Here is a 101,285-nt window from a genome sequence, read left to right as displayed (position 1 = left end):
GTACCTCCTGCCCACTCTCCCTGTAGGCATGGTTCCTCCCCACCCGGGGCATGCTCAGGACAACCACTGCCTCTATGGCCTGTGCCAGGTTCCCCGTTAACTGGATACGCCTCCTTTCAGGGTGGCGGCTGCAACCCCAATCTCCAGTGGAAGATAAAAACCTTGGTGTGAAGATAAGGTTGAAATCAGTCTTGTTTAACTGAACTGTGGGGCCCTGTGACGTTGACCATGTTGCTCTCCCTGAGTAAAAAGGGAGACCTTGAGTGCTAGTGGCACCTGGAAGAAGTGTGGAATCGTGCATTGGATGCATCGTTGAGCACCTGCTCTCTGCAAGTGGCAGAATGCAGCAACCCAAACAGTCATGAGTCCCTGCTCTCAGGGAGCAGGCTGTCTGGGACACAGGTGGTGCCACTAGTGGAGAAGTAAAGAGACCCAGGGTGTGGAGGACAGTGACAGATGCTGTGGATAAAACAGCAGGATGGGGGAGCTTCCAGGTCCAAGGGAGATGCTGGGCTGAGCAGAGCCGGGAAGCGGGGCAGGCGTGGAAGCTGCTGCTGGTTGGAGATCGTGGGAATGGAGTGAGTGAGGGGGCTGAGGAAGGGAGAGGTGCCCTGAGTTGTGGTGCGGGATCTGCAAGGTGCCTGGAAGAGCTCAGGCTTCACCAGCTGGTGGACTGGCAAGACAGCCTGTTGTCGGCTGCCAGGGGGACAGCCAGCCTAGAGGCCTGCAGGATGTTTCAGGAGGAAGGAGCAGGTGAGCACTGCACCCAGTGCTGCTGATGGCTCGGGATGAAGACTAAGAATGCCTGGTGGGCTTTAGAGCGGGGAGGTCTCAGTGATCTTGTGGAAATGAGTTTCTTCTGTGCAGTGGTGGGTGAGAGAGCTGGGGTGGGGGATGGGAGGAGGGATTCAAGGGAAGAGGGAAGTGTGGAGGAGGAAGCAGAGAAATGGGGGTGAGTCTGAGGGGTTGGAGGAGAATTAACAGTGTGACTGTTGGAGAGAGGAGCAGGTGGTGGGGGGAGGGGTTGCCAAGGCAGTTTTATTGTGGAGTGAGAGTTGGTGCTAACACCCAAAGTGGGTCTTTGCTTTACCCCAGAGCACAGAGGTCCGTCCATGTGGCGAGGCCAGGATACAGCTCAGAGGCTGGGAGGTGTCTGGATGCCAAGGAAGAGGGGTCTCTTGGGGCCACTGCTGCCTTTCCAGGGAAGTAGGAGACAGGTGCCCAGCTGACCAGAGGGATGGGCCCAGGGGAGCAGAGATGTGGGAGGGTCTAGGAGGGGATGGGGGACAGAACAGAGGACTGTGGGTGATCACTGGGGCTGCAGCAAGAGCCCATGGAAGCTGGGAGGACAGTTATGATATTCTCCATCCACATTCAATGCCCCAGGGGCAGGAGTGGAAGGGGAGCCTGCGGCTGAGCTGTCTGAAGGGATACTATGTGTCTGAGAAGGGCCTTGGCACTGAGCATGTCCAGGGGAGCTGTCCTGAGCTAGGAGAGGTGGGGTGAGGGGACATGAAAGGATGTACCATCGGTGGGTCAGAGACAGTGGGTGAAGTAGTGGTTGGGGTCATGACTCTGGGGAGTGAACTGGGGAGGAAGGAGGAGGCAAACAGGTGGCCTTCTGTGGAAGGTCTTTCTTCCTTTCCCTGTCTGGCCCCTGAGTCCCTTTTCTCCTTTGACCTTCGGAACATAGTCCTTGGTCTTTCTTGACCATAGCTCCTGTGGATCTCGGTGGCTCTGCCCCAAGCCCAGGGACTTGCACATAGTAGGTATCCCATACATGTTTTTGCATACAGTAGGAGTTCTAACATGTTTTTGCATGCTGTAGTTATTTCATAAATGTTCGTGCACACAGTAGGTGTCTCATACACGTTTGGCATATAGTAGGTGTTCTAACATGTTTTCTCATACGATAGGTATCCCATAAATGTTCTTGCTGAAGGACAGGGTTGGAGAGGAGCAAGGGGAGCATCTCTCCCGTTCCTGCTGTTGATCAGTGAGGGCCGATGGCACCCGGCTCTGGGGGAGGTGGTGCGAGTCCTTAGTGCATAGTGGGTCTTCACACACCCATTACAGTTTTTGTTATAAACTAACAGTATGTCCCTCACAGGTGGAAAAGTGGTTGAGTCCCGATACCTGCAGTATGAGAAGAAAACCACCAAAAAGGTAACACATAATGTACGTTTGAAACAGCTCTGAGGCAGTTTTGATGAACTTGGAATTCTCTTGAGCCAGGCAGAAAGAACCTGCTTCTGAAGGCAGCATTTTGGGGACTTTGCCCTGTTGCCTTTGAAGTCATCCCACCCTTTATACCAAGTCCTACGTCTCTATTTTGAGTGGCAAATTGCTTTGACAATTCCTTTTGCAAAGCAGTTATCTCTCTTGATACCTAAAATTGTTTCTGTCTTTCGACCTTATAATTCCTTTTCTGGATTCTGTCCTGAAGCAGTTCTGTTGAGTGCCCAGCACACAATCCCTGGCCTTGGCTGGTATTTAAAAAAAAACACCTGCAGGCCTTTAGAGAGCTGCTATGGGAAAAACAATGTGCCTGAATCACCTAGTGTTAGAGGAAGAGTTTCATGAACTACCTGTAGCTACACCATGAAAATTATGAAACCACTAAAAACGATGGAACAAAACACTGAACATCAGAGCATGCTTTGTCTGACGCTTAATGAAAACAATTAGTACGTTACCCAATTATGTGTTTTGTTTCAGTGCGTACGTACTGAAAATGTGAGGTGAAGGTCACGTTACCAAATCACTGTTTGTGGTAAAACCTAGTTAAATATTCATTTCTGCTGGTTTTTTTTTTTTTTTTTTTGGTTTACTCTAGATAGGGTGAATGGCAGGTTCTTAAAAATGTACCTTAAGATCTATCCTGAGGAAAAAAGATAGTTTTGTACAAATTGTTCAAAATGCTTCTGGTAGTGATTTTCTTAAATGGACTTATTTTTGTAAAGCAGTTGTAGTTTCACAGCAAAATTGAGTGGAAAGTATAGAGATTTCTCATATACCCCCTCCCCCTACTGTTGTGTATCCTCCCCAACTATCAATATCCTGCACCAGAGTGGTGCGTGTTTGCAGTAAATAAACCTATGTTGACACACTATCACCCAGAATCCGTGATTTACAGTATTGAAGTGATTTTCAACAAAGAATCATAATCCACACACACTTCATAATTTTAATGTTGCCTTTCAAACTTGGTTATAGCGCCCCTGTGTGTCTATATGCTATATGTAGTATTTGGATCTTTAATAAGAGTTTTTCATTTTTTTCATCTTTTAAATTAAGGTATGGTAAATCCTCACTTAACATCGTCAATAGGTTCTTGGAACTGCAGTAAAACGATGTATAAAGAAACCAATTTTACCACAGACTAATTGATATAAACAAGAGTTGTTTCTATGGCATCTCATCAATGTTATAAAGAAATATTATTTGAGGACCTGCTGCATAATTTACATGGAGAAACGTGTCACTCTTTTCAACATCCAGTTCTGCGAGTTTGACAAACACATTCGGTTATGGACCCACCACAATTGAGATACAGAACGATCTGTCATCCCCAAATCCCCTTGTGCTCTCATGGAGCTGGCCCCTCCTCACCCCATGCAACCCTGATCTGTTTTCTGTACCTGTCTGTAGTTTTGCCTTTTCCAGAAGGTCATTTAAAAGGTGTCACACAATAGGCCTTGTACCTTCCTTCTTTCATGTGAAGAGCGCATGGAGGTCCCTCCCTGCCATTGCCTATAACAGTGTTGGTTCCTTATGATGGCTAAAGAATATTCCACCCTATGGATGGTCCACAGGGTGCTCAGCTGGTACAGGATGTTTGGTTTGTCCCGTTTTTGGCAATTTTGAACAAAGCTACCTTAAACATTTCTGCGCAGGATCTGTGTGGATGTGTCCTCATTTCTCCCAGGAGAGAAATTACTGGGTTATGGTGTGAGCATATGTTTGAGTGTGAGAAACTGCCCAACTGTTATCTGAAGTGGCTGTACCCACTTACGTTCCCACCAGCCACTGAGAGTTCCGGTTGGTACTTTAAGAGTGAAGCCATTCTAGTGGGTGTGAAGTGGTATCCATAGTGGTTTTAATTGCATTTCCATAGAAACTGATGGTATTGAGCGTCTTTTTGTGTGCTTATTAGCTATTCCTATATCTTTGGTGATGTGTCCATTTGAATCTTTGGCCCATTTTTTCAGCAGGTTGTTTTGTCATTATTGAGTTTTGAGAGCCCTTTGTATATCTTGGATGCCACCCTGTATAGGAATTGGCAAATATTTTCTCCCATTATGTGGCTTGTTGTGTTTTCATTCTCTTAAGTGTCTTGTGAGGAGCAGAAGTCCTTGATTTTGATGAAGTCCGATTTATCAATTTCTCTTTTTATGGACTGTGCTTTTGATGTCTCATCTAAGAAATCTTTTCCTAACCCAAGATCAAAAAGATATTCTCCTGTGTTTTCTTCTAGGAGTTGTATAGTTTTAGGTTTTACATTAAGGTCTGTGATCCATTTTGAATTACTTTTTGTATCTGGTACGATGATGGAATTGAAGTTCTCTTGTTCCAGTACCATTTTTTAAAATGACTTTCATTTCCCTATTGTATTGTCTCATCACCTCTGTCAAAAACCAGTTACCCATATATGAATGCATAATTTCTGGCCTCTGTTCTTTTCCATTGTTCTATGTGTCTATCTGTAGGCCAGTTCCACACTGCTGAGATAATTGTTAGCTTTGTGGCAAGTCTTGAAATCAGGTAATGTGAATTCTCCTGCTTTGTTCTTTTCTAAAACTATTTGACTCTTCTAATTCCTTTGCCTTTCCATATAAATTTTATTCTTAGCTTGACATTTTTTACCAAATCTGCTGGGATTGTGATTGTATTGAATGTATGCATTAGATTAGGGAGAACACCATCTTAAAAATACCAACTCTTTAAATCCACGATCATTGTGTAGGTCTTCGTTTACTTACGTCTTCCTGGATTTCTTTCAACAGTGTTTTGTAGTCTCCAGCTCACAGACCTTCCCTGTGTTTTGTTAGGTTTATCCTTAAGTATTTGGTGTTTTTTAGTTCTATACACGATACTATCTTTTAATTTCAATTTCCAAAGTTATTTATTGCTAGAAATATGATTGATTTAAAAAACTTTGACCCTCTATTCTGCAACTTTGCTAAACTTAATAATTTTAGTAGCATTTTAAAATATGTTTTGGAATTTTCAACATGGAGAATCATGTCTGTAAGAAGCAAGTTTTCTTCCTTTCCTGTTTGCCTTTTATTTCTTACTTTAGGACTTCCAGTACAACGTCGAATAGGAGTGGCCTTTGTGCATTGAAGTATTCTTACTCTTTATGAGGTTTTTTTTCTTTTATATAATTATATTACAATGGCTTACTAGCTCTGTGGCTTGCTTGCATTTTTAAGTTTTGAAGATGAGTACCTGTACAAAAACTTTGTTTTTCCTGATGTCCAAAGTAATATATTCTGTCTATAAAACTGACAAATACTAAAATGTATACAGAAAATCAGTTATCTGTAATCTGCTATATCAGAGATAATCATTGACAAACATTTTGATGGCTTCCTGTGTTCCATGCACGTGAGAGTATCCTTTTTTACAAAATTAGTTTGTCCCGTACTTGCACAACTAAATGTTAGAACTCCTTAAGTCTGTCCCTTGCCTCAAAGTAAGAGCAGATGCAAACTGTGTGGACCACGAAGGGGCCCCTTCTCATGAAGGGGAGGTGTCTTGTCCCCTGAAAGTCATGTGTTTTCTAATAGGCTCCTGCAACAGATGCTTTAAAGACCAGTGAGAAGATGCCTGAAGGTGGAAGGAAACCCAACCCACTCCAGAAGAGCAAAGGTGTGTACCATTAGAGGGGGATGCGAAATGGCTGTGGAGCTCAGGAAACGATGAGCATGATGGTGAATTGTGTTTTCAAGTATGCTGAGTTAAAACTCCCTCTTTTCTCTCTTGGAAGCATTAGAAGAAAGAGGTAGGCAAGGAGTTTCAGTATAAAGACAGATTCGGGGCATCTGGGGAGCTGAAAGGGGATGGCGGGATAGCGGGGGGAGATCAGTTCCTTCCTCTGAGTTGTCATCATGGCTCTCCTTGTGGCATCAGTTCCTTAATCACATGACTATTTCTCACCAGAGCTCTGAGACCAAGACTCCCAGAGAAGGCGTGAGGCCTCATCCTGCCTCTCACTGCCTTGGGTTGGGTCTTCCTTATAATGGTCTCCCCATATCCTTTTTCTAGGAGCTGTCACCAAGATGATAAGAAAAAATTTTAGTTTTCCTGATTATAGATGTGACATGTGTTTGATATAAAAAAAAAATGGAAAATGTAGACCAGGAGGAGGAAGCTTCCTTACAGTCTGCCACTCAGACCATCACTATTGGTATATTTGGTGTTTAGTTCTAGGCACTGTGCTCATCTAGAAGTCTGGGGTGGGGGGGGCTCTCCCACTGTAGCACTTCATCTAGTGTCTCATGTGCCCTCCTCTTCAGCAAGAGTGGGCAGCTCTTTGTTTGCATGAGAGCAAGTCACAAAAAGCAAAACTTTCTTGGCCCCTACTCCCTTGTTCAAAATGGCGACAGCTTTGAGTCTCATAGGAAAAAATTAAATGTTCTTTTACAAGTTAGATTTCTTACTTTACTCTTCAAATCAAGGGTCAGAAACCATTTTCTGAGCCAGATGGCAAATATTTTAGGCTTTGCAAGACAGACAATTTCTGTTGCAAAGACTCAACTCTGCTGTTTGCAGTGTGAAAGTAGTCACAGACCATACATACACAAATGGGCATGTCTGTCCCAATAAAACTTTATTAACAAATACAGGAAGTGGGCCGGGTTTGGCCTGTGAGCTGTGTTTGCTGATCCTGATTTATATGTTTGTCAGAACTTGCACTGTTCCTTGACCCAGGTATGATTGAGAAGCAGGCACATGGAGCCTGAGCCAGGCTTCTGATGTTTTCTCAATGCAGTTAGTTGAGGGCGGTGCATGAATCTGAGAAAACTGGCATGGTCTGAGGGGTCAGAAACTGAGCCTGCCACATTAAAAAATCAGAGTTCTTACCTGGTGCAGTTCAGACCCCAGGGGACACCAGGCAGTGTCTGGAGATATTTTTGGTTGTTGCGATCGAGGGTGGATGTGTGCTACTTGAATCTATCTAGTAGAGGGAAGTCAGGATGCTGCTCAACACCCTACAGGGCACAGGACAGCCCCACGACAAAGACTGACAAAGACTCATCCAGCCCCAAATGTGCTAAGGCTAAGACATCATGATACAAACATAACCATGACTCAGAGGGACTGCTCTTTGAACACCAAGTATACCAATAGGAAATGACTTTTTTTTAATGATCTTCTATACATGCAGTTTGCAAAACATTACTCTGTACAAAAGCCATAGCAATAAAAAGTTGCTATTTCCCACCTAGGGTTCCCAGCATCTTACCCAGGAGGTAGCTGCTCTTGAAAGATTTTTGTTTATCTAGAATCAAAAATAAATTCTAACACAAATGAGTCTACACACTACACATTATTATGACTTTGCTCTCTTCACGTCCACAGTCGTTTCCTCAACTGCACAGTCATTCATGAAGTTGTCTTCTGTTTAGTTCGTAACATGACAGTGTACCATCTAGTCATTTCGCAGTCCTCTGGAGTCCTTGCTTAATTGAAGCATACAGTACACCAGTGCCCATTATAGATGGTATAAGACATAATTTCTCAGTTTTAAATAGAGGCTCAAAGATGAAGGGAATTCCTGGAGTAGATGAACAGAGAAAGGAGGAAGCTACTAGAGAAAGCAGGAGAAAGAGCTGAGGGCAGAATAAGTATATGGCATGTATTAGAGTCCAAAAAGGTTGCCTACTTCCTGACTTGGGTGTAGAGCATCCTGGTGATATGCTGACTGCCTGGGATTCTCCTTGGGCCCACAGAGAGCGGTGCAGTCTTCGGCAAAGGAGACCTGCAGTCTACATTGCTGGAAGGACACGGCACTGCCCCGCCAGACCTGGATCTCTCGGCCATTAATGGTAAATCGTTCATTTCACTTCTTTTCCCAACTGGGGGTTGCATTGCATCTCCGGGGGCTTCCGAACTGTTCTCTTCTCATCTTAAAAACGGTTTTCTTGGTCTTAGAGAAAAGTGTGCTCAGAAAGACCCCACAATTAGAAAAAACAATGTCAAAGAAAACCGAGTCGACATCATTTTCTGCCTCACGGAAAAAGAACCCAGTAAGTGTCTGAAGGGAGAGGGAAGCTGCTAATGGGTTGGATAAATCTGATTTAACTCCTGCCCTGTGCTAGATGTCACTCAAGGCCTAAGGCTCCAGGAACAAATGAGTCAGCCATGCCTTTTAGAGCAAAAACCAGCCCATGTTCTTATATCATGTGTAGAATTTGTTTCTGCAAGTTCATGGACAGGAGTAGATAGAAATGTGGGATCCTGTGAAAAATGAGATTGGGGCCTTGTTTGCGGTGCCGTGCTAGGTAGGGAGCGTGCTGGGGCTGGCCCTGTCCCTCAGCGGGAGGATGCCCCAGCTGTGGCCCTACACGGGTGGAAGGCTCAAGTCCTGACTCCAGTGTGGCACCGAGTGGGCAGGTGCCCTCCAGCTGGCCCTTGACCACCCGGGGCCAGAGCATCTTCTCCCTTCTCACAGAGTGCCCAAGCAGACTAAACGAGATGATAGAAACAGCAGGTTGTAATATAGTAGAGAGTTATCCAATTACTGAACTAAATAAAGTGTTTACGGGTTAGGGTTCTTTCTCTCCCAGGGGAGAGGGCTGGATTGACACCAGTTCCTTGGGAACCCAAAGTATCTTTTCCTTCTCCTCAAGGATTTTTTCGAAGCGATGGAAATAATGGAATCCCAAACATTACTCCTGACTCTGCTGACTGTAAAGGTGACAATGGAACCATGTTCACATGTGACTGGGTGGAAGGGTGGCCTCTGTCAGCCACAGAGATGGAGTTCCCTCTGGCCTCAGCTCTTGCTCTGCACTTAACAGATCGAGAACAGTGTTGCTGCATTTGAAGAAAAAGCGGAAAGGAATTTATTAATGATGTGCCAAGAGAAGGCAGAGCTCCAGAAGAAGGTCCATGAGCTGAAGCGCAACCTTCTCCTCTGTCAGAGGAAGCAGGAGCTGTTGGACGCCCTTGACGCTCAGGTCAGTTTTGACCATGGTGTCTGAGCCGCGTGTCCTGGCAGGGTCATCGTGGCAGGGGTGTATGGAGGGAGCATTTATACTGGATATAAGTCTGTGCTCAGCTTTTAACACCACCAGGTGTTGGTATGTGACAGTTTATAAGAGGATAAGCCTATCATGTTAAGTACCAACCAGCAAGAGGAACCTGACCCTTCAGTACACACATGTACATATTCTTCAGGCACTCTCAGCTTGTGCCCAGTAACATGAAGACTCTCTCCAGGCCTGCGCAGGGCGCCAGGGTGCTGGGGGGAGGCACAGTCTTGGCACCGTGTAGTCAGTGCTAGGACAGAGGTGTCTGCGCCAAGGAAGTCATGGAACAAACCCTTGGGACCTAGAAGGGCCAAGCGGGGGATGTGGCTCCTGATGCAGTGGGTGTGTGTTCTGGGGCTGCCATCAAAAGTCCCACAGACTGGGTGGCGTAAGCATTTGAAACCTATTCTCTCTCAGTTCTGGACGTCAGAAGTGTGAGATCAAGGCATCGGCAGGGTTGGCTCCTGAGGGCCGTGAGAGGCCTTTCTCCTTGGCTTGTAGATGCTGTCCTCTCCCTGTGTCTCTTTACTTGGTGTTCTCCCTGTGCGCGTGTCTGTCTCCAAATCTACCCCTTTTATAGGGACACCAGGCATATCGATCAGGGACCCTTCTAATGACCTCACCTTGACTTGATTCCCTCAGTAAAGACCCTGTCTCTAGATCAGGTCACATTCTGAGTGAGGTTCTGGGAGTTGGGACATCAGTAGAGGAATTATGGGGTTAGGGGGACACATTTTGGCCCATAATACCCAGTGCTTGCTCTGCAGCTAGGCCCTGGGCTGAAAATGGGGTCCCCATCTTCACAGAGTTGAACAAAAAGGAATGACAAATAATCCTTACAAAGCCCCGTGCAGACTGGGACAGCGTGTATGAGGGAAGAGGGCCTGGTGGCATTGGCCTTGTGGGGGCCGGGCGTTCCAACTCAATGCTCCAAAGCAGGCGGGCCCAGCCTTCCTGGGTCTGCTATGGTCCCAGTTGAGGGCCGGCCCTGGAGTGTGCTACAAGGCAGATGTATGTTTATGGCAAGGAGGGAAGGAGGGCAGCCAAGACTTAGGGGAGAGCCCACCACGCCCATGGAATCTCTCGGAGGATTCCCTAGGAGATCCCGAAAGAGCAGCCTGTGTCTTAACCTCATATGTACCATCAGTAAGACTCCTGGGGCGGCGACTACAGGGTCTTGTCTCACAGGCCCCTCTCCCTCCTGCCCGCAGATCGAGATTCTCAGCCCCTACGAGGCTGTGGCTGAACGCTTTAAGGAGCAGTATAAGATGTTTGCGACGGCCCTGGACACCACGAGGCATGAGCTGCCCGTGAAATCAATCCACCTGGATGGTGATGGACAGCGATTCTTAGGTAGGAAATGGGGTGTCTGCCAGGCCAGGAGCAGGAGGAACCGCCAGTGTCGGAAATTCTTGTATGCCAGGCATCTTAATCCCTGCCTGTCACCTTCATAAGCATCCTCCTAGGTAGATGGTACGACCCACACCAGATGGCAGAGGACACGGGGGGCCAGTGAGACTGCGGTTAGTCTAGGGTGCATGCTGGGATTGGGACCCAGGTCTGTGGCCTCACTATCGATTTCCCACCCTGCTGAAAAGCATTCTCGGGAAGCAGCCTGTATTCCTTCTGCCTTGGTGAGGGGCTTTACACAGATGCTTTGTCGGCTGGGGCAATGACAGGGCTGTTGACCCACCTCCGTCCTACGTTCTGTGCAGAGTCGCAGGGTCCCTTTCCTGCAGAGGGGTCCCACCTAATCCTTCACTTGAAGAAATTGGCAGGTGTGAAGAGTGCTGTGCTTCATCTTTAAATTCTCTAGAACAGTCATCTTCCCGAAGCAAGTTTTCCACTGCCCTGGAGTTTGGGTATTTCTGAGCAGAGCTCTCATGAGCCTGTAAATACGTTTGCTTGAGGCTGATGTAGTAAAACACTGCCATCTAAAATCAGGTGGACTTTCCCTCTAGAACTTTCCACAAACACAGTTCAGGATCACAAAGGGCGATGCTGTATTGGCATTCTTGGACAGAGATGATTTAAAAAAAATTTTTTACCAGCTTTATTGATATAGAATTCAGATACCATACAATTCACGCATTTAATAAAGCTTACTGTTTTTTAGTATAGTCATAAGGATGTGTAGTCATTCCTACAATCTAATTTTAGGATATTTTTGTTTCCCCCAAAAGAAACTCAGTATCTTCCCATCACCACTCCTCTCCCAGCCCTAAGCCACTGATTAACTTCTAGACAGAGATGATTTTTAATAAAACCAAGCTTTTTCCAATGTGAGATAGTAGATGCCTGACGTAGAATCTTGAAAAATGAGCCTTATTGAATGATTCTCTGTGTCAGGGTTTCCAGCTGTATAGTTTTGCAGTTCACAGCTCATCTGTGACTCTTGGACTCCATCTCTGATAAGTTCCTTAGATTATTGACAGGAATTGGGATTGGGGCTGTATGAGTTTTGTGTGGCCGCTGTAACAAAGTACCACAAACTGGGTGGTTTAGACAATAAAATCTTATTCCTTGCAGTTTAAGGGGCCAGAAGGCCAAAATCAAGGTGTGGGGAGGGTTGGTTCCTTCTGGAGGTTCCGGGGAATGGGAGGTCTCCCCCAGGTTCCTCTCCCCACGTCTGGGTTTGCTGGTGACCCTTGGCCTTCCATGGCTCCTGGCAGCATCACTCCAGTCTCTGCCTCTGTCTTTACATGACCTTGTTCCCTGAGCACCTCTGTATCTAAATTTTCTTCTTAGAAGGGCACCAGTTATTGGAATAGGCCCTATCTACCCTATGACCTCATTCTAACTCAGTTACATCTACGAAGTCCCCATTTCCAGTCAGATCACAGTCACCGATACTTGAGATTAGGACCTGAACATGTCTTTTCGGGAGGACGCAATTCAGACCCCATCAGGGGGGAAATGATGTGTATTCGTAGGAACCTGTACAAGGTTCCCAAAATATTATAATGTCTTGTTGTGAAGTGTGTAGATGTGTAGCTGGTGGATGGGATGTGTGCTCGAAGCAGAGAGATACTGGCTTTCCTAGAGCAGGTGCAACACAGCACAGTTATGGGCAGCTCTCCGCTGGCATCAGGGGTACAGAGATGCTGAAAGGGGGAATAGAAGCCATGGGATTGTTTTAAAGTTATTTGCAGCACAGGCTTTCTCTTCCTTTTGCGTTTATTTCTGTTGGAGACACTAGAGTGGCATTCCAGGTTTGTTCTCATAACTGCCTGGACAGTAGGCAGGCCTGACACATGGTCTCAGGCCGCCATGACCTTAGGCAAGGGGACATGGAGGTGGTACCAGTACGTGGATGTCTTCCTTCCCAACTCTTTCTGCCTTTGAGCTCTTCATGACATGAGAGTGTTCCAGCAAAATAGAAAAGTCTAGTCAGCCACCCCCTCGTGCTTGGGTTGCTGGGGACACCCTGAAGCCTGTGGCTGACAACCCCTTTTTTTCCCCACCAGATGATTTGCAGCAGGAATTGATGGCCACACGCCATCTGCTGGGAGAATTTGGAATTGGCAGTTCAGATGAAAATGGGAAAGTATTGGACCTGTTGAGTGAACTTAAGGAAATGACCCAAAAGAAGGATCTGGAGCTCCGAAGGTATTTCAGAAACTATTTTAAGAAAAAGATAGCGCCTCATCAGGCAGAGATGGGCTGTCGATGGTTGCACTGTCCAGAGAGTGGGTAGCTCTGGCATTTGCAGAGGCCGAGGGTGCCAGAGCCCAGGCAAGGCAGGAACCAGGGAACGGGCAGAAAGTCTTCATCCCAGCTGAAACCCTGTGTGAGTTGTCCAACAGCCAAAATAGAAATCGGCGATAGTGTCATCCCTCGTTTCCTGCTTCAGAGCCACACGGCACTTTCGGTGTCTTTGGATCGGTCTGTTCACATTTTCAGTGTTCTCCAGGGTAAGAGCTTGGGGCAGTCTTTTCGGAACCTCTTAATGAAGTATACATACATATAGAAAAGGTGCAGATTGTAGCGGTGCAGCTTGGTGGATTTCACCTATGTGTGCCCGATGTGTGCCCGCGTGGAACCAGCCTCGGGTCCAGCACAGCCCGCAGCCAGCACCCGGAGCCACCCTGGCTTCCTTCTCTGACTCTCCTCCATGAGGTTTCTAACCAGGGCACTTTCCTCCACATCTTCGCAAAGAATCTTGTTTTCTCCTTTACAATGCTCAACATACTTTCCGAGATGCCTAAAATATTTGAAAGGTGCTCATGGGAAACAGCTGCCACCCACTGTGGCATTTCCTCCTCTGTGCACCTCGGGTGAACCAGGACTCACCGAAGGAATCTGGATTGCAGGGGTCACAGGTTCAGGTGGTTAAACATGCTCGTTTAGTACCTGTTCCCCTCCGCTGTTTATGTCATGAGAGGGCTGGATGTTGTCCCATTCATAGCTCTGTCACCTGTTCCTAACACGGCATGGATGGTCCCTAAATATTTCCTGAACAAATGAATCTTTCCTTTCACGCTGCCTGGTCCTGTTCTTGGGGGCCTCCCTTTTTGTTCCTTCCCACCAGCACTTGGGAGGAGTCAGCCTGAGCCCGCAGCCTTCCTGCTGCTGCTGCACAGTCACGCGCACTTTGGCTTTGTCTGGCCCTCAGGCGCAGAGCGAAAGTTGTCTTCTGTCCTGTCTTTTCTGCAGGAGCTTTGTCCAGGTGCTGGAACTCTCTGCCGGGGCGAGTAAAGAGGCAGCCTTAATTAACCAGGATGTGTGGGAAGAGGCCCGGGGCTCTGCGGCTTCCCGCCAGTGGTATTTCAATGAGGAGGGCGCCTGCGGGGAAGCTCAGGGAGTGGCCAGCAGCCCACTCGTCTCAGGTGCTGTCAAGCCACACGCTCTGTGAGTTTGTACACAGGCTGTGTCCTCAACCGAAGTGGAGGTCTTCCTGCAAACCTTCAAGAAGAAAGCACATCCTGTGCCATTTGTCCCGGGCTCATCTGTGTCACAGGCATGGATGTGATATTCTAGAAACTCAAGCACTTTAGTCACTTAGTTCCACAGTATACCTGTTTTTGTATGATAATCTTATTTGATATTTAAAAAATAAAACTGTTTGGCAGTTGAGTCTTGGTTTCTGCATAAGGGGGGAGCAGAAGGCACGTGTTTTCTCACGTTCTTCTAAACAGCTGGTTCCGAGCCTTGGGACCTCTGAGACATGAGTATTTCGCTTTCAGGGTGATTCCTGTCCTTCAGTCACTAGGCTGTTCTGTTCTGTTTAATGTCTGACAGCAAGTTATGAGTAGGTCCTCAAATGGAAATTCTCCTGTCCCAGTAGTAGTCACTGGGAGGCACCTGCGGACTTGCCCCATAGCTTCAGTCTACACTCCACATTGGACCATGCTGCAGAGAGGTTGCCCAGGCAGCTCGCCAGCTTCTGTCTACACCGTGTAGGCGCCAGCAATCCCAGTGGTTCCCGAGGACGTGCCTCCATTGGTGTTTACTGGTTCCTGTGGATGGCACTTTCTGCGTTACGACACCAGGGAGGGGAAGAGCCCCTGATGAGATGCAGTATCCAGGCTCATGCATTTCGGGAAGAGAGATGTAGCCACTTGATCTGAATCCTGTTCAAACAGGCATGCTTTTATCCACCTTCTTTAACCTCACTCGGGCCTCCTGGAAACTTCATCAGGTTTTAGATATACAGTTGCAGGTAGGGGAAGCAGTACCTGGTTAGACACAATAGCCATTCCCACCACACATGCAGGCCAAGGAGACATGAATGCTTGCGATCAGGCCAGTTTAAACCTGCAGTTTCCATTCACACAACCCACCTTTCGTTTCTGTGGTCTCCTAAGTCCACTGAAGCCCATCTCATTAGGGATTCCCATTGAGCTCCTGTATCAGAGTCCCAGAAACTTCTCTACCCCCTGACCTGTTTTCCCCCCGATTTGTGTGCAGAAAGCTTTGGTTCCACAGGAGAGAACACTCCAGGTACCCCGGTTCTTTTGTCAGTGGTTATCTTCATCAATTAGCCTAGTTAGTGCCCAAAGTGATTCCAGGTCAGGCTTTTCATTGTAATCTCTGCCTTCTAGCATTTAAAAATTCCCCGAACTCTGGGGTAAAGGCAGCAGATTTGTTTGGGGTCCTTGAGTGTTCAGGGGCCAGTGGGGGTCCCTTACCCCAGCACACTCCCATAGACCTTTGCTTCAACCCTGTCAAAATGATCAATGAGTGCTGCATGCTTCAGTTAAGCAGGGGCTCCAGGTGCTGCAGAATGAGCATGTGGTATGTCAAATATGCTGTCATGCTGGGACCAAACTTAAAACTGCTTAAGGAACAACTAACTATGCATTATGAAAATCACCTGGAAGGACTGCCACAATTTTTTAAATGAAAACAGGTCAAAATAATGGGTACAGAACAATTGGTGTTAAAATTTCTAAAATCCTGGAAAGATAAGAATGTGCTGAGAGAAGCTGTCTCCAGGTTGGGTGGTGGGGGTGAGGTGGGGGGAGGGTGCTTGCTTGTTGCTTTCACATTCTTTTAACATTTTAGTCAAATATTTTCTCATCTGCGTACATCACATTTTCACTAAGAAATCTATACAGTGCAACTCAAGCAGGCAGGCTAAATAGCCATGCTCATGTTTAAGTTGTGGTGTCTCAGCCTTGGTGTTGATGTTTGGAGCCAGGTCGTTCTTTGCGGTTGGGGCTGTCCTGTGCATTGAGGGCTGCTGAGCTGCATCCCTGGCCTCCACCCACCAGGTGCCAGTAGCAGCCCCCAACCAAAGATGTGCGTGGACATTGCCCGGTGACCCTGGGGGTTAGAATCACCCTGTGTGAGAACCCCTATGATGCTTCAGTCCCATTCTCTGGTCTCCACCTCAGCAACACCATTTTTTGCAGTTTCATTCATTGACCTCAACCCGATTTCTGAAGAAAAGACCAGAAGGCACCTCTGTGTGACAGCTTCTCAACCATGACTGGGCTGAGAGCACAAATTCTGACAAAGATATGAACCAGAGTTGGCAAACTACAGACCTTGAGCCAAATCTGACCTGCTTCTTGTGTGTATGGTTGTATTGGCATACAGCCATACCCATTTGTGTACACTGCATTCATGCTGCCAGTGGCGGAGTTGAGGCTTTGGAGACCGTCTGTCTCGCAACGCCTAAGATCCTTACCATCTGGTTCGGAAGAGGTTTGCTGACCCTTGATTTGGTAAAGTAAAGTAGAAAATCTAACTTGTAAAAGAACATATTTAATATTTTCCTATGGGACTCAAAGCTGTCGCCATTTTGAACAAAGTGATGAGGGCTGAGAAACAGTTTTGCTTTTTGTGAATCGCTCTCATGCAGAAGGAGAGCTTCCCACTCTTGCTGGAGAGGCGGGCACGTGAGGCATTGGACGAAGTGCTACCCTGGGAGAAGCCTCCATAGACTTCTAGAATGATCACGCTGACTAGAACTGAACACCAATTATGCCAACAGCACTGGTATATGAGTGGCAGATCTTGAGGGAGCTTCCCTCTCCTGGTCTACATTTTCCATTTTTTATAGTGAACACGTCACATCCACAATCAGAAAAACTACAGTTTCATATCAGTTTGGTGATTGTTTCTAAAAGGAGGTATTGGGGTTGGGCATCACAGCAGATGGGAGATAAGAAGATGCAACCAAGGCAGTGCTCGCATTCTCTCAGAGATTGGGTGGGTGAACCGATGCCGAAAAAACCGATGCCAAGGCAATGCCATCACGGTGAGGCGGCTCTTCTCTGGAACATGGGGAAAGAAGTGACTGGCTCTGTGGGGAGGTGTCATAGTTCCCTGACTTCCCCAGTGTCCTCCCCACTGACACCACCTATCGCACCCCAAATCTGCCATCACACTAAAACTTTACCAGCTCCTCTGACTCTTCCGATAAGTAGAGGGAATTATAACTTCACATGCCTGAAATGAAATTTATCACTACACCCGTCACTTCCTGAATTAGCTGTTTCACACTCTCTGTTGTTACACACCTTCGCAGTTCTGCTCCTAGGCATATACCCAAAAGAATTGCAAACAGGTTGTCATAGTCTGTTCAGGCTGCTATAACTGAATACCCTAGGCTGGGTGACTTACAAATAGCAGAAACTTTTTTCTCAATTCTGGAGGCTGGAAGTCCAATTTCAAGGCACTGGCAGGTTCAGTGTCTGATGAGAACCCTCTTCCTGGTTCATAGATGGTCATTTTCTCTGTTTTCTCACATGGCAGAAGGGGTGAGTAAGTGCTCTGAGTCCCTTTTATAAGGGCACTAATCCTACTCGTGACTGTTCCACCGTCATGACTCAATCGCCCCCAACGTCCCCACCTCCCAATGCCATCTCCTTGGGAGTTAGGGTTTTAACATGTGAGTTTTGTGGGGACACAAAACATCCAGTCGCACAGGGACTCGAAAACTTGCACACTAATGATTATAACTGCACTATTCACAGTAGCCAGAAGGTGGAGACAATCCAAATGTCCGTCGGCAGATGAATAGATAAACAAAATGTGCCGTATCCACACAATGGAATATTATCTGGCTATAAGAAGAAGAGAAGTGCTGACACACTACAGCGTGGACGAAGCCTGAAAACATCGTACTGAGTGAAAGAAGCCAGACACTGAAGGACAAGTATTATACACTTCCACTCACACGAGGTCCCTAGAATAGGCAGATTCTTGGAGACAGAAAATAGAATAGAGGTTGCCAGGGGCTGGGGGAGAGGCATGGAAGTTATTGCTTAGTATAGAGTTTTTGTTTGGGGTGTTAAAAAAGTCTGGAACTAGATAGTGGTGATGGTTGCACTAGATTGTGACTGTATTCAATGTCACTGAACTGTACATTTAAACAAGTTAAAATGGCAAATGTCACATATTTCTCTGCAATAAATAAAATATTAAGAGAGGAGTGAGCATTGAGTGGGAACCCAGAGCAGGCTCAGCAGGGAGGGCTCTTCACACGAGACATGTTGGAAGGGCCGAGAAGCAGAAGGGGACGAGAAGCAAGTGGAGATCCCCCAGGTTGGAGCCCACCAGCGCATTCTTGCCGCTGCCACCACCACCATACTCAGGAACTCCTGCTGCTACTTTGAAAATACTGATGGCATTTGGAAGTCCCCTTTGGTTGTCTGTTCTCGCTGGGACTGCTAGCAGGAGCAGAAAAGAGGGTGGCTTCTCTCTCCCTCCTGCCTTCCATTCTGCCTATGCCTCCGAGGATCCTGCTGGAATGGGGAAGGGCTCAGAGCTCCCAGGCCTCTGCATTAGGAAGAAGCCAGAGGGGAACAGACTAGAAGGAACGTGTAGGAGAGAGGAGCCCCGGACCCCTGTCCCTGGGCTGTGCTGTCAGATGCTCATCCCTCCTGCTCCCTTGCAAGAAACGCAACTGGCTCGCTGTTCAAAGAAACTTAACATGGATGTCAAAGGTGATGCCCAAGGTTAAAATCAGGGTTTCATTTAAAGTCCACACCCTGCACTGTGTAGCCTACACCTCTCCCTGCTTCCATGAAGCCAGCAGTTGGCATGCTGTTCCATCCAAGGCTTCAGCATGGAGCGTTTTCCCCCATAGAAACTGGCCCCAGAGCAAAGGCTTCCACTTCTTATCACAGAAGGTTCTCAATAAAAAAATACCCATCTATGCCATCGTGCTGAGCACCCTCACCCCAACTTCCTGCCTGTGCACATGCACATACAGCATTTCATATCTCATTCTCAAATATGGACTCATTGAGTCAAATCTCTGGGTATCTTAAAAAGTCCCAGGGAAGTCAAATAGGGAATGGGAATGAAACTGCTCTTAAAGACATACATGTATGTTTGCATTTATAAAATAAGAATGGGATAGTATGAAAAAAAAATATTTAGAAAAAATATTATCAAAACAACGACAAAAAATCCAGTAGTAGGATTGGAAGATAAAATAGTGAAAATCTCTCAGAAAGCAGAATAAAAAAGGCAGAAATGGAAAATAGAGTTTTGGTGTTTTTTTTTTACACTAAGCTTTCATCCAGGAGGTTTCACATCCAACCAGTGGGAGTTCTAGACAGAGGAAACAGAGGAGGAAATTATAAAAGAAATAGTACCAGAAACCATCTAAGATTGCAGAGGGCCCACTGAGGGCACAACCCAGGAATAAGAAAGCCCCACACTGGGTGTATTAGCTACTTATTGCCATGTAACAAATTACCCAAAATGTAGTAGATCAAAACAATACACATTTATTACAGATTCTCTTAGTCAGGAATCTGGGTACAGCTCAACTGGGCCCATTTCTTCATGGTCTCAGGTGGCTGCAATAAAGGCGCACGCCAGGGCTGAGTCTTATCTGAAGACTCGACAGGGGAATCATCTCCTTCCAAGTTCATCTAATTTCTTGTTGGTGGAATTCAGTTCCTCATTGAGGGCTGCTCCACTGAGGGCTGCTGTCTCTTGTTAGCTGTTGCTGATGTCTCTTGCTGGACGTTCCATGCCAAACACTTCTCCGCAACACTGGAGCTTATTTAACAAGGCCATGAGGACCAGGAGGCGGAATCAATGGGGGCTGTATTAGAAGCTGCCTGTCCCACTGAACGAGTCAGCAGACATTTCAGAACACTAGAGATTAAAGATTTTCAAACTTACAGAGAGAAAAAACAGGCATCAACATCAATGGTGTCCGAATTCTCAATAGCAACATTGGGAGCTGGGAGACGGTTGGAGCCAGGCTGTATGTGGGTGACATTCAAGTTTTTCATAACTAAAAAATGTTATGGACAGGGAGTAGAACTGATGAAAAATAGAACAATTACCACATGCAAATTTATGGTTACTCTCAGAAAAGAAGTTACAATCAAGGAGCAGCCAATTCCTTAATATAGGTGGTAGGCACATAATCGTGGGTCTATTATTGCTTTTTATTCTTTACCTACATGACAGTCCCATTGGGGAGACAGCACCCAAGTCAATTGAGAGGTGAACAAGGGACCCAAAGTGGACAGCACCCCTGCCGGCGGCTGTTGGTAGGGGAGGAAAGCATCACTGAGGAACCACGGCCAGGCGAGGTCTTCCATGGAGAGGCGAGGGTAGGGGTGTCTTGCAGAAATCAGGGCACTGCACAGAAGGCATCTTACCTACCCAGCCCTTCTGTCTGGCTTTTTAATGAGCCCTCTATCTTCCATCTTCTTGTCCTGGCTCTGGAGATTCTCCCTTAGGCCTGTAGGGGGCAGCAAGTCCCTGGCTCGCCAGTGTCCTGGGGCATCAGACCTCTGCTCAATTCTATCCAACACAATCAGTTCAGATGAAATTGTTCATGTCTTTGCATACTTAAAAAAATAAAGTATCGCTCACAAATTACATTAGTGTTTTAATATTTCTTTTTTATATCTTAATGCACTTCTTTTGACAAGTTCATTGTAGAAAATTGAGATAATCAGAGGAAAGTTACAAATCATCCAGAGTGGTTAGTGAGAGATTGGCACGATTGTCATTTTGGAGCATGTAATTCTAATCAAATGTCAGACAAAGTGGAGTGGAATTGTATATTTGTAACCTGACTCTCCTTCATCTGAAATATTGTGGGCATCCTTTCGAGTCAAGTAAAATAGAATGTGAGCGCTCCTAATGACATAGCACACTTTGGTTTACATTTCAGTGTTGCACCAGCATCGTCCGGGGCAGTGTGTGAGCCCTACCTCTCCTGGAGTGCAGCTCAGGACTCTGCACTGTCACCTAGCCTTGTCCAGTCTGCCCAGCTATGTCATGTGGAACTTTCAAGCATTTGTTATTTGTGGCGAAGGCTTCAATTCTGGGGTTGTTGGTCTTCCAAGAGAATTCCACATCACGAGAAAGTTGGGTCTGTTTGAGGCACCACCTGGATTGGGGATAAAGAAAATGTGATTTGCCCAGAGAACTGATAAGGCTCAGCTAAGTTTCAAGGAGAATGTGCTCAGGAGCTGTAGTGGAGTGAATGGTGGCCCCGCAAAAGTTACAGCCACATCCTGACCCCCCGGAACTTTTGACTGTGACATTTGGAAAAGGGTTTTTGCAGATGTAATTAAGTGAAGGATCTGGAAACGAGCTCATCCTGAGTTATCTGAGTGGGCCCTAAATCTAATGACAAATGTCCTTGTAAAAGAAAGGTGGTGGGAGATTTGAGTGGAAAAGAGAAGTCCATGTGAAGACAGAGGCAGAGATTGGGGTGATGGGGCCACAAGCTAAGAAACACCGGGAGCCCGCAGAAGCTGAAAGAGGCAGGAAGGATCCTCCCTTAGAGCCTTTGGAGGGGCACAGCCCTGCTGACACCTTAACTTGAGACGTCCAGCCTCCAGAACCATGAGAGAATAGATCTCTGTTGTTTGTTTGTTTATTAATTTATTATTATTATTATTGTTGTTGTTATTTTATTTAGATCTCTGTTGTTTAAAGCTATTTGTTGCAGTGGCCCTAGGAAATTAAGACAGGGTCCAATCAGACACAAAGGAGCTTTCATGGGAAAAAGAGGGTGCTGTGGCTTTCTTTAGTGCCAGGGATCACCCCTGCTTCTGGGATTGACTCCGTCACTGCACAGATGGGAGGTTACTCTGGACAAAGATTGTTTAGTGAGTTTGGACAAGAAGCAGCTCTCAAACTCCTCCCAGGCTGCCTTGATTTCAGGCAGGAGCTGTGGCCACCACGTGCAGGTACCAGGATGATTCAGGGAGGAAAGGACCCTACATGTAAGAATGCCTTGAGATGATGGGTTAAAGCTGGATCGAGCTATCTTAGGACAAAGCAGAATGAAGGATCTAGATCTGTGCCGTGTCATCTCCCGTAAACTCGGGTTCAGACCCCTTCTGGAGCACCTGCCATGGCCATGGGACCAGGACATGTACATGTTGGCAAATCACAGACTCCACTTGACCCTGAGGAATGACTATGAACGTGAGCGAGGGTCAAGGAACTTGGAGCCAGAGGCTGTGCTCCAAGTGACCATGGGATAAATGGTGCCATTTTCCTGGACTGCACATCTGTCCCTCAGAAACAGGGAGAGTGGCAGCCACTTTCAAGGGAGCTGGCTTCTACACCCAAGCACCCAGTTTGGTTTTTGTTTTCTTTTCCATTAAAGAATGCGGTATGATAGAGTCTATATGTAACATAACATTATAAAATTTTACCAGTTGTAAGTGTACAATAAATGTCACCAATTGTATTTAGCGTCATGTAACCATCACCACTCTCTATACCTAAATTTTTCATTGCCCCGACATAAACTCCCTGCTCTTTAAACACTAACTCCAACCCCCATCCCCCAGCCCCAGTAAACTCTATTTTACTTTCTGTCTCTGTGGATCTGCCTATTCTAGGGACCTCGTCTGAGTGGAATCATGCAGTATTTGTCCTCTGTCTGGCTGACCAAAATGTAGCTTTTGTATGATGGAATTAACTGTAAAGGGTGGTGTTGCTAGGCGACCTGGCAGCCCCACTGACCACGAGGCCTGGGTTCCCTCCCTACCTTCCCTGTGGCCTGATTCCGTGGGGCTGCCAGGGCCAGGCCTCCTCTCCTGCAGAGAAGCCTTTCCCCCTGCTCTGGCCCCAGCCCACATTCCTCACTTTTGGCTAATTGGAACTGATTGGTTTCCACACAGTTCAGGAAGTTCTCCCTCAGCGATCTGAGAGACCCCCGATGTTTGAAGATTAGTTCAGTGAACCCCCGACCCTGAATGATTTGGAGCATTTGCCGGCACTGTGAGCACGGCCGCTGGGACCTGGACCTGGAACTCAAGCCTGGGTGCCCTTGCCCCGGGCCCGGATGGGATTTTGCTTGTGCAGGAAAATGCCTGTGTCCAGCTCCTCCCCATCACGAGGGACCCAGGCCAGCGTTAATCTTTCCTCTTCCTCAGGTTTCCTCTTTCCCCTTCCTGAGCTGAGTTGAAAGGTTCTGGTGGGAAATCTATGGAAAAGAGTCATTCAGTTTTCCTCTCACCTCTAACATTTGAGCAAAAGAAGACCCCTTGAGAATGCTGCCTTCTCCCCGCCAGCAGTCTTCCTGTACAGGAGTTCCCCCACCCCTTATCTGCGGGTTCACTTTTCAAGGTTTCAGTTACCCCTGGTCTGAAATATTAAGTAGAAAATTCCAGAAATAAACAAGTCATAATTTTTTCAATTGTGTACTATTCTGAGTGGCGTGATGAAATCTTGTGCCGTCCTGCTCACGTCCGTGAGTTGTCCCTTTGTCCAGCGTCTCCATGCTGTATATGCTCCCCACCCTTCAGTCACTTAGTAGCTGCTAATGTTATTTTAATGGGAAAAGGGACTTGGCAGATGCGATTACATGAAGGATCTTGAGATGCTAGGGAGATTATTTTGGATTTGCAGGTGGGTCCTAATTATAATCCCAGGTGTCTTTATGAGAGAGAAGCAGAGGGCAGTTTCACACGGAAGTAGAAGATGTGACAACAGAAGCAATCGGTGGAGTGATTCAGGAAGGGGTCATGCACCAAGGAACTCAGACAGCCTCGGACGCTGCAAAAGGCCAGGACGCGGATCTGCCCTGGAGCCTCCAGAAGGAATCGGCCCTGCTGACACCTTGACTTCAGCCTGGTGACACTGATTTCAGATTTCTGGCCTCCAGAACTGTAAAAGAATAAATTTGTGTTGTTTTAAGCCACCAGATTGGTAGTAATTTGTTACAGCAGCTACAGGAAACTGATACAGACTGCTTTTGTAGCAGTTTCTTTCATATAATAATGTCATATATCTTGCCACTTCAGCATCGATGGCTCCTTTGCTTTTATTGTCAGCTTCCTGATATCTCGTCGTGTGCAGGTTACCTTATTTACTTAGCCATTCTCCTGATGTACATTTCAGGCATCTTAAGGCTTCGATGTTGCCCCGCCCGACTTCTAAAAGTGTTTCATCACAGCATGGTGTCCAAGCATTCATTAACTGCATTTGGTCTCTCTTCCTCTTTTTGATTGATTAAAAATGACTCATGTGTGTTCCTAATGCAAAAGGCCTTCTCTGCTCCCCCACCCCACACCCTGCTCCCTCCATGACCTCAGCTGGGACCCGTTCCCAAACAGCTCACTCAGCAGATGCTTGATGATTTCAGAAGGCAAAAGAGTCACAGGTCATGTCCATCAGCTCTCTGCGGAGTCCCCTAGGACTGCGCCCGCCCTGTTGGTGAGCAAAGCCAAGTTGGGAGCGTTGCCAACATTGTGACCACACGGCTTTCCATTTTACTCTCTTCAATCATTTTTGCAGCGGGTTAGCTCAACTTACAAACCAAACATATTCTTTCCCGTTGGCACCACACTTTCCCCTGAAGAGCTAGAAGTCTGTGGCCTCTGGGTCCAGAGCTGACCTGGCTGTGGGCCGGCAATTCGTGCTGTCACACATTGTCATTCACACCAGCCTCCCAGAGCTGTCTCAAGGGACAGGGGGACACAAGGCTATTAGGGACACCATCCATAGGTTAGCGTCAGGGATGTCAGGATAGGGGATGGATATGTGGAGTTCTAAGGGGGACCCAGACAGTGGCTGAGCAAAAGCACTTTGCAGTTATGAAGCAGAATATTGTTTAAAGATTTCTGAAGATGTTTTATGCAAAACAACTTGGAAAATGACATGGTGTCCCTTGAATAGAGAGACAAACCTTTATATGCTGTCCTTTCTAAATGCCTGTGATCCAATCGCTAGTGGGAAGACACAGTGGGGAGAAGTTTTTTTTGGGTGCACCCAAGGCTTCATTCCAAGCTTTTTCTTGTAATTTTTCTTCACCTCACTCCCAAAGTCTTTGCATGAGATGTCTCATCCGACAGCGAGGCATCAAGGTGAGCCATGAGCCGTGGAGACTGAAGATCCTATTTCCAAATAAAGTCATACTCACAGATTCCAAGGCAAAGATCAGGACTTGGACATAATATAGGGGGACACACTTCAGCTCACCATAGGAGCCAAGCTCTTTTTTCCCCCAATTGTAACAGCACTTAATTTTTTACTGACAACATTTTCATAACAGCAAATTAATCAATGATATTATAAAACCGATCATTTCTGGATTATTAATGGTAAAGAAGATTTTTTTTTTCTTAGAGATTTGATTCTTAGAAGGATTGGGAACTGAGTTATACTATTCTGGCAGAGTAAACAATCAGCGGATGACTTAAACTGTGATATGAAATGCAAAATTTGGTCTGTGCACTGACACCAATAGAGGATTTTAAAAAGTTTTTAAAGATGTTCACAGATTAGCACGTTAGACAGAAAACAGTACTTTATCTTTTTTTTTTCTTTTTTGGACATTTAAATTGGGGCCAAATTCTTTGCCTCGTGCTGTCCCAAGGCTGCCATTTTGGGAATCTCCACAGATGCGAGCAGCCTCCAGCTGTCCCCCCACCAGGAAGGAACCAGCCATGCAAAGGCTGCTGGGAACAGCCTTCCAGGCTGAGAATGCTGGGGCAGAAGGGAGGCTCGTGGCTGGTGGATGTGGGACAGTGAGATCTCAGCTCTGTCACTTGGCACCCAGGGTGGCAACAGTCACCCTAGCACAAGGTGGTTGTGAGAAAAAAAATAATAACACAATTCATACACGGTACATGGTGATCACTCTGTAAAGGCCAACCATTATTATGGATGCTGTTGTCATCGTCGTTAGTCTGTCACGTCAGAGACTTTGGGGCCTTTCCCCGTTCTTAGCAGAGCCACTGTTGGTTTTCTCCAGCAAGTTTGCAAAGCTGTGAAGAGTGACTCTGGAATGAACCTCGAAAACATCATACTGAGTGAAGGAAGTCAGTCCCCGAAGTCCACACAATGCGTGATCCCATCTATGTGAAATGTCCAGAGAGCAGACTGGTCCGTAGAGACAGAAAGTGGGTTAGTGGTTGCCAGGGGCGGTGGGGGGAACAAGGAGTGAATGCCCATGAGGACGGGGTCTCCTTTGGGGGGTTGATGGAAATGTTCTAGAATTAGGTTATGGTCGCATAACTCTGTAAATGTACTAAAAACTATTGAATTGTACATTTTAAGTGGGCGGATTTTATGGGAAGTAAATTATATCTTGATAAAGCTGTAAAAAAAAAAGAAAAAGAAAGAATGCCATGATAGAGGAAGAAGGGGCCGAGGCCTGGGGTCTGCCCCCAGAGCTGGAGTCCGTAGGAGATGCCCAGGTGACCAGGGATGAGCTGTGGGACGCCAAGTACTCCTGGTGGGATGGGACGTGGCCTAGGGAGCCAGGAGGGAAGGGAGGCCTCAGAAGGTTTGCACGAAGGAACAATGAAACATCTCTTTTTGCAAAGCAGCCCCATGGGAGGTAGTGCCTCCAGCTCCCAGGCCGACTGTCCCCAGTATCACACCCAGGAGGCCTACACCTGCGCTGTGGGAAGAGGTACCCTACATGGACCATCATCTATGCCCTGGGCTTAGGGCTAGCTTTACATCCTGGGTTCCAGCCCCCACAGGTGCCCTGCGATGTGAGTCCTTCTGTCAGAGGTTCCAGAACTCACCTGCTGGAACCAAGTTTCCTAAATATTGTGAGAGGCTGAGGTCTGGTACATCTTTGAGCACCTGGTTCACCTGATGGGCAATGTTCATAGACACTGGATGAGAGAAGGAAAGAAGGGGAGAAAGCAGTTACCTCACCTGTGGGCTGCCTACACCTGTCCACCTTACCCAGGGGCTCTCTTTACCTGTTCACCTCAGGGAGCTGTCTATACCTGCTCACCTTACCTTGAGGATGTCTACATCGGACCACCTCAGCGGCTGTCTAGACCTGTCCACATTACTTGGTGGCTGTCCAAACCTGTCCGCCTCACCTGGGTTGGATATACGTTTGGCCAGGTGGCCGTCCCAGGCCTTGCCCCTTGAAGATCCATATCCTGCAGGGCCCAGTGAGTTCACTACGGGGAGCAGAGGGTGGGAGCCCCTCTCTGGCCCCCGGTGTGTGTTTGGAGCTGATGGCAGTCTGCTGCCTCCTCAGTCCTTCCTGTTCCAGGGCGTGTCTGGAACATTCCTGGTACTGAGCTGGCATCTTCCCCAGGACATAAGCAGCAGGCAGAGCCGAGGTGGGCCAGGGCGTTCACTGTGGCACTTTTATTTCCAGCCTGTTTGCCCAGAAGGCAGAAGCAGCCAGGGTGCCCATTTGGGGCTGAATCGTCTGGGTCTCAGTTTTCTCATCTATCAAACCTCAGCTGGCCCAAGTGCCATCGGAGGCCAGTCCCTGCTCTATTCTCACAGGGCCTCCAGGAATGAATGATTGCGTCTAGGTGGCAGCTTAAGGGATAGATGAAGGTACCTGGAGGTGTCCTACTCCAAGCCATGCTAGGGGCTCTGGTGTTGGTAAGAAGGACTGTACATGGCACCTCTGTGCTCCTCCTGGGACAGACACATACGCCCCTGCACTCAACCTGCAGGTGCACAGCTCCAAGATGAGGTGCGCAGGTGCAGGCAGCCCCCAGGCACGGTAGTGGGTGCAAGGCCCTCCAGGTGAGGTGAGTGTGTGCAGACTATGCATAACAGAGACTCATCGGGGGCACAGTCACCCAGCTGAGGGAGCCCCTCAGGAGGGGCTTTACAATGACGAAGCTGCTGGACAGAATCAGAAGATGAGAACGAGTCACATGGAAGCAGAAGGTGGATGAGTGAGTGACTTCCCCAATATTACATGGGATATACTATGCTAAAAATTTTTTGTCATTTACTTGAGAGTGAAATATAACTATTTTTATTTGCTAACTCTATGACTAATTCATGCCTTTTCTCTGCTGAAAACATTGCTATTTAGCCTGACGTTTATTTACAATTTCTCCGTCTTTGGTGGTATTGCTGGATCATATGGTGATTCTATGTTCCACTTTTTGAGGAACTGCCAGACTGTTTCTACTGTGGCTGCACCATTTTACATCTCCACAAGCAGAGCACATGGGTTCCGATTTCTCCACATCTTAACTGACACTTGTTATTGTCTATTTTTTAAAATAATACCATTGTGTAAGTGGGAACAGGTATCTATCTCATGGCGGTTTTGATTTGCATTTCCCTACTGATTAGTGATGCTGAGCATCCTTTCACACATTTGTCGTCCATTTACATGTCTTCTTTGGAGAAATGTTCAGAGTCTTTGCCCACTATTGAACTGGGTTGCTTGCTTTTTGTTGTTGTTGAGTTGTAGGTGCTCTTTATATATTCTGGATAGTAATCCCTCATCTGACATATAATTTACAAATATTTAGTCTTATTCATTGGGTTGTCTAAAGTTCTGTTGTTTAAGGCATCCAGATTATGATAATTTGTTGTGGCAGCCACAGTAAATTTATTCTGTGCTCTTGCTCCCATGCACCTGCCAGACTGGGAACACGTGTATGTTGTGTGTGGATACACACACACACACACACACATGCACATACTCACACACAATACATTTCAGTTGTTGTTGGGGAGGGCGAATGCTCACTCCTCTCTACGTGCAGCAGAGAGAGTGCTGAGCAGGTCCTAGCCAGGAGTTTTCTTCATCTGTAAAGGCACCCTGGAAGGTGCTTTCCTCTTCCTAGGAGATTCCCAGCAGCCTTTGCACTTTGCTCCTGAGCAGCTTTTCCTGCCGGCTGTCCTTAAGAAGATATTGAGGTTGGCTCCCTGGACTCTGGGTTTGGGAGAAACCAAAAGCCATCTTGCCCATGCTCTTTGCTAAAGATCCCCTACCCCACTGCACCCCACCTTTCCTGCTTTGTGGGGATCACACGTAGTGCCTCCTTCTTTCATATGTTTGACTCTTGTCCTGTTGATAGCCCCATAGGTTTCTTCTGGTTATCCGCTCCCCTAACAATGCAGCAGTGAAAGCTCAAGGCCAGATCACCTTGGTCACATCCCTATCCTTTTAGTGAGGCCAGAGGTCACATGCAGTTTAGCTTCATTAGTATCACTGGCGGCTCCCCAAGTGACATCTTCACTGTGCCCTCCTGGGCAGTGAGCGTCGTACCCCACAGCTGCTCCTGCACAGCATGCCCTGTTCCCCCTCTGGCTTTGGGGGTCTCTGAAGGGGCTGGGCTGGGCTGGGTGGGCCAGATATGAACTATGAGGGCTTTACTAGATGATCTTGCCTGGGGCTGGTGTGGCCTGGGCTTGGAGCCTGGCACCTCCTCCTGGTCGCAGCATTGCCACTGCCTCTGGTGTCCCCCATCCACTCCAGATCCTGCACAGCCTCCTCCATTGTCTGGTATGGCAGGTCCTGTGTGTCCCGAAATCCCCACCGCTTGCCCAGGGCTTGGCCCAAAGGCTATGGAGAAGGCTGGTGGGGGAGGCTGCCTGGAGAACCCACTGTGCCTGGGAGCAAGGAGGGTTCCAGAGGGAAGCTTCTAGAAGGAGCAGGAGTTGGGCAGGCATAGGAGGGCAGAAGGACAGAGTTTGAGCAAAGGCAGGGAGTAGGGTCAGAACAGGGCGCCTGAAGAACTAGGGTGAGGCTGGGCCATCAGGGCAGCCTCGGGGAGCCTTGAGTTTGGACTTGGTCTCAATAAACACTAGAGAAGACTTGGGCCAGTTAGGGTAGGGGGAGAATCTGGAGGGATAGGGGAAAGGACTTGAATTTGACAGAGAAAGGAGTTGCCTCCTCCAGTAGGATCTACAACAGCAGACAATCTTAGTGCTGGGGACGCTGGAATGAGCAAGAGGGGACACCCTGCCCTCCGGAGAGGAAGGGGTGCTGGCCCACCCCTGCCGTTTGCCACACAGGAAAGGTTCAGAAAGGGAGGGGCCTGGCTGAGGGGATTTGCAGACGGCTCGGGTGGGGAGAGGGCAGAAGTGTGGACAGGCAATGGCGGTGAGGGGGCAGCTGTGGGTCTCGAAGGTTCGACCCCTGGCCAGCCTTAGTTTCCCCAAAGGTCTCTGCTCCTCAGGCAGTGTGCACTACACAAATCGCCAGGTCGGGGGCGGGCGTTGGGAGTGGTTGGGCAGGGCACAGCGGACCCTGCGCAGTGGTGGGCGAAGAGGACTCCGAGACTCAGCGCCCCACCCTTCCCCCAGCAGGGCGGGGCGGGTCCACGGAGGGGCTGTGGGTGGGCAGATGGGCAGGGCCGATGGGGAGGGGTAGTCCCGGGAGGGTGCGGGTCTGGGTTGGATATTAGGTCAAAGGAGGGAGGCATGAGGGACAGGTCGGGTTGATGAGGGAAGAGGATGGGCTGGGTCTGGGGGCGCATCCGGGCAGGGGCGGTCCTCGAGGAGTGAGGGGTGAGTGGGTGGGAGGGATGAGTCCAGGGGCGGGGCGGGGGCGGGGCGCGCGGGGCGGGTCCGGGGTCGAGGCGGGTCCGGGGAGAGGGCTGGTCCCGGTTGCCCCAGCCTGGCCGGGCGCAGAGCGGGGGCGCATGGCGCCGGGCGCACGACACGGGGGCTGCGAACAAAGGGCCCCCGGCGGCGCAGCGGGGATGGCGGTGCTCGGACCCCAGCCCCGGCTCGGCCCCGGCCCGGCCCCCTTCCCCGGCGCGGCGCCTCTGAGGAGCCGGAAAATGTGGGGCGCCCTGCTCGGGCCGCTGCTCGGGCTCCTGCTGCTGCTGTCGCCGCGGGACAGCGTGCACGCTGCGCAGCCCCAGGCTCCGTGAGTAGCCCCGGGTGACAGAAAAGGGTAGCCGTCTTCTCGGGCTGGGTGGGGGGTCTCTGAGACTAGCTCAGAGAAGTGCAGCGACATGTCCAAGGACACACAGCCTCTGCGTTGGGCGAGTCCTAGAGTTTCGTCCCGGATCCCCACGGGTCAGACTGGGAAAGGGCGCGCCCTGAGACTTCAAAAGTGGCCCTGTGGAGGTACGGGGACTACTGAGAGCTCAGGCTCCGAAGCCACCCTCACCCCAACTCACCTCCTTGATGTGACCCGGATTGTTCTCTGGAGTGGTCATTTCCAGTTGTCTGAGCAGGAAGGTAATAGGTACCAGACGACGGAGAAATCGGAGGAGAGACCTGCTTTCTTCGGAGGGCGTGGTGGTGGAGGAGGAAGTGTTTGTTTGGCTTCCACATTTTTCTTGAAGTTTGCTTACAGCGCTTCTGGTGGGTCGACACAGCGAGGAGTTAAGTTAACTAGCTGCTAAGGAGAGTTTCCCATGAGCTGGCTTCACAGGGGAATTTTTCTAGACCTGCCAAATTCCGGTGAGCCCTCCAAGGCTGTGGGATCTGGGGGGATGCCTCCAGCTGCCCAAGCTCAGCCGATTCGTCCAGCTCAGCCTTTATGAGGTGGCTTGTTCAAGTAGCCCTTGTTTAGGAGTTCCCAGAAAACAGGTCACCAGTGGGACTGGGTGGGAGGTGGCGCCTTCAGCTGCATTACTCCTTTGGGATCACGGTTTTAAAAGTAAGACACCATGCTACACTTTGAGCAAGGGGATTTTTTTTCCCCTGGGCCTTGCGAAGATGGAACCCAGCAAACTTTTATTGTGATAGGATACCCTTTAGAATATTGGTTCTCAGCCAGGGGATGACTTTTGTCCCCTGAATGTCCCCTGGGTCATTCAGCAATGTCCAGGGGATTTGGGGGTTGTCACATCTAGGGGCAGGCAATGCTGCTGGAATCTACTGGGTGGGGGCCAGGGATGCTGCTAAACATCCTGCCACCCACAGGTCAGCTCCCTACGCAGAGCATGACCTTGTCCTAAACAAGAGACCCTGACTTATAAGGACCAAGCCCAGAGTCCCTTTGACTAAATTCACTCTGGGATCGTACCACTTTTAAGTGAAATGGAACTCCCATGCTGGGGAACACTGACCGACTAAGGGTTCCAAATTAGCCAGCTTCTGAGCCACAGTCCACCAGCCCGAAGGATCTCGTTTTAGCAGTTACCCACTTCTGTGCCCTGTGTGTTTTTGTCATGAGAAATCCCTGGCCCCAGAAAGCAGTGTGGATTTGCACACTGTTGTAAGACCAACACCGCCTACGCTTTACCAAACACCACCTTTCCCGGGTCCAAAGGAAGGATGAGAAGGCAGTGTTAGCCCAGATGCCAGGGTTGACAGTGTTTGGCTGACGAGCATACCGACAGCTGTGGCTCCTCCTCCACAGGGAAAGTTCACTCGGTTCCATTGGGTCCTCTGGGCCTTTGGGTGAAGGTGCTAACTCAGAGCTGGCTCAGGGCTCTAAAGGCGACCAAAGCAAACAAACATGTGGATTGTATATTTCCCAGATGTTCTCCCGCACTCAGCACATGCTACGTGGGAGGCCCTGGGGCTTAGCTAGGAGTTGGACGGAAAGACTCTGTCCTAATGGAGGCCACATGCCCGTGTGGCAGCAAGATAGGACACATAGGAACCTGGGTCATTGCACACCCAGGTATGTGCTGGAGTTAGATAGTAAAAACACAGTCTCCCTAGGGAGGCCATGGGCTCCGGGCAGTACAGTTACGTACTCAGGATCTTTGCACGCTCTGTGCACTGCCGAGGCCAGCACTGCACTAGGGAGCTCAGAGTCTTTGCACCTCTGGTCAGTGCTGGAGCCAGACATGACACATCACATAGGAAACAAGGGTCTTCCCGTGATCAAGATAGTACATAGCTGTTCTCAGCATCATTGCACAGTCTGTTGGGTGCTGGAGTTGGACAGAACACATAGGGTCCAGGATAAGTACACATTCTGGTCAATGCTGAATCTGGACAGTATATCCATGAAACCCAGGGTCACTACATGCTCCAGAAAGTAGTTACATACCCAAGATCAATGCACACTCTGTGCATGACTGGGACTGGACACTGCACACAGGAATCCAGTCTGTAGGTGCTTGTTGGTACTGGAGTCAGACAGAACATGGGACCCCAGCGTCACTACTCATTCTAGTCATTGCTGGATCTGACCGGTGCACCTACAAAACTAAAGTCTTTGTACACTCTCATTAGTGCTGGAGTTATATAGTAGATGGTAAGTCCCCAAGGTCCTTGCAGGCTTCGGTCAGCCCTGTAGTTGGACAGTACACATAGAAACCCAGGTGTGTGAACTCCGGTCATTGTTTAAGCTGGACAGAGCACTGTGGCTTCTCAGGGTCAGTGCTGTGGCTGGATGGTACTCCACAGGAACCTGCTGTGTCTTTTGAAATACCAGACTTTTCATGAAGTTTTAATGCAGCCCAGTTTATTAGTGATTTCTTTCATGGATTGTGCTTTTAGTATATTATTTACGAAATCTTTGCCTAACCCAAGCTCACAAAGCCTTTCTCGTATGTTTTCTTCTAGTGCTTTTATAGTTTTATATTTAGATCTCTGACACACAATGAGTTCATCTTAATGTATCGGATTGTGGTAAGGGTCTACATTTACTTTTTTGCATTTGGATGTCAGGCTATCTCAGAGTGGATTTTGGGAAATGAAAATCTCTCCGAATCCCAAAGCCCGGCCCAGTGTTTTGCTTTTCAGCTGTTTCTTCTGGTGCTCATGTGTTCTGCGCAGTTGGAGTCACGCTGCCTCTGCTGCTGGGGCCCTTGGCACTTGTTGCATTACGTGAGGGTCCCCTGATTACAGATGAGCCTTTGTGATTTTCAGTGGAAGGCTGCAGAATATGAAGAGGCAGGAACTCAGGTCGGGAGGCCTGGGCCTCAGGTCAGGTGTCCTAAGGGCTCCCAGCGCCCATTCCTGCCTGTGTGTGTGATCCAGCGCACGTTTCTTCTCATTCTGCAAAGTTAGCTTTTACATCTGGAAAGCAGGATAGTGACACTTTTATCCCAGATGTGTCTCATGGTCAAGCTGAGGATTTTCAGAAAGAAAGGGCTGTTTCGATTCCTTTGTTTGTGGAGTTTTTCCTGTTTCGGGCCATTTTGTTTGTTTTCAGGTTTTTGTTCTTAAAATTAGTGTTTTAGGAAGCTCTTTGCTTCTTTCCACTGGGTTCCAGAGCCTGGGCTGCCTGAGTGCAAATCCTGGTCTCTCACTGACACAGCACATGACTTGGCTTCTCCAGGGCTTAATTTCTGCCTCTGTAAATGGGAGATGTTCTCACTTCTCACAGGGTGGCTGTGAGGATGAGGTGGGGTCCTGCCTGTTACTCAATCTTCAGACTGCGGCATATGCAAGGGTCCCATGGCAGAGAAAAGGCCAAAGGCCAGAATGCAGAAATGAAAGGGTGGCGTGGTGCAGGGTAGATCCAGAGAGCCCACATTCTTACCTACGTGGGGTCTTCAGAGGTGAATAAGCCAGTCCCTGGTCTTCAGGAGCTCACACGTTGATGGGGACACAGATGCATAAGGCGACCGTGTGGTCAGGCACAGGTGGGAGTCTGCCCGGGGTGTACCCTGGCCCAGCCAGGGTGGCAGTGAGGCCAGGGGAGGGGCAGACAACCCCTGGTCTTCACCATGTTTCTCTTCTCCTGCAGGGGCTATTTGGTCACTGCACCCTCTGTCTTCCGCTCGGGAGTAGAGGAAGTCATCAGCGTGACCATTTTTAACTCCCCAAGGGAAGTCATGGTCCAGGCTCAGCTGGTGGCCCAGGGCGAAGCGGTGGCACGGAACCAGGGAGCCATCTTGGGTAGGTCCCTGGGGTGCCTGACTGGGTCTTCCTCTCTCTTTGCACAGTGGAGCCATTTGCTGGCCTTCGGGGCTCAGGCGGGGCGGACACTGCTTTGCTTCCTCCCACCCCACTTCCCCAGAACCTCGGCAGGAGGGAGAGCAGGCTGAGTTCCCCCATTTCTCAGATGGAGAGAGTAAGGCCTAGGAAGGGCATCCACTTGCCCAGTCTGGGAAATCAGAGTGCTTTATTCCTGGGCAGCCCAGGTTCCACAGCGCAGATCTGGATGGTGTCAGGCACCTTCCGTGTCAGCTTTGGCCAGAGGTGGGACCAGGGCTGGAAGGAATCTTGTGAGCCTATCAGAACTTTCTTTGAGCTCTCTGTGGTGTTAAACCCAGATCTGGGCTCACAGCCTGCTTGTTGCTGAGTGGAGCTCACACTTTCAGCCAGCCTCTCCCCACTCTCCCATCCCGTTCTCTTTGGTAAACTGTAGATAACAGGGCTGGCCTCCTGGACAAAGATGGCGAGAGCAGCGCCCTGCCTGGGGGGCTCCCAGTTTGGCAGGGCAGGTAACTTATTCCTCATGCAGAGCGTGACAGCCACAGGAGACACAGAGATGATGTTGGGGCTCCAGTGGGACAGTACCTGTCCCTTGACGGATACTTGGGGAGACTGACCTGGTGTGGAAACTAGAAGGGCTTGGGTGGGCAGGGGGAATGCAAGCAGTTCCCACTCCGGCCAACCCTGAAGTCCAACTCAGGTTGGCTTCAGCAACAGGGAGTATAGGAGCTCTCATAACTAGAAAAGTCTGTTATTGGCCAACTCCTGGCCCAACTTCTGGATGGGCCTGTGTCTCTCAAAGCTCAGAGGGAGTAAGGGGGTTCCCAGGACCTTTGAGGTAAGTCCCAGGATTCCCTCTGATTGGCCCAGCTTGGGCCATGTGCTCAACCCTAACCCAAATCCTGTGGCCAAGGAGAAGGCCTGTGCCGACTGGCCCATGTTGGGTCATATGCTCAACCCCGAACCAATCCCTGTGACCAAGAGGAAAGCCTATGTTGATTTGCACAAAGCCCCACTAAACCACATAGACTGGGAGCTGGGCAAGTGGTTCCCTCAAGGAAATCGGGGTTTGGCTAGCAGGGGACGGGGAAATTGATTCTGTGAGGCAGAAACAGTAGATGTCTAATCAAGTCCTGGAGGCCAGAAAGCCCGGAGAGGTGTTGGAACAGCAAATAACTCCATTTGGATAGAAGAGAGAGGTGATGGGAGACAAGTCAGATCCACTGGAGTGAGGTCCACTGGGGACCTCAGTCTTCTCTTCTTTCTCTCCACACTTCTACTGTTCCTCTTCCCTGGAGTTTTCTCTTTGCTCCCCTCACAGCTTACCTTGGGCAGGGGCCAGGGGTGAAGTGAATCAAGTATGTAGGCTGGCCAACTTTCCCCTGAATAGCTCAGCTTTGTCCATCCCCTCTGCCCTTCAGCTCTCGCCAGTTTGGAGGGAACCTCTCATTTTTGCCAACCCAAGCTCAGCCTAGGCCAGACCAGCATGACCCAGGGTGTATGTTTGTCCAGAGAAAATCCCTCTGGGTTGAGAAAGCCCTTGTTCGTAGGGCCACAGCCCGGGGGGTGGGGGTGTGTGGGGGGAAACACAGCTCCTGATTTAACCATTTTCATTTTATTTTCATGTTTTAGATAAAGGGACAATCAAACTCAAGGTAAGCCATGAATTTTTAAAATCATAAATCCTGCCTTGGAAATAAAGAATTGAATTGGAATGGAGCAAGAGACATTGCATGTGTTTCGAGAAAAGTCATTAACAGTAATATGAAAGTGAATAATGTAGAAAAAATTTAGAAAAGGAGAAAAGGTTTGAAATCCAAGGACTTCATACTTTTCACTTTTTCATGTTTCCTGCAAATCCTTGTTCACATGAAGACATTTTCTTTCATAGTTACAATTAAAGGGTATACACTGTGGTGTTTCCTGCTGTTTTCTCTAGACACATTGCATAAACATACTTCCATGGTTCCAAGTCTTTATAACTATAATTTGCATTCTGTTGTTAACAGCCTCCTATTACAGTCGACCCTTGAACAATATGGCGGTTACCATTGCCATCCGCCGCCCCTCTATGGTGCAGTTGAAAATCTGCACATAACTTTTGACTTCCCCAAAACTTAACTACCATTGGCCCTGGGTATCCATAGAGAGTCAGTGCCAGGACCCCCTGCAGATACTAAAATCCACGGATGCTCAAGTGCCTTATGTAAAATGGTATAGAACAATGCATAGTCTGCCCTCTGCATCCATGGACTCCCAACCGCAGATCAAAAGTTCTGTTTCCGCCAGCGGTTGGTCGAATCCGCAGATGCGAAACCCAAAGGGCTGACTGTACTTACTGACAAAAGTCCGCAGTTCAAGCCCATGTTGTTCAAGGGTCAACTGTACTAATTTATTAACCTCTCACCTTGTACGTGGTTAGATTTTTAAAATTGTTTTCAGGGTTTTAATAAGGTAATCTGAATTTGCGAGCGTCTTTGTGTATAAAGTGACTTGCATTCTGGATGCCTGCCTTAGGTTAATTACCAGGTCGAGATCCAAGCCTCTTGCTCAGTCCTGTTTTGTCTGAGAAGACACAGCAGCACCCGTGCACAGCACCACCTGCCATACATTAGAGACCAAATTTCCTGCAGCCTCACTGGCATCTAATACTGTTATTTTAAAATTATTTTACATAATAAACCACACCATAGGTGATTCTCTGATGTGGGTTTTTAAACTGAAGTCCTTGGATTTCAAGGGATTTGTAAGCCCTGAAATTGTAAGCGTTTACTGGGTCAGCTAGCCCTTAACTTTTACCAGATGCTCAAAGGAGTCCCAGAATGAGTGGACTAAATCAAGAATCATTCTGAATTAGAATGTGCCTTTCCCAGTGGTCAGAATGAAGTCTGAGGTGGTCTCTCTTCCAGCAGGAAGTGCCATTAGTGCTTAGGTGCTGTGGCACGGAGGTCAGGGGGAGAATCCTTTCTCTAAGGCAGCAGTTCACCCCTGGGAGGGATGTTTATTCCCTGCCCCCCGTGACCTTTGGCTATGTCTACACACATTTATGGTTGTCACACTTGGGATGAGGGGGTTGTTACGGATATCTAGTGGGTGGAGACCAGGAATGCCACCAAGAACGAGCTAGCCCCAGATGTCAGCAGTTGGGGAACCCTTGACAGATACCCTACAGCTACCCTTTCAGGCTTCCTCTGAGCAGATCTGTTTCCTCGTGAATCAGAAGGCAGGGCTGCCCCAGACAGGGGTTAAGGTTATGTGCTGTCCCTGGCTACTGCGCACAAGAAAGCACTCTTCCCAGGATAGGAGCTTTGGATTTGTCTAGGAGCTGAAGAAGAGCTGTATAATTCTGGGAGAGAGGGGACTAGCAGATCTTAACCCATTAGATGCCAGTAGCCTCCTCATCCCTAGTTATGACAACCAGGAATGTCTCCAGACACTGCCAGTGTCCCCTGGGGAGAGGGCGGAATCCTTCCCCACCCCTTCTCCAACTTGAGAAATGATCATCCAGGCCTTTTCTAAGTGCTAAGAATATAAGGTCCTTTTGGGGAGTCTCCAGTCTATGGAGCAGCATCCCTGGCCTCCACCTACTACATGACAGTAGCACTCCTCTCCCGCTAGCTGTGACACCCAAAAACATCTCCAGAAACTGCCAAGTATCCTCTGGGGGGCACAGTTGCCCTGGTGAGCACCCCTACCTCGACTGCCATGCTGCTTTCCCAACACCTAGGTCTTTTTCGGGGTGACACCCCGTTTCCAAGCTCTGTGCTCTGGCTGCAGGTGCCTGTGGGCCTCCAGGGCCAGGCCCTCCTGAAGGTGTGGGGCCTTGGCCAGCATGCAGAGGAGGGTCCCCTGTTCCACAACCAGACCTCCGTGACAGTGGACAGCCGGGGAGCCTCTGTGTTCATCCAGACCGACAAGCCTGTGTACAGGCCCCAGCACCGAGGTGGGCAGCTGGCACGGGCGGGGGAGAGGGCTGCCCACCGTCTGGAGCTGCTACATGCCTCTCTTCTTTCTTCCAGTGCTCATAAGTGTCTTCACGGTCACCCCAGACCTGAGGCCTGTCAGCGAGGAGGTGAGATTGGTTTCTAAGAGCATGTGCCCAGACCACACCCACATGAGACTCCCTGGCCAGGGCACTGTCAGCACTGGCCTTTCTCCCCTGCTCTTTCCAATTTCTGCCTCTAATTTCTGTTCCTTCCTTGGGCTCTATGTCTTCTGGGAGGCCCTGGGGGAGGTCTGTGGGACAGAGGGAGGCAAGAATGCTGGTGGATGCGCTGTTCCTCAATAAAAGGTCTCCAGTGGTCCCCAAAGTGGCCTCTGTGCAGGCTTTGGAAGGATTTAAGTAGCTATTGATACTCATTTGAAATCCTGTTAAATAAATCCTTGCATTTATTTAACATTTATTAGAAAGAAAATGTAACTGCACATCAAACCTATTATTTCTTCTTTGAAATAAACATATTCACAGAAATAGGACATTGATTTTCTTGGACACTTTTATTTGGAAATAACTTCAAACATACAGACAAGTTGGAAGAACAGCACAGAGAGATCCCGTATGCCCTTCACATAGCCAGAGATTGGCAAACTTTCTGTAAATGGCTGGGTAGTAACCATGTTTGGGTCTTTGGGCTAGAAGGATTCTGTTGAAACTACTCAGACCTGCTGTTGTCGCACAAACTTAGCCACAGACACGTGTGAATGAATGGGCATGGCTGGGTGCCAATAAAGCTTTATTTAAACAAATGGGCAGAGGGCCGGATTCGGCCTGAGGGCCAGAGTTGGCCAAGCCCTGATCTGGAGCAGTGGTTCGCAAACTTGAGTGTACATAAGATTTCTCTGCAGAGCTTGTTGAAATAGAGATTGCTGGGCCCTTTCCAGAGGTGTTGATTCAGGAGTTTCTGGAAAGGGGCCTGAGGGGCCATGTTTCTAACAGTCTCCCAGTTGATGCTGCTGCTGGTCTGGGGAACACACTTTTAGAACCACGGATCTAGATTTACTAGTTAAAACATTTTTGTTTCATTTATGTGCTTTGTGTGTGTGTGTGTGTGTGTACACATATGTACATATATACTTAATGAAATTATTTTAATGATACATCATTTGAGGATAATTTGCAAGTATCATACCTCTTTACCCCCTAACACCTGTATCCTTTAAAAACAAGAACGATCTCTTATACAACCTAAGTATAATCATCACATTTAGGAATTTTGACATTGATACAACAGTATTATCTAATATAAAATCCACATTGTTCCAACAGTATCCTGTATAGTGTGTTTCTTTGCTGGTCCAGCATCTAATTCCGGACCACATGTTGTGTTTAATTGTCATGTCTCTTGGTGTCCTTTAATCTGAATCAGTTCCCTAGCCTTTCTGTGCTTTTCATGATGTTGACATTTTGGGGGAGTCCAGGCAGTTGTTCCTCAGAACGCCCCCGAAGCGGGCCGGCCTGCTATTTCTATGTGACCAGGTTCAGGTTGTACATCTTGGGACAAGACCTGCAGGAGCCATGCTGGTCCTCCACAGTGCATCGTATCGGGAGGCACCTGATGTTGGTTTGTCCTATTGGTGATATTAACTGCAGCCAGTGGTTCAGGTAGAGTCTGCCCCGTTTCTCCTCTCAAATCTGTATGTTCTCTTCGTAGTCAATAAGTAATCTGTGGGGGACACTTGAGGCTCCGTGGACACCCTTCAGATGCTCATCTACTAGTTACCCATCAGATGCTCATCTACTAGTTCTAGCAACCACAGACGATTCCAAAATTATGTGAATCAAAACTTGCTATGATGATTGCAAAGTGGTGATTTTTCCAGCTTTATTTCTTCTACGTTTCTAAGTTGACATTCTGCTGCAAAGAAGGAGCTTTCAGAAAGATGTTGATTGTGAAGAGATCTAAATAAATTGTACACGTACTACATAGCAAAGATGTGAACGTGTCTGCAGGTGACTTCAGTTTAGGGAGCCCTGATGGGACACATGTAAGGCACATACTTGCGTCCTTGAGTACTGAGTGCCTGGGTCACATTACTGAGCAGAGCAGACACAGACCCCACCCCCATGGGGCTCATATTCTGGAAAATAACCCTGCAGAGTTCCTAGTGGCCAGCCTAGAAGAGCAGTTCTGTGGGTACACACTGCTTTTTCTCGTCTTTCTTCATCCCAAGGTTCTGTGCTTTCTCATTGGATATTTTAATGCACTTGCCCACGTTTTGGGGACACCGCCTTGTAAACTCACCTCAGTGCCTGAGTTCCTTTTGCCCAGGAAGGCTTTGTACCTAACTGCCCCTTCCTGGAGGACATTTGCTCGTTTCCAGGTTTCAGCGTAGTCAGAAACGCTGCCAGACTTGTCTTTATGCGCAAAACTTCTTTTCCCCTTGGTGCATCCTTTTCTGGTTCAGCTGGACCCCAGGAGTGGGATTTCGGGGTCCATGGCTAAGGCGGTGTTGAAGGTCCTGGACGTGTGTGTCTGTTGCTTTCTGAGTGGATGGTGCTGTGTTCCTGCGCCCAGATGTCCAAAGGGATCATGTGCCCACAGCCTTTCCTGGGGAGGGGGTGAGGATCAGTCACTTGCTGTCAGCTCCTTCCCGATGCGGGATTATTGCCAGGATGGGCTTGACACACATGTAGAGGGGAAGAGCCCTGGATGTGTGCGGCTGCCCATTTTCCTCTGAAGGTTGGTCAAGGGCTCGTGCTGAGTGAGGCCCAAGGATAAAAATCACAAGAAACTGATTGTCAACCCGATACCCCTGGATACACAGGGAGCCCTGAGCTAGTGGGAACGGATCCACTTGCATGGGGTCAGCCACGCATGGGGACAAGGCAGGGCACGGTGCAGGGATCGGGAAGCTCAGCCATGGGAGCCGGAACCTCTGCCTGAGAGTGCTGCGTCTTGGTCAGGGTCAGCGGTGACTGACTGTTCAGTTTGACATTGATGGGCACCGGCTCGCTGCCAGGTTCCAGACGGGTGCCGGGGGGTTCAGAGATGAAAGCATGTGTTCTAGGTTTTTGAGGAAACTGGCAGGGGCTGCCCGAGAAAATACCCCAGTGACAGTCTGGGAGGGCTACCTAGAGGAGCCATCCATGTTTGGGGGCGGAAAGCCTAGAAGGGAGGGCAGAACCAGGATGGGGAGCAGGGAGCACAGAGGCGCTGTGACAGGGCTTGACCCCACCACCCTCATTGCCAGTGGCCACTACGAGTAAGTACTGTAAATCAGGTCGCTTAAGCAACAGAAATTTATTCTCCTCCAGTTCTGGAGGCCAGAAGTCCAAGATCAAGGTGTCAGCAGGATTGCTTCCTTCTGAGGGCCATGAGGGAAGGATCTGTTCTAGGCTTTTCTCTTTGGCTTGTAGCTGGCTGTCTTCTCCATGTCTTCACATTGTCTTCCTTCTATGCATATCTGTGTCCAAATCATCCCTTCTTATAAGGACACCAATCCTATTTGATTAAGACCTGCTCTAATGACCTCATTTTAAGCTGATTATAAAGAACCATCTCCAAATACAGTCACATTCTGAGGTCCTGGGTGTTAGATGTCAATGTAAGAATTGCAGGGGTGGGCACAATTCAACCCATAATAGTGACTGTGCCTGTCCCTAGGGAGCCAGACCATACATGGATGAAGACACAGCATGCATGGAGGGTTGGGGGATTTCCGGGGGGGTTGCTCACCGCATCTGTCTGTCTTTGTTGCAGCTGGAAGCCTACATCCTGGTGAGTGGCCTTCCCCCCTCAGCTCTGACTCTGGGCCTGGTTAGCCTGGTCTCGGCAAGATCTGGTCTGTCTTTTCCTACCGCCTGCCCTCTGGGCTGATCCCTGTCTTCCCAGCACCTCACAAGCTGGGACCCAGTCCATTCTGGTCCCCAGGTCCACTGCGGGACAGGCAAGCATGTGCCTATCTGTCTTTATCGATTGCACACGGGTTCCTAAATGGTGGTCCCTAAATGGTGAGACGGGCCCAGCCTGGTCCCTTCCACTCCCTTGTCCTCAGACAAGTCCCTTCTATATCCTGAGCTCTTGTTTGCTCCCATGTCAATGGCTAATATGGGGCCTGCCCTCTGTGCTTGTCCTGCCCTAGAGAGAGGGCTTGGAAGGTCGGCACACAAGCTGGGCACGTGCTGCAGCCCTGTGTTTACTGTGCGTGTCCCCCCGCAGGACCCCCGGGGCTCAAGGATGATGGAGTGGAGACACGTGGAGCCGGTCTGCTGCGGTAAGTCTCCTCCCATCCTCGCCCCTTCTTTCTTCTGTGGTTTGAGGGCTGCACCTTAGGGTGGCAGATGTGATAAACCTTCAGGAAAAGAGAACGTGCTCTCTCCGGGTGCCCTCCGCCCACTCGTCTCTGTGCCTGGGATCCAGCTGGGGCACCTGCCTGTCGCTGGAGACCTTTCTGAAACATCAGTGCTGACTGATTTGTCAGCACCCCACAGCCTTCCTCCCACTGCAGGTCTTTCACCCCCACCCAGCATGAGATGTCTCTTTTCCAGCTAGGCGTCGGAGGCTTTGCTTTGGCTGAGGAGTTGGCTTTTTTTTTTTACTTTCTCTACGACGATAAGGGCTGTGTCGCTGACATTGCCCTTTTAGCTTTGACCCTAAAGGAAGTGGAGCCCCAAGAGATGGTAGGTGATAGGTGGGATATGGGGAAACTGAGGACAGCTGTACAACCTCAGCCTGGAAAACGCACAAGTGTGAAAGACTTCATGTCCTGCTCAGAGGGGCTCCCGGACCCCACATGCCTATGTGAGCCAGTATGGGAGTGTGAGGTCTCCAGCAGTCACACGCGCCGTGGTGGTCTGCGCAGTGTCATGCCTCCGAGTCCTCTGGGCTGGCCTTTACCCCTCTCCATGTCCCCTCTCCTCTTCCTGATTCTGAGAGACCTGTGAGGGGCTGCCGAGTAGGCACAGGGGGTGTGCAGTCTTCCTTCACCACAGGAATGACTCAGGTGGGGAGTAGAGTGGATGAATTGGGTGGCCCGTCTCCCTGGCTTGTCACCTCACCTGGGCTGCAGGGCTCACTCAGGAACCCAAGATGCAGTCTCTTCCTGCTCCTCCGCAACCCTGGTGTGCAGGGCTGCTTCTTCTTCCCAGACCCCCCCAGCCTCAGTATGGTCTCTGCCTTCCCTGAGGGGCTGTTTGGGGCAGGCACAGGGTCCCCAGGGCGCCTCTGCCCTGACCACGCTGCTGCCGGACACGGGGCCCAGCTGGCTCTCTGCACTTGCGCTTGCCCCAGATTGAGGGGGCATCTCTCTTCACACAGGCGTCACCAACATGACCTTCCCCTTGTCCGACCAACCGGTGCTGGGAGAATGGGTTATTTTTGTCGAAATGCAAGGCCACGTGTACAACAAGTCCTTTGAAGTTCAGAAGTATGGTAAGTTGGAGAATCTAGGATCCGAGGATTTCATCTGAGAGAAACTACAGACCTTGGGGTGACACAGATGATGAGGGGAAGGATGGCAGGAGCCCTGTACATTGAGGGCTTGGGACAGCCGGGCATGGTGTGGAGGGCTGGCCTTTGCTGTGTCTTTAAAAAAAAAAAAATGGTGGTAAAATATAAGTGATATAAAATTTACCACCTTAACCATTTCTAAGGGTACAGGTCAGTGGCACTAAGTACATTCACATTGTGTGCAGCCATCACTGTAATCCATCTCTAGAACTTTTCATCTTCCCAAACTGAGACTCTGTCTCCATTAAACACTAACTCCCATTCCCCTCCCCCAGCCCCTGGCACCCACCATCTACTTTCTGTCTCTATGAATGTGACTCCTATAGGGACTTCATATAAATAGAGTCACACAATATTTGTCCTTTTGTGACTGGCTGTTTCACTCAACATAATGTCCTCAAGGTTCATCCATGCTGCAGCCCGTATCAGAATTCCCTTCCTTTTTAAGGCCATCATTTCCTTTTGTCCTTTCATTCTTGTCCTGCCTGTGAGCCATCTCCAATTTAGAGACGGGGAAACCGAGGCTGAGAGAGCCATTAAGGAAAGTGCTCAAGAGCTGGGGAGGGAACCTGCCAGAGCCGGTTACTATGCTTCTGTGAGAAAATCTTGCTTATGTGGTCAAAGGCTTCTTCTGCTTTTAAGAGGAAGATCCCAGAAGGAAGAGCCGTAGGGATGCAAGCAGTGGAAGCCCAGTGAAAATTCAGTAAGCAAAAGAAAAGGAATTTATTGGCTCGTGTAACAAGTTCTCAGGACCAGGTTTCCTCCGGGCTGATCCTGGGTGTCGGTCCGTCCTCCCCAAGCTGTGAGCTGCACAGGGTGACCAGACAGCTGGACGCTCCCGGGGCTGAGTCCTGCAGCAAAGCGAGGTCTCTTTCAGCTGTCAGCACCCCCAGGATGCCCCTGCTTGGTCCAGGAGCCACTGGCACACCTCTGGGATAGGCCGACGTCGGCTGCACTCAAAGCACGTTGCTCCCTGAGAGAAACGGGGTGCTGGTCCCTCAAAGTTAGGGAATAGGGGTCTACGGCCATGCTACCCTGAACAAGCCTGATCCCGTCTGATCTCGGAAGCTAAGCAGGGTTGAGTCTGGTTAGTACTTGAATGGGAGACCACCTAGGAAGACCAGGTGCTATAGGCGTAAAAAAAAACAACAACGAAAAACTGACAAGGTCCTTGCAATCTGTGAGGTCAACCAAGGGTAGCCTCGCCTTAGGAAAAAAAAAGATAGAGAGTGGATGTGGCTGGCAAACCCTGAAAGAGCTGCTGGTGCTCAACACAGAGCGATGTGGATTCCTATCGTGTCATCGTGCGTTGGCGGGGCTGTCATTTCTCTGATCCCTCCATTATTCCTCTGAGGCTACCCCAGTGGTGAAAGCCACCTGCCTTCCTCCTCTCTGCTCTCTCCCTTCAGTGCTGCCAAAGTTTGAGCTCCTTATTGACCCACCCCACTATATCAGGGACCTGGACGCCTGTGAGACCGGGACCGTGCAGGCCAGGTGAGAAGGTGTTGGCCACTGCGGTTGTGCCCCTCCCCCTGGCATGTCCCTCCTCCCACTGGGTGTCCCTACCCCGTGGGCTTGCTCCTCCTCCCACAGGCCTGCCCCTCCCCTGCTGCTCTCCCCTTCCCACTCTCCTGAGGACATGCTCCTCACCCTGGGATGCGCCCCTCCCCTGAGGGGGCACCCTTCCCCAGAACTGACCTATCCCTGTCAGGCATCCCCCTCCCCCAGGCTGTGCCCCTTCTCCTAAGGGTCCCACTTCCCCCTTCCCCACAGGCAACACCCACAGCTGCGGGCCGACCTGACAGGGATTTCTAGAGGGGGTTGTCCCCTTAATGACCAGGCCTTTCACCAACATCCCTGAGATGATAGTTTTATTCCCACTTTCTGGGTGGAGAAACTGAGGCTCGAAGAAATCAAATCCCTAGTTCAAAGCTGACTCATTAGGGCACTTAGGGCCAGGCCTCCCTGGTGCTCCAATAGAGTCACCAACCCCAGTGGTTTTCTCACACATCCTGTCTGCTCTTGGGTCCAGAGTTTCTCTCTGACCCTCGGTCTCTTTCTCTGTCCAACATGAGGCTTAGTGCAGAGGATCCCAAGGCACAGACATTATCTGTCCTGACTCAGGGCTGCAGGAATGGCTGTAAGGATGGAATGTAGGATGGGGAAGCATCCCTGTTTGGGACTTGATCTAGCAGACGTCCTTGAGTACTTCCGGGGCACGGTCAGCAGGTAGTCCTGGACTCCACCCCCATCCAGCTGCTGTACCAGCGACCGCAGTACTGCTTGAGAAATTAACTACTCTGGTCCTTTTGTTCTAGGTATACCTTTGGGAAACCTGTCTCTGGGACCTTAACGATCAACATGACTGTGAATGGCGTGGGGTACTACAGCCAGGAGGTGGGGCGTCCTGTCCTTAGAACCATGAAGGTGAGGAGCAGGAACCCCGTGCTGCTCACCCAGTGGGTCCCTTCCCACAGGGCCTGCCCTCAGTTTCAGCTCCATTTTATTTTAGTTTCTAAACCAGTATACACTGGAGATTTTCCTGATGATAAAATTCTTCTGGGCTGAACTTTAGAAAATTTTTAGAAAGGAAAAAAATAAAGATGACTTGTCCTCAGATAAGCAGACACAGTCTCTTTTGATATATATATTTTTTGTTTTTATTATTATTATTTTTAAATTTAGTTTCAAGTACATAGTACATTGGTTAGACATCTATATAGTTCATAAAACAATCCCCCCAATTGGTCCCTCCCTCCCCTGACCCTCCACCTACCCAACGTATTAATACTAACTGCATTCCCTATGCCGTGCTGCCCATCCATCAGCTACTAATTTGTTCTTCTTTTTCCCCATTCTCCCAGTCCCCCAAGCCCCTCTCCCTCTGTCTGACATCAAATTGTCCATTATATTTGTGAGTCTGTTTTTGATTAGTTTGTTTTTTTCCTTAGATTTCGCATATAAGTGAAATCATATAGTGTTTATCTTTCTCTGTCTGACTTAAATACCTTTTAGGTCCATCAAAGCAATTTGTTTTTCCATCCTCTTCTTTTTCATATGTAGGGGTCTTGTTTTCTTATCCTTTCAGCCACTCTGTCTTTTGGTTGGAGCACTTAATTCTTTTCCATTTAAGGTACTTATTGATAAGAATGTAGTAGTTAACATTCTTTATTCCTTTTTTGATACATGTTTTTTCTTCTTATAGAAGTCCCTCCAACATTTCCTGTAATACTGGCTTGGTGGTGATAAATTCCTTTAGCTTATTTTTGTCTGGGAAGCTCTTTATCTGTCTTTCAACTCTAAATGATAGCTTTACTGGATAAATTATTCTTGGTTGTATATCCTGGGTTTTCATCCTGTCGAATATTTTTTGCCAAGCCCTTCTGTTCTGCATAGTTCTTTTGAGAAATCAGCCACCAGCCTTATGGGTGTTTTCTTATAAGTAATTATTTGTTTTTCTCTTGCTGTTTTTAATATTCTTTCTTTGTATTTAATCTTTGGCATTTTAATTATGATGTGTCTTGGTGTGAGTCTCTTTGGATCCCTGATTTTTGGAATTCTCTGAGTTTCCTGGAGTTTTATGTTCATTTCCTTCACCAGGTCAGGGAAGTTTTCCATCATTATTTCTTCAAAAAGCTGTTCAACATCTCGATTTTCTTCATTTACACTGATCAGATGAATATTTGGAGACTTAATAGCGTCCTATATCCTCCTTAAATTATTTTTATAGTCTTGGCATCTTTTTTCTTGCCATTCTGATTGAGTGTCCTGATTGGCTTTCCTGTCCTCTAGATAAGGCATTCGATCCTCTTCTTTATTCACTTTGTTTATTCCATTTACGATATTTCTCATCTCAGATAATGTGTTCTTCAGTTCAGACTGGTTCCCTTTTATAATTTCCATTTCTATTTTTGTTTTTTATCTCTTTGTTGAAGTTCTCACTGAATTTATCTACACTTCCCAAAAGTTCATTGAGCATCTTTATAACCAGTGTTTTGAACTCTGCATCTGTTAGATTACTTGACTCCGTTCTATCTGGATCTCTGTTCTGTTCTCTCATATGGTTTCTGCTTCTTTGTCTTCCCATTTGGGCTGCCTTTCCATGTCTGTTTCTATGTACTAAGCAAAGCTAAGTCTCCCAGTCTTATTAGTGTGGATTTGTGAAGTAGGTGTCCAGAGGCACAGTCCTGAGAGGGGTTAGCCCAAGCCTCTACCCCTCCAGGGCCACCTGTTAAGATTCAGCAAGCAACCCACAGATGCTGTGCTTATAGTTGCCTCAAAAGGCCACACCAGGAACCGAGGGCAGCTACTTCCAGTGTGAGTCTAGGTGCTGCTCAGCAAGGAGCTCTTGACTCGCTGAAGATGTACCTGGATGTGGCTTGGGTGGGACCACGAGTTGGCGGAGGTGGAGTTTCAGGGAATCTTCTGGGCGGAGCAACCTCCGTAAACCAGTTTGATGACGTCACAGCTATGGTGGCGTTATGTCTGCGCACTGGGAGGGGGAGGGCTCAGCAGGGAACAATGGATACCTCCGGCACTTCTGTAGGTGAGTCTCGTCTAGTCCCTCACCCCGACAATGTCTCCCTGCAAGTCCCTAGGGCCCCCTGTGTGCAGCCGAATCAGCACTGGTGCTCAGAGCGAGCAGGTCCGTCACCGCGAAAAGCCGCTTGAAGACACGGGCCCTTTAGGAGGCGTCTGCCGCCGCCGCAGCCTCCGTGTCACTCAGCCTCTCGAGACTAGGCAGCCCCGCGTCCTCGCCCTGTCCTACCTTCTGCCTTTGCAGGGTGCTTTCTTGAACTTGTCCCTAGTTGTATGGCTTGTTCATCTAGATCCCAGGTGATTTTTCCTTGCTGCTGCTCCTTGTTTCTGTCACAACTTTGATTTGGTCGCCAGAGGGATGAACAGAGCCTTTATCATCTATGCCATTTTTTTTTTCTCTCCTTTCGATATTTTGATGTGCTTCCTCCCAGGATATTGCATGTAAGTTTTTTTTTAAAAAAATAGTTTATCAAGCTGTGATTCAAGTACCACACAATTCGAACACCCATATACAGTGTAGGATTCAGTGGGTTTTAGTACATTCACAGAGTTGTGCAACACTCACCACTATCCAGTTTTAGGATAGTTCCATCATTCCTACCAAATCTCTCATGTCTTTTTGCAGTTAATCCCTGTTTCCATCTCCAGCTCGAAGCAACCACTAATTCACTTTCCGTCTTTATGGATTTGCTTGTTCTGGACATTTCATATAAATGGAATCATAACTATGTGGCCGTTTGTGTCTGGCTTTTCTCATTCCGCATCATTTTTTTCTGGGTTCATTCACATTGTAGCTTCATTCCTTTGTAATGGCTGAGTCATATTCCACTGTATGGATAGATCACCTTGTGTTTATCTAGTCATCTGTTGCTGGACTTCAGGTTATATCTACTTTTGGGAGATTGTGACTGGTGTTATTCCGAATATTCATTTACAAGTTTTTGTGTGACCAGATGTTTTCATTTCTCTTGGGTGTGGCATTCCTGGGTCACATGGTGTGGAATTAAATAAGAAAGGACAAAGGCTATTTATTCAGAGTTTACTTTAGCAAGGTAGTCAGCCATTATCACTTGCATTTGGCAGAGACTCAGCAGCAAGCAGAGACGTGGGAAAACTTTTTAGTGAAAAAAAGAGGTGGCTTTCAGGTATGTCCCATTGGAGGCTGGTGACCTGAAGAAGCTGTGGGCGGCTAACTAGAAGTGGGCCTGATAGCGTGGGTTAGGGATGCACATTTAGCTTTCTTAAGTCGGTTCTAATTTGGAAGTGGGGCAAAAATCAGGGAAATTGTCAATTATTCATGAAGCCCTGGCCACTGGGGGCCGGTGGTTACAGGTTACTATGTAATAAGCCAGAGGTTGAAGTCTGACTTCATGCAAGTCTGACATGTGGATGATGGGTTGGCTTCCTGGGCTGGTGCCTGCCAACTGTGGGCCAGCGTTCTCTTTTTTCTACATGATCTTGTCACAGTCCGTTTGTCTGTTCAGCCTCTCAATGGTGACTCTGTGTTTAGCCGTTTGACAAACTCCCAAATTGCATGACTTCACCTTCCCGTGTATCTCAAGTTTTATAACCTGGTTTTTGTTTTTCTTCTCCAGCTTAACCTTACGTTGTGAGGGTGTTGCAGTGTACCTGCTCATATGTCCTGGAGATTCTGTGTCTGTGTGGGGGCCTCCCGCATCGAACCCTGTCAGCACCGGCTCCTCCCCACCCCCGCCCAAAGCTTCTCCCTGTCTCTTTCGTTCTCCCTTGAGGCTGCCTGCTGGTGGTGGCCCCTATCCTATTCTCTCATTTACTGAGTAACTCACTCCATGGCTATTTCCAGACTTGGATTTGCCAGGCCCCGGGTGGGTCCTGAGACAGTAGTTGACTGGGGGAGTTCTATGCCCCAGAAATGGGAAGGGAACAAATGCTCTGAAGTGGGGCTGAGTGGGTTCAAATCCCTGCCCTGTTGGCTGGCTGGAGGAGGCTTGTCTCACCTGCCCAACAGAGCGGACAGGGACATTGTGCATATCCAACAGGGATCCATCCCTATGCAGTGACCCACAGCATAGGTCAAGTGTGTCACTGAGTGTCCCCATGGCCCTCCAGGCAGCTGGAGAGTCCTGGATTTCAGATGTGTGTTTGAGAGTCGTACTTTGAAGCCACTGCAGCCCTGACTGAGCACAGCCTGTGTGTTTCCTGCCTCCAGATCCACAGCTCCCAGGACTTTGACATCTGCGTGAGGGACATGATCCCAGCTGACGTCCCTGAGCACTTCCGGGGGACGGTCAGCATCTGGGCCACTGTAACCGCTGTGGACGGGAGCCAGCAAGTGGCCTTCGATGACTCAACCCCCGTCCAGAGGCAGCTGGTGGACATTCGATACTCCAAGGTCACCAGGAAGCAGTTCAAGCCGGGTCTGTCCTATGTGGGGATGGTAAGCATTGGGACTGGTACCCAAGAGGGGCTGTCCAAGGTCACAGGCTCTGCGCTGCCTTCCACCCCAGCTCCTGCCCGAAAGCCACTGTGAAACCACTGTAATAGGGTCCCAATTGTAGCTGGGGGAACCAGGCCAGCAGAGCTTGGTGTCACCTCAGCGGGAAGCTGCCATAACCCTAACCCCTGCCTGCCTCTACTACCCCCACTGTGACCCCTCTTGTCACACACAGGATCTTGGTGGTCCTCGCACCGTGTCTCCCTCTTGCTCTGCTTTGGGATTTCAGAAGAAATCTGAAATCCCTTCTCTCTTTGTGCCAGGATCTCAGCTACTACTGTTCGAGGCATGCAGACACAGCTCATGTGCCCCTTGATTTTAGAGTCCCAACTGGAGTAGAAGCTAAAGTACCACATGTGTGGTCAAAATGTGTATGAAGAAAGGGTTTGGGGCTGTCGATTAATTGAAAAGGGAGCATTTCATGTACAGCGGAGAAATTATCCACCATCTGCATTAAAGAACAGAGCTATTAATGGGGATCGCACAGGTTTAACATCATTCTGTCACCGAATACTCAGTCTAGGGTCCCTCAGGGCCCACTGACCATATTTCTTTTACAACATTCATGTCTTCTGAACCTCTCGTTCTGATCGCCTTTTCTGCCTGCCTGAATGAGTGAGATCTGAAAGTCAAGGGGAGCTGTCCATAGCATTGCCCACCCTGTTCCTACCTTGGCATGGCTCGAGGCTCACGGCCAGCCTGTGACTTCTTTGCACCTTGTGACTTCTTTGCCAAGTCCAAGGTCATGAAGGTTTCCTATGTTTTCTTCTACGTATTTCATAGTTTTAGCTCTTACATTTAGGTCCGTGATCCATTTTGATTTACTTTTTGTATATAGTGTGAGGTGGGGGTTCCCCGTCATTCTTTTGCGTGTGGAGATCTTGTGGTCCCAGCACCATTTGTTGAAGAAACTATACTTTTCCCCACTGAACGGTCTTGGCACCCTTATCAAAGACCAGCTGGCTGTAGATGTGTGGGTTTATTTCTGGACTCTCAATTCTCTCCCATTGGTCTCCATGTCTATCCTTACATCAAAACCACACTGTCTTGATTATTGTAGCTATGTAGTGACTTTTGAAATTGTAATGTGTGAGTGCTCTTTCTTTGTTCCTTTTTCAGGATTGCTTTGGTTGCTTGAGGCCTCTTGCCACATCTTATGAATGTTAGCACCAGCTTGTCTATTTCTGCAAGGAAGCTGGCTGGGGTTCCGGTGGGGTCAGATTGAGTCTATAGATCAGTTTAGGGAGTGTCACCTAACCACATCAAATCTTTGGTGACCCCTTCCAGGTGGAGCTTTCCTACCCTGACGGCAGCCCGGCAGAAGGTGTGACGGTCCAGATCAGAGCAGAGCTGACACCGAAAGACAACATCTACACCACTGAATCTGTGTCCCGGGGAGGGCTGGTGGGGTTCGAAATCCCCTCCATCCCCATGTCAGCACAGCATGTGTGGCTGGAGGTGGGTGAGTCGCCTAGACCCTTGTCATTCAGCCAGCAGGCATGTACTCAGTGGAACTGGGACCTCTCTCTGCCCCGAGGGAGGTCACAGTCTGATGGGGGAATGCAACAGGGGTACAGATAACTCAGCTGTTCTAGGGCAAGGTGGGAGGCTGCTTCTGGGAGGGTGGGACAGTATGTGCAGAGGCCCAGAGGCCCACCATTATAGTGTGGTTGGGTCCTGTAAGTGCCCAGCCAGACTGAGCCACTTCAGGAAGATATGGAGTTGGGAGCCAGTGGGGCTAACTCCCACCTTCCAGGCGTGCTTGAGTTTACTCAGAAGGTAGTGTCAGGGGATAGAGTGATCTGAATTTTGATACTCAACAACTGTTCCAGTGAGGGGTGGCTGGGGGACCACAGGTAGGCAGACAGGAGATGATGATGATGGAGAGGGCACCAAGCCTGGAGCTGCTGAGGTAGAATTGATAGGACTTGGTGTCCCCACTATCAGGGAAAGGAGGAGCAGGAGCAACAGAAACAGATGTCCCAGCTCCCGGCTCTGTGACAGCCCCATGAACACTGGGGTGGTGGGGATGAGGCAGCTGAGAATAAATGTGTAGGTGTGAGCCAAGGACACCTGTGGCCTTTGTGTCCTCTGTGGGTGACACGTCCTTAAAGATTTTTAACCTCCAAAGCCACAGGGTCAGGGTCCCCAGGCCACCCACACTTTTTACCAACTGGCTATAAATGTGAGGGTTCCTGCTGCCCTACTACCATACAATTTCAAGTTTTTAAAAAAATCATCAAAAGACATTCTTTTATTTCCATTAGTCCTTTAGCAATGACCTAGCAGCAAAGCCCACAAATGACTCAAATATCAGAGTTAGCCAAATGATTTTCTCCCTCATAGATACTTCTAAAAATTAGCTTTTTTCAAAAATGTCACTTTTATGGAAAGATATTCTATTTCTATTACCAAATACTGCTTGGGAAAAGGTCTTTAATTTTTTTATAAAGCAAAACCAATTTTACACATCTAATTATTTTTCATTGAAATATAATTGACATACAACATATTGGTTTCTGGTGTATAACAACGATTTAGTATGTGTACATGTTACAAAATGATCACTACGGTAATTCTCGTTAACATCAATCACCGCATATAATTTCACAACTTTTTTTCTTGTGATGAGAACTTTTAAGATCTACTCTCTTAGCGACTTTCAAATATACAATACAGTATTGTTAACTAAAGTCATCATGCTGTACATTTCATCCCAAGACTTATTTTATAACCCAAAGTTTGAACCTTTTGCAATTAGTTTTGTCATAGAAACATAATACGAATGAGGCCAAAGTAAAGAGAGAGATGCCTAGGGTGAGAGCTGGGAGGGTGCCGGATTCGAAGTTTCTCATGCTGTCTGCGTGGAGTTGAGACTCATCGCCCTCCTGGCCCATCAGCGTGTGACAAACACACAGAGAACTGCCAGCCAGGGGTGCTCACTCATGCTTCAGTGTCTATGGTTTTAATTAGGGTTTCATTATAGAGGTGCCATTGATTGAACCATGGGCCCCAAGACTGAACTCAATCTCCAGTCACCTCCCCTCCCGGAGATCAGGATGGTGTGTGGCTCAGAGCCCCAACCCTCTAATCACATGGTTGGCCTTTCTGGTGTGGCCATCCCTATCCTGAGTCATCTCATTAGCACGTGTTATCAGGACCCACCATGGAACAAACACACTCTCATCGCTGGGGAAATTAGAGGGTTTTAGAGGCTGCCTCTGAGGAGCTGGGTGGAAGCCTGGCCAACTTCTTTATCCTTTCTTTTTTTAATATATATTTTTTATTTTTCAATTACAGTTGGCATACACTATTATATTAGTTTCAGATGTACAACATAGTGATTAGACATTTACATAACTTACAAAGTGATCACACCAATAAATCTAGTACCCACCTGACACTGTACATAGCAATTACGATATTATTGACTATATTCCTTATGCTATACTTTATATCCTCTTAATTCTTTTGTATCTACCAACCTCGAGGTGGCTTCTTCTGTATGTCTTTAGTTGTAGGACTTCTGTTCAGCTAGACTCCAGACAATTTTCAATGATGGTTGTTCTATAGTTTAGTTATAATTTTGATGTGGTCTTGAGAGGAGGCGAGCACAGCGTCTACCTCCTCCGCCATCTTGTTCAGAAACTCTGCAATTTCTTTATTCTCTGTCACACAGAGTTCTTAGGTTCCCTCTTCTGATGTCTCTCTTTTGTTAGCTGCATTCTTTTAGCAGCAATTGAAGGCAACAGGCTCAAACTGTCAAAGGAGCAAAGATAGTATAATTGCCAAGGCCTGGGGTGTGCAGGGGCAGGGCCGTGAGCTCCAGGTGGGTCCACTCCTCCTGACTGCCGCCTCCTGTGTTCACTCCTCAGGCAGATTATATTCTGAGAAGCCATTGGGGCTGCTGGCAAGCCTGAGGACAGGGAGGTGTACATGTGTGCACACAGAGGGGAGGGGTTTTTATTCCTAAATGTGGCCATGTGGGCCACCTGTTGCTGCCTGAGCCAATCCCCAAGACCCTGTGGCCACTTGGACACTTGCTTCCCACAGAGCTGGGAAGAACAGGCTAGCCGCATTGGACCTTATTGTCTAAGAATTGGAGAGGATGTTCCCCAAAGGGAAACTAGAGCCTGAGAGGGTTTTTCTGCAGGGCAGGGCAGAGTAGGCAGAAGCATCCCAAAGACCCCCTTCCCAGATGCCCAGGCCTTGACCAGGTACCCTCTCTTTTTCAGACCAAGGTGACGGCACTCAATGGAAAGCCTGCGGGGACCCAGTACCTGCCCAGCTACCTCTCCCTCAGCAGCTGGTACTCCCCCAGCCAGTGCTACTTGCAGCTGCAGCCGCCCTCCCACCCCCTGCAGGTAAGGCTTTCAGGTAGGACCTTCCTTGGGCAGGACTGGGCCCCGGATAGGGAGTACACATGCCTCCGGGGGACCTGCACATGCCCCAGCAGGGCTGATGGTGACGCTGATGCTGGAGCCCCCATTCCTCCAGCAAGGGGGGTACTCCTCAAAATGAATGCCCATAATTTATTTATGATGGACATTCAGACCGTGGCCCAGGGTTTACCATGATAAACATGACTCTTGCCGTCAGGGTGCCACTGCTCCCAGGCCTGAGACGGGTTCCCCGCTTTCTGGAGGCTTCACTTCTTGTGCAAAGGCAGCGAGAGTTTTTCCACCCAGACACTTCCAGACACACCGAGTGTAAAAATGAAATGAAAGAGCTGGGTCTCACGTTGGTGCTTCCTGAGTCTGTTATTCCGTGATCCCAATTAAGTAAGATGCATGGAGAGGTGTGTGGGGAGGATCTGTGAAAACTGAGCAGAAAATTGGAAGCGTTCCCACGAACCCCTGCCCCCTGCACACAGTTTCCCTGATTAGTAGCATTAGTGTGGCACGTCTGTTAACAATGGATGAGCAACATCGGTGCATTATCACGAACTAAAGACTACCGGGTACCTTAGGCTTCTGTCTTGGTGTTGCATGTTCTGTGGGTTTGAACAAATGTATAATGAAGTATATCCACTATTACAGTATCATACAGAATGGTTTCACTGCCCTAAAAATCCTCCGTGCTCCACCCATTCATCTCTCCCTCCCTGTAGCCCGTGGCAACCACTGAGCTTTTCACTGTCTTTATACTTTCGCATCTTCCAGAATGTTGTATAGTCAGAGTCATACAGTATGTAGCCTTTTTAGTTTGGCTTCTTTCACTTACCAACTTACATTGAAGTTTCCCCCGTGTCTTTTCACGACTCAAAAGCTTTTTTTGTTCTAATGGTGAATAATATTCCATCGTATGGCGTGGGCGAACTGTGGTTTGTGTAGTCCCTTACCTGTTTAGCACTATATAACTAAATGTTTTACAAAGCGCTCCGTTAACCCCCTTAACTAGAGCACCAAAGGCTGACCCTGGCTGCCATGGGCGGTGGCAGGCTTGCCAGCGTTGCTTCCAGTGCAAACCGTTCGCCATGGGCTCCCAGGCCCTACCAGCCCCATAAGTTCTGGCAGTTCCGCCCACACCCAAGGCTGCAAGGGGCCCCTGGGATGCAGCTCGGAGGAATCTCGGCATCACGCCTGTCTCCCAGGCTTGGCAGCTCTCTGCAGGAGTTATGAGAATGAGAAACTCATACGAGATTGTGCCCAGCTTGGCTGAACACACCGTTCTTGTTGCAATGCTGTTCAACCAGCGGCATGGTGTGGGGACGCTGCCATTGGCCGCCTTCCTGTGGGGCGGCAAGGAGCCCTGTGTCCCTAGCTGTCAATACTGTTGTTCCCAGTAGGTGAGAACTTGGCTGGGTCACTCAGACTTTCCTCTCAGAGGGACGTCTCCTTCTTGCCTGAATCGGGTCAGCCGGTTCCAGCTTTCCCCCACCCCTAGACCGTCATCAAGGGGCACTGGGGCCAGAGTGTCTGTGCTTGGTTTTCCAGCCTGAGCCCTGTGTCCAGGGCCTTTCCCCTTCCTCCGGCACTGAGGCACACGCAGGGAGGAGCTGCTCTGTATACAAGGAATGTCACCTCAATCTTTTGGGTTGGTGTGACGCCACAGGGCTAGTGCAGGTGAAGAGGAGAAAGCTTTGTGCTCTTTCCTTCTTTCTATCCAACATTTCAAACAGAGGGTACTTTTGTTTGTCTTTTTATAATGGGGATATTTACAAATTTAGAGAGAACTTTTAATAACATGGAGCCAAGGTTCTAGCTCTTTAGGAAAGATATCCTTACCAGAGGAAAGCCTCACCTTGCGGTTTAAGGCCTCTAATCTACTAATTTTTAATGAGGACAGGCTTGGTGGCTTTAGATCAGGGCTCCATTGTATTATTGTTAAAAAGAGAGTGGCTTTGTATCATGGGACTGAGCCACCAGTCTACATCATTTGAAGGGAGGACAGTACTCTTACCATAAAAGGAGGTCTCCTTTATTTTCTGTAACAATAGACAACTTTGGTCTGTGGGCCATAAACAACCATACGCCTTTCACCCAGATTTATGAATTAACATTTGCCTCTATCCATCCATCCATCCATCCATCCACCCACCCACCCACCCATCTATCCATTTCTCTATACATTTTTTGGCTGTAGCATTTGAAAGTAAGTTACACATAGCATAGTACATCCCCCAAATAAGGAAATTTTTCAACACGACCTCAAAGCTATTGTCACATCGAAGAAAATTACATTAATTCAATCATATTTTTTAATTCATAGGCAATATTCAAATTTTCAAAGGTGTCCTCAAGATGTAATATATCTAGTGTGTGTGCACATCCATGTGTATCTGCACAATTGTGCACACACGTGTGTGTGCATATGCATACATGAGCATGTGCACATGCGTGAGTACGCATGCGTGCATTTGTGTGTGCATTTTATTCAGGATCAATTTATACACTGCATTTGGCTCTTCTGTGTTCATAGTCACACTTGATCTGGAACAGTGCCCACACCTTTTCATCACCATGACTTTTGCGAAGAATCCAGGCCTGTGGTTCCTGTATATATATCCTTTATCCAGGTTCCCCTAATGTTTTAACTTTTTAAATGTTGTTTATCTTTCATTTTTGACTCATGAGAGTTCTTTATATATTCTGGACACTGGACTCTTATCAGATATATTGTTTGCAAACATTTTCTCCCATTGCCTAGGTGGTCTTTTCACTTTATGGATAGTGTCCTTTGATGCAACAGTGGTGTTTAATTTTGGTAAATTCCAGTTTATCTTGTTACTTTTTTCCTTTGTTGCTTGTGCTTTGGTGCCCTAGGTAAAAGAAACTATTGCTAAATTCAAGGTCATGTTTTTATCTAAGAGTTTTATAGTTTTCGCTCTTACATTTAAGTTTTTTGAACTGTTTCCAGTTAATTTTTGTATGCAATGTGAGGTAGGGCCCAACTTCAGTCTTTTGCACCATCTGTTGAAAAGACTATCCTTTTCCTATTGAATATTCTTGGCACCCTCATTGAAAATCCCTGGGCTATAGATGTGTGGGTTTATTTCTGGAAGCTCAGTTCTAGCCTATTTATCTAGCCAGATGTCCTTATGCCATCACCACACTGTCTTTATTAGTACAGCTCGGTAGTAGGTCTTGAAATCAGTAAATGTGTGTCTTCCGGCACTCGCTGACATTAGGAAGGGCTAGAGCCTTCAGTTTACCCCTCTGGAAACATGGGGATTCTGAGAGGACCCAACTTGTCAGATGCACATTTGATGAGAAGGCCCAGCCCAGTGCAGCACTGGCACCTGCAAAGTGAAGGAGTAGTTCCAACACCACTCTCCCTCCTGACACCAATTGCAGACTTTAGGGATCTCCAAGCCATCCTCAGGTTTTTTAATTTCCAGGGACATTCACAGAATCACTGAAAGCTGTTATACTCACGGTTGCAATATATAATAGTGAAAAACGGATTAAAATCAGCCCTGGAAAGAGATGCACGGGGCAGTGCCAGGAGAGTTCTGAATGTGAGCTTCCGCTTGTCCTCTCCCCACGCAGCCATGGACAGTGTTACTTTTCCAGCAACAATGCGTGACAGCATGCATGGTGTACTGCCAGCGAGGACACTCATCTGAGCGAGCCTCAGCGTCCAGAGTTTTTATCGTGGAGTCGTTCACATAGACATGTTTGATTGGCCTCAGTTCCAGCCCCTCCAGAGATCAGACTGATAGAGTGTGGCCCAAGGCCCCCACTGTAAATCATATCTCATGCGGCCCAAGACCCCAGGTACACAAAGACTTATCAGGCAGGACATTTCAGTGGCTTAGAGATCACTTATTAGAAGCGGGGGGCACATTCCAGACCTCTTTTTGGGCCAAGTTCAGTTCTTCACTACGTGACACCTCACTGAGGCTTCCATACTGTTATCACATTTTGTGTGCACTACAGCCCCATTTATGGAGCAGTAGCTGAGGCTGCCAAGGGGACATGGCTGCAGCCAGGATGGGACACCAGGCAATCTGCCCTGAGGCCAGTATGCTCCCTCCTCAGCCATCCAAACCTCCTGGTGGTCCCAGAGCAGCCGTCTCCTTAGGTGGGCTGTGGCATTGGTGCTGGCCTCTGGGTGCCAGGCAGGGCCCTCTGTGCTACGTGTCTCCCACAGGTCGGGGAGGAAGCCCACTTTTCTGTGAAGTCCACATGTCCCTGCAATTTTACCTTGTACTACGAGGTGGCCGCACGAGGCAACATCGTGCTCTCAGGCCAGCAGCTGGCCCACATCACCCAGCAGAGAAGCAGGCGAGCAACCCCAGAGAAACCGATTCGCTTAACACACCTCTCCGAGACAGGTGAGCCAAGCTGTAGGCTGAAAGTTCTGTTCTTTCTTCTGAACCATTGAGACTGGGATGGGTGCCCCAGACAGGAGGAGTGAGCCAGACGCAGCCAAGAGGGAGCCTGCCTCAGGGTGGAGGGCACGTGTCCCAAGCAAGACAGAATTGGGTTCAGGAGGAAGGGCATCCTCACTGCATGTTTTCAGGGGACTAGGGCAGGTCAGTCACTGTAAAGGTCCATACTCTGCCGTGTTGCCATCTGCAAGACCCCTCTCTAACTTTGTCCAGGCTGTTCCCCCACCTAGGATTCCTCCTCCCTCTCCTTGACTCTGTGTGCTCCTCATGAGACCCACCTCCTCCCCTTGGTCTTCCCCAGCTCCCTTCTTTTCACAGCCCTTCTGTCTAAAGCAGCATCTTCAAAGTGGGGACTATGGACGCTTGAGGGCAGGTCATCCTCTGGTGGGGTGTCTCATGCACTGTAGTGTGTGGAACAGCATCTTTGGTCTCCACCCACTAGATGCCTACAACAACCCATCCACACACAGTGTGAAACCTAAAAAGTCTTTGGACATCTCACTGGGTGAGAATCCCTGAGAGAGATGGATAGATGGGTAGATAGATAGAATCATAGATGGATGGACGGATAGATGGATGGATGGACATAGATAAATGGATGGATGAATGGACAGACAGATGAACAGATTGACTCATAGATTCATAGATAGATTTATAGATAGACAGGTTGACTCATGGATTCATTCATAGGTGAGTGAGTGGATGGGTGGGTGGATGGATAGATGAATTGACTCGTGGAAAATAGATACATAGATTCATAGATAGATTTATAGATAGACGGGAAGACAGACAGGGTCTCTCTCATACTAAGTCACTTTCTTGCCTTCGGCCCTAGTGATGTTTAGGGACAGATCATTCTCTGCGGTGGGGGCTGCCCTGTGCACTGCAGAGTGTTGATCACCTTCTGGCCCCCACCCACTAGATGCCAGTAGCACCCCCTGAATGGGCATTGTGCGCCTACGGGCATTGTGGGCATTGTGCGCCTACGTGCTCCAGGGCTTCCCTTCCCTTTTAGGTGAAATGGAAGGGGTGTGAGTGTCTGTGGAGCACTTGCCCTGGGTCAGCACCTCCTCACACTGTGCCCCATGTCACCCCAGGACAGCCTGGGGCTTTAGTGGTTCCACTGTGGGATGTTGGATTCTCACGCCTCTCTCTCCCACCTTTGACTTGTCTTAGAGCCCCCTCCAGCCCCAGCAGCCGAGGTCAATGTGTGCGTGACCTCTCTCCAGCTGGCTGTAACCCCCAGCATGGCCCCTGTTGGCCGCCTGCTGGTCTTCTATGTCAGGGAGAATGGAGAAGGGGTCGCTGACAGCCTCCAGTTCACTGTGGAGACCTTCTTTGAAAATCAGGTAGAACGTTGGGACCCCAATTGGGGGAGAGAGGAGGGATGGGCAAGCACCATCCAGGGCTGGGGTCCCCAGGGTGTTGACACCGGGATAGGCTGTGCACAGCTGCCTCTCAGACTTCATGTGTTGTCATAGGCAGAACTTCTAAGCAATAATTGGAATATAAGTTTCATCTTAACTGGAGCATCTCCAAAAGTCACAGAGACGGAGATTGCATTCATCACACACAGGGAAAAGTGGTCAGCTGTTCTCTGTCCCCGCTGGCCTCCAGACCTAAGGGACACTGCTCACGTCCCCAGCAGTGGGCTCAGCCTCCTGCACCCTCTCCCTGCACCCTTTAAAACTGGCTGCAACACGCCCTTGGCCAGCGCCTGTCTCCCCACCCCACCCCACCCCACCTGTCCTCTGCACAGAATATCTCAGTTCCACCAGCCTAGTTCCTGTCACTCTGCCTCCCACTCTTGTCCTCACCTGGGTGACAAGGTCAGGGTCCCATCTGGGCTGGTGATGACCGACTCTCCTTGGCAGGTGGGTGGATAAGTGGTTTGGGAGGGCACGGCCAAGCTCCTGACTGCTCTGCTGTGTTTGGGTCCAGGTTTCACTGACGTATTCAGCGAATGAGACACAACCCGGGGAGGCTGTTGACCTGAGGGTCAGGGCTGCAAGGGGCAGCTGTGTGTGTGTTGCTGTAGTTGATAAGAGCGTCTACCTGTTGAGGTCTGGGTTTCGTCTGACTCCTGTTCAGGTGAGCGGGACCCTTGGGTGCCAGGTTTTAGCACCTCCATGGGGGTCTCTCACTTTCCAATAAATGAAGAGCCCCGTGTGAATCCAGATTCTCTCTCTCCATTGGGTTCATTTCTTAGTGAACCTCCTTTTTGTCGCTGCTTTGGTGCAGTTGAAAGATCTTGGAATCAGATTCATTAGACCCTTGCAACGTGACTTTGTCCAGGTCCCACTTCTCCGGCCCCAGTCTGTCCATCTTTAAAATGGGCTAACACTATTGCTAATGTAAAAATAAAAGGCCTTTTAAAGGGAGAGGCAACAAGCATTTATTTGAGATCAATAAGAATAGCTATCCGAGATGCACTGATTCAGGCAGAAGCCCAAATAGTGTTTTGATTAGGAGACAAAGGCAAAGGGTATTTATGAGAAAGGGAAGGTGAACGATTACCTTAATAGAAGAAGGCATTTCTACTGGTGCAGGTAACATAACATAGTGATGCTAACTAAACAATTAAAAAATTTTTTCAGTCTAGTAGTCATTAGTCTGGTAGTCATAATAACTGCTTTCTTGCTGTCTTTGCAAACAGTTCCTTGGAGCATAATGTTGTTTTAGGCCCAGTGTAAAGGTTATTTTGCCCCGTTTTAACATTCCAAAGGTTTGAGGCATAGGTCATGCAAGGCAACTAGTTCCTCTGGCATGGCAGCTCTAGCTCCATTATAAAGTGTTCATATTATTATTATTATTATTATTATTATTATTATTTTAGAGTCAAAGGAAAGTTTATTAGAAAAGGAGTAACACTCCACAGACAGAGTGGTCTCCTCTCAGAGGCAGAGAATGAGGGGCAGTGTGAGGGATAGAGGGACAGACTAAAGGCACCCAGAGGGACCTTGAGTGTTCAGGGAATTCAGTTTATATGCCATCTTTAGTTCCCATTTCCTCTGATATGGACATACAGTGAGGAAAGGGAAGAGTATGTAGCATGAAAAGGTAAGTAGATGTAGAAAGGCCTGCTGGCAGTTCTCAGCCTTTAATCCATAGGTGCCCCATGCTTTTTGCCATAGAGAATGACTCTTGGTTACTGTTTCCCCTTCACAGCTATGGACATGGCTTGCTGGTAATCCAGCAGAAACCTGCCTTTGTTCTGCAGGTATCCTCCTGGCCTGGTTGCAGGGCTGATCAGCACCTATATTATTATTCATTTTTATTTAAATGTTATTGTATTTTTTTTATTATTTATTTTTATTTCTTGTTTCTATTATCGTTAACACCATCGACACCCATCTCCTAAGGTGATGTATGTGAAAGGAGGTTGAGACGGGAGCATGCCAGACCCATGAGAACCGGTTCGGGTTTAAAGGAAACCCTCAACTGATTGACCGCACCACCCCTTGCCTGTAGGTTTTCCGGGAATTGGAAGATTATGACGTTTCCGATGCCTTTGGGGTGTCACGGGAAGATGGACCCTTCTGGTGGGCCGGGCTGACAGCACGACGACGCAGGCGCTCCTCTGTCTTCCCGTGGCCCTGGGGCGTCACCAGGGACTCCGGGTTTGCCTTCACCGTAAGGAGAGGTGGTCTTGGAGCCCACTGCCCCTTCCATACTCCTCTCACTTTGAAACAAAGAGTCTGGGGACTACAGTATGGGGGGTGAAAGCTTTCAAACTTTTATTGCCTCGGAGCTTGATTGCGATTCTCCCCAGTGAAAACTCATGAGCGGACCCTCTGATTTGCAAAGCAGATGAGAGTAAAATGTCAGTGTGGTCTGACAACTTGATCTGGATAGGAAGCAATGGAGCTCAGGGTAGTTTGGTGGAGGGAAAACCGTCCATGGCCAAGGAGCGGGTGGCCATCCATGTTCTCGAACAGCAGGTTCACTTGTGATGACAATCATGGCTTGCATCTGCCCGCCTCCTTCCTGGTTACAGGGCTCATGGAGGTGTTAGCAGGTGCAACATACACAAGCATCATTCTAAGTCATACCAGGAGCTCACAGGTTGGCAGTCTCCACTCAAATGCATGTTGCATCGGAGGGTGCTTTTCATCCATGTTTTAAAATCATTTAAAAGGCATTCCTCACCCACCCCCATTTTTATTATGGAATTTTTCAAACATGGAAAAGTTGGACAAATTCCTACAAATTAACATTTTGCTGTATCAGCTAAAAAGTTTAGTATATAAAATATATATAATATATATTTGAAAAAATTACTTATTTTGCTGTATTAGCTAAAATATATTTATTACATATCTAGCTATATCTGTATATCTATATTGGAACAAATGATGTTTCAGTTGCATGTCTGTTGGATGCCTAGCAATTTGAACCCTTGGACCCTGTTGGTTTTGGAATTAAGGGTACCATCTCTGATTAAAGTAACTAGTTTTAACTTCCTTATTCACAAAGCAGAGTCAGCCAGTCTAGGATGGGGCTTCTCCTCCATCCCATTGTTCCCCATAATTAACACAGTGATGAGGATAATTATAATAGTAATAACTGCAGCAGCCCACAGTCATCAGTCCTTGGTCTGGATCAGGGACTGTTCCGATTGATTTTTTTAAATAGAAGTGAAATTCACACAACAGAAAATTAACTCATTTTAAAGTGAACAATTAATTCAGTGGCATTTAGTATATTCACAATGTTGTGCAACCACCACCTCTATCTAGTCCCAGAACATTTCTGTCACCCCAAAAGGAAATCCTGTCCCTATGAGCAGTCACTCCCCATCCCCCTTCCCCAGCCCCTGGCAACCACAGCTGCTTTCTGTATCTATGGATTTGCCTGTTCTGGACATTTCATGTCAATGGAATCATAAAACGCGTGGCTGTTTGTGTCTGAGGCACAAATGTGTTGGCCTTTCATCACTGGGTGCCATGACCCCCTCAGTTTGTAGCACCAAGCCCACAGCAGGGCCATGACGCAGCAGCAATGTTGGGCCAGTGGTCCTGGGGTGATGAGAACTCTTCGGGCCATCACATCCACTTCCCCACCGTGGGTTTGGATGTTGTCTGTTGCCTAGGAAACAGGACTGGTGGTGATGACTGACCTGGTGAGCCTGAACCACCGGCAGGATGGTGGCCTATACACCGACGAGGCTGTCCACGCCTTCCAGCCCCACACGGGGAGCCTGGTGGCAGTGGCGTCCTCCAGGCAACTCCCCAGGTAATTGCCACTGCCTTGAGCAGGGTTTTCTAACTTCGCCCTGTTAATGTCTAAGGCTGGGGCCAGATCATTCTCCGTGGTGAGGCCGCTTTGTAGGGTATAGAGCAGTATTCCTGGCCTCCATCCACCAGTTGCCTATAGCACCACTTTCTTCGAGTTATGACAACCAAAAATGTCTTCAGACATCACCCACTTTCTCCTTGGGGTCAAAATTACCACTGGGCTGGGACACTGAGCATTCAGCCTTGCCCCTCCCAGGTTTTGGCCCTACCCCCATGCATGGGTTGGGGTGCAGAGAGAGGAACGTTCATTGGGGGAGCAGACCTGCCTGGGGACAGAAGAATCAGAGCAGAGTAATAGAAAATTCTATTACTCTTTTTCCTTCCTCCTGCTTCCCCCGCGATTCCTTCTCTTCTTCTCTCTTCCTCCTCCTGCTCCAACCCTCTGCCTTCTCAAGTTGGACACCAAATAATTACTTTTTAGTCTTTCTTATTTTAACTCTAAGTGTTTAAACCGTTCCTTTTTTGAAGGCTATGAATTGCCCTCAGAGCACCGCTTTGGCTGCACCAGAGTCGTGCTATGAAGTGTTCTAGATAGATTCTCACTTATGGAATGATTCCCTTTCTGAGCTGTGACTCAGCTAGAAGTGTTTTAAATTTTCAAGTGATTTTTAAAAGTATTTTTTATGCATTTCGTAAATTTGTTTCAAGTGTGCATTGTAGCCAATGAACATGGTCTGTATGGTATCCATTGTCTGGTTTTTATTTTGGGGACTGACTATATGGACGGTGTTTGTAAATGCTCACATCTTTTTGAATATCTAAATCTCTCTCATTGGGTAAAGGGCTCTCTGCATACTTTTGGTTGAGCCTATTGATGGTGGCACGCAGAGCCTCCATATATTTACTCTTATTTTTTGGTTTGTTTACTAACATTAATTACTGAGAGAGAGAAGTTCACATCTCCCCCTTAGATTTGTGGCTTTGTCCCCGGAGTCATGCAAACCTTCGTTTGACAGGAGGTGATACTTTCTCCTCTCTCATGTCTCTCCCTTTTGATCCCCTATTGTCCACTTCTTTTCTCGCCCATGCCCTTCATTCCTCTGCCTCCGCCACTAGCTTCTCAATCCCAAGTCTCGGCCAGCCAGCTTGGGAAGGAGAATGGTGCTCTGAAGACTTTGCCTTCCTACTCTCTCTAGATTTGAGGGCATGAGGGCTGGAACAGGGGAGGCGAGCTTCGGATATCCTTTCTTCCACCCACTCCTCTGAGAGAGAGCACAGAACCAAGGGGAGCCATGGATGGGGTCAGTGTAGTCAGCAGTCCCTACATATCTGGGTCTCTCCAGAAACCTTAACGATGGGCCCCAGACTCTTGACCCCTTGTTCTGGACCAAAAGTAGCCCAGAAGACCATCTGCCCTCATGGGCCTGTTCATCAAAGCGCTCTTTATCTTTTAAGCCTTCTCTGCCCAGACCGAGATCCTTCCCAACTCCGTAGGCCCTCTGCAGTGATTCCTGGGTACCTGGGTCCCCTGGGTTCTTCCTGCCTGGGCCACTCATTTAGCAGGAGTCAGGCAGGCCCACAGGGTCTTAGTTTCCAAACTCCAAATCAGAGTGTGGCCAGACCAAGCTCCTCCTACCATAGTATGGACACACACAGAGGCATTTCCAGGACGTGGTTGGATAAGGGAGGTGGAATACTGGGCCTTCCCTCCCATGTGCAGGTCCCCCGAGAGCTTGGCCTGGTGTGGTCTGAAATCTAAAACCACAAAGGCAATTATAAATCCAAATGCAGAAAGACAAAAGAAATGCCTTAAAAGGCAGGTATTTGTGCCTTTTTGTAATTGGATAACATCCTTATTCTGAGGACAAGATATTTTTCTTAACAGTGTGCAAGTGGTTAAAATTTTTTCAAACAGTATGAAAGGTTATATGACAGAATGAAGGTCTCCTCACCTTCAGACTCTTTGTTCCTTCTTAGAGGCCAATAATTTATTAGATATCATTGGTCAATAATTTATTAGATATCATTCTAGAAATTTTTTTTGTGCATATATAAGGATTTAAGGAATTTTTAAAAACCCAACAGGAGAATATTGTAATACTGTTCTATACCTTTTTTTTATTTTCACAGAGCTGAGAAGTCAACAGTAAGTCTTAGAGATGTTCCACATTAGTACATACAGTATATGCTTACCTCACTCTCTTTTGCTGACATAATATTTCACTGTATGAATGTAGTATGTGATTAACCAGTCCCCTTATTGATGGAGATTTCAGCTACTTGTTCATTCTCTCAGTGCTGCTGTGAACCACTCCAATTGTTTGTCTTTGCACACGTGCCTGTGGGTATTTCCAGGGTGCATTCCTAGGGGAGGTATTGCAGGTTGAAAGAATGGGACCATTTTTAATTTTGAGAGATTAGGCCAAATTTTGAGTCAGGCTTATTTTTTTTTAATGAAGGGACAACCCCAGGGAATGTGAGCCACGAGACTTCTGAGGATGGACCAAGAATGAAAGGCACTCTTTAGGAAACGGGAGAGCTTGGGGGAGGTGGAGAGCGTGATGCGACGGTGCAGGAAAAGAAAAACATGGCAAACTCAGGGAGGAAAATTAACAAAGGGGAGGATGCGGAGTGGTCCCTGTGGCCCTTCAGGATATAAAGCACCACTATTATTTTAAAATGACTCTGCCAATCCTTTGATGCCTCACTTCTACTCCTAATTAACTAGAATGTTAACCCCTTCAAGCGAAAGAATTAACGCTTTGTATCCTAATTGGGCAGAATGTTAACTCCTAAGTGAATTGAGGGTTAACTGACAAGTGAGTGAATTAACATGTTATGTCCTAATTGAGTAAAATGTTAACCTGCCAGGTAACAAAATTATGTCCATGAAACTTTAATCACTCCTTCTTTTATTTTTATAGAGCAGAGAAGAGGAAAAGGACCTTTTTCCCAGAAACATGGATTTGGCGGTGTCTCAACATCAGGTACAGTAGAACTTTCCTTCGATGTCCTTGTGGGCTGACTTTGAGGCACTCACACAAGGCTAGATTGTTCCCCGTGCGTTTGCCTGCAGATCTGACACCCACATCTGAGTAAGACGTTGGGCATCCTTTTCTAACATATAAAACCCAAAGCCATGAAGTCAGCCCTGAATCCTGCTGCAGCCTTGGACATCCGCTCATGAAATATGAAATGCAGGGGCTTCGTGCCTCTTATGACTCCCTGTTGGGGTAACTCTATCCTCTCTGTTTGCATAACAAGCTCATTAAAACGATTACAGTTCCCTGGAACATGAACTTGACCCCACCCACCCCCTCCTCACTCCTCAGGGAATTTAGACTCCTGCCCGCCAAACAAGCTGCTTTTCTCAGCACATTTCCTTTCCACATTTTTCCCCCTTTTAGTTCTTCTTGAAGCAGCAGTGCCCTGCCAAATTCCTGCCGGATGCAATTGGCTTTTTTCTTTCGATGCTCAGTGTGAGAACACCCAATGGCACTAAGTAGAAAGTAGTTGTAGCCTGCCCTGGGAAAACAGTGAAGCGTGAAAATTCAGACTCCCAGGGCCAGTGGGGGGGTGGGCACTTCCGAGCGAGTGCTCCCTTCTAGGCACAAGGTGCCACAAGGCACATGGCACATGCTCCGCATAGAACTGGGCACACCGCTGGGGGTTTCTCAGGCTGCTTTTGTGGATGTGTGTGTCCCCGTTATGGGAAGGCTTAACTCCTGGTCAGCATAGACCCAGATTATTGCATTTTGCGTTGGGACCCCAGATTTAAGATGGGCTATCTGGCCATCATTATTCAAATACATCTGCTTCCTGGGTGCTTGGCGATGTTTTTGGTGCCAGGAATGGCATCTTGAACGAAGTGGGCAGAGTCCCCTGACTCATGGAATTTACGATTTATGCCCCAGGAGACTTCATGCTTCAGTAGGGTCGATGTTCTCATGGTGAGCTGGGCACGGGGCTTGGGAGGCGGAAGAGGAACCCTTTGGGGAAGCCTGAGAGGCTCCCAGGGCAGACAGAGGCCAAGCTGAGTCCCAGAAGATGGATAAACAAGAATGGCGGTGTTCAGGTGGAAGGACCAGCACGGGCAAGAGCTGGGGGGCGGGAGAGGCTGGCAGATTCCACAAGGTTGGAGGGAGGTAGGAAAGGCCCAGAGGAAGGTGCAGGGAATGTGAAGGCTGTGTAGGTTGTGGTGGGGAGGCGTAGAGAGCCACAGAGGGTTACAACCTGGGATTCGGGGTTTGAGATTTGCGATGTTCCCTGCCCCTCTGTCGGCTGTTACTGTATGAAGCCATGACAGTTCTGCCAGATGAGAAGAGGCCGAGCTTGTGTTATCGGGGTGACAGCATGTGACCCTCACAGAGGGGTTGACAGATGCCGCAGGTCTCGCAGGGCCTCATGGGCAGTGGAGTCATGCTGCAGCCTGAGGGGTCTGGCTGCCCGGCGAGGCCCCCTTGGGGCAGGCTCAGGGAAACAGGCCTGGCAGACAGGCGAGGAGCAGCCTGCTTCCCTGCCGGGCCAGGGGCTTTAATTTTTGGGCTTCTCCCCAGTCGTGGGCTTTATTTTCCAGCAAGCACTCTTGAACCAAAAGCTAAGACAGACTTCAAAAGGATATCCTGGAAACACAAAGGAGACAGCAAAGTTTGTCCTCAGAGCCACCCCGGAGTGGCCAACGTGCCATTGACGAGGGTGGGGAAAATCTGGCACGTTTCTTGAGCAGTGCTGTCAGATGTGTAATTCAAGGTTCCCAGTGCTGCGTCAGAAAGGATAAAAAGAAACTGGAGTTCATTTGAATCATATATATTATATTTATCCAAAATATTGTCATTTTGTCATGTAATCACTTTAAAAATTATCGATGGACTTTCTGTCTGTCTGTCCTTTTCCTTTTTTACGAGGGTGGTACTGCCTGCATCAGTTTCCTGGGCCGCCCTAACAAATGGCCACAAACTAGGGGACTAGAAACAATAGAAATGTATTCTCTCACAGTTCTGGAGACCAGGAGTCTGAGATCAAGGTGTTGCCAAGGCCGCGCTCCCCTCAGAGGCTCTAGGGGAGGGTCCTTCATTGTCTCTTCCAGCTTCTGGGGGCCCCAGACATTCCTTGGCTTGTGGCAGCATCACCCCAATCTCTGCCTCTGTCTTCACATGGTCTTCTTCTCTCTGTAGTGAAATTTCCCTCTTCTTATAAGGACACCTGTCATTAGATTAGGGGCCACCCTACTCCAGTGTCACCTTAGCCTAACTAGTTACATCTGCAGAGACCCTGTTTTCAGGGTTTCCAAATAATGCCACATTCACAGGTACCAGGGGTCAGGACGTGGACATACCTTTCTGGGGGACACAAGCATGCCTTAAGTGACTGGTTCTCTCGATTCAGCATCTTTCTTCCCTAAACTGGGCGGTGCACTCACTGCCAAAGTTTGTACCTCTGAACCTGTGTTTTGTGGATCTTGTGTCCACAGTTGCCCTGAGAGAGCAGTTCATGTTTCTGATCATAGCGAGTCAGGGCGGAGGGATGGCTTTCTGCTGTCACACTTTGTGGCGCCTTAAAAGCTTACTTCCGAACTGCAGGGGCACCTTCCTGGGCCCTGAGGCTATGTGACTGGAGTCATCTGTTCCCCTCCCCCCAGCCTCTGGGGCATGGCACTGGAGAAGGGCCCACGGGTTGTCCGTCTTTCTGCAGTGACCCGTCCGGCGAGGAGACACTCCGCTTGCAGGTCCCTGACTCCATCACCAGCTGGGTGGCTGAGGCTGTGGGTCTGTCTACCACATGGGGCCTGGGCATTGCTGAGCCCACTTTGCTGAAGACCTTCAAACCCTTCTTCGTGGACTTCACGCTGCCCCCCCACGTGGTGCGCGGGGAGCAGGCCAAGATCCCACTCAGCATCTATAACTACATGGGCATCTGTGCTGAGGTACCAAGCCCCCACCCCAACAGCCTTTCCTGGTGGTGGAGGCCACATCTATGATGCCAGGAGGTGGGAGGGTCGGGTCATCCTGAGGGAGCCTTGCGGGCAGCATATGTGTTATTGATGAAGCAGAGGCAGGATGGGGTCAGCTTCTAATTCACCAGCCATCTAAGCTTGGGCAGGGCTGGGGCGGGCATGTGCGCATGGCGGAGTTGGGGGGTGACAGACATGATGGAGTCACCGTCCTTGACTTTTGTACCCCTGGCACGAGGGTACAAGTATCATATGTAATGGCATGGAACTGGGGCTGGCACATTTTTTCTGTAAAGGACCAGACAGTAAAAACCCTTGGTGTTTCTTTGGCTTTGGCAGCAACCCCCATCTCTGCCTCTGTCTTCACGTGGCTTCTTCTCTCTGTGTGTCTCATCATCTTCCCTCTGCGAATGTCTGTGTCCGAATTTCTTCTTATAAGGAACGACCTCAGTCATTGGATTAAGGTCTGCCCTAAGACCTTGTCATGACTTGATGACGTCTGCACAGACCCTATTTCCAAATAAGATCACATTCACAGATACTGGGGCCTAGGGCCTCAACATGTCTTTTAGGGGAATGTAGTTTAACCTGTAACAACTCCCCTGGGAAGGTGGGCTTGAGGTTGACCTTGGAAGCTGGGGGAATTTCAGACCCTGGTGATGAGGCAGGACAACAGGTGAGGTAGAGGGACCTGTGAGGACCAAGATCAGGTGCGGGCACAACGGGGAAGGCGTTTGGGTGGGGCCTGTGCACTGGTGTGGCTTGAGGAGACCAGGGGCTCCCATCTTCCCTGACCTTTATCATCTTCGAGCCCCATCTCAGCCTGGCTGGTGGGTGGGAGGAAGGGAGGGTAGAAGGGGTCCCCATGGTTAGGGACAACCATCAGGGGCAGGGCTTGTAAGCTGAGGCTTTAGGCAGAGGGGTGAGTGGGGCACAGGATCAGGAGTCCAGCTAGGAGCGAGCCTGCTCTCTGAAGGTTGGCCCACAGCTCTGGCTGCAGGTCTCAGCCTCGCCCTGGCTAGCTGGGGACATGGCTGTCCTTCTCCCGGCACTGCCCAAGTGCTGGCTCATTTCACACCAAGGGCAGAAGATGTGAGCTGTGGCCCCATACCACAGACACTGCAGAAACCAAGAGATTTCACCACACACACGCGCACAGACTCACACACACTCACACACACACGCAAAACAGATTCCTGGTTTTTCTTGAAAAATGAAGACATCGGGCCAGGGAGGGAGTAGTTGGAATTTGTGACCTGAAGGGGGCGCCTAGACTGGTGGAAGTCTAGGGGGTTGTGTCAACACATCCGGGCTTCACTGCTCCCAGAAGACCCTCTGGGCTTTAGCTTGACGTTTCCAATTACCAGCTCAATTTCCCAATCCATAAACTGGGCGTGAGAGCTCAACCTGGCCCTTCTCACCGCCCCAGGCTCAGTGTTTTATTCAGTTCTTTTCTTTAGCTCCTAGCAGGGCGCCTACACCCACTAGGTCCTTCATATATATTGGTTGGATAAATGGCTGTGGAACAAAGAGCCTATTCTAGATTGGGGGGCATAAACATGTGTACATAGAGACTAGTGTGTACAGTGCCAGGCATGCACACATGTGTAGAGTGCCAGGCTTGCATACATGCACATGAGCATACACACAGACACAACACACACATGCACACATATGCACGCACATGCACACCCACAGAGCTCTATGATGCCGTGGACTCGGTGGTTGGAGAGAGGGTCGGAGGAAGTGCTCTGGGGGGCCTGCTGGTGGAGTGGTCCCTCCCAGCCCATGCTCCAGTGGGGACATGGAGAGGCTGCCCTTGAACTGGTCTTGGTCCCGAAGGGTAACTGGACCTGTGGCATTTGGGGGGCTGAGGGAAGAAGAGAACTCTCAGCAGGACAATGATGAGTATTGGTTCTGATTGAAACTGGAAAGGGGGCCTCCCATGGAGGGCATGGCTTTTGGAGGGGGCTGACAGGCTGGTGGTGGATTCTGGGTGGTGGGATGTGCTGGGAGGCCTCAGATTCCAGGCACCATGAGTACATGCCACCTTCTGCAGGTGTACGTGAAGATCTCGGTGCCCAAGGGCATCCGGTTTGTCGGGCATCCTGGCAAACGCCATCTGACCAAGAAGATATGCCTGGCCCCCGGGGAGACCAAGCCCACCTGGGTGGTTCTGTCTTTCAGCGACCTGGGGCTCAGCAACATCACAGGTGAGGGCCTGGTGCTTCTCTGGGCACCTACCCTCTAGGTCACCAAGGGGCCCAGGCTCTGACCATAGGCACAGGCAAGGGGTAGGTGGAGCAGCAGGTGAGGTCAGGAGAGAGACAGGACAGCAGTTGGGGAAGCAGGCCGGAGGGAAGAGTCTGGAGGTAGGGGGAGGCGGCCTCTGGGGGTGGAGCCTGAGGCCTTACCCGGGGAGAGCCAGGCTCTTAAGATGCCAAACCAATGCAAACACAGATGCATCACAAACATGCACACACAAATACTAGTATACCCATGCACACATATGCACGCACATGTAAATACATGCACGTGCATGCATGCATACATGCAGACACCATGCAAATACATACATGCATAACCATGTACGTGCATACTAACATGAGCACACAAATGCATGAACAAACATGCACCTGCAGCTTGCACACACACATGCATATGCACATATGCACACCTGGTACGAAGGTGGGGGACAGGACAGCTCTGTGTTCTGAGAGCAGTACTGAGCATTCACATCTCTGCAGCCAAAGCCCTAGCTTATGGAGAAATAAGCTGCTGCCGGGATGGGAAGTCCATCAAGCACCCGGAGGAGAATTACACTGACAGGAGGGTCCCCATCGGGAGGGACCACATCAGGCGCAGCGTGATGGTTGAGGTAAGCGCACACCCTCGTTCGGAGTGCTTTGCCAGGGCCTGATTCCCTGAGAGCCCAGCCTGAGCGTCCAGTCCCTTCCTGAGCCAGGGCCAGGGTAGATCCCATGGTCTCTCTGGGGCTCAGGGAAGGTGAGTGGACGGCCTCGCCTTAGGATCGCGGCATCCAGCTCCTCTCCACAGCACAGAGCCAGCTGTGGCGAAGTGGCCTGGGACTCGCTAGAGCTGCAGGGAAGTGTGGCTCCAACTTACCAGTCTGGTGATGTAAAAGAAGTATTGAAAGATGAGAGCCCCATGGGGCTGTGCTGATCACACCAAATTCTCGAGAGGCATATTGGGTGTAATTCCAGGTGCTCCCTTTTAAGAGAACAAGCTGCTGCCTTCTATTCTTTGGGGGAAGATCTGTGGAAGGGGCAGAAACAGGAGCATGGATGGAAGAGACAGGAGACAGGGGTTGTATGGGACAGACAGTGGGACAGAGAGCCCGTCCTTGGCAGACCCAGGCATCCCCTTCTCGGTGTTCGAGGACATCAGATGGGGCATCAGGTCCTTGCAGCCTTTGTGTCATCGTGTTCTCTGCCCAGAGGGAGAAGCTGGGCTGGGAACTGAAACAAATGGGGTAGCCAGGGGGGCCGGCGGGGATGAGAGGGGCATGACAAGTCCAAGAGCGGTCGAAGAATTCCTTTAACCAGAGGAAGGAGGAGGGAGCCTCCGTTTCCTCACCTGGGCCTGGGAGATGGATAGCCCAGCCTTCTGTGCACCTGCAATGTTGGCATCACCCCGCAGGGTCCAGAATCAGAGCCACTGCCATGGGAGGGCGACTGCCCCCCTGCGCTGACTGCCCGCCAACACTCAGTTCTCCCTGTTTCTCCGTTTCAGCCCGAAGGAGCCCCCCACACGTACACCTACAGTGCTTTCTTCTGTCCCAATGGTGAGTCCCCGGGCCCACCCCTCCGAGGACTTCAGCCCTTACCCCTGCACTATTGCAGCTCTTCCGCTGCCAAGTAGACACCCACAGTCCCTGGGGGCTGAGGACCCAGTAGCAGAGAACTGAGATGTCCTGTCTGGGGACAACCATAGCCAGAGTGGGGGCCGGGCATCCGTTATGCAGGAAGTGAGTGAACGAGATTGTAGATTGCAGGTGTCAAAGAGAAAAGAGATGGCAGTCAGGAGGAGGGTGGCGTCCTTGAACTCAGGGCCCTATGGTGAGGAGCGCAGCATCCTGGGAAGGGAGATCTTAGAGTGACGTCAAGGGAATGAAGGAGACCCAGAACACTGGCGTAGCAGAGGAGGACATGGGAAATTAAGGTGGGCTCCAGAGGGTGTGAGATCTGGGGTCCACCTCAATCCCTCTGAAATTGACATTATACCTGCACATGATCCATGAACAGGAAATAGGTACAGAGCGTGCCCAGTGAGCGAAATGGCCAGAGAAGGGCCATCCATGCTTCTGCCTTAGTGGGGTCGGGGAAATGCTGGGTGAAACATGATGTGAGCGTGGGTTGCCTATGGGAGGTTCTGTCCCTTCCTCATCTAGGTCTTGCCTTAGGAGCAGTCCAGCTTGGAGCTTGGGCCAAGCTGGGCACCTGGCTGTCATCCAGGGGCCTTTGCCAGGAGGCAGAGCGTAGGATCTGGAGTCCCTGGGTGATGTCCACCCCTCAGGTTAACCACCTCCCCATTGCCAAGGCATTCAACATGAATATATATTCTGCATACTAGTCCTTTAATCAGATAAACCATTTTACAAAGACATTCTGTGGCTTGTCTTCATTCTCTTGATAGTGTCTTTCAAAGACAGAAGTTGTTTATTTTGATTGATGTCCAGTTTTTCCTTTTGTGGATTACTTTGCTGTTGATTTGTCTAAGAAACCTTTGCCAAATCCTATGTTTTCTTCTCAAAGTTCTACAGTTTCAGGTTTTACTTTTATAAAGTGGCTATGTCCCATCTTGGGTTAATTTTCGGAGACCATGCAAGGGATGAATCAAAGTTCATTTTTCTGCATAGCCAGTTGTTGAGCACCATTTCTCGAAAAGGTTTTCCTTTCTCTATGGAATTATCTCTGCAGCGGTGTTGAAAGTCAGTTGTTCGTACCTGCATGGGTCCATTTGGGTACTCCCTGTTCTTTTCCATTGGGCACTTATCTATGTTGACACCAAAACTACACTGTCGTGATTTCTGTAGGTTTCGAGTAAATCTCAGTGTCAGGTGGGGTGAGTCCTCGAACTTGGTTCTTCTTTATTTTTGCCTCTTCTAGGTCTTTTCTGCTTCCATATAAATTCTGGAATCAGCTTTGTAGTTTCTCCAAAGACCCCGCTAGGATTTTGGTTGGGATTGCATGGCATCTGTTAATCACTCGGGGGATAATTAACATCATGGCCACATTGTCTTCTGACGCATGGACGTGGTCTAGCTCTCCACTGAGTTGGGTCTTCTTTAGTTTCAGCAGCGTTTCGCAGTTTCCAGTACACAGGTGGTGTGCATCTTTTGTAGGATTTATTCCCGTGAGCATTTTTTCTTTGTTGTGCTATTGGCAAAGCTGTCATTAAGCCAGCAGCCATGCTTCCTGCAGCTGCTGGCCCAGCCACAGTGAGACAGGTCCCCCGTGGTCCCCATTTTCTAGGTGCCCCCACAATACCCTCTCTCCTTCCCTCTGTCCAGAGAGAGTCCATATCTCCACACCCAACAAGTATGAGTTCCAGTATGTGCAGCGGCCACAGCACCTCACCCGTTTCGACATGGCTGTGCGAGCCCACAATGACGCCCGTGTGGCCTTGTCCCCCGGGCCCCAGGACACGGCGGGCATGATCGAGATCGTCCTGGGGGGACACCAGAACACCAGGTCCTGGATCTCTACCAGCAAGATGGGTGAGCCTGTGGCCAGCTCGCACACGGCCAAGATCCTCTCCTGGGATGAGTTCAGAACATTCTGGATCAGCTGGCGTGGCGGGCGTATCCAGGCATGGCTGGGCTGGCCGGGGTGGACATGGGAACCTCGTGGTCCTCTGACATTTGCTGCTTTCTGCTGTGTCCGGGTCTGATGGGGGGAACAGGCAGGAGGGAGAGTAAATATAGGGCACCATCTCAAGTCGCTCACAGTCTTCCTGGAGTTTCTTACAAAAAGAACGTGGCAGAGAGCTGTGGCAGAGGGAGCGCCTAGGGATCGGGGAGCTGAGGGGTGGTAGGTGGCCAGGGAGAAAGAAAATAGGGGGCTGGGAACACTCTGAGCTAAGAGGAAGGGACTTAGAGAAAGAGCAGCTAACAAAGCTTCCTATCGGAAGGACATAACCGAACTGGGTTTTGAAGTATGAATAGGAGTTCAGCAGGCAAACCAGAGAGGAGGATGTTCTAGGCAGAGGGAATAGCATGTGCAAAGGCCTAGAGGTTCTAGGGAACCAGGTCACTTTGGAACCCGCAGATACCATGCTTTTGTCTCTGTTGGCCACTTAATGGATGCAGTGACATCTAGTTTCTCCCATCATGGCCCTTTATCCTGTGTCACTGCATCCTGAGCGCCACTGCATGCTTCCTTCCAGCACCCAGCAGCCTTGGCTTCTTTTTCCAGGTTGGCTACGGTCCAGAGCCATCCAACAAGTCTGTCATCATGGCCTGGACCCTCCCCAGGGCACCAGAGGTTCAGTTCATTGGCTTCTCCACTGGCTGGGGCTCCATGGGCGAGTTTCGCATCTGGAGGAAGATGGAGGTAGACGAGAGCTACAGTGAGGCCTTCACCCTGGGGGTCCCACACGGCGCCATCCCCGGGTCTGAGCGGGCAACTGCTTCCATCATAGGTGTGTCTGCCCCACAGCCTGGCTTGGGGAGGATGGGGGCAAGAGCCCAAGTGCAAGGTAGCCATTCCAGGCTCAGTCTCACACTGGGCTTTGCTGCGGACCTGTGCCCCTGGGGCCTCCAGCCACACACCTACTTACCTGATAAGCAGCTTCTAGTGCCTTCTCTGTGCCGGGCTCTGGGGCAGGCCCAGAAATGACCCCAATCCCACCCTTGAGGGGCTCCTAGTCTGGCCAAGAAGGCAGGTCTATACCTACCCAGTCCAAGCCCTGTGTAGGGTAACCCCAAGGGCCAGGCGATAAACTCTGGGGGCAGTGGGTTTGGGGCAATGTACAAAGACGACCAAAAGGCCAGGTGAAGTTAGCCAGGTACAGGGTGGGGAGCGGGGGTCCTGGGGGTCTTGGTAAGAGAGGCAGACATCCAGAACATTTGCCGAGTAGGAGTAAGAGACTGACCAGGGGTCTCTAGGGATTGTCTCCCGTGGCCTGGGCATGGGAGTGGCAAGCGAGGACTGCGTGATCATCCAACGGTGGAAGTTGGGAGACGAGGAGGCCAGAAGGGTCAGGCAGACCTGAATGACGGGGTCTCAGGTGTCTCTGACATCACAGGGTAAAAGCCCTGGGACTCGGGCAGGTTGGCGGTTATGGCCGGATCAGAATATGCTGGAGTTTACAATTTCTGAAGCATGAGGTCAAGTCAGAAGTGGCTGAGGGAGCGAGTGGCCCAGATGGCGGTGAGGGATGTAGGGGAGGAGGGACATGGGCAGAGATGGCGGAGATGAAGCCTGAGACCTGTATGCCGGTGGGGCAGAAGGGTGGAGAAGAAGCTGGGAAACCCAGAGGAGGGTGACGAGAAAGTAGCCAGGCAGTAGCCCTGATGCAGGAGGAGGCCACAGGAGCAGCGACAGCCTCAGTGGGGCAGGAGGAAAGGCCACGGAAGGAAAGGACGTGCGATCAGGGAATAGTGGGGGTTCTGGAGGACTCGTCAGCAGTTTTCGGGGTAGAGAGGCCAAGAAGAGGAAAAGTGCTGAAGGGATGAGAACACAGGAGACCAGAAATAAAAGAAAAAACAAAACTTTAAAATGCACCTACGGTACCACACATGTATGAAAACTTTTATTAAAAATCAAAATACTCGTGGTTAAAGAGAAAATCACATTTTGTATTACAAGTTAAAAAAAATATTTAGAATGATTTAGAATATGATGGCTATATTGATACGTTTACATTTGTGAGATGCAGCCAAAGTCATACTTAGAGGGGAATTCATGGCCTTGAATGCACCTGTTTTAAACGCTAGAAAGAAAAAAAAGCATTCAGCATAATGGAAAGGCAGAGAAAGGACACCTGAGTTAAAACTAAGGGACACGAGAGGAGGTGTGTAGGAGGTGGCCACCAGAGCTGAGAGACCAGGTAGGCTGAGTGGACAGGGGGTGCAGTTCAGTTTCAAAGGGCAGCACTAACAGTCAGAGGTGGGGGTGGCTGGTGTTAGGCCACGAGCAGGCTCCCACCTCTGGGGAAAGTGGTCCCTAGGATAACCAGGGCACCCGGCAAGGCCTGCTTCCAGCCTGGCCCTCTTTTCCTTCCTGCCAGGAGACGTCATGGGGCCAACGCTGAACCACCTCGGCAACCTCCTGCGGCTGCCCTTTGGCTGTGGAGAGCAAAACATGATCCACTTTGCGCCCAACGTCTTTGTCTTGAAGTATCTTCAGAAAACCCGGCAGCTCAGCCCCGATGTGGAGAGGGAGACCACCGATTACCTGGTACAAGGTATTGGGGGAACTGCCTGGGTGGAGGGTGTGGAGAGGAAGGCAGCCATGACCAGGCTGGGGGCAGCCCACACACCAGGCGTGGCAGCGGGGGAGGAAGAAAAACAAAGTGGGTAAACAAGGCCACTCCAGGTGGCCCGATCTGTCACTGTCAGCAGGAGCCTGGCATCTGCACCTGTTAGGACAAGGTTCTGAATGCCGATAATCAGCCATGGGGAAAGGAACAGCATCTTTTAAAAATGTAGATTTTTTAAACAATAAGAGCAATATAGTAACATTATAAAAAACATTTAGAAAAAAGAAAAATTCCCTTTGACACCTCTGTTGGAGTCGGCTCCGGGTTTACTCTCTCACCCTCAGCGGCTCCAATTAGCTCTGCTGCTCTCGGTGCCCTATACCGTGGCATGCGCGGTGTGTCCCCACCCCACGCTCTGTCTGTAAGACTCACCCACTAGGCTGAGGGAATCTGTGGTCCTTTCGCCCCCTCTGCTGTGAGACAGTCACCATGTCTGTGCACGGCCACGGGAGCAGGTTCCAGTTCAGGATGTTTAGAACGGCGCTGTTGTGAACCGTCCCGTTTGTGGGCTAGATGATGACCTGTCTGAATATCGCTGGAGTGGAATGGCTGGGTCTCAGGACATGTTGGTTCATAATCACTTTCAGGGCTCATGCGGCCCATGCCCCCTGCTGCCCTCACACTAAAAAACACCCAGCATGGAGGCCCCGGGGGCTGCCTGACTGACCTCTCCACCTCCGGCCCGCTTGTTCCCCTGCTCTGGCCACCCTGGCACCTTCTGTTCTCCGAGCATACCAAGCCCTGGCTCCAGTGGTTAGAGCAGCCCCCACCCCCCGGGGACAGAGGGTGTTGCTTTAAGATGGTGCATTTCACTAACCACCAGGCAGGACTGAGGGCCGGTGTTTGACCCAGAGTCACAGAGGGGGGCCATCAGGAAAACAGAGGTTTCAGCCACTCCTGATGTTTTCAAGGACTCCAGATGTGGTATGGGGCGGTTTCAAGGACCCCAGATGTAGCATGGGACAGTTTCAAGGATTCCAGATATGGATACTGTGGCATCGTTTGGGGGTCCCAGGGTAGGACGTTGGCTGGCTCAGGCTAGACCATTCAGGAGGGTGCTGTTCCCTCTGCTTGCCCCACAGGCTACCAGCGGCAGCTGACCTACAAACACCAGGATGGTTCCTACAGTGCTTTTGGTGAACGGGATGCATCAGGAAGCATGTGGTGAGTCCCCACTCCTGGCACTGCCACAGAGGCTCCCCGGCCTGCAGCCACGGCCTCATGTCCAGCACAGCGAGGCCAGGACTCTCAGGGCCTGATTCCCAGGGTGAAAAGGAGCCTGCCTGGGAAATAGGGGCAGCGTGGTGCCAGCCCCAGGGTTCGGAGGGATGAGTGCAGGAGGCTCGCCGGCCCTGGATGTGGCGGGAGTGGTGGCGACAGGTGCTCTTGTTGCCACAGCACCAGGAACTGAGCCTCTGCTCTCCGGCCCCTCGGGAGCACGTCCTGGGCACTCCGGGCCTCCTCAGAGCCCACTGGACCTGGAAGTGGGGGTGACTCTGAGCAGGAAGGGTTGGGCTGAGGCAGGCCAGACCGCTGTCTGGAGGCCTGGGTCGGGGTGTATGGGAGTAGTGTCCTGGAGCCTAGTTTCCCTTGCAAAGCAGCTCCCTCTGATTTTGGGGGTGACCAAGGCAGAGAGAGTCCAGTAGGGGACAGGGTCCACCTGGATTTTTTTCCCTTGGGTCCTCGGACCATGGCAGTTTGTGGCATCATCATGGATTTGGAGCTTACGGAGACTACGGGGCACCCCCAGCTATCCCCAGGGGGCCTCCCTCTCCCAAAGTGCCAACCTGATGGCACCTGCAGCAGCTGTGAGCATGGAGACTGCTCTGCCTTAAACCAACGGTGTCCACTGCACAGCCACAGTGCCAGGGGAATGGGGACACGCCTGGCTGAGCTCTGCAGTGTTCAGTGTCACTTGCTTGTCTCCAGAGGGGTTCAGGTATGGTGACCTGCCCAGCCTCCCATCCCCCAGCAGCCCGTCCACTGTCCCAGTTCTAGTCCCAAGGTCCTGCCTTGCTGACAGCCCTTGATGCAAGGCCACAGTCATGTCCTGGCAAGCAGAGGCCCCCGTTCACCCTGGGGACGGCCAAAGCCACTGATTCACTCTCTGAAAGCTGGCCGAGCCCCAGCAGCCCCCAGGGGCCTGTGCTGGACGGGATTAGTGTGTATCCTCCCTCCGTGGACATGCACACACAGTGCGAACAAGACCAGTTCCACCCTAGTGGCGGAGGAGTAACACCCAGAAGTTTTCCCTCCCCTCCTCCCTTGGCAAAAGTCCCTGTAGGACAAGGGTGCAGGAAGCATAGGCAGTGGCAGCAGCATCCACCCTGGAGGTGGGGAAACCCGGGCTCTGCCTCGTGAACCGTGTGGCCTTAGACCAGATCCCAACCTTTCCGAGCAGGATCTAAGAAGCAGTGGGGATAGGAGTATGGACGTGCTCAGTGCCGTGCTCGGTACCCACAGGGACAGACACCCTGTTAGTGCCTCTCTCTAATAACTTGGGAGGATCCAGCGCTGATCTGTTATTGATGGGTTTCTGTACATCCAATGTTCATTCATTTATTCATTTGTTCGTTCGTTCATTCGTTCGTTTGTTCAATGAGTGCTGCTTTGTGCCAGGCCCCGTTCTTAGTCTTACATTTGATGAACCAATATTACTATATAATTATTAACTAAGGTCCATAGTTTACATTTGGGTTCACTCTTGGTGTTGTACATTCTGTGGGTTTGGACAATGTACACTGTCACGGATCTACCATCACAGTATCATATACAGTACTTTCACGGCCCTAAAAATCCCCTGTGCTCCGCCCTCTGCCTGTTAATACCTCCTTTCCCCTCCACCCCTGGCAACCACGGACTGATCTTTTGACTGTCTCCATGGTTTTGCCTTTTCCAGGACGTCATAGAGTTGGAATAGACAGACAGTCTGCCCTTTTCAGACTGGCTTCTTCCGCTTGGCAGTTCCTCCATGTCGTATCATGGCTTGATAGTTCATGTTTTTATGTTCCATTATAAGGTCGTACCAGTTTATTTATCCCTGTTTGTGTTTTAAGAATGGAAAAGAGAACCATGGAGCAGAATGCGGGAATGTCACAGTTCCCAGTGACACGTGGGCAGCTGAGTTCCATCTTTGCCCCAGTCCCAGCCACTCACACAGGGTTGGAATCCCTCTGGCTGCTACGTGCAAAGCAAGCCATGGGGCAGGGTAGGCCTGGGAGACAGGAGCCAGGGGGTGTCCTGATGCTGAGAATGGGCAGCAGTGACACAGAAGCAAGGCTGTGGGAGTTGCGGGTCCTGGGGGGCGGTTCTGGGGGCTCCAGAGGCACCTATCCCAGACTGCAGGTGCCCTCTGGGGAGAGAACCCCAGGCTGAGCATTCAGAGACAAGTGGTACCTCATCCTGTGAAGGAGGGAGAGGGAACATGATACATCCAGGGCTTGGATGGAGTAACTGAAGCAAGCAACAGAAAACTGTCTGAAAAGCAATTCTGAATGTCAGTTCACACTGCAGTGCTGGGCAGGCAGGCTTTGGGCTGGCTGGTCTGGCAGCCCCACAATGCATCAGGGGCCCTGGCTTTTCCCTTTACTCCCTATGGACTCCTTAGGGAGTAAAGGGTGGCTGCTTCCCTTGTGGTGGCAAATGGCTGCAGCTGCTCTCAGCATCATCTCATGTGCCCATTCCAAAGCCATGAGCAGGCCTGGGGACGGGAATGCCCATAACCGTGGCTGGCTAGGGCCACAGAGGGGTGCAGGCATCCAAGGCATCTGGCTGCCAGTTCCCAAGCAAGACCTGGGATCTCTCAGCAAGACTGGGGATCTTTCGGGGGAAGCTTGTGGAGGGGCAAAAAGGAAAGTCTCCTACACCTGGCAGGGGGAGGTGGGACTGGACCAGATCATAGAAAGGCTGTGAGTGCCAGGCAAGGAACAGACCTGGGTACCGGTGGGCTGGGAAGATCCAGACAGGTAAACTGCTCCATCATCGGGCTAGCTAGGTGCTCACATACTTCCATCAAGTGCTTTCAACAGCTCTGCGAGGGCAGACTGGACCCTCCCATCTTATAGATGAGGAAGCAGAGGCTTGGGGCAATGCAGGGAGCATACCACAATCCCTCTGGGGGCACATTGCAGGGGACCTGTTCTGCAACCTCCTGTCCCCTCCTGATCCTGTTTCAGGCTCACGGCCTTTGTCTTGAAGTCCTTCGCGCAGGCGCGCAGCTTCATCTTTATTGACCCACGAGAACTGGTGGCCGCCAAGGGCTGGATTATCCGGCAACAGCGGGCGGACGGCTCCTTCCCAGCCGTGGGCAGGATTCTGAACAAGGACATCCAGGTTAACAGCCTCTCCGGCTGCTTCTTGGTCCTCCTTCCGTGCCTTGGCCCCACCCCGCCTGCTCCTGGTGCTGCTGGGGGCTGTGTGGTGGGGGCCGTCCCCTCTGGCTCCAGGTGAAGCCTGAGCATCCTCTTCCAGGGCGGCATCCATGGCACAGTCCCACTGACAGCCTACGTGGTGGCTGCACTCCTGGAGATGGGTACGGCCTCAGAGGTGAGCACAGAGGGGCCCGGGAGATCTGGCTGGAGGAATAAGTGTGTGGGTTCCCCTACAGGCCTTGTGTGAGCCAGGCCTAGGGTCTGGGTCACCGGCTGTTCTCATTCCTGGCACGTGACCTGGAAGGCATGTGGCACATCTCAACACCGCGCCTTTGCGGCAGTTCCACGCTGTGTCCTGATCTAAAGATGGAAAGCTTTGGGAGAAGCTTCTTTCTGCGATCTTAAAGCAGAGTCACCTTAATTCCTTGGCTCCACCGGTGCCCACAGGAACACCATTGCTCAGTTGCTAAACTTATTAATATTTCTAATCACCCATTTTTCCATGTAACCATTATTATTGGGCAGCTTCCCTGAATTAGCCCATCACTACATGGTGGACTGTGTTTCTGTCCTCCACATTGGGGTGGGGCCGAGCATGATCAGGGTTGGTGGACTTCCTGAAGGAGGCAACAGCTGAGCTGAGGCCTGAAGGACGAGGAGTGCCTGAGCAGTATGACTTAGAAGCCAGCTTGGCGATAAAGTGGGGTGGAGTGGGGGGCCGGGGCTCTGCCTGTTTTTCCCAGAGCTTCTCTGGGTTGATCTGCTATGCTCAGACTTTGGGAAAAGTTGGTGCCAACATAAAAGAAAGGGGATGGGGATTTGAAAACCGGGGCTGCAGGTGATGGGAGCCCCAGAAGGATCCAAAGTGAGGGGCTGCAGGCTGTCCAGCGCTCTCCCAGACATGCCGGGGAATCTGCAGGTGGGTGGTGGGTGGTGGGCAGGGCAGGGCAGTTCCAGGGCTCCACCTCCCACCCACTCCACAGGAGGAGGCGGCTGCCATTGCCAGAGCCCAGCACTTCCTGGAGTCCAGCGTGGCCCTGGTCTCGGACCCCTACGTCAGTGCCCTGACCGCCTACGCACTGACCCTGCTCCGTAGCCCCGTGTTCCCCGCAGCCCTGCGAAAGCTCCGCAGCCTGGCCATCACTCAGGGTAGGTGGCCCCGTCTGCCACCCCAGCAGCCACAGTGCCGGGCCCGCCCACTGTGGGCCCCAGGAAGCAGCTTGTGAGCACATGCATAGAGTAAGGAGACATCTTTTGCTCGCTTTATTTTATTATATTATTTATTATTGCACCTCCTAGTGGCTTCATTTAATGATGTGGTTTAAGCCAGAGTGTCACCTTCTTCCCCTGTGAAATAGGGGATACTGACCTCTCCCAACAGAGAGGACAGTGCTCAGGGATTCCCGGCGGAGGATCCTCCAGGCTTCCTGGAAACCATCCGCTACAGGCTGCTGGGAGGCGGGGGAGGACTGTGGCTGGCCTCCACCTCGCCCCCATCACTGAGCGAGCTTCAGAAAGCTTTTCCATCTTCAGAGTGTCAGAATCTTCAACTACAAAATGACCCCACTGTGTTCGGAGAGCCCCAGTCGCTAAGCTATGACTTCTCTGAGTGCGCCCAAACTGAGTCCCCGCCTACCAGCCCCTGGCCTTGCCCATCCCCCATATTCCCAGCTGCTGCATTAGGGCTGAGTTTCCATCCAGCTTTTCTGATTAAGACATCACCTGAAGAGTTGGGGGGAAAAAAAAGGAATATTCTGAAACCAACCACCTGGAGGATGGTGTCTATTCGGGACTAAATGCTCAGGACAGGAAGTGGGGGTGGCTGGTTTCTAGCTGGCTTTGAGGGCCTTTTACAGCTCCCATGAGCTCAGAATCCTTGGCGCCTTTGCAAGTGGGGAGTGACTTCATGGGCACTAAGCGGGGACACCTGGAGACACATCAGAGCTTAGCCAGGAGGGAGGCCATTGATTAGAGATGTTTGCCAGGGATGCAGGAGGGTCTGGACTGTCACACAGTTGCAGATCTGAGACAGAGTCCCAGGGCCTTTCCAGTCTCAGCCATCTCCTGGTACCCTTCTCCCACTGGGGTCCAGTCTTGGGGGTCTCTTCTTGAGACCGTATGCACTGATGCCCACCGTGGGATGACAGGCTGAGCATGGAGTGGAGTGTGGCCTCTGACCTGTCCTGGCCTTACAGATGGAGTCACCCACTGGAGCCTGACGGGTTCCCGGGATGGGGACAAGGATGCCTTCCTGAGCTTCAGTGATGGGGTCTCTCAGGCAGGTACTGCTTGCCCCTCCCCTGCTGCCTGCTTTGGGAGCTGGGTTTTGGGTCCTGGCCTTGAAAGGGCCTCAGCTGCCTCTTCCGTTGCAGTGGCCTCAGCCGAGATAGAAATGACTGCCTACGCCCTGCTGACCTACACACTCCTGGGCGACGTGGCCACTGCCCTGCCTGTGGTGAAGTGGCTGTCCCAGCAGCGGAACGCACTTGGGGGCTTCTCTTCCACTCAGGTGAGCCAGGCAGGGCCAGAGGGAGTGGCTTGGGTCTGGGAGGGGCCACTATGATCCAGGCTCTGGGCCACCAGTGTTTCAAGTCCCAGGAAGGCCCCATGTCTGCAGCCCCTGGGGACAGGAAGTCTAAGAGAAGGCCTGAGGGACAGTTGTATTTGGCTCTGGGACAGGGAGCCAGCCCTGCCTCCGTGGAGATGCCCACCCACTGTCTAGGTAGGGCCCCAGGTCCAAGGGTGCCTGCATCGGGTCAGCTCTCCATTCCAGTCTCATAGGTCCCTGGCCTCTAGAGAGAATCCGTGGTGCCCTTGACATGGGCCAGATCTCCTAAAACAGGGACAGAGGGACCACTGGCCAGCCTGGTCCTGGGGCTGAGAGCAGCCTCCCTTCTGTCCCCAGGACACCTGCGTAGCTCTGCAGGCCTTGGCAGAGTATGCCATCTTGTCCTACGCTGGCGGTGTCAACCTCACCGTCTCCCTGGCCTCCACCAACCTGGACTACCAGGAGACCTTCGAGCTGCACAGGGCCAACCAGAGGGTTCTGCAGACAGCGGCGGTGTGTGTTCCCAGGGCTGGGGGTGGGGGACAGCTGCCTGCCTGTCCACGTGTGTCTGTGGGGGAATCACGGCGTCTTCTCTCCCCAGATCCCCAGCCTCCCTACGGGGCTGTTTGTGAGCGCCAAGGGTGAAGGCTGCTGCCTGATGCAGGTGAGGCTGCAGGGGGAGCAGACACAGTGGCATCTGGAAACTAGGACCCCGGGAGGGGCCGGTCAGGGCTCCAAGCTCAGCATTGGATCAGGCTGTGTGGGGTGGATGCGTGTGCATGAGAGGCCCCAGGGCAGACTATCAGCTTCCAATATGCAGCCCACCCTGCCCAAGGCAGGGCCCAAGGCAGGTGACCACATGTTCCCTTGGGCATGAGATTCCCCCAGGAAGATCTATTTGACTGGCCTAGGCTTGGCCCTCACCATAGCCCCTTCATCACTGGGTCCTAGGGTTTAGCTGAGCTCTGGGCTGGAGCAGACTGGCCTCATGGGCTCTGGCTAATAGGGAAAGGGCAAGTCTGCCTGGAGACCCTCGCAGCCTCAGCCTTCCCATCTCTGAAATGGGAGTTCAGACAGCACAGTGGAAAGGAGGGAGAGCCCTGGAGGTAGACAGACCTGGGCTTGAGATGCATAAAAATGGGATAATGGTTGGATATATACCTGCTTCGGCTATTTCTAGGCTAAATAGAAAAATAGTTCTTGGAACTGTCATTGATGTCACTGTCACCATCAGTGGGCTGTCCCCCACCTTCCCCTACTCTGACTCTCCCTCCTCCACCTGGAGGGCCCCTAAGCCTCGGTCCTCCCACATCCCCCAGATTGACGTCACTTACAACGTGCCAGACCCAGTGGCCAAGCCGGCCTTCCAGCTGCTCATGAGCCTCCGGGAGCCTGAGGCTGAGCAGCCCCAGCCCCCAGCCCCAGCCTCCTCGGCGGATGATGATGACCCAGCTGCTGACCAGCATCGCCAAGACTACCAGCTGACCCTGGAGGTGTGTACCAGGTAAGGCCATCTGCCCTGTGCTTAGGGGGTGGTGTTTTGTGTCGGTCCCAGTCTATCATCAGTAGTGAAATACAGCAGCTGTGAATTCTTGGGGCGCTCACCTGGGCCCAGCCACTTGCGGCCAGCCTCACGGACATTTCACTGACAGGCTGGACAGGCTCCACCAGCTCTTGAGGTTCTTGTGATCGTAGGATGCATCTCAGCCACAGCCGTCAGGGAACAAAAATCAAGGTTTATTACTCACAGGTCCTGGAGGGTACACAGCATGCCTGGGGCCACACAACGAAGTTGTGGGAAGAGAGAAAGAAAAAGCACACACCTGGGGTTCTGCCTTTATTGGAGTCCAAGGTTGGGGTATCTAGGGTTAACGTGAGTGGGAATTAGGGTGTGAGAAGGGAGAATCAGGGTCATTCAAGCAGTCAGTTATATCGGTCACCCAGGGCTTTCTGAAAGGGGACCTCCATGGTTGAGGGCAGCCTGGCTCCTTATCTAGAAGCTATGTCATACAGCTGGCAAAAGTTCATTTGAGACCAATGTCTTTGAAATAGATGCCTCCACAATCAAAAGTTTAATGTCAGGCATTTACATCACAATAAAAAAGCTTAATGTTAGTGACATGACAGATGGTTTTTGACATGAGTGAAGAAAATGAACCTTCTGAATGGATGCAGCACTCCCCAGTGACAGTGGGGCAGGCTGGCCAGTGGGGTGGCTGTTTGTGGCCCCTGAATGATGAACCAGCTCCAGACTTGGTTTCTTGAGAGTGACCGCAGGTCTGGGCCACAGTGGGTCCTCAGGGAGGCGTGTGCAGCTGCCCATGAAGATGGCTGTTGCCATGGTGATGGTTTGGGGACCCAAAGGTGGGTGTTTGCCACAGCAGCCACAGCCCTTCTAGGCACCTGCCCCGACCTTGACCCTCAGTCTGCTGTCCATTCAATAGGGCAGGGGAGCAGGAAACAGCTGGACTGGCCCCAACTATCTGGCCCCATCACGACTGCTGGGGACACCTTTTTTCTTCCCTCATATATGTTAAAAAAAACTCACTGTGTGCCATCCAGATATGGGCTCACTCAGGCCTCACCCTGCAGGAAGCCTGCCCCCCAGCTTTGGCCACCCCATCCCCTGGGGCCCCAGAGTCTTCAGGTTCCTCTCTGAATGTCAGCTTTCCTCCAGCACCCAGCACAGGGGAGGGCCTGGCATGTAGCAAGCCCAAGAGGCCAATTACCACACTCTGTGTTACAGATGGGGACACTGAGGGATGACACTGGAGAATGATTGGGTTTCCCTAGTCACCTAGTCTCCCACGCTGGAGGCACAGCATGGGGTTAGGGACAAAACATGGCCCAGAACCCGCAGCAAGGCCCTCTCCTTATGGCCTTAGTGTCTCAGCTGTGAAATGGGCTGACTGATGACTCAGCAAACCACATGTGTGCAGATGGCCTGCCAGCCAGGCCCAGGGCAGGATGTCAGCTGTGTGGGGGTTGTGGGGCAGAGGGGTCATGAATTCCACCACAGGGCTTGAGTTCAAGGACTGGCTCTCCTCTCATTGGAAGGTGGCTGCATGCAGGGTCCTCCAACATGGCTGTCCTGGAGGTGCCCCTGCTGTCGGGCTTCCGCGTGGACATGGAGAGCCTGGAGCAGGTGAGGCAGCGCCCGCAGTCAGGAGCCAGGTGGGGTTCTCTGGCTCGCAGTCCATCCCAGATTGCAAATTCCCAGACCTTCATAAAATGAGTCGGTTGTTTTTTTCTTTTCTGGGCAAATTTGGTGTTTTTGAGCCGGCCACCTGCGGAGGGTGGGTGGGATGGGGTGGAGGCTCTCAGACAGGTGAGTCTCCCACTGGGCCACCTGACTGTTATCCTTGCAGTGGAGGTCTTCAGCAGACTTCCTTCAAGACAGACCAGTTTTATGTCCCCTTTTGTGGGGAGCGGTGCACAAAGTGGGAGGCTGTCTTGCCTGGTCCCGAGGAGGTATACAGTGTGGGGAGGGCGAAGCAGGATAGTGGGGCCTGTCCTGGGGTGGGGGTGATCAGGGAGGCTGGGCTGGGCATCAGGGGAAGCAGGTGACCAGCATAGAGGCTCTGGGGCAAGAGAAGGGTATTGTGTCAAAAAAATGAAAAAAGGTGGGCCGGGGGAGTGGTAGTCGCATGGTGCAGGTGAGGCAGGAACAGGTGACAGGGAGGCCTGGCCTGGGCTGGGGCTGGATCTGGATCAGAGGAGGCTGCAGGGAAGAGCAGGGAGGCGGGTGCTTAGAATGGGAGTAACCAGCCTTAGGTGACTTCTTCTGGGCTGGGGGGCCAGCAGGACCTGAGGACAGCTGATGGCCATCCCCTGGACTCATGCAATGGGGACTTGTTGATGACAATGGGCAAAACTCTCAGCTTCTGGGGCCTCAGCTTCCTTGGGCCTGCTTCCCACTGACCAGTGTGGGCCCCACAGACATCGGGTGGGAAGGGGGAGGAAGCACTCGGGGCAGAGAAGCCAGCAGACCCTGACCTCTCTGGCTTCCTCGCCAGCTGCTCCTTGACCAGCACGTGGAGCTGAAGAGGTATGAGGTGGCTGGACGCAGAGTTCTCTTCTACTTTGATGAGGTACTGCTGGCCGGGGGCGGTGGGCAGAGACCTCCCCAGAACCCAGATTAGTGAGGGCACAGCTGTCATGACCCAGTATGATTCCTCCAACTATCTCATGAAAAAAAAAAAAAACCTGGGAAAGTCAATCCAGGCAGAGCTGGTATGGCTGGCTGATGGCAGTGTGCCTCAGCCAGCTGGTTTTGGTGGGAAAAGTCGGAAGTGGGTGGAATAGTATTCAGGCATAAAAAGGAGTGAAGCACTAAACCTCGAAAACATGCTGAGTGAGAGAGGCCAGATACGAAAATGCACACAATATGTGATCTCATTGATATGCACTGTCCAGAACAGGCAAATCCGTTGAGGAAGAAAGCAGATTGGTGGTTGCCAGGAGATGGGGGTAGGGGGTGGGGGGAGTGACTGCTAATGAGGACGAGGTCTCCTTTGGAGTGATGAAAATGTTCTGGAACTAGAGGTGATGGTTACACAACACTGTGAATGTACTAAATGCCAGACACACGGAAGGGCCCCTGCTACGGGAGTGGGAGCCTTGAAAACCCAGCTGAGATATTTTCCTAGAGGGGAAGGAAGGACCCAAGGAACTGAAATGGGGGCAGGTGTCTGTGTTTCACACCTCCTGGGTACCCTGAAATCAGCCAGTTCTGGGCCCATGCTTTGGGGTGCCGCAGAGCATGGAGGCCAGAGCTCAGGCCCCCGGCCTAGTGGCCTCGGCCAAGCCTGAGCCGCCTGCCGCCCGGCAGGTCCCCAGCCGGTGCCTGACGTGCATAGGGTTCCGCGCGCTCCGCGAGCACGTCGTGGGGAGGACATCCGCCCTGCCTGTCTCCGTGTACGACTACTATGAGCCTGGTAGGCCCGCGCTGCCCTCTCGCACCCCAGCTCGGCCCTTCACCCTGTCACCCCGTCACATGGTCACCGGTCCCCCTCCTCCTGCAGCCTTTGAAGCCACACGCTTCTACAACGTCAGCGCGCACAGCCCGCTCGCCCGGGAGCTGTGCGCGGGTCCCGAGTGCAACGAGGTGGAGCGCTCCGCGGCACAGGGCCCCGGTGAGTGCGCGGGGCCACTGCCCCGGCCGCCACCCCGACCCCACCCGCGGGCGTCAGGGAGCGCCATACGCTCGGAGCTGAGACGGGGCGGGGAAAGGGACTGGCCTGGCGGAGGAGGACCGGTCTCGGTCAAGGGTGCGTCCGGCACGGCGGGGCGGGGCTTAGCGGGGGTGGGGGCGGGCAGGGTAGCAGAGGGAGACTCAGAAGAGAGCCCTTGCCTCCCCCTCCCCCGCAATCCTGAGTGTGTGGAGGCTGCGGGGCCCTCCCCGTGATCGCGGAGTAGCTGCCAGGGGCTGAGGGTGCCCCCAGGCCCTTTTCTTTGTTTTCCGAACTTACTGAAATGAGTTTAGATTGCTTTTAAATTTAAATTTAAAAAGATTTTAAAATTTAGTAAGTACTATGGAAATACTTGAAAGAAATTACAGTAGGTCAAGGCTCGGGGCCTCCCCCAAGTGTGGGGAACGGCCGCGGTCCAGTCCCCACACTTGGGTGGGGGTGCTCCCAGACCCTCAGGGACCTGTTCCCGACCCAGGCCCGATGAGAGACACAGGCGGGGAAGGGGGAGCGGGGGAGCGATGGGGCGGGGAGGAGGGTGCGGTTCCTTGGGCCCTACCGACTTCGTCTCCTCCGCTAGGCTGGTCTCCTGGCGAGCGGGGCCCTGCGGCCGCCCTGGAAGAGGGAGAGACAGTCACACGCTGTGGCTGCGCCCGCGACTGTGGCGCCGGCGGGGACCCGGTGTGCGGCTCCGACGGTGTCGTGTATGCCAGCGCCTGTCTTCTGCAGGAGGCCGCCTGCCGCGGGCGCGAGAGGCTGGAGCCCGCGCCCCCTGGCCGCTGCGCCCTCGGTGAGGACCCACCCGCGCCCGGCCTTGGGGATCCAATCCTCGCCCCCAGGGTGCTTCACCCCATCTTCTTCATCACACTTTATTCTCTCCATCACATTATCTTCTCTCCATCACCTCGTCCACCGGGTCCTGCATCACCTCTCCTGTTCAATGCCCTTCCCTCTGGTCACCGCCTGGCTGAGCAGCCCCTGCTTTTGTGGCGGTTAAACAAGGCCTGCGTACCCACACTCCTGGTTCCTGCATGCCTGTGTCTCCCGCCTCACACACAAACAACTCTCCTCCCACTGAACTTTTTTCTTCTCCCTACAGCGCCCCTCCCAACTCAAAGTCCCTCACTTCCTCACCCTCCCCCAAGGGGTCTGTGTGTCCCTCCCGCTGCTGACCCCAGCTCCCTCTGTCTGTCTCCCGTCTCTGAGCTTCCCCCCTATTTGTGGCCCCTGCAGCTCTCCCCCGGTCTCCATCTCTCTGTTCCTTTGGCTTCCTGTCTTCCCCAATCTCAGTTTCTTGACATCTGCATCTCTTCGCATCTCCTTCTCAGTCTTGCTAAGTCTCTCCGCACCCCACCCTAATTTTGTGCCTTTCTGAATCTCCTCATCTCTGATCTCGGTGTCCCTTACCCCCTCTCGTGACCTCTCACTTTCTGTCTGTTATTCTGGGCCGTTAATCTACCCCGACTCCTCTGGCCTGGGCTGTCTGCCATTCAAGTCCTCCCCCTCCAGCGCCCTTGACCTACTAAGTCCCTTCTTTCCAGAGCAGCCGACGCCAGCCTCTGCTTACAACTTCAACTATGACCTGGCCCCGCTGGACTCTGGGCACCTGGCAGGGAGCCATGAGGCCTTGGACTTGGAGGGGGAGGCGGAGGACAGGTGAGAGCTGGGCCCATTCCCAACATCCCGCATTTGCCCTGGACCCGGGCTGGGAGTGGGAGTGACAGTGGAGGGGTCAGCCTGCAGCTTTCCAGAATGAACCGGGGTACCCCGTCTCTCCCACCCAAGTCCACCCAACGCACATCAGAGAACAGCCTGTATGTGCAGAGTGAAGCTGAGTGACCCCAGGACAGACCCCTGCCGGGGACCCACTGGACTAAGGACCACTGCTAAAGAAAAGATTATTCATCAAGCAAGGAGGACTTTATTCAGGGTGGGGAGGTATCGAGATAAGTAGAAGGAGTCTTGCAGTGGGAAGAGAGATCGGACCCAATCCCAAATAGAAGAGGAAGTGGTGGGTTATAACTAAGGAGTGGAGTAGGGGGGTCAGTGGATAGAAAATTACTAAGAGGAAACATCAGGGGTAAGGGGGACTCTGGCTGAGCACCCAATGGGATTCTTGCTGAAGGTAGGCCAGATGGTCAGACATCACCCCCTGGGGGACAGAGAGGGAGGAGGAACCCGATTAGATATGGAGGGTGGGGATTCTGGCTAAACCGACTTAGCAGAGTTCTTGCTACAACTGGACAATGCTGAGATGAACATGGAAGTCCAAAACTGGAGGGAGACCTAGTTGAAAAAGAGCCCAGGGGTTAAGTCAATGAGAGAACCTTTGTCACCTTAAGAGAGTGGTCAGACCAGAAAGCCCTGTGAGGTGAGGCTGGGAGGGGGCTTCTGGACAGACTTTCTGGAGAAAGTCAGCCTTTTGGGTATAAGTTACAGCAAACTCCCCTCAAGAGGTTTAAGCAGTGGGTCGATTTATCAGCTCAGGTATGTGTCCGGTCCTTGGGGCTGGCTATACCGTCAGGCGTCATGCTCTGTCCTCTGAGGCCTGACTTCCTTGACAAGGGTATTATCCACCCCATGTTGGTGGCAAAGGCTGGTCCTCATCCCCATTCAGAAAACCCAAGCGGGAATACTTTTCCATCAGCACCCACCAAAGCCCCAGAGCTTCAGGGCTATGCCATTTAGCACCAGGCACTGGGTTTAGTCCACATGCATTCACTATAATTATTGATTATATTAGTCAATATTACAGGGTTGGGTTTGGGACTATTGTTGCGATATTTTTATTTTATCCCCTCTGTTCTTCTTGTCATACCCTCTTTTGAGTTAATTGAATATTTTTTTAGAATTCCATTTAATTCAGCATTTTAGACTTATTTATTTTAGTGGTAGCTCTGCGGATCACTGTCCTTAAACTTTTCAGTCTACTTGGCGTGAATATTGTACCACTTCGCCAAAAAAGGTATCACCTTTGAAGCCTCGTGTCTCCATTTTTTGTCATCACCCATCCCTCATGCTGTCCCTGTCATGTGTACAGCTTTAAACTCTCCCGAGTGTTGCCAGCTCTCTCCACTGCCTTCCTAGGGGTCTGCTTCTGTTTTCCTTTTGGAGGGGAGATTTTTATTAAACTTCTAAATTTGAGATCATCATAGGTTCACAGATAGTTGTAAGAAATAACAGAGATCTCAGTCTCCACCCACTGGTGACATCTCGCAGAGCTAGAGCGCGATGTGACATCGGGATAGTAACACTGATGCAAGCCACCTGTCTCACCACTCCCCGTGTCACCGCTTTCGCACGCACTTGTTTGCAATTGGGTCTGCAGTTTTTCCTCACCTGTAGATTTGTGTCATCGTGACCCCAGTCAGGACGCAGAACAGCCTGTCACTTCAGGGATCCCCCCGCCTCCACTCCACAGCCGCTCATCTGTCCTCCCTGTGTAATTCTGTCATCGCAGGAATGCTATGTAAACCGAACTGTAGTGTCTGTAACCTTCTGAGACTGGCCCGCTCATCAGCAGAGTTCCCCTTCGATCCATTGTGTGGTTTCTTGTATCAGTAGTTTCCTCCCTTTTCACAGCTGAGTTGAGGTCCATAGATAGTTTTTCAATTTGGTCCATGGTCTCACACCAGCCGCTCAGCTCTTCACATAAGTGAATGCCCTGTCCCATCACTGTGGGCCAGTGGGGGTGGGCAGGGGTTTGAGGGGCCTGGCCTCTTAGGTGAAGTTCTGCTGCCTCAGTGGGCCAAGGCTGCCAGGCTGAGCCACACGGAGGCAGGGTCGGGGAGGGGCATGCAGGGCGCCCCCACAGACCTGGCAGCCCACAGCATCTTTCTCCTTCTCTCCCCATCAGTCAGAGCGGCTTCTCTTCCTAACGCTCCGAGCAGGACGTGATTTGTCTGCGTCCCGTCACCGTCCGCTCCGCTGAAAGGGAGCCACTGATGAGAGAGCTCCCTTGACTGCCTGGTGGGCTCGTGGACCTCGCCCCAGGTGATCCCCCACCTCCAAACGAACCCTATAAACAGAACTACAGAGTCCTGGCCTGCCTCAGTGGATGACAGGCCCAGCCCCCACCTCCACAGGAGGGAAGGCCTTTTGTGGGGGCGGCTGGAGGCTCTTCGCCCTTTCCCCAGCTCCCCAGCGGTAGCTGGAACCCCTGGTCAGGGAGGGGCATGGAGGGCCCGGGGCTGGGCATCTCCGCTCTTCAGGCCAGAGCAGCTCCCTCAGCCGGACATCCTGCTCCTGGGAGAGGGGGCATTTCTGGGAAGAACTCATGCTGAAGGGCTGTTTCTGAGGGGACATGACTCTGGCCAAATCAAGGACATAGCATCCATCCCCTGGCCAGCAACTTCGAAATGAAACAGGCTGCCTTTCTCCAAAGTGCAAAGCTCCAGCCTCCCTGTGGGGCACGCGGGCCACTGACCACGTATTGTCGCAGTCCCCACGCTCCCCAGTCTTGCCCCAGCGGTGTCTTGGGCAGATGTACCTGGATCTCCCTGCTGTCCAGTCCTTACCCCAAGAACCTTTGATCCCCTGGTGCCCCACTTGGAAACTCCTCCCCGTCCAGCCAGGGGTGGGGCGTCGTCCTTCTTCGCGACCCACTGAAGCTGAGTACTCAGATCTGCCTTGCTGCCGGGATGCTCCGGCTGTGGTCAGATTCATTTTTGTACCCCTCAGGCATCCTGTCTTCCCCCACCCCCTGCCCCTCGTGGTATTTATTTCAGACCTCCACTGGGGGCAGCCTAGAGACCCCTCCAAGGCCTGAGGGGGCTGCCCCAACCCATGGGGTCCCAGTCTTGCAGCATGGGCCATTTCCAGTGCCCTTGACCCCTGCCAGTCTGAGAGACAGTTCACTGGCTGAGGCTCCACTCCCCAATCACTAGAGGCTGCTGGTGTGATAAAAGCTCATTTCCACAGAGTCACCGATGGGCTGTGGCCTGGGGTAGAGCTCCATAAACCGGAGCCCCAGTTCCCTTCTAGCCCCCAGGCCTCTGTTCCTTCATCTACAGCCCAGCCTTCCAGAGCGGGTTGGAGAGGAGGGTGTCATAGCTGCACCCCAAGATAATCAGATTCCTGTACACTTGTAAGAAACTACATGAATACAGACAAGTCCTGGCACCCCTACCCAGACTCCTCCAGTGGTAGCCTCTAGGAAAGTCTAATATGTCATCACACCAGGCTACTGATATTGATACATTTCGCTGATCTTACACTTCCTTTTGTGTGTGTGTGCGCATGTACTTGTGCATATCGTGGGGGTGCCTGCTCACCGGCTCATTCTTCCTCGGACCTCAGACCCCAGACCAGAGACATAGGCCCAGTGGGGAGTCTGGGAATGGCCCCCATTCCCCTCTGCCTTGGGACTTGCTGACCCCCACAGTTGATGCCTCAGTGGTCCCTGGCACCATCTGAAGTAGATGGGGAGAGTGGTAGCTGCCTTTCCCCATGCGATGTCTCTCTCCCACTCAGTCCCAAACAGGCTGTAAACAGCCGGGAGTGAGGGTCACTGGGCTGAAGCTGCCCTCCTCCCGCCCCCAGGTGCACTGGCGATCCCCCTCCGGTTCCCCTCCCACCTGGTCCTAGGGGCTGGGGAGGAGTTAACATCAAATAAGAAGAATCAGATGTCAGGTTAAGAGGAATAGGTGACGTCTTGTGGCCAGGGGACAGCAGGTGACTAAGCCCTGTGGCTTCCAATGATGAGTTGCACCAAGGCTTTGGGGAGCAGAACGGGGTGTCCTCAGTGATTGCTCAGGCGACACCTCATACCCTGAAGCCTATTCTGGAGCCAGAAGCTGGGCTTCTGAGAACAAAGACCTGCCGACCAGGCTCCTAGCTGCCTGGGACACCAGGGGATGGGGGACTTGAGCCTCTTCCTGGGTGGGGTCCTCCAGTGGGTCCAGGGCAGCATCAGCCTCATCTCATGCCCACCTTGGACAGGAGGAAGCTGGCTGGGCCCGGGAATCTGCATTTAACCCCTGTCTTGGTTTCCCGGGGCTGCCATAACCAAGTAACACAAGTCCGGTGACTTAAAATAACACATTTATTGTCCCGATTCTGGAGGCTGCCAGTCTGAGTTCAGGGTGTGAGCAGGGTTGTCTCCTTCTGGACTGAGAGTCCCTTCCAGGCTGCTCTCCTGGCTTCTGGTGGCTGCCGGCAGCCCATGGTGTTCTTGGCTTGTGGCTGCATCACCCTGATCTCTGCCTCTGTGGTCATGGTCTTCTTCCCTACGTGTACCTCTGTGTCTTCTTATGAGGACATCAGTCATAAGGGGTTTAGGGCCCACCCTACCCAAACATGACCACCTCTTAACTAATTACACCCGCAAAGACCCTCTTTATAAACAAGCTCATTAAAGGTTTCCAGGGGACATGAATTCGGGGGACTCTATTCAACCTAGTACAACCCCTCTCTCTCACCCTGCCTCCCTGAGGGGCTATCACACGAGCGATGAGGACCAGGTGCCCATCCCCGGGCTGCCCCCCTCCCTGGAGGCCACGGTTGCTCCTGGCACCCGGCGGAGCAGCGCCTCCCGTACCTTGTCCCTGAACTCGGCTGACACGTAGTAGTAGACGAAGGGGTCAACGCAGCTGTTGAGGGTGCTGAGCGCCAGGCTGGGCACGTAGGCAGCATACAGGTTCCCCCAGGCCTCCGGGCCTGGGTCTGAGTAGTGCAGCAGCAGCAGCATGTTGCTGGGCGCGAAGAAGGCCACGGCTGAGGCCAGCACTAGTGCCGTCAGCCTTAGGGCGTGCCTGTAGCGCTTGCCACTGGCTACCAGCGCACACAGAGTGGCCCCATAGCAAAGCAGCATGGCCAGCAGGGGCAGGAGGCAGCCGAACACAGCCAAGCAGATGAAGGCGGGTCGCCAGTAGGAGGCCTGAACACCCATGGGCAGCGCGTCATGGCAGAGCACACGGTCTGAAAGCGACAGACGGAAGGTCTGCTGCTGCAGCCCCAGGGGCAGCACCAGCGTGACCGCCACCAGCCAGGCTGCAGCACAGAGCCCAGTGGCCAGGTGCCGGCCTCGCAGGGTGCGGGCCCGCAGTGGGTGCACCACGGCCAGGTAGCGGTCCAGGCTGATGGCGGCCAGCAGCAACATGGAACAGTACATGTGACCATAGAGTGCAGCCGTGTCCAGGCGGCAGGCGGCCTCACCGAAGGGCCAGCGTTGGCCCCGCAGGTGGTAGGCAATGCGAGGGGGCAGGGTCAGGGCTAGTAGCAGGTCAGCAGCTGCTAGGTTCATGAGCAGCACCGTGGACGGCAGCCGAGGCACCCGCGTGGCCAGCACCCACAGTGCCAGGCTGTTGGCAGGCAGCCCCACCACGAGAGCCAGCCCGTAGAGTGCGGGCACCAGCCTTGTGGGAACCCAGCCCAGCAGCAGCTCTCGAGAGTTGTCCCAGAGCTCCAGAGTGTTGCTGTCGTTGGCGTAGGACCAGCCAGGGAAGCTGCGCGGGTGGGGTGGACAAAGGATCGCTCCCTGGGGCCTGGCCCCAGGTCCCAGAGTGCCATCTGGGGAGGAAAGGGGGATGGAGGCACTGAGAACCCAGGCATCACCTCATCCCCATCCCCAGCCTTCAGCCCGTCCCTCCTGCTGGATGATGCTGCCCCCAGAGGAGCTGCAGTCCGGGCCTCTGCTCTCAGGAACCCCCAGGTTGGTGGGATAGAGCTAGACAGAGAAACCTCCAGCCCCGTGGGCTCAGGTCTGGGCTGAAGGGCCTCCCAGTCCCACGTGTCGTCCTGCCCCTCTCTGTTACCCCCGCCAGTCTAAAGACAGCACCTGGGGTCACTCACCGTCTCCTCTCCCTGTGCTCCCGCCCTCGTCATAGATGCTGGGGGTCTGGGTGCCACTCTCTTGGCTAACCCCCAGTGCCAGGGGCCACAGCAGCAGGAGCACCCGCATGCTGTTGGGGCTGGGCGCCGGCTGCTCTGGGTTGTGGCCAAGTGACCTCAGGCTTCTTGTCTGCTGGACCATCCCCACCCCCAGCTTCCTGAGAACAGGCGGAGGAGCAGAGAGGGTCAGCAGACAGGGCCCAGTGAGATAAACCAGCCCCTGTCTCCAGTCAGCCCCTGGGAGGCCCACAGATGACCTATGTTGGCCCGGAGGCTGGGGCCACTTTGTCTGGCAGAGGTGCCTCATGGGGTCCAAGTGCTGGCCCAATAAGATGGGGGAGGAAGTTCTAGGCTACAGCACCCCCATCAACCCCTGTTCAGCTCAGGAAGCCTCTGTGGGCCAAGTGGTCACATCCTGTTGGCCAGTCATAGCTCTGTTCTTATGATAGCCCAGCCCTCCAGGACACATTTTCCATTAGAGGCTCTTGGCCCTTCCTGAGGCCTCCCTTGCCTCCTGTCTCTGGCGGGAAGGAGGAGAGCCCTGCCTTCCAGAGCAGGTGAACCACCCCCGACACCCCACACACACGTCCGAGATCCTCTGTGGGGGCTGCCACACCTCGCTACCTCATCCATGTGCCAACAAGGGCCCCTGGGCAGACACAAAATGAAGTGCAGAGAGGGAAAAGCACCTTTCCCTGGGGGCTGCTGGGAATATCCGAGGTGTCAGTCCTTAGCCAGAGCCTCTGACACTGACCACACGCTGCCCTGGGGTCTGAGGGGATCCTGGCGGCAACCTCCTCTGGAAGGTGTCTGTCCAGGCAGTTCTCGAAGTTTTTTCTGCTCTCTTGGCCCCACCTCAGCCTGGGGTTCCAGGTGTGACTGGGAGGGATGGTCACATCCATATCTGAGCCCATGGAAGGTGGCCAGGCCCAGCACAGGCCAGAAGACCCCGGAACCACGCCCCGCCCCGGGGCCCTCTTTCCTCTTGCCCCTCCACGTTCCTGCCCGCAGATGGGGACCCACTATGCAGATGAAGAAATTGAGGCTCGTAGGGGAGGATACTCCTCTCCTGCAAACAGCCCCTACCCATGCCCCTCCAGGCCCAGAGAGGCTTCCGCTGTCTTGCCTTAGGGGAGCTCCACATGGGGGTTCTCGGCCATGTGTGTGCATCGCTGAGCCATGGTGGCAGGGGGTGGATGTCTGGGAGCAGGAGGACCCTGAAGTGGGTGGTGGGGGTCAAGGAAGAAGAAATGAATTAGGGGTGGTAGAGGGGGTCATATGTGGTGTGTCTCAGCACAGCAAGCCCTAATCTAGTCACACACTCTGGGACCAACAGGAAGTGACAAAGCAGTCTGGACAGTGTGACTGGAGGCTGAGATGCTGAGGTCCCTGCCCATAGCCCCAGGGTTGGGGGCACTGAGGCTTAGCCAAGAGACTGTCCCCAATTTCTGAAGTTTCCACTGGCACCAGTGACAAATTCAGCCCTATGCCTATGTCTCTGGGCAGTGCACGATTGACGATGTCCTCAGCGCCACGAAACCAGGATGGTGGCTCCTGCCTCCCTCCAGGAAACCTGTGCAGGGGAGACTGGGGGCTGGAGGTGCTGGGCCGGGGAGAACTGCAGCTCCCAGAGGGCGGTTTGACTCAGGTGTTCTGTGTCCGGGA

The 101,285-nt window shown here is 50.9% G+C and overlaps 3 protein-coding genes and 1 pseudogene across 8 annotated transcripts; 3 read left to right on the top strand and 1 right to left on the bottom strand.

Moving 5' to 3' along the window:
• The first annotated feature begins 2,033 nt into the window (after positions 1-2,033).
• Positions 2,034-14,336, top strand: HAUS8 (HAUS augmin like complex subunit 8). 2 transcript variants are annotated; one of them, XM_039867746.1, is made up of 9 exons: positions 2,034-2,166; positions 5,793-5,874; positions 7,959-8,054; positions 8,161-8,255; positions 8,859-8,924; positions 9,030-9,188; positions 10,472-10,613; positions 12,728-12,869; positions 13,917-14,336. In XM_039867746.1, the coding sequence occupies exons 1-9, from the start codon at positions 2,098-2,100 to the stop codon at positions 14,113-14,115; spliced, it is 1,050 nt and encodes a 349-aa protein (XP_039723680.1). In that variant the 5' UTR covers positions 2,034-2,097; the 3' UTR covers positions 14,116-14,336. The 2 variants fall into 2 exon arrangements, with proteins under 2 accessions (XP_039723680.1, XP_039723679.1); XM_039867745.1 differs by having other exon boundaries at positions 2,054-2,178.
• A 16,182-nt stretch (positions 14,337-30,518) lies between these two features.
• CPAMD8 (C3 and PZP like alpha-2-macroglobulin domain containing 8) lies at positions 30,519-97,009 on the top strand. Of its 4 annotated transcripts, none has more exons than XR_005653901.1 (42): positions 30,519-30,768; positions 34,504-34,655; positions 36,327-36,349; positions 38,472-38,637; positions 38,714-38,766; positions 42,395-42,412; positions 42,854-42,908; positions 43,952-44,065; positions 45,553-45,637; positions 46,462-46,570; positions 50,871-51,098; positions 52,443-52,613; positions 55,391-55,519; positions 59,751-59,934; positions 61,168-61,340; positions 61,933-62,082; positions 63,463-63,624; positions 65,084-65,226; positions 68,153-68,215; positions 70,920-71,151; positions 73,238-73,391; positions 73,926-74,056; positions 74,932-74,983; positions 76,712-77,010; positions 77,616-77,841; positions 79,432-79,608; positions 80,766-80,847; positions 83,859-84,015; positions 84,154-84,228; positions 85,037-85,202; positions 86,249-86,335; positions 86,426-86,562; positions 86,959-87,114; positions 87,203-87,265; positions 87,921-88,105; positions 89,659-89,746; positions 90,618-90,692; positions 91,433-91,538; positions 91,626-91,736; positions 92,371-92,580; positions 93,337-93,446; positions 95,647-97,009. XR_005653901.1 is itself a non-coding variant. In XM_039867741.1 (42 exons), the coding sequence occupies exons 1-42, from the start codon at positions 30,539-30,541 to the stop codon at positions 95,666-95,668; spliced, it is 5,514 nt and encodes a 1,837-aa protein (XP_039723675.1). In that variant the 5' UTR covers positions 30,519-30,538; the 3' UTR covers positions 95,669-97,009. The 4 variants fall into 4 exon arrangements, 3 of the variants coding, with proteins under 3 accessions (XP_039723675.1, XP_039723673.1, XP_039723676.1); XM_039867741.1 differs by having other exon boundaries at positions 93,332-93,446; XM_039867739.1 differs by lacking the exon at positions 95,647-97,009 and adding an exon at positions 93,576-94,769 and having other exon boundaries at positions 93,332-93,446.
• LOC120606673 (uncharacterized) lies at positions 45,161-45,279 on the top strand (annotated as a pseudogene).
• Positions 97,010-97,843: 834 nt separating the features above from the next.
• On the bottom strand, positions 97,844-100,012 carry F2RL3 (F2R like thrombin or trypsin receptor 3). 2 transcript variants are annotated; one of them, XM_039867744.1, is made up of 3 exons: positions 99,582-100,012; positions 98,329-99,299; positions 97,844-98,038 (listed from the first exon to the last, which is right to left on the bottom strand). In XM_039867744.1, the coding sequence occupies exons 1-3, from the start codon at positions 99,925-99,927 to the stop codon at positions 98,018-98,020; spliced, it is 1,338 nt and encodes a 445-aa protein (XP_039723678.1). In that variant the 5' UTR covers positions 99,928-100,012; the 3' UTR covers positions 97,844-98,017. The 2 variants fall into 2 exon arrangements, with proteins under 2 accessions (XP_039723678.1, XP_039723677.1); XM_039867743.1 differs by having other exon boundaries at positions 97,844-99,299.
• Between the last annotated feature and the right edge of the window lie 1,273 nt (positions 100,013-101,285).

The sequence above is a fragment of the Pteropus medius genome, unplaced genomic scaffold, assembly GCF_902729225.1.
Source record: "Pteropus medius unplaced genomic scaffold, Ma_sr-lr_union100, whole genome shotgun sequence".
Taxonomy (NCBI): Eukaryota; Metazoa; Chordata; class Mammalia; order Chiroptera; family Pteropodidae; genus Pteropus; species Pteropus medius.
This window is presented reverse-complemented; position numbering and strand designations above follow the sequence as displayed.

Bases quoted from the DNA above. Each gene is read 5' to 3' on its own strand.
- HAUS8 (XM_039867745.1), top strand. From the start codon at position 2,098: ATGTCCCTCACAGGTGGAAAAGTGGTTGAGTCCCGATACCTGCAGTAT. The intron at 8,256-8,858 runs GTAAGTGTCTGA...CTTCTCCTCAAG, and splicing joins CCTCACGGAAAAAGAACCCA to GATTTTTTCGAAGCGATGGA. The intron at 12,870-13,916 runs GTATTTCAGAAA...TCTTTTCTGCAG, and splicing joins AAGGATCTGGAGCTCCGAAG to GAGCTTTGTCCAGGTGCTGG.
- CPAMD8 (XM_039867739.1), top strand. From the start codon at position 30,539: ATGGCGCCGGGCGCACGACACGGGGGCTGCGAACAAAGGGCCCCCGGC. The intron at 51,099-52,442 runs GTAAGCATTGGG...GACCCCTTCCAG, and splicing joins GTCTGTCCTATGTGGGGATG to GTGGAGCTTTCCTACCCTGA. The intron at 86,336-86,425 runs GTACTGCTTGCC...CTTCCGTTGCAG, and splicing joins TGATGGGGTCTCTCAGGCAG to TGGCCTCAGCCGAGATAGAA.
- F2RL3 (XM_039867743.1), bottom strand. From the start codon at position 99,927: ATGAGGCACCTCTGCCAGACAAAGTGGCCCCAGCCTCCGGGCCAACAT. The intron at 99,300-99,581 runs GTGAGTGACCCC...TTTCCTCCCCAG, and splicing joins GAGCACAGGGAGAGGAGACG to ATGGCACTCTGGGACCTGGG.